The sequence below is a fragment of the Oryctolagus cuniculus genome, chromosome 10 (genome assembly GCF_964237555.1).
Source record: "Oryctolagus cuniculus chromosome 10, mOryCun1.1, whole genome shotgun sequence".
NCBI lineage: Eukaryota > Metazoa > Chordata > Mammalia > Lagomorpha > Leporidae > Oryctolagus > Oryctolagus cuniculus.
The window spans coordinates 104436463-104579669 of NC_091441.1; the positions used below are offsets into that span (position 1 = coordinate 104436463).

The 143207-nt window shown below is 47.8% G+C and overlaps 2 protein-coding genes and 1 long non-coding RNA gene across 12 annotated transcripts in view; 2 read left to right on the plus strand and 1 right to left on the minus strand.

The window, feature by feature from the left end:
• Positions 1 to 38792: 38792 nt before the first annotated feature.
• ABHD5 (abhydrolase domain containing 5, lysophosphatidic acid acyltransferase) lies at positions 38793 to 76925 on the minus strand. 3 transcript variants are annotated; one of them, XM_008260224.4, is made up of 7 exons: positions 76792 to 76925; positions 62351 to 62436; positions 59885 to 60257; positions 47283 to 47437; positions 44588 to 44699; positions 41860 to 42046; positions 38793 to 41313 (listed from the first exon to the last, which is right to left on the minus strand). In XM_008260224.4, the coding sequence occupies exons 1-7, from the start codon at positions 76836 to 76838 to the stop codon at positions 41224 to 41226; spliced, it is 1050 nt and encodes a 349-aa protein (XP_008258446.1). In that variant the 5' UTR covers positions 76839 to 76925; the 3' UTR covers positions 38793 to 41223. The 3 variants fall into 3 exon arrangements, with proteins under 3 accessions (XP_008258446.1, XP_069907058.1, XP_051707821.1); XM_070050957.1 differs by lacking the exon at positions 76792 to 76925 and adding an exon at positions 75562 to 75616; XM_051851861.2 differs by lacking the exons at positions 41860 to 42046; positions 76792 to 76925.
• On the plus strand, positions 76837 to 103373 carry LOC103349143 (uncharacterized). The gene is made up of 5 exons (XR_007921710.2): positions 76837 to 77118; positions 77630 to 77771; positions 99674 to 99765; positions 100261 to 100446; positions 103301 to 103373. It is a non-coding gene; the product is annotated as an uncharacterized lncRNA (long non-coding RNA).
• Positions 103374 to 128298: 24925 nt separating this feature from the next.
• The window catches only part of ANO10 (anoctamin 10), a 198046-nt gene continuing 183137 nt past the window's right edge, over positions 128299 to 143207 (plus strand). For 2 of the 8 annotated variants that reach the window (XM_070050952.1, XM_070050955.1), the window contains exon 1: positions 128509 to 128529. The gene's annotated coding sequence lies outside the window, so the exon portion shown is untranslated. Of the gene's footprint in view, positions 128486 to 128508; positions 128530 to 128861; positions 129107 to 129775; positions 129864 to 143207 lie in introns of those variants that run through there. The other 6 variants (XM_051851848.2, XM_070050954.1, XM_070050949.1 and 3 more) reach the window with 6 other exon arrangements.

Genomic DNA, 143207 nt, shown 5'->3' on the forward strand with positions numbered 1-143207 from the left:
GGCGGATGTCACCCCTGGAACGTGACACAGACCCCGAGGCACGTCTCACAGTTGAGGGTCCCTGCATGCCTTTCTGTGCTGGCAGACGAGACAGCCTGGCTCTCTCTCCTGGCCTGTCAAGCTTAGACAGGAGCCGGGAAACAAAGCGAGTGGCTGGTCAGCACCCATGATGTTGGGCATCTACTCCCCAGCCTGGAGGATCGAGCCTCGCCCTCAGCCACAGCCGCTCCTGCAGCTCTGAAAGCTTCAGCCACTGGAAAGAGGAAGGAGCCAGGGCTGCGAGTGGGGGAGCACGAGAGGCTCACAGTGGGAGGAGGCCCCGCAGGGCTGGGGAGGGCGTGCACCCTGCCTGGATTGTAGAAATGGACAGGAGAGAGAGGTGCCTCCCCCTGCTGGTCACAGGTGGGAATGGCACCGCAATAAAAGGGGTCCAGGACAGGAGAAACCGCAGTGGTTGCAGGCAGGCGTTGGCTTGCTGCTTTTCTGCCTCATCCCAGCTGCGACACTGTTCTGATCACGCACGGCTCCTGAATCACGCAGCAGGGAGCGTTGTTTGCAACCGCGTGTGCAAGGGGTCTTCCTGAGCAAGGCTCCCTGGGATTTCTGCAAATGGCCGGGACTTCTCCCCAAGTCACACAGGGTCCTTCTGTACCGAGAGGAGCCTACCCATGCTTAAAGGGCGAGCCCAGGCTGGAGCAGAGGGGCAGGAGGTGAGGGAGGAACGGAGCACCTGCAGGGCCCTGTGTCTCTGACAAGAGGTTGGCACAGGTTCTCAGTCGGCAGCAGCCAGAGCTGGGTGCCACAGCCTGCCACATGCCAGCCATACCCAGGGTCTCTGAAACCAGCAATGACCCTGTGCCCATTCCACAGAGATCACACTGAGGCCCCCAGGACGTGGCCTGCCTAAGCATGTGCCTGAGCCAGGATTGAGCCCCTCAAAATCTGTGGCTCCTTCATGTCACCTCCAAGCTGGGGCCCATTGGGGGCCAAGACGCTGGTGCCTCCCTCATAGCCACAGCAGCCTCTGCACCATCCTGGCTACGCTGACATGGCAAGTGAGAGGGAGGTCGGAGAGTTCCACGTTGTCGGTATCCCAGTTCATCTGGTCCACTTTATTATTGGACTTAATCACTTCCTGTCTCTGTTCTTGCTTAACTGCTCTCTGGGCGAATGTCCAGTCTCAGCCAAGAGGGCGCTGTTCCCACCGCAGCCAGAAGTCGTAACTTGCTCCCTGCAGCCTCCAGCACCTGGGTCGCCGGGCTGCAGACACATGGACCGTGCCCTGGCCCCGCACGGAAGCCCCCTGGGATCCCGACACGCCGTCCTCCTTGACACACATTTTTACAGCTTTGCAAAGTCCCCTTCCTTCACATGCGTTCCCAAGTTAAAGGGAGAAACCGAAGTCTTGCTCACATCCCCAGCTACCTTAATTAACATGCAGAATGCTTTTCTGGCAGTGCACAGGCTGGGATAAAACGGGAAGCTTCTTAACACAACATATATTTAATCTGTGGCATTGGCTTGCCCATGAAATTCAATCAGATATTTTAAGGGAGTTAACAAGGGCTCTCAGATCAAACTGGGAAGAAATGCAGGTGCGATAAACACACTCAAGCGACTGAACAGCTTCATCAAATGATAGAGTGGAGAGCAGGCTGGGGTTCTCGCTCTGGGTGCCGCAGAAGTGGGCAGGGGGCTCACTGGACAGCGGCACCGTGATCTACGGACCCACAGCCTCCAGAAAATCAATTGCACTGGCTCATTTGTCCTGTTTCGCCTGGAACTCTTCAGTGTGGTTCTGTTGTGCGCCAAGCACCCAGGAGGAGGCAGTGACTGGCCTGTGACATCGTTTGGCTCTCTGTCCCCTGCCTCCCATGGAACCCACATTTTAACAGTCAGAGGTGGGCAATGAACAGATAAAGAAGCAAGAGCAGCAATTCCCAATGGGCGCTGAGTAACAGAGCGACCCACCGCACATTCAGGCGGGGCACCTGCAGGGACGGAGGTGAGACCAGACACAGGAAGCAGGGCCTCCCAGGTAAACAGGCAACAGCCAGTGTCTGTGGGGGAAGAGAGTCCCCCCGGGCACACCAAGGGACTGGGCCACGGGGGGCAGCGAGCATGGGGGGGTGGGAGGGGGCAGCCGTGCACTGTCGAAGTGCAGCCCCCCAGCTCAGCCCGGGGTTCTCCTGCTCCAGGTTTCAGCAGCTGCAAGAATTCACAGCACGGATTGGCTGGGGGCGGGGGCAGGGTGGGCTGTCTCTGTGCTGTCAGGACGAGAAGAGCTTCTTCACACTAAGTTCAGCGGCTCAGCCTTCCTGGGAGAGCGTGATGAATTGGACAACACTGAAATGAAGGATTTGGTTCGCAAAAAGAATACTTGGGACAAGCTCCCTGCTAGATGAAGCCTTGGGAAAGATGATGCGTTGTGCGAAGCCCAACAGGGATTAACATTTAGAATAAGGGGTGGCCAGCCACAGTCCACAGAGCCCGATGCGGTTGGTGCGGTTGGGTGCCTGTTTTTGTAAATAAAGTTTTATTGGCACACAGTCATGTCCGTTTATTTATGTTTGGGGCTGCCTCTGTGCCTGTCAGCAGAGGTGAGCAGTTGGGGCAGAGACTGCACAGCTCGCAAAGTCTTCATATCTAGATATGTTTAACATCTAGCCCGGGGGTGGGGAGCATCCGGCCCCGGGGTCGTGTCAGTCCCCTGAAATCACGTGGACTGGCCCTGCCAATGCAGCCGCGACGCTAACTTTTTCAAGTCGATCATTTTGTATGGCCCATGAGTGATGTTATAAATAACCAAATGGCCCTTGGCAGCAAAAAATGTTCCCCAGCCCTGACCTAGACGCTTACGGGGGGGGGGGGGGGATACAGACCCCTGATCTAGATGAGGGAAACACGCCAGAGAAATTGGCAAACTCACCAAACAGGACATGCAATGAGTAACGGACACTTGACCACCGAGTAAGCCTGCCAGAATTCAGAGGAGTGCAAATTAAAACAAGATTGAAATTCTTAGAAAACTCATCACATCTGTCACTACCGAGAAGGTATTGCTATCAAGTGCTGGCGAAGATACGAATTCAAAAAGGAACTATGAAGCCATCAGCTACAGTGGAAATGGGTCCAACCCTTCTGGAGGTTGGCAGTGTGTGGCTGAGCTCGTGAAATTGCTGACATTGAACCTGAGGAGTCCCCGGAAAACCCCACTGTGCCATGCTTGTCAGCCTAGCCAGCTAGGCACAGAGCTTGGCGTGAACCCTGTTGACCATCCACTCTGCACAGAACTCATCCTCTCTCTCGTCTCTAGGGGGACTCTGATGGTGTTCAGATATTTTTCCCTTTTGCAAAGCAGCCCTTCTTCCTGGGGAAAGCAGCAGGTCCCACCCAAGCCCCAGGGCCAGACCAGTTGATTCAAAAATAATCACAGATGGGGCTGGTGCTGTGGTGTGGCAGATGGGGGTGCCACCTGCAGTGCCAGCATCTCCTATGGGCATTGTTCGGGTTCCACTGCTTCTGATCCAGCTCTCTGCTGTGGCCTGGGGAAGCAGTGGAGGATGGCCCAGGTGCTTAGGCCCCTGCATCCACATGGGAGACCCAGGGGAGGCTTCTGGCTCCAGATCAGCACAGCTCCGTCCACTGTGGCTACCTGGGGAGTGAACCAGCAAATGGAAGACCTCTCTCTTTCTGCCACTGTCTTCCTGTAATTCTGCCTTCCAAATAAATAAGTAAATCTTAAAAAAAAAAAAATGGGGATTCAAGGCTCATCTTGACAGAAGCTTTTTGGGTGAGTTTTCTTCATTCTGCCAGAAGAGCCCCTAGAATCGGGTCCATCTGTCTCCCCTTGAACGTGAACTGTAGCATTCTGAGCCGTACATCTGCTTGCACTGGAGATGGTGCTGATACACGGAAGAGGGAAACGCAGAAAGAACCAGGGAGGAAGCTGGGCTCCGATACCCGACCCTGTTAACTCTGGAGCCCTTGCAACACGCGGGCTCCTGCTGAGCCATCAGAAGGGAGCTAGGGCGGTTTGCCTTAGATCTTCTTACCTGCAAATCAAAGCCTCCTCACTGACAGAACCCCTTTGCGAGCTTGGGTATTAGAGCAGTGAGCTCTTCGGCACCTAACTTCCAAGTAGAAGTTGGAAGGTGCCGAGTCTAGACGAAAGCCCCACGCCCCCACCCCAGCAGCATGCTTGCGCGCACGCACGTGCACCATCCTGGTGGGAGACAGGGGGAGAGAAATGGCTGGGGGCATCTGCAGAGTGAGAACTCAGCCTTGGAGGGCTGCGTGCATCTACTGTCCCCTGCATGGGTGAGGCAGCTTTTTAGGGCGGTGCCCAAGAAGCAGAGGCTAAGACGGGAACTTCTGTGGAGGTGGCTTGTTCAAGATGCACCCTACAAGAATTTCCCTCCTCCATCTCCCAGGGAGGGAAGTGGGAGAGACCTGGGAGCCAAGCAAAGGTGGGTCCCAGCCAGAGCCCGCAGCTGAGCCGGACCCCATGGCAGCCCTGGAGCACAAGCTGTCCCACGGAGTTGATCTTACTGTACAGCCAAAGGGACAGCCTCTCGTAGGCTCTCATCAGCACACATCATTGGCTGTGGCCACCGTGGGGAAGGAGACTCCCAGGTGAGGAGCCCCTAAATGGTCCAGGGTAGTTTGGGAGGAGGGCAGCTGTGAGCTCTGAGCTTCTGTGCCCCATGCAGCTGGGCCACAACAAAGTGACTGGGCGGGGTGCCGAGCCCAGGCAGTGCAGCCGCTGTCACCAAGCATCCCTCATTTCCCCTGGGAAGACGCTGGAGGAAATGACAAGAACCGGTGGCCAGCACAGGAGGACACAGAACTGTCCGGAGAGATGAGTCACCACTGGGGGTAGACTGCTGAGGGACACAGTCCCATCAGGAGAGGACCATCCTGGCACACAGCAGAGTGGACAGATGCCAATCAGGAACAAGATAACCCCATCACCACCATCACCACCACCACCACGACCCAGGACTGGGCCCTGCACTCACTTTGCCCAGGGACAAGGAGGAAGAGAACAGGCTGGGAAATCAGGTTTCTGTACAGAATGGGACGGGCAGGGCTGGGAACTGAGATCAGTTAAAGCAGCCGCCTTGCTGCTGCATCACCACATGCGCTCCCGCTGAAACATAAAAGAATGTCATTAACTAGAGAAGACTATTAGCAAGATCATTAATCATGGTCCTTTTCACACTTCCATGGTCAACTACAATGCTGGTGGTTAAAACCTGCTTAATTACACTGTTTAGCAATTAACAGCACATCCCCGACCACAGGCCTGCCCTGGCTTTCAGTGAGAGGCAAAGTGCTACGATTTCACAAGTGCTCCCTGTGGGGGAACGCCATCCACGGGCAAAGGGCCATGCTGGGTGTCACCAGGAAAATCCTTTGTTGCTACATGATCGGGTCCGTTTTCAATGATGTTGCTGAAGGCTTGACCTTCAGTATGAGCTCCAAGGTGATCAAGAACATCAGGAGGGGGGCATTTGGCCTGGTGGTTAAGGTGCCACTGGGGTCCCCTGCATCCTATGTCAGAGTGCATGGGTTCAAATTCCGACTCTGGCTCCTAACTCCAGCTTGCTGGTAATGCAGATCCTGGGACCTTCCTTCCACCTACATCAGAGACCTGGGACACGTTTCCAGCTCCAGGGTTTGACACTGGCTGTTGCAGGCATCTAGGGACCAAACCAATAGCTGGGAGTTCTGTGTCTGTTTTTCTCTCTGCCTTTCAGGTAAATAAATTTAAAAATTTTTTTCATTTTCTTTTTAATTTTTTATTTACATAAAGGCAACAAATTTCATATGCACATATTATTTTTCTTAAAGATTTATTTATTTGAAAGGCAAGGCTACAAAGATAGAGAGGGAGAGACAGAGAGAGAGGTCTTCTAGCTGCTGGTTTACTCCCTGAACGGCTGCAATGATCAGGAATGGGCCAGGCTAAAACCAGGAGCCAGGAGCACCTTCTGGGTCTCCCACATGGGTGCAGGGCCCCACTTGGGCCATCTTCTGCTGCTTTCCCAGGCACATTAGCAGGGAGCTGGATCAAAAGTGGAGCAGCCAGGACTTGAACCAGCGCCCACATGGGATGTTGGCACTGCAGGAAGCAGCTTAACTGTGCTGCCGTCATGCTACCCAGTGCACACATAGTATTGAGAACATAATGATACTTCCCACCCAACCCTTCTCCCCCCCTTACTTCCTCCACTTTCTAATTTAAGCTATTTTGATGCAAAAAAAACTTTGAAATCCATGCATAAGAGGAGTCTGAAAGGTTTATGGGAAATGTGTATTATGAAGAAACTATGCATCAATTGTCAAAAAAAATTTGTACCAACATAAACATTTTTAAATTCCACTTTTCCATGGGCCTTTTAAACTCTCCCATAGGAGTGAGCTTGAAAGTGGATTGACTGCCTTCCTGGCTGGGATTTTTTTTTTTTTTTTTAAGATTTATTTATTTATTTGAAAGGCAGAGTTACAGAGAGGCAGACAAAGAGGTCTTCCATCTGCTGGTTCATTCCCCAAATGGCCACAATGGCCAGAGCTGGGCCGATCTCAAACTAGGAGCTACTTCCAGGTCTCCCACCTGGGTGCAGGGACCCCAAAGACTTGGGCCACCTTCCACTGCTTTCCCAGGCCACAGCAGAGAGCTGGATCAGAAGTAGAGCATCCAGGACTCGAACCGGTGTCCATATGGGATGCAGTACTCAAGGCGGCGGCTTTACCTGCTATACCACAGCGCTGGCCCCAGCTGGAACCTTTTCAGAGACCCTGAACCAGAACCAGGCAGCCGGCCAAGCCCCCTGGGTTTCCAGGCTCACAGAAGCTGTGTGAGACGCCAGTGTTGTGTTTCAAGTTGCGAAGTGTTGACTGAAGTTGCAACAGAGACACAAGAACGCATGCAGGTTCCTGGGTCAGACTCTGGAGCCCTGTGCTGCACTCTGCCTCTTATCAGCCCCCCGGCAGCTCTGCCGCACGTTTCTCCTTGAATCACCTCAACTGTGCCTCTAACCCTTCATTCCACACCTGAAAGATGGGAGTAGTCAGGCCTGCGTATGAGAGTTCCTGCTATGCGTCTTGCTTGTTCTGCTTTACCTTTGGGCATGGAGAATGTGCTAGAAGCACAGTAACAGGTCCTCGCAGCACCTGCCTGTATCCCCCACCCCCTCACCCTCATTAGTTCAGGACCTGTCTGGGCGTAGGGGTGGGGACAGTTGGGGACAACAAGCACCCAGAGTGCTTTGCTAAGCCTGAAGTGCTGGGTGTTCAACGTCCTCAGATGCCTGCAACTAAGGACTGACAAGGGTCAATGGACGAATACCCCAGCTCCTCTGCCTCCCGGTAGGACCTCTCAGGTCCACCCTGGCTCCCAGAATCCTCCAGCACGATCAAGCTATAGTCACCCAGAGTAGCCACTTGCTTGCTGACATGCTGGATCTTGGCTGATGCCCCTTCCACAGCTCCCTTGGCTTACTTTCCTGAGTTGCCTTTCTTGCTCAGATAAACCACGTACACCAATTTCCTTGTCTCAGGGTCAGCTTCAGGGGGAAACAAATGAAGACAAGCACAGAACATGTGCTTGCTAATACATATGACTGTCTAAAAAAAAAAAAAAAAGAAATGACACATCCAACTGGTGAACGGCACGAGGGAGAATTTCTAGCCCAATATCCAAGCGTGAGATGCCAACTGCAACACTGAGAATCCAGGTGTGACTTCCCAGGATGTCAAGTACACCACATCAATGACAAACCAACAGCAGCAAACACCTTACCGCGGAATAAATACTCAGAAAGTGGCAAAGAAGGGATGCACAGGAAAAAGCCAAATGGCCAGCATGTCTCTGAAGGAACATGCCAGATCAGAGGTGACCAGAGGAATTCACTGCAAACGAGATGTCCTGTTACACCCAGCAGAAGAGGGAAAGTTATCAATGAGGGGAGGTGGGGACCCCACCCTGCTAGGAGCGATGAGCTGGAATCACCTCCCGAGATTTTCTAGAATTTTGCAAAATCCAGAACCCACTGGCTTCGTCTCCCAGCACTCCTAGCCCGGTCCGTCAACCCCATGGCAATGTTCACAGAGCACAGGTGGTTGCTTGTGGTGTTTTTGTGCTGGAGAGTTGGAGGCAGTCTGGGAAACGCACACATAAGCTGTGGCAACGCGCTTTGGAGCAACTCAAAAATACAGCAGAACCTATAACCCAACGTGCAGAGAGGCGCAAGCAGGAACTAAAATGAGGCTAATAGCGAAACACTACCACGTAAATTAAAAACAGACACAAGACAGAAGTCTGTAAAAAGGCGCAGCCCAAAGTTCAGGGAAATGCATATTACCTTTTCATGCCGTCTTCCACAAACTGTGGATGCAAATTATTTCTTCAAAATGTTCTTGGAAAATGCAATCAAAAGATAAGCTTATGGCCGGCGCCGTGGCTCACTAGGCTAATCCTCCGCCTTGCAGCGTCAGCACACCGGGTTCTAGTCCCGGTCGGGGTGCCGGATTCTGTCCCGGTTGCCCCTCTTCCAGGCCAGCTCTCTGCTGTGGCCAGGGAGTGCAGTGGAGGATGGCCCAAGTCCTTGGGCCCTGCACCCCATGGGAGACCAGGATATGTACCTGGCTCTTGCCATCGGATCAGCGCGGTGTGCTGGCTGCAGCACGCCGGCCGCGGTGGCCATTGGAGGGTGAACCAATGGCAAAGGAAGACCTTTCTCTCTCTCTCACTGTCCACTCTGCCTGTCAAAAAATAAAAAAAAAAAAAAGGTAAGCTTATTTTAACTTAGTAAAAACTTTGAAAGCCATCATTTTTTAAATAAGATGCAGTTTGGTGCCATTTTGAAGACCCTCTGTGGGCACAGATTCCAGAAAAGTTCCAATAAACTCACGTTTTGATTCCATTTTCCATGAATGCTTGGAAAGCCCCTGGCATGGAAGAGCACGCAGCAAATATGTTTCAAACTGTGGCAAGGGGTGGAGTAGGATTAGGCTGGGCATTGAACGGTTTAGGACAAGACTCAAATGAGAAAAATAAAATCAGGAAACACCAGAGCGTATCATGAGCGTGCAGCTGCGAAGGGTTTCTCAAGGAACCCGTTCTGACCCTCAGTCTCCCTCGTGGGAAGAAGACAATCCTTCTTTGGATTGAGTGCCGAGCCCTGCAAGTTATACACAGTCAACAACCAACCGCTATTGTGATGGTGCAAAATCCTAGTAGCTCACATGTGCTAAGAACCCAGTCCCCAGCTTGGTGAGTATATACGTTCTCACTTAGTCCCCACAGCAGTCTGGAGAATGCTCCCAGATCACTGGGCCTCAAGCCCTCACCATGGAGTTCAGGCTCCAAGGATCAAGAAACCAGTTATCATAACCCACATGGGTTTGTCTTGTTTCATATGGTAATCATAACGCCTGCATTTGTAATGTGGATGACTGGGGTCTCTACAAGGTTTTAAGGATGGTGTTTTTCACTGTAGGTCAACAGAGGTCAGAATTCGACACACTAAATAGCTGTACTTCTGTACCTCTGTGGCTGATCGAGTATGAGAGTGCTCAGGACAACATGGTTTGACTACTTTGGGCCCCAATTACGTGACAGTCGATTCACAGGAAGAATGATGTGGCTGGAGAGAGGCACACAGTTTGTTGATCCAGCCACTGGGAGTCAGCCAGTTCCTGCATGGTCAGAACGAAAGGTGAGGAAGAGAGTAAAGGCACCACAGTCCTGCACTCGGAAGCTGGAAGTGTGTTTGTGTTCACTTTCCCCCCCTGCAACAAACTGCCTAAGACAAGCTACTTAGGAAGGAAAGGGGTTCAGTTTGGCTCACAGTTTTGGAGGTTCACAGGCCAAGATTGGGTGGCTCCACTGGTTCAGTTGTCTAGTGAGGCTGGATGACGACAATGGCAGAGCAGGCACGGAGAAAGGATCACTGGCGAGCCAGGAAAGAGACAAAGGGAACAAACTGGTCATTTCTGTCTCTGTGGTCTCTCCTCATAAAGCCATAGCAGTTGCAACATGGGGCACCACACTAATGAGCTAATCTAATCTGATCACTGCCCAAAACCCCCCACTTTCACATACAGTGATTGGGTTAAATATCAACCCTTAATCCATCAACCATTAACATAAGACCTTAGGGACCAACCCTTTAATACATAGGCTTTTGGGGGCCAGGGAAGCTATTATCCAAATGCCCTGGCATTCGCCCTAGTCAGTATTACAAGAGTCAGGCTTCTCACCCATGAGGGATGGGAGTTTAAGGGAAGGAAGGGGCCACCAGAGGGAACAGCAGCAGGAGGAGAAAGGCCACCGTGCAGGACCAGGGCCAACAAGGCACTCAGGGAGCCCGCCAGCCTCTCATTTGCTTCCTCCTAGCCTTATCCCCTTCTCTGCTGGCTGGCCTTGTCCAGGTCCCTGAAACAAGATCCTTGGCTTTTCCAGCCACAGATGACCAAGTCTGCATCCCTGGTTCAAAGTCCCGAGAGAAAAGCAGAAGGATCTGTTTTTGCTCAGTGAGCAAGGTGTGACTTGTTTGGAAGTGGCTGAGACAAGCGAGGTCAGGGACGCTGCCCACTCCACGCCAGCTCTTTACCTTCCAGGCACACACAGCCTTCTTCCAACACAACACTTCCAAAGCTTCTGCCATGTATCAGTATCTAAAAGCACAGACATGCAAACGCTTCAGTGATTATATGCTCACCTCTTGCCAGGGGGAGAGCATATGACTGCACCAGGAATAATGTGCAAGCCATTTCTCTATGTGCACCACCTCTTTCTCCTCTGGCTGTCTACCAGTCAAGCCTGGTGTTGCCACCTCAAAGGGTTAGGGCAGTCTTTTGCCTAGTCCTTGCTAACACATCCCAGATGCAATGACGGTCCACAAGCAAGCAAGTTCAAAAACACTTCCCATTTGGAAAGGGGGTGAGGCAGGTAAGCCTCCCAGGGAGCACCTTAATCCAAGTGAATTTCATAGTCTCATGTGATGTCACACAGTGCCATGGGCACCCTTCCCAGGCTGCCCCAGAAAGGGAAGACTTGTGCCAATAACGAGGAATGTGATGGGGCCAGACAGGTCCAGGGGCATCACCACTGTGAACTCACCTCCATGGCACAAGAGCCAGTTGTTTGGTTGCAAACCTGGCTTCCAAGTGGTCAGGTACTTTGTCTTAGTCATCGTATTCTGTAGGATGTTTACTAAAAATAGCCCAACCTGCAATGCACTTTGGTGCACTATGGAAATATCTTTGGCAAAAGATTGAGAAAGTGCAGGAAGCTCAGTAGTTGGTGTCCAGGGGAAGAGAAAAATAAGATGCGTGAGCTGGCTGCTGCTGCTACCTGATGAGTAGATGCCTGCACCAATGAGTCAGCAGGAAAGGGGCTACTGTGGACAGCAGAGCTGCTACTCTACCCGCGGTTATTCTGCACTCTCCAGGGACCAATGAGGCAGCAGCAGTGAGCTCTTGTCCCCCGTCCTTGCACTGGTGGCTGAATACACATCAAGGATCATTTGCGGAAGAGCTCTGAGAGAGGAGGGAGTTCAAAAACCCTGTGACCTGGGATTAGGACTCTGACAGGAGAGTCATTGCAGAGAGGGTCCACGGTGTGAGACCTGCAGGATTCTGTTCTGCAGCCTCTGGACATAAAGGGCTGGACCCACGGTCAAGCACAAGCCATGAGGGCGGAGGGCAGGTGGTAAAAGAAGCAAATCAAAGACAATGGCTCTGGAAATTGCTGTTTTAAAACCCTTTTGTGGAGGAAAAGCAAGAAGAGCTCACCTGGAAGGTTTAACTTTTACGACGTCTTGCAGACAGGTAAGCAAATGATTAGTATAAAGTCTGACATGCACCAAGGATACACATAGGTTCCGTGTAAGAATGAATGGGGGGGTCACAGGTGATTCAGAATATGGGGCAGGGAGGTGGACAGACACGCTGCTTATGCCTCTGCTAGGGCTTGGATGGGGTTCGTGTCCCCAGGGATTCCTGTGCTGGCGGCTTGGTCCTTGCTGTGGTGGTGTTGAGGTGGTGTGATCTTCAGGGTGGAGGGGGGTCACTGGGTGCATAGCCCTTAAAAGGAATTAGGGCGATGCTCATGGGACCACAGGTTAGTTCTTCCGAGAGGATTGTCATAATGGGAGCGAGCCTGACCACTCCCTGGCCACACTGGGCTTCCTAGGTCACCATGTAACCTCTCCCTGTCACACGCACCTGGCAACTCGATGCCATCTGCCATGTGGCCCTCACTGGAACCTGGCTGACAAGGGCACTCCGCCCTTGAACCTCTAGAACCATGAACGAAACAACCTTCTTTTCTTTATTAAGTTACCCAGCCTGAGATATTTTGTTATAGTAACAGAAAAGAGACAAATGTACCCTGTAACTTCAGTATCCCTGGGGGGCAAATCTCAAAATGAGGCAAACGGTTCCTGCCTCCCAAAATACTGGGAGCATGGGAAACACACACCCATCAGGGCTATAGCGTGGTGTGTGGCACACAGTACACGCTCATTGAACAGTGATCCATGTTGCAATTCTCTGAGCTAGACAGCCCCAGAAGGCCATGGCAGAAACATTGTAGTGTCCACATCCTTAAAATGAGCAGAGAGCACGCTGAAGGGGCCATGCTGGGAGGCTCAGGGAGCCAAAGTGGCCACCTGCATGGGCTGTTTTTCCCATTACTTCAAATGGCTTCATTTCTCATCCAGTTCAGGTATAGACTGATGACGCCTGCCAGGATTTCAGTCCCGATGAGGAGGAGGACAAGGACAAGGATCCTTTAGGGGCAAGAATGCCATGATTGATTAGTCATGGCTTCCACGGAGGCAGGCAGAAGGGGGTAGGTCCTCTGTGCCACCCCCAACCCGGGGTTGACCTAACAGGCCACTGTTCAGCACGCTCACAATCCAATGAGAGCCATAAGGGTCTGGGTGCCTCACAGGTGTCTATCATCTTACTTCATCATCTGCCAATCTCCATATTCCACACGGATCACACAGACCTAAGTCAACTGCTTGAGGCTGCTGGTAGGAGCCATGGCCAGGGCCTTTCTAGTGCCTTCACTCCCAACAGCCAGCCCCCATGTCATTTTTGGAATAGTTGCCCTTGGACTAAAGGAGTCCACTTTACCTAGAGGTAAAGTGGGCCTGGGTGCCAGGGAATTTAGTTCTGCTGGGGCAATGCTTAGCCCAAGACTGTTGCATGGAGGGGTTTATAAATGTCCCAGGTCACTTAGCACTGGCAGACACTCTGACCCCCAACTCTCCAGTTCAGTGAGCTATGCAGGAGCCTTTACTCCCGCCCCCAGGCCACTCTGTGCAAAGCTGCATGTCATGCCCAAGGCCTGGCCCCACTCTCCTAGCTCCCTACTGGCTCCTCCAGGGAGCATTTCCTAACAAAACTCTTCCACCACGTCAAAGCTCACCGGGAGGACTGCTTCTGACCAGGTGTTCCTGGGACATCACCCAGCTGTATGCTCCAGAGACTGAGTTCCAACCTGGGTTCAACTGAGCACCGCTCACTGAGGCGGCAATGACAATGACAGAACAGAAAATACACAGACCCAAGCATTGCCCGGCTGTGACAGCTCCACCTGCCACCCGCCTGGGGCTGTGATAAACCTGCCCACGAGTTCTAGTGGGTCCACCAGCCTCATGATGGTGGAGAAAGTCATTCACATTCTGAAAGCTAGGAAGCCGTTCCTTAGCCTGGCAATTTCTTTTCTTTTCAACCTCTCTGAAGAATGCTAATTGATCAGACTAAAGCTCTTTCATGCAACCAAATGAAAGTGTGCCTCTTTGATGTGTGTGAATTAACATCTTCCGCAGCTCCTCCCACTCACTGGGAGAAAGCAAGAAGATACCTTTCATGGAACTTGCAGCTGAAACAAAAGACCTGGAGCTGCATGGGGGAGGGAGGAGGTGGGGAGGAGAGCTTTTCTCCCTGTCGCACTATTTTGGGGAACTTAGCCTAGAATAGTAAAAAGCAAAGAGTCCGTGTTAACATAGAGCTGCGTGAAGAAGGGAAGAGACACACTGTAAGGTACAACGGAAACTCCACCTGCCCCCCATGTCCCCAGAAGTCCACAAACCCCAGAAGAGCCGTCACTCCACACTGACTGCCCCCAGCGCCCTCTCCCAGGCCAGCCTCACCCCTGCCCACGCCCGGGATCTGGGAGTCACCACTACGTCAGAAGGTCTCGGCATCAGGGGAGGGAAGAGGACGTCTGGGAACAGCCAAGGCCAGAGAAGAGCTTAGAACATTCCTCATTTTACCTGGAGAGGTGCTTCACCTCTGCGGAGCCGAAGCCAGCATCCAGGTTCCTCTTGGCTCAGAGCGGCTTGGAAGCAAACGCTTTCAAAGGGGACAATGGCGTCCATCCTTAGCAGTTACCACGGAGGGGTTGCCCCAAGAACAACACAAGCCAGCTTCCACCCACCACATCCCAGATGGTGCCTTGCTTGCACACACTGAGGACTTTGTTCGCTGCTTCCTCGAGAGAGTGGTGCACAAAGATCCACCCAGCCCAGGCCTCTGACAGCAGCGGGAAGGCGCCCAAGCCCTGGACTCTTGCTATGCGAGGAAAGAAACCCTCGCCTCCCAGCACACAGCTGAACAGGCTTCCAATCAGCACGCCCACCCGGCAAAGTGCCGCTCCAGCTGGGGGCTGACCCGCAAAGGGGTCTTTTGAGCCAGCGTCGGGTTTTAAGTCACAATATGTTAAAGAGAGGGAAGCTTCACTCAAAATCCAGCTTTCTGGCTTCTTTTGAGAGGCTAGGGGGTATGGGGAAATGGGCAGCACAGGCCTCCCCAGCCCTGTTCCTCCCTCCCCGCCTCATCACCGATGAGCTCACCTGACCTGAATTCCACGTGGCCCCTGGAGCCCTCGGGTTGAAGACAGCACGGGTTTGTTCGCGGGCCATCCTGCTTTGAATCCTTTTCCGGGTCAATCACTCAGCATTTCTCTGAGCCTCAATTTCCTAAGAGAAATAATAACACCTGCGAGAAGGGACAGCACGGGTTAAAAGGGAAGTGAGAAAGCACTTAGCACACTGTCTGCACTTTCAAATTAATCGCACGGCGGCCTCAGGAGAAGTGTTTGTTGCTTTTCCGTCCTCTGTAGCTCTGAGATCCCTGTTTTCCTATGATTGACGAGCTCAGGGATGTGATGCCATCAACACACTGGGACACACCTGGGTTTTCCCAGCATGCAACCCAACCTGAGCACAAGGTCATGGCCACCCTCCCCTCCTGCTCTGACTCCCAGAGCTGCACGGCTCCCCACCTGCTCCCAACTCCGCGTTCAGCCATGGCACGTGAGAAGCTGAGTGCTGGTTGTAGGGGGAGTGTTGACAACACAGACATCAGTGAGGGCCACACCCCAGAGCTTGGAATCACTTCCTGGCTGCCTGTGCTTAAGGAGCTGATTTCTAGGACCACAGGTGGCCTTGGGCTGGAGAAGGCACGCTCTCCTTTCTGTCTGCCCATCTCTCATCTCCCCTCATCCTGACTTCCCTGAATGAAGGAACAGGTGGGAGGGAGTCTGCGTGTGGCACATCCCACATGGGCATTGGTTCGAGTCCCATCTGTTCCACGTCTAATCCAGCTCCCTACTAATGCACCTGGGGAAGCAGCAGATGATGGCTCAAGTGCTTGGGCTACTGCACCCACCCACGTGGGATAACCAAATGGAGCTCCAGGCTTCTGACTTCAACCTGGCCCAGCCCTGGTCGTTGTGGCCGTTTGGGAAGTGAATCAGTGAACGGAAGACCAATTGCTCCCCACTCCCCACAACTTGCATTTCAAACAAATAAATATTTTTTAAAAGATTTTCTTTATTTATTTGAGAGGTAGAGTTACAGACAGTGAGAGGGAGAGACAGAGAGAAAGGTCTTCCTTCTGCTGGTTCGCTCCCCAAATGGCCACAACGGCTGGAGCTATGCCTATCCAAAGCCGGAAGCCAGGTGCCTCTGCCTGGTCTCCCACCTGGGTGCAGGGGCCCAAGCACCTGGGCCATCTTCCACCACTTTCCCAGGCCACAGCAGAGAGCTGGATTGTAAGAGGAGCAACCAGGACTTGCAGCACCCACATGGGATGCCGGCGCTGCAGGTGGAGGATTAACCTACGGTGCCACAGCCCCGGCCCCAAATAAATAAGTCTTTTTTTTTTTTTTAATTCCCAGCTCCAACTCCTGATTCCAGCATCCTGATGATGTGGACCCTGTGAGGCAGAGGTGATATTTCAACTGGTTGGATCCCTGCCATCTGTGTAGAAGACCCGGCTTGAGTCCCTGGCTCCCAGCTTCAACTCTGCCTTGCCCCAGCTGTTTTAGGAATCTGAGGAATGAACCAGAGGATGAGAGACCTCTGCCTCTCCAATGACAAAGCATATATTACATACAATATTTATATGTATTACATATTATGTATGTAACATCCATATATACATAATGGAAAATCAGAGTGGGACTAGCATTGTGGTGTGGTGCTGGCGTCCCACACGGGCACCAGTGTGAGTCCCAGCTTCTCCACTTGCGATCCAGTTCCCTGCTAATGTGCCTGGGAAGGCAGTGGAGGGTGGTCCAAGTCCTTGAGCCCTTGCCACTCACCTGGATGACCTGGAAGAAGCTCCTGGCTCCCGGCTTCAGATCCACCCAGCTCTGTCTATAGCGGCCATTTGGGGAGTGAACATGCGGATGGAAGATCTCTCTCTCTCTCTAACTCTGCCTTTCAAAAACAAAAATAAATCTGTCAAGAAATAAAAGAGCAATGGGCCAAGTCCCCCCCTAACTCTGTCCTGCCCCCCATTTAAATCCCCAATGTCTTCTTACACTTCCAAGCCGTATTAACTTTCTGTGGCTACTGTAACAGAGGCCCACAAAGTTTCTGGCTTCAAACCCCAACAATTCATTATCCTATACTTCTGGGGTCAGAAGTGCAAACTGAGTGTCACTCACCCAAGTGCTGTCCCCAGGGCTGCACTCCCTGCTGGAGGTTCTGATTCCTGGCCCCGTTTTCCAGCTTGTAGGGGCTGGCCACCTCCCGCAGCTGCTAGTCTCATCTTCAGTGCCAACACCCGGCGGTGGTCAAACCCTCCTTGTGTCTCCTCAATGCCACCTTGACTCTCCCGGCTCCGTCGACCACACCTAAGACCGGTGATCACCCTGGGCCCCCCTGGTTAGTCCTGGGCACCATGTCTTTTTTAACTTCACTGTTAGCGATCGCCATCCCGTGGGCTACCTTGCCATGTCATGGGACCTACGATTAGGACTCAGGCACCCCTGTGGGGGTTGTTACACCATCTATCCCAGAGCCCACGGGTAGAATTTCCTCCTAGGGCCCCCTCCACGTGGTGCAGCCGGAGAGAAACTTCAAAACACAGGCCAGTCTATTCTCCCTGGTTCCACTCTTCCTTAGATATTAGGGGGCGGAATTCCTTAACCAAATCCTCCAGGCCTGGACAGCTTGGCCCCCTCCGCCTCCTCAGGGGCCTGAGGCCATTCTCCCTTCCTTTCTTTCCTATGACCCCAAGGACTTCACACCGTAGCTGGACTTCCCAGCCCAGGCCTCCCCAAGGGCTGTTCCCTGCGTGTGAATTTCCCTTCCCTCTGCGTCTTAGCCCAAGACTCTGACCTCCCTGGTGACGCCATCTGCCTCTCCGATTTGTGGAACAACTTGTCACACTCATGAAAGTAAGAGAGAATGACGGCCGCCTAAAGATGCCCATGTCCAGATCCCAGAACCTCGGCTTATGTTACCTTCCATGGCTCAAAGCACTCTGCAGACGGGATTCAGTTAGGGATCTTGAGATGGGAAAATTATCCCAGTTTATCTCAGGGGGGCCCAAGGATGGGTCTTTGTACAAGGAAGGCAAGTAAGTCAGAAATCAGAAAAAAAAAAAAAAAAAAAAGCAACGCAATGACAGAACCAAGGGGCGGGAGTGATATGCTTTGGACAGACAGGAAGTGGTCACAAGCCAAGGAAAGCAGGTGGCCAGTGAAGCTGGAAAAGGTAAGGACACAGATTCGTCCCCGAAGCCTCCGGGAGGAGCAGCCCTGCTGCCGCCTTGGCTTTGGAATTCTAACCTGCAGAACTCTAAGGCAATAACTTTGCATTGTCAGAAGCCAGGAAATGTGTTGTAATGTGTTGCAATAGTGGTGATAGAAAAGGCCTGCAGGGAGCTGAGCCTGTATCTTTCTCAACATTCTATCACCCAAGCCCACTAGAGTTCTTCCCACTTAGTGGGGGCTCGGTGAGTGTCTATGATGAATGAATGAACAAACGGACCTGGCAGGTGACAAGGGAATTAACTCCCCGCCAGTCCCGGTCTGGCATCGGACTGGACCAGCTATCTCCCTATCCGCGCCCCTCCTGGGCATGTTTCTTCAACAGTGCCAGTTGCCAAAAGGAAGACGTGTGGAAACCACTTCTCAGAGTTGGCTGGTGAAAGACAGAAGGAGGAAGGTTTGAGCGGCAGAGCAGTGCAGGGCAGGTGCAGTACTGGGCAGCTCGACGTGAGACCACCTACCTGGCTAAGCTCAAGCCCGATGGGCCTGTGACTGCCCGCCCAGTGCTTCTGGCTTCTGGTCAAGCTTTTCCAGTTCACACAGCCATGCAGGGCAGAGCAGGGAGAGCTTCCCGGTCTCTGATGGGGTGCCGGGGCCTTCTGAAGTGCGCAGCCCCAGGTCCCATCTTGCCTTAGAGCTGAGGGACTTGGCCATGCTGAGTCTGCGTGGACAGGCCTGTCCAGAGGGCAGCGCTCCTGGGCATATGACCGAAGGAAGCTCCTGTAGCTGTCTTCTCCTGCGTCCGGAGGACAGGGACCAAGAAGCAGGTGTGAGTGTGGCGGTGGCTGGATGATGGAGACGAGGAACTGGTTGGGAAGGGGGCAGAGGTTAAAGAGGGACATCAGATATATCTGAATATGGGCAAATATAACATTTATGGAACCTAGGAATGGGTTGTATGAGTCCCTCGATTGTTCTGTTTATTTGCAAAACATGAGAAAGATGGAGAGAGACTGCTCTTGATGTATATTAATAAAGGAGTCACACTAATATTTTCTCTCTCTCTCCACACACACACACACACACACACACACACACACACAGCCATGCGCTACTTTCTACACAGGCACGCGATGCCTGCCTGTCTCCCTTTGCTCCCGTCACTCAAATAATTTCCTCTGTAGACAGAATTTATATTATCGCAGTGGTCTTAGTGCTTTGTAAAAATTCAATGAGTTTTCTTATCAATTTAATTATTTCAACTTATTGTTCAAGTTAATTAACTTTCATTGAGTTGTCTTAGAGTCAAAAAAAAGAGGCTTTTTAAGTCCAGCAAGAAGAGATTTTCAGAAGTCAACAGTATAAAAACACATGTCTCTTATTGAAATTCTAGTTGTAAAATGATTTATCTGCATTTTCTAATCATCTAACCTAGATACAAACTCTTAATATTTGGTATATTTCTTTCTGATTGCTTGTTTAAAGCACAAGTGAAAACACATGATTTATCTGATTTTTTTTTCACTTTTAACAGTGAATCAGAAGCATTTTGTCCTACCACCGAAACCTCTTTCTCCAGATTATTTTAATGCACAGCCAGCATTCACGTCAGTACGTGGACCGTGGACCGCCCAGACGGCCCCTGTGGCCAGCTCTCACGTGTTCTCTCCCGTCACTTTAACCGCATCACTAAGACAAACACCTTTGTGAATCTGTTTACTTTCTCAGGAAATGTTTTCTTAGAACTGAGGTGACTGGGTGAAAGGGCATACGCGCTCTAAGTTCCTTGTCACCGGTCACCAAATGGCCTCCTGGAAAGGGTGGGACAGCGTCACGTGGCCTGCAGGGAGGGCCTGCTTCCCAGGCAGGTGGGGCAAGAACTCAGGAAGCCTCTCTCACCAGTCTCCTCTGACCACTAGTGAACTTGATTCTTTTTCTGAACTGTTTTGCACACCTGGTGCCTGCTGCTGCCTCTTCATAGCCCTTGGCCACATTGTGTCTGGTGCTGTCCACAGGTACAGCCCTTGGCCTACTAAACAGGCAGCCCTTTGACTGCGGTCTCTTTGAAAAGCATTGGCCCCAGCCCGCCACTTGCCCCATAATTCTGCGTGTACGTTCTGGACACGTGGACAGTAGTTCACGTAGTTCTATCTACAGATCTCTTCCTCTCCACGGAAATGAGCCCCACCGCAGGGTGCAGAGAAAACCCAAAACTTCAATTTAAAAACGTGCAGTACCCAAAAACTCCCAGGGAAGACAGGCAACCTGTTTGAAATATATTTGGTTGTAGGGCAGCAGACTGGGGGGTGGGGGTGGGGGGACTTTGTTGATTTTTTTTTCTCAAACAGTGCCGCAAGGCTCTCTGTCCACATGGATCTGTGGTGCCGTCTGCCATGGGTTATGCACCTGTGTCTGCTGAAGCCACCAGCAAGTGCCTGCGTACTTGAACTCCTCGCTTTCTGTGGATTCAAAGGCGCTGCTGCTCTCTCCTAGTTTTCCTCCTACCTCTCACAATGAAACTTCTCCAGCTCCATCACTCCAGCATCTCCAGCACTGGCTGCTTGATTACTGAGCTCCCGGCCCTAGCCTGGGCCTCACCTGTCCTCCACCCATGCCACTCATCATGCAGTGACCCTCCGGCCTGCTGCAAGTGACCTATCACCCTTTTGCTGCTGCCATCCGAGCCTCACATACAACCCGCGCTCCTCCAAAGCAGGGAGCTGGACCAGAAGCCGAGCAGCTGAGACTCGAACAGGTGCTGCACACTGGATGCTGGTGTAGCAAGCAGGGACTTAACCCAGGGCACCACAATGCCGACTCGGGAGGTTTTTTTTTTTTTTTTTTTTTTTAAGCTTTATTTATTTATTTGAAAGGTGGAGTTACAGAGAGGCAGAGGCAGAGAGAGAGAGAGAGAGGTCTTCCATTTGCTGGTTTACTCCCCAGATGGCTGCAAGGGCCAGAGCTGAGCCAATCTGAAGCCAGGAACCAGAAGCGTCTTCCAGGTCTCCCATGCGGGTGCAGCGGCCCAAAGATTTGGGCCATCCTTTACTGCTTTCCCAGACAGCAGAGCTGGATCAGAAGTGGAACAGCCGGGACTCGAACCGGCCCCCATATGGGATGCCAGCACAGCATCCCATGGGTGCTTAGCTTAACCTGCTAAGCCACAATGCCTGCCCCCAGGAGTTTTGGTGTTTTTTTTGTTTGTTTGTTTGTTTTTCTTTTTTTTTTTTTTTAAGAAAATAGGTTCTGGCTGCCTTTCCATGGTGGTATTCAATTCAAAAATTGGCCTCAGTGTTTCATCCAACTCCTAAGCATATAGCTTAGCTCCTAAATAAAGACACCTGCTTCCTGGATGAGCAGTGTCAGTGCCCTGCAGTATAATGGGTCCCTAGTTCGATGGCCAAGATAGGGAATGTAAAGGCAGCAGGTGGGGATACTGATTTATGTATGTATGAATGAATGTATGTATGTTTTTGAAAAACAGAGAGAGAGAGCCCTTCCATCTGCTGGTTTACTCCCTGAACAGCTAGGGCTGGGCCAGGTTCAAGCTAGAAGCCAGAAGCTCCATCCAGATCTTCCAAGTGGGCGGCTGGGACCCCAGCCCTTGGGCCATCCCCTGCTGTGTCCCATGGAGTGCATTGGCAGGAAGGTGGGTCAGAAGCAGAAGAGCTGGGACTCAAACCAGACGCCCAGATATGGGATGCAGGAGACCTCAGTTGCTGTCCCAGACAACTGCCCACACACTTGCTCTTTCCACTGGAGCCAGGCCTGGCTGTCCCTCTGAAAGGCGACACTCACGACCCAGCCCAGTGGCTTTCCTGAGCCTCCCACCGAGTACCTCCTGTGTGGCTGCACGTTTATTTCCCCAGCCTTGTCTCCACTCCTGAACGTGGCCCTTCCTGTCCCAGCACTCACTGGCCAGCTCCCTCTCCAGAGGAGGACCTCTGATGCAAGTTTTTGCCCACAGCCCGGAGTTTGCCAGGGAAGTGAGGTTTCTATCATCCTTACCCAATCCTGGCCAAGTGTCTTGAAAGAAGCACCAGCTTCGGGCTCTCTCCCGCATTTTGTCCTGCACTCGAAGGTCCAGGCAGCTGGCACCGAGAGCAGCCAAAGGTCCCCGCAGTCTTGTGTCCCCTACCGCTCCAGCCACCCAGGGATGGAGTTCCAGGAAGTGAGCCCTGTGGCCGGCCTGGTTCACCTTTGGACGTGCGGCTCCCCTCCACAAGGGTCATCATCATATGACACTCGGCCCAGCCATGCCCTGCTCCCACCAAGTCCCATAAAGGGGGCCGGGTCAGCAGGTGGGTCAGCCTTCCTCACACCCTGGGCAGGAGGACATCACTGGCCCTGCACCCTCTGACAGCCACCAAGAACCCCACTTCCCTGGGTTGCAGGTGAGCGACCCCCCCCCCGCTTTCTTTTTTGAGTCTGTTATCCACCAAAGGTCAGGACGCCGTCTAGGCCCCAGCACTCTGCCATTCTGGAATGGTCTAGATTGTACAGCTTCTTTCTTTGCCTCTTTCTTTCCTTTCTATCATGAAAAAAAAAATTTTTTTTTTCCATTTTATTTGAAAGGTAGGGAGACAGATCTTCCATTCGCTGGTTCATTCCCCAATGCCTACAATAGGCAGGGCTGGGCCAGGCCAAAGCCAGGAGCCCAGCACTTAATCTGGGTCTCCCACATGGATGGCCGGATCCAAGTGCTTGAGCCATCAGTGCTGCCTCCCAGGACGGGCACTAGTGGGTAGCTGGATCGGAAGCAGAGGCCGGACTTGAACCTGGCTCTCTGATGTGGGAAGCGGGTACTCTAAGTGGTGTCTTAACCACCGCCCCAAGGCTTGGTGTCTTTTTTTCTTACCCTCAGGGCTCACGTAGGGCTGCACAGTCTGTGCACTACCCAATTCCAGGGGCTCCATTCACACAGACTGCTATGAGTGATGCAATGCCCTACTAACCCTAACCCTTTCTCGCTTCCTCTGGTCTCACCCTGCATCCCCCCCGCCCGGGGCTCCCCGAGTCATGCTGGCTGACGACGGCCCACAGGCTCACTGCCTGTGTTTGTCAGCAATGTTTTCTGGGCACACAGCCACGCCTGTCCCATCAGGCCCCATCAGGTCACCTCCGCACTGAAACAGCAGGGTTGAGTGGTTCCATCAGTCACCCACATATTTACCGTGCTGATCCCTGCTCTCAACTTCTCTCAGCCTGCTCGCCTGTCTTCCCCCTCCTTCCCCACCCACAGCTTCCCACCCCACCACCCTGCACACCCCTCAACAAAGACCCACCCAGCACGAGGACACGGCCAGGGGGCCCTCATAGGCTAAGGAAGTGAGCAGGGGGCTCCCGACACATGGGTGGGATCATGGCAGCCTTCCCAGAGGTTGTCATTAGGAATGTCACATGTCACTCTAGAATGGCGGAGCCTCTGAAGGAGTGACCAGTGGGGGGGGGAGGGAATGGTCACATCCTGCCACTCTAGGCCCTGCCTCCCACAGCCCGTCCCTCTACTCAAAGCATGGGCCTCCATCCCCAGGGCCCCTTATGGCAAAGTGACCCAGAGATGCCTCCTGCACAGCAGTGGACATGTGCCCCTTCCTGGCCACAGCGAACCTCAAGTCCAGAGATAGTGGGAGGGGCTGGGGCTTCTACTCTTGGCTCAGTCATCTCAGCTCCCCACTGTGGCCTGCCCCTGCCCCAGCCCCTCCCCCAGCTTTCTCTACCCACTCAGCAGTGGGGAGATGAGAAGACAAAAGCCAACTCCAAGTCAGGTGCCAGACAACCACCGGAGAAGGCTGGGTGCTGTCAAAGAGGTGGGGGGGGTCAGGGTGTAGAACCCTAAATCCCAGCACAAGGACCCACATTAACAAAGGGCTGCCCTGCCCCTGTGGGCCCAAGGAGATTGGCTCCTCTCTTGTTCCCTCATGTGGCCCGAGCCCAGGGAGTTGGACTTTGCAGCCTGGTGGGAGGCAGCCGGGTACAGCAAGGGATTCCCAACCCTCCCCCAGCCCCAGCCTGGTATATGTAGTCCAGATACAACTCTTAGGTGAGTCAGCCTCTCATCATTGCCGTGGGACACCTGAAACAAACTACTTGAGCAGGAAAGAGGGATTTCTTTGAGCTCACAGTTTGGAAGGTTCCCAGTCCAAGACCAGGCAGGCCCCCTGGGTTTGGCCTCTGGTGGTGGTACTGGTGTTCCGGCTGGCAGAAGCCCAGAGGACAGCACCACGCAGCAAGAGACGGCGTGCGTGCATCTAGGTCTACGTAGCCTTTTACAAAGCACCAGGGTTCACTGGCAGAGGGGTCTCCACCCCGGCAACCCACCCCAATCCAATCACTTCCCAAAGGCCTCACCTGGAGCCCCCATAATTGGGTTGTTTTCACTCTCCCAGGACATTAACTTTTGACTTGGGGTTTATGGGCTCAGGAGCCAAATCCTGTTGAAACCACAGCACCTGTTGAGATGAACCCTCAGGGCACTGCCTTCCCTGGTCCTGATCTCCACCTGCTGCCTGGAGGAGCTGGCCCAGAGCCAGGCCTCCCCCCAGGGGACACCAAACTCTTCCCTCAGACTCTCCCCTCTCCGCTTTGTACCCCCTCCCCACACCCCCCTCTCCCCTCCTCCCTTCTAACATCAAGCCTCTCACAAGCACTCCAGGCCTGGGATCAGATTAAACACACCTGAATCTAGTCCAGTAGTTAGGAGCTCACCGCCCACGCTGAGCCAGGCGTGGACAAAGCGTTCTACTTCCAGGCCCCACCGCGAGCTCTAACGCAAACCCGGTTTTCTGTCCTGATTGAGCATTTACTTAAATGCTTCATTCCAAGACTCCCGCTCTGCTGGCACACTCCACAGTGGCCCATTTCCATGAGCCTTACACTGTGCAGAAGATTCAGGGAGCCCTATACCCATGAGCCTTCCCCCTGTAAGGTACCTTTCTCCCCGGGAAATAGAGCCTGATGAGAATTCTTGAGCTCTGGGTTGAAGGGGTGGGGAGAGAGGACAGCAGGGTAGGGTGGGGGAGAGAGTTCAGCCAGGCTGTGGCTTTTGATACCCAACAGTGGGGATCCCCTGTGGGGACCTGCAGGAGGACCCTGGGCTTCCGTGACAAAATCAGAGAGGATCCAGCAAAGAGGAAGAAAGTAAGAGGATTTTATTCAAGGAAAAGGCAGAGACCAGGGTATTCCGCAACCAGCACCCCTGTGTGTGGCTGGGCTTCTACCCAGATGGGGTTCGGGAAATGTGGGCTAATGCCTGGGTGGAATATTCACCTTATTTCTGGGAGAGGGGCGGGGACTTCCCAGAATTAAGGGATCCGCCTCTTTTCTCACTTTGTAAGGTCATAGCGGCTGTGGGTTGTCATGGCAACTGTAAACCATCATGGTGCGGGAGAGGAATGATTTTTTGCTGTGCTAATGTATTTATAGAGAGGGTGTATTGACAGTTTGCGTCTCCTTGAAGTTAGGGTAGGTGCTGTCTCAGATTTAGCTGATGCGAACCGGTTCTTTCTCCTGTATCTGGTTTTTCCGGCTCGCTTCCTGGTGGGTGGAGGTGGGGCTTGCCATATGTTATCTCAGTTTCACCTGGAACCTGACCTTAGCCCATCTCACAGGTGCTTGGAAGCCTGCAGTGCACACAGACTGGGTCCCCCATAGAGGCAGGCGATAGGAGTCAGTCCCTGGGTGCCAGGGCAAGTGACCTTGAAGGTCAGGAAGCTCCTATTTGGCCAAGGGCAATTCTCCAGGGGAGACCACTGTGGTCACTGTCCCAACAGCCTGGAGTGTGGCACCAGCCGGGTGAAGAGCAGCAGGACATCTACCGCGGCACCCGGTCATGGTCACCAGAAGGCAGCTCCCTGGGTGGCGACCCGTGCTGACCGCTCGTGCCACAGAGAAGAAAACTGACAGTGCAGGTGGGGAGGGGACTTGCCCAGGCTGCCCAGCTCATCTGTGGGAGAACTGGGCTCAGAGTCCGGACTTCCTAGCTCTCAGGGCCTTGCAGAATGAGCGTCGGCCTGATTGTCACGCCAAGAAAAAAAGTCATCGTCGTGAATCCATCCCCCATAATTCACCTCAAAGCAGCAATGCAGGGGGTTGACACGGTGCAGTCACTGCCCCTTTTCACTAGGATTTAAAAATTGATGCCCGTGCGCTTGTGGAAAGATGCACACACACACACCCAAATACGTTCTTTTCCTGGAGAAAGGACATGTAAAAGGAAGTACTATATTTGCTTGAGTTTCTTTAGAGAGAAACGTGATTCAAATGCAAATGGCTGCCAGTGGCAGGCTGTGACAGCAGACCGGATGCAAAGGCGAACACAAGGGGGTCCTCTGGAAAAATTCTGTTCTGCCATGTTTAAGCTCTTGTTTTGTCTTTCCAGCTGGACATGGGTTGACCTTTTCACTTGCAAAACTGCCAAATCCATTTTATAATGCAAACAACAGAACAACCTGTTTAGGGTGCCAAACTCTGTCTTTTCAAAACTGCTTTCCTTAGCTGCCATTGATATATATATTCGTTCAACTTACCCACGGTCAAGACTCTGTTTTGTTAACTGTGGGGAGAGTGAATGAGGTTTGATGAGGCCTGATACAGAGCCGGTGGCCTTCAGCCCCCCAGCCAGCCGGGAACTGAGGCTCTCTCTCCTCCACACCCGGCCCTTCCTGCACCACGTGTCCAGAGGAGACCCTGGCCCTGGCCATCTCCCGCACTGCAGCAGTGCAAAGATCTGCAAGCTGCGCCTGAAACCTTGACCCTCAGACACTGTGAGCTGACAGATGTGTGGGTTACTTTAAGTCACCCATTTTTGTGGTTACCTTTAAATATTCCACTTACTTGGAAATCTGTAAAATCCACTCGTCAAAATATAGTTTGTTCTAATTTATTAGTATCTAAACCATCCCTTGTCCTGTTCTAACAAGTCATTAAGGCTGCTTTGTACTTCTCTCTTCCCCTCATCCCCTCTCTTCTATGTTGAAATCTAATTTTAATGTATGGGCTTTTAATGTATAATATTTTTGACAGGCAGAGTTAGACAGTGAGAAAGAGAGACAGAGAAAACGGTCTTCCTTCCGTTGGTTCACCCCTCAAATGGCCGCTACAGCCGGCATGCTGTGCTGATCCAAAGCCAGGAGCCAGGTGCTTCCTCCTGGTCTCCCACGTGGGTGCAGGACCCAAGCACTTGGGCCATCCTCCACTGCCTTCCGGGGCCACGGCAAAGAGCTGGACTGGAAGAGGAACAACCGGGACAGAATCTGGCACCCCGCCCGACCGGGACTAGAACCTGGGGTACTGGTGCCGTAGGCGGAGGGTTAGCCTAGTGAGCCGTGGCGCTGGCCTAATGTATGATTTAAAAAAATTATTTCCCTGCTAGTCTTTCTCAATGGTGTTAAACCAATTGTGACTTTAAGCTCCATAAAGAATATTATAGTCAACGGCCGGCACCTTAGCTCACTCGGTTAATCCTCTGCCTGTGGTGCCGGCATCCCATATGGGCACCAGGTTCTAGTCCTGGTTGCTCCTCTTCCAGTCCAACTCTCTGCTGTGGCCTGGGAGGGCAGTGGGGGATGGCCCAAGTAGGAGACCAGGAGGAAGCACCTGGCTCCTGGCTTCGGATCGGCGCAGCCATTTGGTGGGTGAACCAACGGAAGGAAGACCTTTCTCTCTGTCTCTCTCTCACTGTCTAACTCTGCCTGTCAAAATAAATAAAAAAAAAAAAGAATATTATAGTCAAGACAATAATTTTATGTTTATTAGGATAGTTTTTTATTTTGCTGTTTGAGTTTTGCACATCTCTTTTTTTAAAAAAAATTATTTATTGTCATTATATTTGGAAGGCTGGGAGAGGTGACGCCCACCTCTTTTTGGAACTCATGTTCTTTTTTTTCTAGAACGAGTTCCAGGGTGGTGAGCCCTCTGGGTCCGGGATCAGCTTCCCGGGGGCATGTGACCTGTGCAGCTGCATGGGGTCCTTTTCCAGAGAGGCCCACCTGTATTTTTAGGCACCACAGTTGCCATCTTGAATTCTTTCTGGTTTTTGAATAATATTATTTTGCACCAGTATGCAGCTTTGCCTGGGTGTCTTCGTGTCCAAGAACATTGTTATTTCCAGTAACAATGATAGTTACACTGGATATCAAATGCTAGGTTCAAAATCATTTCCCTCGGAAACCTGTGGATACTATTCTGAAGAAGAGCAATTAAGTGCCAGTCTGGCTGCTGAGACTGTGTGTGTATTTCCCTCTGTGAATTTATGGAAGTTTCTCTTTAGCTTTGGCCAAACATTTCTCTTTCTTGACCTCAAGAAGTTGGAGTTTCAATAGGCAATGCCTATGTGTGAGCTTCTTCCCAACATGGCTGCTCACCACCTGTGGGTGCCTCCAGGAATTCACGCTTAAAAATGGATTCTTTTTTAAAGGAGCTGCTATGGCCCTGGGTTGATCAGTACACAGTGTCTCCTCAGACATGCAATGGAGTGTTCCATTGTACCCCAGAGGGACAGGCTATTATTATGCGTGAATCAAAACTTTGGAAACAATACTCATAGAAATGGAAATGCCAACCACCCTGGCAACCACTATGTGTTGTATACATGTAATGCAATATATTGTACCTCACAAAAATGTACAATTAAAAAGTGGAGTTTTTATTATTATTTGAGAGGGAGAGAGAGGGAGAGGGAGAAGAGAGAGAGAGGATCAGTTTCATCTGCAAGTTCACTCCCCAGTTGCCTACAACAGCCAGGTCTGGGCTGGGTCAACCATGGGCAGGAAGCTGGACTTGGGAGCTGGGGCAGGGTATTGAGCCCAGCCTCTCGGACGTGGACGTGGGAGCTGGGCCTCTGGACTTTGAGGCTAAGTGCCTGCTTCAAAAAAAGAAGAAAATGAATGATTTAAAAAGTCTGTCTTTCTGGAATGTCTACTAGATGTAAGACAGACACAGGGAACCTAATACTCACGTCTTTCGGCAGCTGCTTCCTGTTTTCTATCTCTTGGTCAGCCAGGAGGCTTCCTTGATGTTACACCTGCAGGCAAGGCTGTTCCCGGCAGCCCAGAGCCATCCTCATGGAACCAGGTTGGCATCTATGCCAGCAGGAGCTACCCCTGCAAAGGCTAACTGGGCAAGGTCCCAACAGCACGTGCTCCAACAAGTCGACTCTCCCATCTTGTGTGAAATAAGTGCACCTTCCCCAGTGGGTTGTTCTAAAGATTAAACGAATAATGTGGCAAAGCTGAAAGCATGCAATGAATGTTATGTCTTATGAAAGACAAATGGAATGTAATCACCAGCTTCTTAATATGTCAGTTCAAATGCCACCTCCTGCTCCAGCTTCTCTGATCTCCCAGGCCAGATGCGATCTCTCTCCCTTTGCAACAATATGACATGTTTCCCTTGCAGTATAGTTGATGAAAGCACACAAAGGAACCACAGGCAGACATAGGTTCCCAAATAGTTTATGATCCAGTAAAAAGGAATCAAATGTATTCATGTATTTAAAAATTTTTTTATAAGTGTATGTATTTATTTGAAAGGTAGAGCAACTTGTTTTTTTTTTTTTATTTTTAAAGATTTATTTATTTATTTGACAGAATTACAGAGAGGGAGGGAGAGATCTTCCATCCACTGGTTAACTCCCCAGATGGTTACAACGTCAGGGCTGGGCCAGGCAGCAGCCAGGAGCCAGGAGCTTCATCCGGACCTCTCATGTGGACAGCAGGGTCCAAACACTTGGGCCATCCTCTGCTGCTTTTCCAGGCGCATTGGCAAGGACTTGAATCAGTGTCCGTAAGGGATGCCAGTGCTGCAGGCCGGGCCTTGAACCTGTTGTGCCACAACGCCAGGTTCCTCACTCTTAACCTGCAGTTGATGCCCTGGGATTCTGAGTGACGCAGAACACTGCTTCACTGCCTGGAGCTGTCAGAGAACCCTGCTGATCTTCCCAGTGGAAGAGAAGTCGGCACTTCTCAAGAACTGCACCACCTGGCTTTTGTGGGCATGGACAGTCTGGAGCCCTCGGGCTTTTCGATCACGTGACCCAGCGTGGCTCTAACCATGAAGAGTCTTTGAGTCTGAGGCCTGGGTCTCGGGAACAATGGGCCAATGAAACACTGCAGGGTTCGGGAGCCACGGGTGGGCAGGGTGAAGAAGGCCTGTGAGGTCGGCAAATGCCAGTGACAGCAGGGCTTTAGAGACGAGACAGAAGTGGCTTCCAGACACGGTGCCGACCACAATGTCTACACAGTTGAATGGCGGCTTAGTTCAGGATCCTGTTCTCTAAAAGCCGTGCGGGGATCCCACCACTCTCCTTTCTCATTTAACATTTCTAGCGTCAGGAGAAACAGCTACAGAGGTGGTCACAGTCAGCGGGTGGTTAAGTGAAGGAAGTACAGGAGTTAACAGGCAAGTGTAGCTTCCAGCGAGGTGAGCTCCACTGTAGCCACATCTGGAGGAACACTAGAAAACAGTAATCCTCAAACTCTGATCCAGAGGGAAGGCAGCGGAAGACGCTTACACACCTGCCACGCACCTGTCACGCACGCGGGAGACCCTGCTGGGCTTCCTGACGCTTGGCGTTGGCCTGGTCCAGATTGTGGCCATTTGGGGAGGGAAATCAGTGGACAGAAGAGGGTGCATGCTCTCTCTCTCTCTCTCCCTCTCTCACACACACTCTACTTTTCAAATAAGTAAATTAAATCTTTAAAACCAGTTTGATCCAGGAGTTCCACTTCCAGTACAGCAGAGTAAGCTCTACTTGGGGGTCAAGCCGGCTACTCATGAACTGTTACAGTATCCAGAAAGGACAGCAGCACAGGTTGACCCTGGGAACAGAGAAGAGTTACGACAGCTTTTGTCCTAGAGATGGCACAGCGCAAGGCTGGGAGGTGGAGAACCGAGCCGAAACTCTCGTTAGAAAGCCGGCAGTCCTTCTGACTTCAAGAACAGGACGGGGCTCAGAGTAGCCACAGCCACTGCAGAAGGAAGGGGAGGCCTGGAAGGGAGAGAGCCAGAGAGGAAGTGAAGTCTGGATACAACCTCTGCCCAGACTTCCGCCTGTCTGCACGGGGCAGACTGGAGCTAAGGGTAAAAGAATTAAACTGAGACTTCAGCTGCAGCCAGGAGCCAGTGTTTCTGGCTTGAGTCTAGTCAAAACAAACAAAAACAAAAACAAAAAAAAATCAAACATTCCTTACGTCAGATGTCTTCAGGGCGGTGCCTGGGGAGGGCTTTTGATGTGTTGGTTAAGCCACCGACCGGGACCCCTGCATTCCTTATCAGAGTGCTCAGGTTTGAGTCCTGGCTCTTACTAATTTGAGTTTCTTACTAATGTGCACCCTGGGAGGCAGCAGGTGCTGACTCAAGTATGTGGGTCCCTGCCACCCACATGGGAGATTCAGCTTCAGTTCTGGGCATGGCCCAGCCCAGCTGTTGTGGATACTGGGGGTAATGAATCAGCGGAGGAAGATCTCTCTTTCCCTGTCTCTCTTTCAAATGAAAAAAAAAAAAAAAAATGTAGGTTCCTAGGCCCCATGTATACATTTGCAGAGTCGGAATCTCTGTGGGGGAGCCCTCACTTTGCACCTGTGATGAGCAGCCTTGATGACTCATGCACACAGAGTTTGGGCTTTGCTGCTCTGGGAGCTGGCACAGTCCACATCTGATACGCCAATGTTTGCTCAAACAGCCTGCGCTCAAGGGCGTGGTGTTATCTCCGGCTGCCAAGGAAGATGTGTCAGCTCCAGCATCTCTGGTGCTGGCCACGTGAAGCCGAGAGGTCATTTCACGGCACAGAGGAGACGCTCCATGCCTTTAGGTCACCCCTGGGAACTTGCTATTATGAAAGAGGGCCAACAGACAGAGGCGCTGTCCCTTGTCCTGCAGGCCGGAACGAGAACCGGGCCTTTTGTGTCGTCCTCAGCATCTGCTACATTCTTGTTCATCTCTGACTGTCCCGGGCCCTGGCCTCAGCGTCCCTTCCATCCTGTGTAAACCGTATCTTCAGGCCCTGAAGAGACGAATGTTGAGGATCTGTGAGGGCTTTGGTGACAGCAGAAGGAGGGTAGGCTGCTTGGCACAGGTTGATGGAATCCCAGTCGTTCCTGTCTGGCACCTTGGTCCCCACGTTGAATTGTTCCCATTGCTCTACCTTCCAATTATAGAAACTTGCAGAGCTGCAAGCTAGGGAGCAGCTCACAATGAACACAGCACAGCAGGGATGTTTATAACGTACTCCTTCGCCTACTCCGCTCATTGTGACTGCTGCATCTTTCCCATTCTCCCAAGGAGGAACTAGGCCGGCGACTTACCTTTTCACACCTGTCTCCACGACAAGAGTCCAGGAACACACAATGTGGCAAACCAGGGTAAGAACTGAGCCTTCAGGGCCGGCGCTGTGGCACAGTAGGTTAAGCCTCTACCTGCAGGTTCCACATCCCATGTGGGTGCCAGTTCAAGTCCTGGCTGCTCCACTTCCATTCCGCCTCCCTGCTAATGGCCTGGGAAAAGCAGTGGAAGATGGTCCAAGTGCTTGGGCCCCTGTACCCATCTGGGAGACATGGAAGAAGCTCCATTTGGGGAGTACACCTCTCTCCGTCTTTCCCTCTGTCTATAATTCTGCCTCTCAAATAAATAGATCTTTTTTCAAAAAATGCTGACACTTCACACCTGTCAAGTGACCCACCTCTTGAAATCAATACAATACAATACAATACAATACTTTAGTAAAAAAAAAAAAAAAAAGTAGGCTTGGTTAATTCTGAATTCTCAAATAAATTAATAGGCACTTCCTGGAAACCTTTCAAGTCTCAAACGGAAATGTAAAAAAAAAAAAGGCAAGAATTAAACTGTATAATGGAATAAATTCCTGACCATGTCATTCAGAAAGCTACTTGATAAGAATGTTTTTAAATTTTAAATCTGGGAGCTAATGCAATTAAGTGATGCTATAGCCAGGTTACTGCCTGACAACAACCAAATAAATTCTAAACATTTCTAACTTAATAAGACATTAAAAAATATAGGAGAGTTTTTAGAGAAAACAGCAGATATGGTGGAGGATATAAGATGGAGGAGCTTAACAGATACAGAGATACAGAGAAACATATATATCCTAACTCAGGCACCCCTTATAAGTTTAAGCAAAAAAAAAAATAAAAAAAGATACACAAAGAGGCTGGTTTTGGGTTGGGACTGTGCTTCCAGACTAAGAACAGGGATGGCCCGGTTATAACTTAACAGCTCACTTCTCAGTAATTAAGTTCTGAGTCTTACCTCCTTGTGTATCTTGAACACTTGTCTGTACCCCCTTATCTGGACCTGCACACCCCCAAAGATGACAACATTGCCAGGAAGACCCTCCAGTTGTGTTTTTTCTTGCTCCTACTAACCAAGAATTTTTGTTAAAACATAACGAATGCTCAAGGATCCAAAGTTGCAAAGAGATAATACAACAGAAACAGCTGTCGTTGTCCAAATCCAACCGCTGTCAATAAACTCCCCCAGATGTCTATACATGTCGGAGCATGTGTGTGAGTACATCTTCACATAACTTCACACACACACTAGTCCGTACACAGGGACACACTTACGTGTGCATATGTTTATAAAAATACATGTGAATTAGTCTGCATGTTAGTTTTTAAAGATATTTTAGAAATTTCCTATATTGCCACCTATAGATCTATGTCATTTTTGAGGCTGAAAAATATTCCCATGTATGATGTGATAATGTCATCAGTGGTGTCTGGTTCCAGACTTTTTAATATTTCAACGTTGCCATGGACATTTTTTGTGAATGCCTTTGTCGACTGGTGCTGGTGGATTTGGAGCACATGACCTTGGGGAAAAAAAAAAAAAAACCTGCTGAGTCAAGTGGCATGGAGCACTTAGAATTTTGCTATGGGCACTTTAAAATGTTCATAGAGGCTGGGTGTTGTGGTGTAGCGAGTAAAGCCACTGCCCTGCAGTGCCAGCAACCCATATGGGCACCGGTTCTAGTCCCAGTTGCTCTACTTCCAATCCAGCTCTCTGCTATGGCCTGAGGAAGCAGTAGAAGATGGCCCAAGTGCTTGGGCACCTGTACCCATGTGGGAGACCCAGAAGAAGCTCCTGGCTCCTGGCTTTGGATCAGCACAGCTCCAGTCATTGCAGCCAGCAAGGCAGTGAATTGGCAGATGGAAATTTCTCTCTCTCTCTCTCTCTCTGCCTCTCCTCTCTCTGTGTAACTCTTTCAGATAAATACATAAATCTTAAAATTAAAAAAAAGTTCATAGGAAAATGGAAGTCAAAGAGAAGCTTAGGGGGAGGTGTTTGGCCAGGGGTTAAGACATCCATTGCATCGCATTCAGAGTACCCGGGTTCAAATCCCAGTTCTGCTCTCACATCTGGATTCCTGCTAATAATCACTGCTCAGCCTTTTGGCAAAGATCAGGTACAGATTCCTGCTAATTGCTGGGAGGAAGCAAGTGGGGGCCAGGGCAGTTGGAGCCTCACCTCCTGGGAGACCTGGATGGATTTCCCACCTCCTGACTTCAGCCTGGCCCAGGCTTGGCCATTATGCGCACTTGGGGGAGTGACTCCACAGATGAGAGCTGTCTACCTCTCCAATAACATTTTTGAAAGTAAGTTCATTTTTGTGTGAATCACTTTTGAAACCCACGCTTAGTTTTTTCTTAATGCGCAATTTTTCAAAGACCCCTAGTCTTTGCCACAGCACGGCAGCTACTCCAGCCCCGCCAGCAGTCCCCGGGAACGACCGCTACCCTTGGCCGACCTGCTGTCCTGCACTATCACATTCTCTCTGCTGGGCTATTCCATTCCTCCTCCACCTATAATCCACTCTGCTCAGTCTTCACATCTAGGAAAAGGTGTCTCTCCTGGCATTGTCCGTACACAACAGTAGAGGAACGTGTGGGGAGCAACTGGGAGCAACTCGGACTAGACTAAGTTACTCGAATTAAGACTTATTCTATGCATCTGCTTTCCCACAATATGGCGCTGAGAAGGGAGTAACAGCTTCTACACAGCTGCCTCCAGTTCAACCAATAAACAGCAGGAGCTGCTCCTGATTGGAGGAGAGCAGTGTATTCGGCTTGTGGGTAGCAGAGTTGGGATTGGTGGAAGAGGACTATAAAGGAGGAGAGAGACAACATGCACCAGGAACATCTATCTGAAGGAACACCTGAGGAACACCTGTGCAGCCCCTGAGAGAGCCAGCCGGCGGTGTGCCGCTCCCCCGCGGAAGTGGGGAAAGTGGCTAGGGGGAACCGCCCTTCCACGGAGGTGGAAGGGTAGGCAGCCAACCCGGGAAGAACCAGCAGCAAACCCGGGGAGGGCCGAGCAGACAAAAGGACAGCGCAGGGTCCTGTGTCGTTCCTCCACGAAGAGGGGGAGCGACAGGAACGAGCCTTTCAGCGCCCGTGAGCCCACTCCTGTGTGTCTGTCACTCAGCAGCAACAGAACACTCTGCCTTTGTCCTGCCCATGGTCTCCAATCCTGGGGAGTGTTTGCAGGTAAATTCCAGTCGTAACTTCAACCACAAACACTTCAGTATATATCTGTTAACAGGTCAGAGATTAAAAAAAAAAAAAGTTACTATCCCATTATCTTACCCAACAAACTGATAATTCCTAAAGTCATCTGATGCCCAGTTGAGTTTCATCCAATTGAAGATCCAAAGTCCTTCAACTTTCTCTGACCTTTAAGTCCCACTAGCAGTTTCTCGTTACACCTTGATTGTGCTGAAGAAATCTGACGGTTCATACAGTTTCCTGCATTCTGGGTTTGTAGTGTGCTGTTTAACCTGTCCCTCGAGCTCCTGTGTTGACATTGTTCCAGGCGTGATCAGACTCAGGTGCCACTGTGCTTGGGGCAGTAAACCACCAGCCACTCCAGCACGCGGGACCTGTCTGGCTGCTCCTGTGTCAGGAATGCTGGCATCACTGGCTCTGGATGTTGCCACTGCGAGCCACCCAGCAAAACGTTCCCAGCAGCTTCTCAGTGAGCGCGTTGCACAGCTTCAGTCAGAGGTAGCAAAATGGTGGTGTCCTGACCCTGTCACTCCTCCAGCGGGATGACAACAGGATAAACACTTCATTTCTCGTGTCAGCAATTTTCACAGTATTGAATCGGTGCTCCAGCCACCTCCAAAAGTGGCCAAGTTGGTTCAGCAGCATCATGGCCTCATGGACTTTCTATGTAGCACGTGTCACCCGTATTCTGTGCAGTGCTCAAAGTATCCCACCTTTGGCCAATGGAAGCCCTTTCAAGTCAGCATCTTCATCCTTTGCCCGTGACCTTCCTGACACGAGGGGTTCCACACTCATCTTGTCTTTTCCCTACCCCGTCTAGTGAGTAGGTGAGCCTGGGTGCTACGGTGGACCTTATTGCTAGGTTGTGGTTATTTCCAGGGCATTTTAGTGGACAAAGCTGTGCCATATATATTTTTCAGAAAGAAAATAAATCGCAGAATTTTACTGGTCTTTCCAATTCAAATACAAAATTACAGGGTTCTTACTCGGTTGCATTTGTGTTCTTTTCTCTTCTAAAAATCTTGGCTCTTAGTTCCACCTGCGTAAATATTTGCTTTATCATATACAAATACCCACACAGTCTCAAAATGACAGTAAGATCACTGCTAAAAATAAAACTGCCGAATGTAGTTTTCTTTGCGGTTTCAAGTCATTTGATTTTTCCGTGTGTGGCAACACAATTGCCCAACCTGATACATAGTTTAAGAGTTGCTTTCTCTTTAATTTCCATTACAGATAGTAATGGAAATTGTCCAGCTCCCGACCACTACACCAACAGACCAAGAGAACCAGTTCATTACTTATTCGCTCTAACTAATCCTTCCAGTCCTTAAAAAAAAAAAAAAAAAGAGAGAGAGAGAAGTGGGACTGCCCTGGTGGTATAATGGATTAAGCCACCACTTACAACATGGACATCCCATATGGGAGCACCTATTTGAGTCCAGGCTGCTCCGCCTCCCATCCAGCTCCCTGATAATGTGCCTGGGAAAGCAGCCACATGGCAGACCCAGATAGGAGTTCTGGGCTCCTGGACTCGGCTTAGTCTGGCCTCAGCCATGTGAGGAATAGACCTCTGTTCTCTCTGCCTTTCAAATAAAATAAATCTTACAAAATAGAAGTACATATATACTTTTGATTTGTCTCTTTCTTCCTTGTAGCACAGGCAGTCATCAAAGATCCTGTTCACTTCCTATGTTCTGGAGACAACTTAACAATATTCAGAAATAGCCCTCCTTCCCTTTCAAAGCTGCGCAGTATTTCACTGCGTGGACATACCATCACTTCTTCCTTCAGTTCCCTATCAAGAAGACCCGAGTGGTGTCTGATCTTTGGCTGTTATAAATAACACTGTAATGGAGACCTCTGATATATTACTTCATGTTCTTGTCAGTCTATCTTAGCGTATTCTTAGAGCTGCCAGGTTGAAGAATAAACTCATGTATCATGCTGCTAGTTATTAACAGATTCCATCCAAGGGACGTCGAGTACACGTTCTCCCCCACTGCATCGTGTTAACTTAGAGTTTTCCCTAATCTGACAGGTAAGAAATGGTGTCGCAGTAATTTTAATCGGAATGTCTCTGATTATGCACATCTTCATTTATTTTAGTTACTTGCATTTTATTTTATTTTTGTGAATTGTTTGTTCACAACTTTTTATCCATTCTTCTTCCAGGTTCATGTCAAAGCTAAGAAATTCTTCGTGTATTAGCACTATAATTAGCCTTGGTGATAGATAAAGGCTGCAAATATTTTTGCCAGTTTCTTATTCATTTTTGAACCTTGCTTTTGGGGGAGGAAGACATTTAAAATTATTCCTTTTAGTTAAAGATAGAAACTTTCCTATTGTTTCGGAATTTTGAGTGCTAGGAAAGTTTTTCCCACCTTCAGCTTCTACAGGAATTCACATGTGTGCTTCTAATCACTGAATGGTTTCAACTTCACAACTGGGTCTTCGGTCCATTCAGATCCTATCCTGTACACAATGTGAGAAGTGGATTCAATTTTATTTTTTTCTATATGGTTACCATACTTGTCTCAACACCATCTTCAAGTCTTTGCCTCCATTCCTGTACCATATACTAAATTCATGTTCTCTCACTGTACTGATCACAGCCACGTGCTATGTAATGATGTTCAGTCAATGACAGACCACCTATACAACGGTGGTCTTGTAAGATTATACTGCTGAATGACATGGTAGCAACACTGCGATGATTATGCAACAACCAAAACGTCTATTAAAGCAATTTTCTGAATATTATCACTGACATTGAGTGCTGGGTGGCTGCATTCTGTTAACATATCTAGTAGGGTTATTCTTCCTTCCCCTCGGACGATTTCTAGGGTTCTTCTGCCTATTCTTGTGTTTTTTGTTTGCTTGTTTGTTTGTTTCTAATACTCTGGTACAGGAAAAAACCCTTTTGTTTTCTTGGACTCTGGTACAGTCTTTTAAATATAACACATGTATACGAATGGAGACATGTCAAAAGTACTCTATAAATTACACTTTAACCTGAGGCAATTGTTTTTTGAAAATTTTAGTTTTAGAAATAGGAGAAAGAAGACAGAAAGCCACAGGGGATGTGTGGGCACAGGTCAAGCTGTGGGGCGGCCCCGACACCTGCACAGCAGCCTTCCCACAGACGACGGAGGAGGTTACTGGACACTCAGCGGCTCCACGGCCCTGTGATAACGCCACCAACAGACACCAACCAACACCAAAGACTCAGAAAGTGACTACCACAGCAAAATTTATTTGTTAAAATACATTGTGCATAACTTAGCAAAGACCCAATACTGCAATCGAATTTTCCTTTAAGAAAACATTTAGCACCCTCTGTATTTTCAGGAATTCTGGGATTGTGAATATCTGCTACTTCGATATTCACATTACAGATACCCCAAGGTAAAATGCAACTGTTAAAAGAATTATGACAACATTTTCCAAATGAAGTAAATTCAGTTAGTAGGGAAGTGCGTTTCACTGGTATTTAGGCACATCCTTTTCCTGAATCACTTGGCATGTCTCTGGTCAGAAACCCCATTTACTAAGCGAAACCAGTAACTTGCCTTCCAGGGCCAAGTTCCCCCACGCAGAAGCTTTCTTGTACAGATGAAAACGGCTACCCAGCAAAGGGTCATTAAGAAAGGCTGCAGAGTGGGTCCAATAAAAATATCTCTGCCAAATTATCTGTACCACTGACAGGTACGAATCTGGCTACCCTACTAACTATAAACTATCTGTGTTCTGAAGGTACAACTATTAGACAGCCATCTTGGTTCCCACGTTGCCTGCCTGTACTAACCTAGTTAATGTGACAAAGGAGACAAACTGCTCACTGGGAGGCTGTTGGCCACATTTCGACATCATTTGCCTATCCTTTTGTTGGGGAGATAATGCTGAAAATAGGACATTCAGTCTTCCTGGCAGTTAATCAATAGTGGTAACAACCTTACATTTCTTAACAACCACAAATTTCCTAATTACCCATTTTAAAAATGCAATAACCCAAACCATTAACCTATTATGTGCTCTAGTTCACTGTTTGTTTACATAACCGCCTTTCCCCTAGAGAGGCAGACAGCAAAACCAAGGCCAAGATGCCTGGTTGCCAACCATTCCATTCACTTTTCTTTTGTGAAGAGTTTTTCTCAGCAGCCAGTTGCCACATGGAGCTTTTTCACAGTTTCAAAGAAGTTTTCCTCATTTAAAAACTGTTAGAAAATGCTACACTTGATAGTAGTTGTGGTCAAATAGTTCAATCAACACTAGAGAATTCTGATACTGTAACTTCAAGTATTTAAATGATTCAGCCAACATGATGATACTTTTTTTTTTTTTTAACAGCAGACAGGCAGAGTTAGACAGTGAGAGAGAGAGAGAGACAGAAAGGTCTTCCTTCCATTGGTTCACCCCCCCAAATGGCCACTACGGCCGGCGCTGCACCGATCTGAAGCCAGGAGCCAGGTGCTTCCTCCTGGTCTCCCATGTGGGTGCAGGGCCCAAGCACTTGGGCCATCCTCCACTGCCTTGCTGGGCCACAGCGGAGAGCTGGACTGGAAGAGGAGCAACCAGGACTAGAACCTGGGGAGCTGGCGCCGCAGGCAGAGGATTAGCCTAGTAAGCCGCGGCGCTGGCCTGATACTATTAATAATTAAAAAAAAAAGTGCTTGCTCATTTCTGGTGCTGTGGGACATAACAGCACCACTCATTTTCATATTTTAGTGGTAAAAACATAATCCAGTTTTAGCAGCCATCTAGAAGATTTAGTTGTTAAGGGAGACATGACATGACTTGGCTTCTGGAATGGAACAGTATTAAAACCCCCTTCCCTGAGGAAAGCTGTTCCAGTGGCTGCATCTTGGTTAAAGAAAAGCACAGACTCAATGGAGAGTGAAAAAAGGGGCAGACTTTCCAGTTAAGGCTTTTCAGTCCTTGAATCGCTTCAGCGTTAACGTCATGTTTCCTTGGAAGTATAGAACTGAAGCACACACGCAAGTTTCCAAAGGTTAGTTGTGGACTGCATGGCAGGATGAATTACATTTAAAATGCTGAACGTGGCTTTACAGCCTTAAATATAAAGCAGAGAAAAACTAGAAAAACTAATGTTAGTGATTAATTCCCATCCTTTTAGCCAAAAACCTATGTTGACACTCCATCTCAAAAATGAAGTATTCTAAAAAAAAAAAAAAAAAAAAAAAAGACAAATGTTTACACATTAAATCTGGATTACCTATATAAGTCACTAGACAAAGCAAATACACAGACAAGGACAATAAAGTGCACCTTTATAATATATAACACAATAGACCCAGAAATCACTTCTTTAAATTGGCAATTATAAACTGCAATATAAAAATGTACTTAACTAGCAAAGTTAGATAAAAATGAAAAACTTTCAGTTGAAAAATTACAATTTTTCAGTACATCAGAGGGACAAATAACCCTTTATTAAAGCTATTAACTTTGGAGACTCTGGTGAACGTCACCTCTGCAGAGGAGAGAGGCAAGCCGATCTAGAAGGCACTGGTTGGTTTAAACGTGCGAGGTGCAGTTGGACAACTGCTTCACGTGTATCTTGTGTTTGTCACTGTTCACGGCAGGCTGGCGGTCACTGCGGAGGAGCTGGCATGGGCCTGCAGCTCCAGCAAAGCCTCGCCGCGCTCAGTCCACAGAGTCGCAGATCTCCTTTACTTTCTGGTTGAACTCTTCCGGTTGATCTGCATACACGTAATGCCCAGCTCCAAGAATAGCCTGGACGAGGAAAGGCAGGCAGACGGCATTTAACCAACACTATGATATATAAGCAAAGGCACTTGGAAAATCAGACTGAGAGCCGCTCCATTTAAATGACACATAAAAGAATAAGCAACACTGATCTACAGTAATTATTATTTCCACCAAAAGGATCTAAGACTAGGGAAACCTACTGACTCTTCATAAAATTTTCGTATGTGAAAACAAAAATACCCGCTAAGTTGACTGTCAGTGAAAGGGCCAACAGACAGACTGAACACAATGTGGGTGTGCTGCCTTGGGAGGTGGAGGTGGGAGTTAGCTGAGAGACACACACAGGGTCAGTCCCTCTTTCAGGCTCTGTTAATACCGCTGCTGTGGCTCTAGGGTCAGGAAGGGCCCCTCAGAAAGGTGCCTTGCTCTATGGACATGAAGACTCATGTGAGTCAAACGCTGGCCCCATCAGGTCTGACTGAGGCGGCAGGTCCAGCCCAGGTGTGACAGCAAAGGGAGACGGCAACAGACCACATCTGCACCTGAACACCAAACCCAAGGTCAACTCACTATTGTCTTCACGTATGAGTGTGGTCGCAATGACTGGATGCTGGTGCCAGAGTTGCCATCTATGCAGGACCGGGCGCCGAAGATCACAGACACTGGAATGTCAGGATGCATTTTACCAATTCGCTGGAGCATGGGTCTTTTCGCCCACCCGTAAGGGATTGTCATATTCTTGAAAGCTGTCTCGCCACTTTAAAGGGAAGAAGAAAGTCATACTGTAGGACTTTCTGGAGGTGGGTAGGTATTGCATTAAGCTTCTCCAAATCTAAGAAAAACCTCTGTTTCATAGAAAATAAAACAGGAATACTGAAGAGGGACTATATGTTCTAGCAGATTAAAAATTAGTTATCTCCTTCTAAGCCAAAACATGTAATCCTAATTCTCTAATCAGGAAATGCCTTACTGCGGTGACAGTGAAAATATACTTTTCACTCGGATGTGGATGTTGGATTTCCCAGGGGTTCACAGCACCAGCTTCTTCCTCACAACGGCAAAACCATGGCCAGGTTAAGAAACTCAGACTAGGGGCCAGTGCCGTGGTGTAGTAGGTTAATCCTCTGCCTGCAGTGCCGGCATCCCATATGGGCACTGGTTCTAGTGCCGGCTGCCCTTCTTCCAATCCAGCTCTCTGCTGTGGCCTGGGAAAGCAGTAGAAGATGGCCCAAGTACTTGGGCCCCTGCACCCACACAGGAGACCAGGAAGAAGTTCCTGGCTTCTGGCTTCAGATCAGTGCAGCTCCGGCTGTTGTAGCCATCTGGGGAGTGAACCAACGGAGGGAAGACCTTTCTCTCTGTCTCTCCCTCTCACTATCTAAAACTCTACCTCTCAAATAAATAAAATCTTTAAAAAAAAAAAAAAAGAGAGAGAAAAGAAAAAAAAGAAACTCAGACTGCATATTCCTGCAAACTCCACAAAGAGGTCCACTTTCCTACAGTTTCCGCCACTTTTGCAGAGCTAGGCCCTTTATGAAGAATTTGAGTTTCGCCATGAGAAAGGCAACAAAGTCAGACTATATCAGCACATGTGATCATGAAATGAGAGAAAGTAAAGAGTGAAAGACAATGTCCCTGGAACAAATGCCTAAACCTCCTGGAACAAGTCACCAGATTGTGCAGATCCACCTCATCCAAGTGCTCAGCAAGTCACAAAAACTCAGTCTCCTGAGACCCCCATCCTCTGGCCCCCTCACTCTTGGCAGAGAATCTCCAGCCTGCTCCATTTAAATGCGGAGCCTCCAGCTACACCTAAGAACAGCCTCGATGGCCTCAGTGTTTCTTATTAAAGCAGCTGGACATGTCTTCTGCCCAAAGGGAGACTCTTGCATCTAGCCTCTCAGCCTTCCCTTTGACCCTCAGTCCTAGAAAGGAGAAGAGTCATGTCTACAGCCCACCTCAACAGAAACTACCTGCATATCAGTTAGAGCTGCAGCCCAGAACTGCTGAACCAGGGCATTAGAAACAGGGCTCACGGTTTTCATAAGCTCCCTCAATAAGTCTGGTACACGACAAGGCACTCAAGTGCAGCTCTCATCTTTATACTCCATTCTCAAAACTAGGGCCCCTGTCCTAACTCCCTGCCGTCTTCAGACTGTTCACTCCACTGGCACCTTGCACTCAACATTCACAGCAATATTTTTATTTATTTATTTATTTATTTATTTGACAGGCAGAGTGGACAGTGAGAGAGAGAGACAGAGAGAAAGGTCTTCCTTTGCCGTTGGTTCACCCTCCAATGGCCGCCGCGGCTGGCGCACCGCGCTGATCCGATGGCAGGAGCCAGGTACTTCTCCTGGTCTCCCATGGGGTGCAGGGCCCAATAACTTGGGCCATCTTCCACTGCACTCCCTGGCCACAGCAGAGAGCTGCCCTGGAAGAGGGGCAACCGGGACAGAATCCGGCGCCCCAACCGGGACTAGAACCTGGTGTGCTGGTGCCGCAAGGCGGAGGATTAGCCTAGTGAGCCACGGCGCCGGCCAACATAGCAATATTTTTAAAAACCATGTTTGGGGAGCCAACACTGTAGTGCAGTGGGTAAAGCCACTCCTTACGTTGCTGGAATCCTGGTTCAAATCCTGGCTGCTCCACTTCCAATCCAGCTCCTTGCTAATGTGCCTGGGAAGGTGGTAGACAATGGCCCAAGTCCTTGGGCCCCTGTACCCACAAAGGAGACCTGGAAGAAGCTCCTGACTCCCAGCTTCAAATTGGCCCAGCTCTGGCCATTGTGCCCATTTGGGAAGTGAATCAATAGACAGAAAGACTTCTTTCTGTCTCTTCCTGTCTGTGACCCTGACATTCAAATGAATACATCAATATTTAGAAAAAAAAAAAAATGTTCGGTCCTCTTGCTTCCTTTGGCTACTGTGCTTTCATGACCTCCCCCTCCTCGCCTTACAATCACTGTCAGGATATATGTGGGGTCTTATATTTTGTGGAACATTCATACTCAGTCTGGGAAACACTGGTTTCTATGAAATTCTTCTTTACATCCCACCATGCCCAAGACCAAGAACTCCGCAACTTTCCCCTGAGCACTGTAGGGGAAGAAAATATGTTTTAGCTTTTAATCCCCAGCAGAGCCCAGCACCGACTCCGAATAGATGAGTCCACTAAGGAATATTAGATGCCTGTCCTTTCAAGTCTAGTTAACGACTGCAAAAAAGGCTTCCAGACTGCTCAGAGCTTCTCAGAAGTCTACGACACAGACAGGGCGCACGGAGAGCCAGGGCCTTACCTGGGCGTCTGCACGTTACAGTGATAGATGTACTCTGTCACAGTATCGTCCTCAAACATCGACGAGTACTTCCGTTTGAAATCGGGTCTCAAACGCTGCACTAGACTTAAACCTGTTGAATAAGAAACACAAACATGCACGTTTTAAACTATAATTAACTGAACACTAGACAAAGTTTTGGTGCTGGCTGGCATAACGAGTGCTACGTGCATACATGCATCCATGTATTCAAATAAGTATTTTAACTGGAAACAAAGCACATACCCTCCAAGCTGCTCTCGAGTTCCCCAAAGATTAAAATAATTCAGGAGTGCAGTATATTGACTTACAGATGTGCTTAAGTTAATAAGGCAGTTTTCTAAGACTTGCACTTGTGTGTCTTTATTCTAGCAAGGTCTCACTTGGACATGGGCACTCTCTCCCTATCTTTGAAGGAATTACGCCTCCACCCCAAGGGCAGCAACAATGAGACAGACGGCTCTGCTCCTGGGATGCTCCCTTCCCCGGCACGGTCTCCTAAGTTCTTCTCAGACTTTACATTTCTCACACTGCCAGCTGTGTGCCCGTGACCCAGGAACATCCACGTGTACTTCAGGATGACAGAGACTACGTGAAGCACGTGTGTAGTTCACTGGAGGAGGGCTGGCTCTGTGAGGGAAGGGGAACATCCCTGGGGCAGGGAAAAGCCCTGGGGAAGCCTGGTCAGGTCACCAGGTCAGCCGCCAGCCCTCTTCTGAGTCCATACTCTCACTGCTCTGCTCACCCAAAGGGATGGGGGCAAAGAGGGACCAGGGCTGGGCAGAGGGGAGCAGAATCTACGGGGAGCATGGTGGCAGTTATTTCGACACCTTCATCCATCCTCTCGAGCTTCGGTTTCTACCTTGCTAAAAGAAGTCAAATTTTCTATAGCATCAACACTGAAGAAAGCTGACCCTTCCTCCAACCCCCGGGAACACCGAAGACCATGAGGAAGAAGGTCAAGAGAATCACAAACCCACACTCAAACCCTAAGCCCAAGCAATGGCCGCTAGAACAAGTGCCGGCACCACGCCTACAGACTCACGGCTTACACCACTGAGTCACTTCAGCCAAAAGCACTCCTGACTGACAGGAGCAGAGAAGGCACAGGCAGAGGTGCAGAATACCATAATTTGTTGGTTTGGTTTTTAAATTTACTTCTATAAAGGGAAAATATCTCATTTATTTCACATATACAGTTTTTGTTTTTGTTTTGTTTTGTTTTGTTTTTACAGGCAGAGTGGACAGGGAGAGAGACAGAGACAGAGAGAAAGGTCTTCCTTTGCTGTTGGTTCACCCTCCAATGGCCACCACGGCTGGTGTGCTGTGGCCAGCGCACCACGCTGATCCAAAGGCAGGAGCCAGGTACTTATCCTGGTCTTCCACGGGGTGCAGGGCCCAAGCACTTGGGCCATCCTCCACTGCACTCCCAGGCCATAGCAGAGAGCTGGCCTGGAAGAGGGGCAACCGGGACAGAATCCGGTGCCCCGACCGGGACTAGAACCCGGTGTGCCGGCGCCGCTAGGCGGAGGATTAGCCTGTTGAGCCGCGGCGCTGGCCTCACACATACAGTTTTAAAAGCATCATGATACATCCCACCCAATCCTCCTTCCCTTGCCTCACTCTTCCTCCTCCTCCTCATTTTTAATTTTTGCAATGACACACTTTCAACTTACTTTATAAAAACAAGCTCAACCCTCCACTTAACACAGAATTCAACAAGCAGTAAGCAGAAAAACCTCTGTTCCTCAGGAATACAGACAAGGGCTGTATACAATAATCAAAAAATGGCAAGTTCATTCACATACATTGTATTTTTTGTACCTCTGCACATTAGTCACCAGAAATCAGGAGAAAACATATATTTGTCTTTCGGGGACTAGCTTACATCACTAAGCATAATGGTCTCCAACTGCTTCCATTTTGTTGTGAAAGACAAGATTTCATTCTTTTTTATGGCTGAGTAGTATTCCATAATGCATATATTCCACAGTTTCTTTATCCAGTCATCAGATGATGGACTTCTGGGTTGATGGCACATTTTAGCTGTTAGACCACCATCATTTGTGACAGTGAGGGAAGGAAATTACCATGGCTGTGGGGCTGAGAAATATCCTAAACCAGAGACTAAACACTGGCACCTCATAATAGGACCAGAAAAATGTGAGTCCCCAGAATGTGTGAGGAAAAGAATGACTTCACGTTCCCAACACTCTGACATCACGGAGAAGGGAAGGAACCCCTGAGTGTGGTGGTACCTGTCAGCCACCCCATCAAACCAGGCTTTGTGACCCACAGCCCGTCATCACAGCTCAGTGTGCCGCACCTCCCCCAGTGCCCTGTGCTGGCACACACAGTTCCCAAAGACACCTTGCTTGCTTGCTTGCTTGCCTGGCTTTTTCCAGAAGGTTAAAAAGTGACTAACATCATCCTCTGCATCTCCCTCCTTTTCTGCTTTGCTGGTAACTGGTAGTGTTGACAACACAAAGACTACTTTCCAAGAAGAATCTGGCTTCCTTCCTCTTTATGCATGGCCTAGTACTCCTCAGAGGAGGAGGGCAAAGTGTGGGTTTAAGTGTTTTTGTTTGCTTAGCTTTAAGATTCTGATGAACAATGGTGGTTGGTGAATACTGCTCTTCTACTGCTCATCTATAAACTTGGCTTGCTTGGGACTCACCAAAGGGTCCTGCAATTCTCAGGCCAGCTAGAGGGTTAAAGGGAGTCAGCGCTGCTCCCAGGGCTCTGATCCACACTGGAATGGGTCTGTCTTGATCAGCAAGGTCTGGTCGCTCAGGAAAACCCCATGGCTCCACTAAAATGAGATGATTAACCCTGTTGGGGAGAGAACAGATTCAAATGCACTTGGTAAATTCTTCCTAACACCTTAAAAAACATGGTCTATAAAGTAAAGGCATAATTAATTACCTTCAAACACCATCACATTGAAGAGAATACTGATGGGTAAACAAGTTATATCATGTTGCTATTATGCATAAATTTTTGATATTCATGCACTAGTTGGCATCCCATGTGAGTGCCAGTTTGAGTTCCAGATGCTCCGTTTCCGATCCAGCTCTCTGCTAATTCACCTGGGAAAGCAGCAGAAGATGGCCCAAGTGCTTGGGCCCCTGCGACCCATGTAGGAGACCTGGATAGAGTTCTAGGCTCCTGGCTTCAGCCTGGCCCAGCCCCAGCTGTTGCAGCCATTTGGGGAGTGAAGCAGTGAATGGAAGATCTCTTTCTGTAACTCTGTAGGATTTGAGAGGTATACTGTACAAAGAAAGCTTTATTTTCATTTCAAAATGTGGATAATCAAAGATGTGTGAAAGCTGAGTATTTACGTTTCTTGAAAAACAAGGAAAGAGCACATGTGTTGTTGTTTCAGCTATACCCTGGCAAACGATACAGACCACTGCCTAAGCAGAAAACAATCCCAGGGTTCCGTGCACTTCAGGCTGACACTCCAGAAATCACTAAAGATCAATATCACACTAAAAAAAATTTTAACTTTGGAGCCAGTGTTGTGGCAGGTTAACTGCTGCCAGCAACACTGGTATCCCACATGGATGCCAGTGTGAAACCTGGCTCCTCTACTTCCAATCCAGCTCCCTGCTAATGTGCCTGGGAAAGCAGTGGAAGATGGCCCAGTACTTGAGTCCCTGCACCCATGTGGGAGACCTGGAAGAAGCTCTGGGCTCCTAGCTTCAGCCTAGTACAAACCCAGCCATTGTAGCCATTTGGGGAGTAAACCAGGAGATGGAAGATTTCTCTCACTCTGTCAGTCTGTATCTCTCTCTCTAACTGCCTTTCAAATAAATTTTAAAAATAACGATCCAACATGGGAAGTGAGATACACAGCAGACCCATAGAATGGCAGATGTCCTAAACAGCACTCTGGCCTCAGAATCAGCCCTTAAGGCATGCGGATCCGGCTGAAAAGCCCATGAGAGTATTTCAGGCATGGAAAGCCAAGACACTCTGGGAAAAAAAAAAAAAAAAACAAAAAACAAAAAAAAAAAAAAAACAAAAACACAAACCTAAATGAAAGATCTCTGCGAGTGAGATCCCAGTGGAAAGAACGGGTCATCAAAGAAGGAGGTACCTTTCTCTGAAGGGAGGAGAGAACTTCCACTTTGACCATGGCCTTGTCTAAATATGATCAGAGTCGGTGAACTCAGGGGGCTTCCATAGCCTTGGCAGCTCATGACAAGAGCCTAGGTTGATTACTGATGCCATAAACAAGAGTGTCAATTTGTTAAGTCGACAACAGGAGTCACTGTGCACTTACTCCTCATGTAGGATCTTTGTCCTTAGTGTGCTGTACATTGAGATTTAATGCTATAACTAGTACTCAAACAGTATTTTTCACTTTATGTTTCTCTGTGGGAGCAAACTGTTGAAATCTTTACTTAATGTATGCTAAACTGATCTTCTGTATATAAAGAGAAACGAAAATGAATCCTTATGTGAATGGAAGGGGAGAGGGAGCGGGAAAGGGGAGGGTTGCAGGTGGGAGGGACGTTATGGGGGGGAAGCCATTGTAATCCATAAGCTGTACTTAGGAAATTTATATTCATTAAATAAAAGTTTTAAAATAAATAAATAAATAAATCTTTAAAATTTTTTTATTTGAGAGGAAATAAGAGACAGAGCATGCAGGTATGAGCACGCACTCCCATTCTCTGGTTCTCCCATGTGGGTGGCAGGGACCCAACTTCTCCAGCCATCCCCTGGTTCCCTCTCAGGTGTGCATTAACTCTGGAATCGAGAGCAAGGCTGGGACTCAAACTCAGGGACCCCGACAAGGGATGCAGGTGTCCCCAGGGATGCCATATGGCCATCCTTCACTGCCTCATAAGACAGGGTGTATAGCTGTCACCTAGCAATCAATCATTCTGAACATCTGAGACAAGTCAGGACTTAAAGAGTAGTTCAAAAAGACTTCAAATGAACTTTACACAAACATGAGGACAATGTTAGCTAAAAATAAATCCCTCTGAGATTTTGTGGGTTTTTTGAAGATTTATTATTTGAAAGTCAAAGTTAGATAGGAGGGGAGAGACAAAGATCTTCCATCCACTAGTTCACTCTTCAGATGGCTACATTAGCTTAATCCAGGTCTTCCAAACTGGTAGCAGGGGCCCAAATGCTTAGGCCATCCTCCAGGGCTTTTCCCAGGCCCTGAGCAGAGAGTTGGATGGCAAGTGGAGCAGCCAGAACACGAACTGGCACCCATACTGGATGCTAGCATCGCAGGAGGTGGCTATGCCACAATGCCAGCCTCCTTTGGAATTTTGGAATTTGGTTAAAGGGAAATTGTCTATCCAGCCTACCCATGATGTCATAATACACTGGCAACACATTGTATTCCTAATCTTTTCCCAGTTTTCTTCTTTATCAACCAAAGAAATAGAATATCTTCACTTTAACTTCATATAAAATTGTTTTGTATCTTTGATAGTTTCAGTTTTCCACCTTATGAGACCTCTTCCTGATGTCAAAAAATGAGAACTCTGTAGCTGCTGCACATGGCTGAGTCACGTTTTCATCATAAACTTCTAAGCAAAGCTCAGACATCCCCAGACACAATGCCATGTCCAACTGCAACTAAGACAGCCAGCAAACGCCAGCCAAATCTGAGACAGCCAACAACAATTCCAAAGTCCTCTTCCTAAGTCATAAACAAAACAGAAACTAAAACATGAGCACCTTAATACAAAATTCATTTTATTGTTTTTTTGTTAGCGTGTATAAAGATGAGTAAGTAATAAGTCATTTTACCCTGATTCCATTTTCTTCAAACACAGTTTTAGAGCACAGAGACAGAAAATAGAGCTGCATGGGCCCTTGGAGAACCCTTAGTTCCCCCTTTTGATTCAGGTAAGAAGGAGGTGGAGATGCACCATGTGACCCACTCCATGATCTAACACCAGTTCATGTAGAAGTAGGACTCAAACCCACTTTTCTCCACCTCAACACATTAACACACGACAACAGGCCATTGGGAACAGGCTTTCTCTCCTAAAAATGTCCTCAGTAACATGACAACTGTAATAGCAAAGGCCAAGCTTACAGAGATGAACTCCAGGCCATTCCTGACACTATACTCTATAGACTCCACAGTACTGATGAGAGCTACAGAGCAGAACGACAAATCTGTGTGGAGTCATGTGACATATGCCAATTCCATATGCTAAGTGCTCGTAGGTCTCCACAGCCTAAAAGGTCTATATGCGAATACTGTCTAATAGTGTACAGGAAAGGGCTGGAAATGAGTTGTTTTTTTGTTTTTTTTTGTTTTTTGTTTTTTGTTTTTTTTTTGATGGCAAAGACTATCTCTCCTATTCAGCCACTTCCTAACTTGCTAGCGATGGTCTATGTGGTGGGAGAAATGAGAGGTGAGCCAGAGGGATGAGGGCAGTTAATGAGATCTCCATCCAGTCAAAAGACTCATGGTAGGAAACAGCTAGGGTCATTCACTACTGATTTACCTCCTAAAGAGAAAAATGCACTCTTCAATAAAATACATTCTATCCTAAAAGATTGCTAAAATTTTGGGACAAATTTGTTAAGGCATCTTTCCCAGTCTCCTCAAGGCTCTTTCTGATCTGCTGACCCAAAGAGGAGAGAACAAAGCAAAACCAGGGAGGAACGTCTCATCTGTCTCTGGAAAAGTAACTGTTTCTGCCTCTGATCTAGGTAAAAATGTCAGGTGAACAAGTTACGCAAAATATACTTACTAGGGCAGATGCCTGGTTTGTTTTTGCAAAGGCCCCTGCAATCAGTGGATCCTGTGTCCTCAGAACCTGGCATGGGGCCTGCCCACGGCAGATGCTCAGTATTATGCTCTCCCACGTTTCCGTGTGTCCTCATCTGCAGGGACACACACATCTCATAGCACGGCCACAGAGCAGTAAGCACAGGAGCTGGCCCGGCTTGGAATCTTCTGGTCCCCAGATGACATTAGAGCATTAATGGAATTTCTCATCTGATGGTATTTCAAAGTGTTTGCAGAAAAATGGAATAAAAATCCAAGTTTAATTTGGTACAAAAATATTTGAAATCCATGCATAGTTTTTTAGTTAATATGCATTTTTTAGTTAATATGCATTCTCCATGAACTCCCACAGAAATTTTGTTTTAGATAACCTCACACATGTATCAAATTCAGAGGCTGGGCCAATGCTGTGGCGTAGCAGGTAAAGCTACTTCCTGTAGTGCCGGCATCCCATATAGGCACCGGTTCAAGTCCCGGCTGCTCCACTTCCAATCCAGCTCTCTGCTATGGTCTGGGGAAGCAGTAGAAGATGGCCCAAGTCTTTGGGTCCCTGCACCCACGTGGGAGACCTGGAAGAAACTCCTGGCTCCTGGCTTCAGATCAGAGCAGGTCCGGCTGTTGCAGCCATCTGGAGAGTGAACCAGTGGATGGAAGACCTCTCTCTCCCTCTCTGCATCTCCTTCTCTCTCTGTGTAACTCTGACTTTCAAATAAATAAGTCTTTTTAAAAAAATTACTGGTGGTAGTTTTTAAATAAGAAAGACCATGCAAAGCACCATGGTTGGTTGCTATATAGTAAATTCAAGGTGGTTGTAACAGGGAAAACAGGAAGACTGCTAAAGCAGAATTTACTCCAGAGAGCCCAAAAAGACAGCTAGAACAGGAGAGCAGAGGGTAACTGAACATTTACTCTGCGGGAAAGCCCAATCACAGGTATGGCTCACAGCTTACTATAACCTTGAACCAGACTGAGTTCCCAGGCTATCATCTCACCTCCTCATCTAGAGAAAACATTATCTCTTCACTTGATAGAAGTTACTTGGTTTTCATGCATATGTAAGTATTATAATTATCGAAACCCCACTCTCTAATATTCCATGGAGGACATCCTGATGGGGCTGTTAGTCCACATACAGGGTAAGGAACAAGAGTACGTGAATCATCCGACTACGCACCTTTGTTAAGAATCAGAGACTGATTTAAACAGGAAAAACAGAACCAGTAGAGCAAGAACAAGAGAACAGCCCAGCAGCTTTGAATCACAAAAAGCTATGCTAGTCATAAGAGTTGGCCTTGAATTTGAAGATGGAGAGCAGATTATAGCCTTAAGGGTAAAGCAGGGAACTTGCACCAACTCACTGGGACTAGATTTCATTTGGTCTAAATGCCAAACCAACCAGAAGTAAGAAAACAAACATACTCAGAACCATCATGTTCAATAGAGTCTGCAGGACCTACATATGGATTAAGGGAAGGAGCAAAAAAAAAAAAAAAGATCAGAAAGAACGCAAGAGTCAGAGCCCAAAACAGGTGCTGTCAAGATCACCCCCGGGATTTCTTATCGGCTCCAAGCCACTGCAGGGAGAACAGAAAAGGCCCAGGGAACAACGAATTAAACACCTCCAACTTCAGGTCACAGAGAACAGCTTTTCTTCTCAATAGGGGCCAGTAAGAATCGCTCAGTCCCGGTCTGTATAATCAGGAGACAGGGCTGGGCAAGGTTAAGAAGAAAGTATTCAAGGTAAAATCATCTTAAAACATGTCACTAGAGAAGTAAAAAGCAGCTGCAACCTCTTGTATTATAACTTGGAAGAGATCTCTTGGCTAAACTTAAACTGCTCTATACATTTATCATTAGCTATTATTAATGCAGAAAGAGAGAACAAAAACCTAATAAACACTGCACAATTTCACAAGATGCACTACGGGGGAAAGGAGTGATGGAGATCTATCAACAGTTTCCTAGGGTCCTGGGCGAGGTGGGCCTCTAATTCCTGGTGAAGGAGGTCTCATTCTTGGAAGAGACATGAGCAGGGGGAGTACAACTGGCGGGACCACAGGTAGTCTCCTATCAGGTGGAGGAGCCATAACTCCTGCAGGTGGGGTTGCTCTGCCAGCACGCAGGGGTGGCTCCAGCAATGCTGGCAGTAGCAGCAACAGCGACAGCTGCTATAGTGCCTGTTTCCTGTGGAGTCATTACCTGCTGTGATGGCCCCCAACTCCATGGACAGGGTCTGCTAATCCAGCAGAAGCCTGAGGAATGGGGACCCCAGTGGGTCTCCTCTGCCAGCAGCCCCACCACCCCAGGGCCTCCTAGAGCTCCAGCAAGTGGTACCTAAGCAATGCCAGTATTGTGAGATGGCCCCTCCACAGTCACGGACACCAAGTTCTCCCCAGGCAGCAAGACCACACCCAAAACCTGCTTTTCCTCATGCTCTGGTTGTTTCACATCCTGCAGGAGGCACTTGTTCTACAGTCAATGTGCCGCAGCACCTTGTGACTCGTGCCCAGTCACGATGCCGTTCCACCAGATCCAGTGCGCACAGAACAAGCTCAGGACCCTTCAGAACTAAGGGAAGGCTATCAAGGGGTGGCGGCAAGGTCTCCTACAAACAATGCACGCTGGGCAGGAGCCTCACAAACAGCAGATGGAGCCTGGTATTTGCCTGGACATCAGCTACCTTGAGATTCCCAGTTCTTTAACCATCTCTTGGTGTCTCAACTAAGAATGCCTGTCTCAGTTCCACCTGGAAATCCTGTACAGGTACCTGCTGCTGCCAAGCAGGTATTGGGTAATAAGAAACTCTTGACTGCCCAGTGAGGCTGTCTTCCTACATCCGGCTTAGACTTCTACTTCCAGCATGTGCTTTTCTTTTTTTTTTTTTTTTATTTTTAAAGATTGACTGACTGATTTGAAAGGCAGAGCTACAGAGAGGCAGAGGCAGAAAGAGAGAGCTCTTCTACCTGCTGGTTCACTCCCCCAGATGGCCACAACGGCCAGAGTGCGCCAATCCGAAGCCAGGAGCCAGGAGCTTCCCCAGGGCTCCCACCGGGTACAGGGGCCTAACTGCTTTCCCAGGCCATAGCAGAGAGCTGGATGGGAAGTGGAGCAGCCAGGACTAAAACCGGCACCCATATGGGATGCCAGCACTGCAGGTGGCGGCTTTACCTGCTACGCCACGGAGCTGGCCCCATGTGCTGTTCTTTAGTCCGTGCTGGATGTAAGCGTTCCCTTGCTTGCTCCATTGTGTCACTGACTGCTCCTGGGGCCGAGGGGTCTCACATCTCCAGCAGCCGCTCAGCTCAAGGACTCACTGCTGCAACTTACCACCGCTGGATACTTCCTATGTTAAAGATTTCTATAATCTCCTTTTCCCTAGTTTACCAAAAATATCCATAAAACAGATGTCTTTGTATGGGATGCTGAGCGGTAGGAGCCAGAAAGAAAGGAAAATTTAAAAACTAAGCACCAGATGAAGAAGGACAATGGCACTGCAGCCATGATAGCCGGTTTGCTCTCCCGTAGGAAGTCAGCTTGACAAAATGGCAGCCCAGGCCGCCTCCTGTGGTGAGGGGCCCGCACGTTAGTCTACTATGCAATGAGAGACGTCATCTCTAATTATCAGACACTGTGGTAAGAGAACTGAGATGAACTAAGGCTGCTTTAAGGGAAGGGGCAGGCGGGCCATGCAACAACTAAGTAGTTGTTCCCAACTGCTCTGCCCACCAGCCACACTGGCCTTCCCAGCCAGCACAGAGCCACTGCAATTTCTGTCCAGCTGCCTAGACTACCCGCCTGCTACACGCTCTTCCCTCTGGGACCTCTTCTCAAGCTGCAGTTCTTAAGGGCACCTTACACCAGGCTGGGTTCTCATCAAAGTTCTCCCAGCATGGCCCACCTCCCCACCACAGTCCACTCTTTTCTCTGTAGGAACACTTACACACAGGGACTCTGCTCACCACTGAGTCCTGCATACCATGTTAATACCTGGCCCACACCTGATGGATCAGTGAATGCAGGGTATGATGAAACCCAGGGCCATTCCGTAAGATATGATTGATAATATCTATTTTAGAAAGACAGATGCGTCTTAAACAACCGCAAAAATCTGTAGTGTGGGTGGTGCTCAGCTGCCTCTTTGGACATTTTCTTCTTAATGAAAAAAAATGAAAACAAAATGGCCAAAAACACAAGGTCACAACATTACTTAAACACAACCAACTGACTGGGACATGATATTAGAGTATTTCATTCGTCAGGCATATGTCAAGGGGAGACTCAGTCTTTTACATAAAGGGTCACACTGATTATTACTCTGTCATTACTCAGTAACAGAATCCGAGGAAAACATGGGCTCACTGTCACAAGTTAAGCTATGAAATACCTTTCATGGACAGGGCAATTTGCTGCTCCTAGAGACAACCCACTTTCAAATCCTTCCAGCAAAGAGAGAGTCACACAGAAGGCAGGCACAGAAGGGAAGGCAGCAAGCTGAATTTCATGTGGCCTCCAAGTAGCTTTTTCCCTTCCTCACCGCCCTCCCCACCTTCTTTCCCCTGAAATTGAAAGATTTATTTTAATCTATGATAGCATAGCACAAATACTGCTTGGCTCAAAAGGAAACTTGGGGAGACAGAGTGGTTGCTCCACATTTGCTTAGTTGGTCCTCCAGACTGCTCTGAGAACATGGCCTAGAAAACACGTGTGTGCACCACAGAGAAGTTTCTCTGGCTTGGACAGAACTTTCTAGATTGCACAGAGGGCACCCCCAACATCCGTCCTGTCTGCTGGGCAGGACTGCAGCCATGAACAAATACCACACACTAAACCTTACTAACATAAGGCTTGCTGTGACGGACACTCACCCTTGCAGCGATCTGCTTTCTCTTTAGACCTATGAGTCTACAGAACTGTTCTGCTGACCGTAACATCAGACCATCTATGTAAACTTCTACGAATTTGCTCAATCAGGATCAAGTAGAAGAGATTCCTTTTGGGTAAGAAATTGACAGAAATGAGGAATACTAGTGGTAACCTGAGTACCCGTGGGCAGTTGAGAAGCATGCGCACAGAGCAGATGGTTCACCTTACAGCAAACAAGAGACACTCTTACTCACTTTCCCTTCTCCTGTCCATAAGAGAAGGGCTTCAAGAGCAGCCATGCTGGAAAGCAAGGGAGGAAAACAGCTGGGGGTAAGAGAAGGCCCAGGACATTGTGAACTGCCTTTCCACGCTACGTGCTACACTGGAGTATACCTGGTCAGTAAGCACAGGAAGAAAAAAACCAAACTTTAAAATCTCACTTTTATTTTGTAGCTTTAACATTCTTCTAAATTAACTAAACTTATTGATTCAAATAGCTGGTTAATTTATTTAATTATGCAAAACAAGCATAAATGTTAGAACATTCTCTCCCTCCCCTAACACACAAACAGATCTCTTTATTTCCACCTTGTTTTTATGAGACACACAACTTAAGATGTAAGTTAACTGGCCAAAGACAGAAAACTAAAATCTTTTCTTGTTTACATCTGAAACCCATTTTTCTCCCATAAACAAATTAGAAAGATATAACATAATCATCTCCAATCTCTTGATAATTTTATATAATATATATAGACAATTGATAAAATTGTAAGCCATTTGGCCAGCGCCACAGCTCACTTGGCTAATCCTCCTCCTGCGGCGCCAGCACCCTGGGTTCTAGTCCCGGTTGGGGCACCGGATTCTGTCCCGGTTGCTCCTCTTCCAGTCCAGCTCTCTGCTGTGGCCCGGGAAGGCAGTGGAGGATGGCCCAAGTGCTTGGGCCCTGCACCAGCATGGGAGACCAGGAGGAAGCATCTGGCTCCTGGCTTCAGATTGGCGTAGCGTGCCAGTCGCAGCGCACCAGCCATAGCGGCCATTTAGGGGGTGAACCAATGGAAAAAGGAAGACCTTTATCTCTGTCTCTCTCTAACTCTGCCTGTCAAAAAAAAAAAAAAAAAAAGAAAGAGAAATTGTAAGCCGTAAGGTGAACTTAGCTTACAAATTCCTTTTCCAGTTTATCTATTCAAGAAATGGACACTGTGGCCTACAATGCAGTGCAGCAGGTTAAGCTACAGCTTATGATGAAGGCATCCCTACTGGAGTGCTTATTCAAGTCCTGGGTGCTCCACTTCTGATCCAGCTTCATGCTAATGCACCTATGAAGGCAGCAGAAGATGACCAAAGTAACTGAGTCCCTGCCACCCATGTGGGAGATTCAGATGGAGTTCTTGGCCCAGACCTGGCTGCTGCAGCCATCTGGGAAGTGAACCAGCAGATGGAAGATCTCTCTGGGTCTCTCCTTCTTTCTCTGTTGCTCCACCTTTCAAATAAATAAATAAATCTTTTTTTTTTTAAAGATTTATTTATTTATTTGAAAGAGTTACACAGAGAGAGAGAGGTCTTCCATCTGCTGGTTCACTCCCCAATTGGCCGCAATGGCCGGAGCTGTGCCAATCCAAAGCCAAGAGCCAGGAGCTTTTTCCAGGTCCCCCACATGGGTGCAGGGGCCCAAGGACTTGGGCCATCCTCCACTGCCTTCCCAGGCCACAGCACAGAGCTGGACTGGAAGAGGAGCAACCAGGACTAGAACCCGGAGCCCATACGGGATGCCAGCATCGCAGGCAGAGGATTAACCAAGTGAGCTACAGCGCTGGCCCCTAAATAAATAAATCATAACAACAAAGAAAATAAATAGATACTGGATATCACAGTGTTCTGAACTAATGGACTGCATTCATGATTGGGATATCTGAAAATCTAGAGAAAGTCACAATGTTGAAATTTACTTGTGTTTAATAATTTGGTTTTTTTTTTTTCAATTAAGAATATAGGCATGAGAAGAGTTCAATATTTTGGTGGCAACCAGCTGAATTTATACATGCTAATTATTTCAAGCATTCTTATAACCATCTACTGCTACAACTTAATGGTTCTTGGTCCTGACACAGTGCTCTACAGTTCTATTTCTAGCATTTTCTAAAATGTAGTCAGTCCCACGCAGGGATCACTGGCTCTATCTTAGACACTTCGGAATCCCTAAAGCCCTCCTATCTGAGTTTCACAACTGCAAATGAAAATCTAACCAACTGACCTAATCTGTGGATAGCTATGAAGGGTCAGGATTCCAAGGCTTAAGGTCTAGTCACAGAGTCCCACGTCACCTCTCCAGAGACTAAACAACAGTCAGGCATAATAAGCACCTGACTCACAAAAGACAAACAGAGCCCAGGCCAGTCCCCACCGACAGCCCGACTGTCATTTCCCAGAAAACTCTCCGTGTCCTTTCCACACAGACACAGCTGCCTTGTTTGTCACCAACAGCAGGTCACAAGAAAAAGAGAAAGACCCCAAAATGCCAAGTAAAAGAAAATTTAGGATTTCTTTTGAAAAAATAAGTCTACTGTTGAGCACATATAGGAGGACCATGACCCCTCCAGAAAAATCAGGCATACATGCTTAAGTGCTTAAGTTTCAGATAAAGAATCTTCAGAGGAAAAGGGGCCACCCCAGAAGAAGAAAACATCAGTACACCGAGCTCCTGTTCCACATGTGAAATCCTGCCTGCCTGCCCGTCTCTCTCTCACACTCACACAGAATCATGTAATGGTAGTTATACAAAGAGGCACTCTGGAAATGATCCTTATCCTATACCTCATTCACAGATCCCAATATCAAAATCAGTTACAATTCTGGATAAAAATTATTCCAGTGGAAAAATACATTGGTGACCCAAAAATGCTTATATTCATTTTTTAGTTTCTTTCTAAAACATTAACAAAGAAGTTTTTTTCTTCTTCTTTTTTTTTTTTTTTCAAGCACTTACATGTGACCTCCCCCTAGAGGAAGCAACATGAATATTAGGGTATAGTATTAAAGATGGAAGTTTAAAAAAAGAGATGATGCTGAAAGATTTTGAAGCAAATACGCATTAATTTAATGACTCCAAAAAGCTGTTCTACAATGAGAAAGGTTAGAACACAGTATAATCAAAACCCTGGAAAACACACTATGAAGATATATTTTCTGAAGTTTAGAGATAAGAAAACTAAGTTTAGAGGTTAAGTGATTTGCTCTAACTTGCAAAGCTTGCACTAGCACCGGGGTCTTCTGACTTCTAACCTTACTGCTTCCCATTACTGTAATTTAAAAAGGTTAAGGAAAAGCCTGCTAAATTCATAGGTTTAATGATAATAGTAAAAGTTAACAATAACACAATAATTTTTAAATGTGGCTTAAAATTTTGCATTAAATTTTAACCAATTCTAAGGTTAGCAACCTCAAAGTCCTTTTTCAAGTCTACCAATGTGTGCTATGTATTAACTGGAAAATCTGACATTTATTTGAGCTACTTAATTGGCTTGGTTGTGGCGATTTGGCCTGAACAGCCCTTTCAGAGAATGTCGTCCCAAAGGTGAAGTCGAGTGTACACTTAGACACCTCAGTTACAATGCGTCTCTGTGGTCACCATGGCTTACCTTGAGGGATACTTCAGTGAGTAAGCAGCAGCCAAGAATCCACCCAGGTTGTGCCCAAGCAAGATCATTTTGTCCAATCCTAGGGCACATCTCCACTCTTCAATGGATTCCACAAACTGATTCTCCACTTCTTCTGCATCACTGTCAAACCTGGGTCTACTGCTTCGTCCAAAGCCCAACAGGTCAAAAGCGTAGACAGGCCTATCAGTGCAAAGATCTCCAAAATTCAGTACCCAGAGTCCAAGACCTCCTCCAAAACCATGGAGAAGGACAAGCGGAGTCTTATTTGAAATATTATGCGAGAACTTCAGTGTCCATATTTTATTCCCATTAGATATACGAACAGGTTCTTTTTTGTATATGCAGGGGACACCTATGGAAACATAAGAGAGAAATTCTGCTCAGCTTCATGATACTTCTGAGAAGGGGGTATTCTCAGGGACATCGAACACTAACAAGCTAGAGACCATATGGCGTCCAGTCATAGGATCTTAGCCCTTCTTAGGTCAGCCCTTAACAAACATATTTTCTTGCAGCAGGTGATTCTAAATCACTAGGTTTTACATCTAAGTGGGAAGACTTACCTCAGAGAAGACTCAAGTACTTGTGGCCAAGATTGTGGGAAGTCATCTCACCTCCTGCCTTCTTTTCACATCTGTCAATGCGGGCATTACTTACACTCCCAGAACTGGAAAGGAACTTAGTGGCCTCTGAATCCATGATTTTAAGGGTTCTAAGCTTTGCAGATAGTAACAAAAGAAAACCACCCTGAATGTGAGAACATTAGACGGCTTAAGCACTGAAGACTGAACCTGGACTTGGAGGAACCACTTTTATCTAAAAAGCAATCATGAATTTGAGGAGGACTCATGGAATCTGTATTAAACATACAACTGAAATTCTCAGTCACTTCAAAGTTTTGTAGAAACCCAGTGACAGGGTATGGTAGGAACGACTCAGCATGAGGTACCAGGTAACCTGAGTCCAAGTCCTAGAAAATGCAAATAATTATAACTTTACAGACCAAAACTCTTACTTGCCTTTAATGCTCTGAAACTAAATACTTTAAATACTACCCCAAACTGACTAAAGGTGAAATGAAATCTGACACTGATTTACATCACGCTATCAACTGAACAGCTACACTTTAGATATACTCCGTAATTACCTCTGCATGTTCATTTGCAATGAACAAAATACAGGACACAATCAGGAATTTCTGCCCGTTAGCCAAAAAAGAAAATCTCAAATTTTGTAATCCACATAGGGATAGCAAAGAGAAAACCCAACAGTCATTGAGAATGTGAATAGATCCCACGCCTCCCAGGGGAGGGCAACGTCTACCAGTTTAGAAAAGTGGTGATGAGCTTTAGTGCCAAGCATTCTGAGCAATGCTGTCTGCATGACCCCCTAAAGCCCACCTGGAATGCCTACTACAGCGCTCACCCCACCAATCATCACTGCATTCACGTCTGATAATGGAACAGGGACCGATTCTTATTCCTGTTTGCATACCTAGACCCTAGCAGTAGGGAATCAGCAGGGTTAGGGTTGGGTCTGTTCAATGCACAAACTGAGCATCTGGCTTTTTATTTAACTCCTAACAAATATTCTTTTTTTTAAAGATTTATCTATTTGTTTGGAAGGCAGAGCAAGAGAGAGGGACGAGAGAGAGAGGAAAAGATCTTCCATCTGCTGGTCCACATCCCAAATGGCCACAACAGCCAGACTGGGCCAAGACAAAGCCAGGAGCCTAGACTTCCACCCCGGTTCCTGTGATCCAAGCACTCAGGCCATCTTCCCCTGCCTCCCTAGGCACATCAGCGGCACGCTGAATGAGAAGTAGAGCAGCCAGGACTCAGGGCAGTGCCATATGGATGCCAGCATCGTGGATGGGAGCTCAACCTTCTGCACCACAACACTGGCACCAAGACCTTTTTTGTTTTGGTAAACCACAATGACAACTCTGCCAATTCTGAGGAGACAAATATTACTCAAGTATATGAAGTAAGTAGAAATTCATTTTCATGTTAATAATTCATGTAAGATGGTTAACTACCCCTTCCTAAGAATATATAACACAATAGTCACTCTTGAATCATTCAAATGAACAAACAAGAAACTGAATTTGTAGAGGACGAGAACTAGAAATGGACAAACATCTGCACACACACACACAAAGTAATCACATCTATGACCCATGCCACTTAATCCAGTTCTATCAATTGTTATCAGCACAATTATCATCCATATTAAGAGTATAACAGGGACCCATGGCCACAGAGTTTGAGAACTCTTCCCCCTACATCTCTACCCTACCACCAATTTGGCACTTGCCAAATTGCCAAAGAAAAGGCCAAATTCTTCTGCCAACAACTAACATCACAGAATCTTATCTCTAGTTTCAAGGCAATGTGATATATTAGACCTATTTCAGTAAACAGCTCAGTTATAAGAAAATCTTACATTTTAGCATTTTCTCTTCAGCTTCTTTAAGGTGTGATGTAGATGTAGGGCACCAGGTGGGAAGCCAACCAGTTAGCCATCCTGACCTAGAACACCAAAAACAGAATGCAAATAAGTGAGTTCTCAGCTCCCAACTACTGCACGCAGGGAAGGCAGTCTATGTGGGTGAATCTACAGGAAGCAAAAGTCACACTGGTGCAGAGGATTAAGTACTGGACTAGAGATATTCAACTTTAGTCTGTGTACCTACAAGTAGATTTCTAAGCCCATCTTACCCTCACAGATAGTCAGATTCCAAATAACCAAGCAGAGGATAAAACTGGCAGAACAAGAACAGACAAAAAGGGCATTCCTCCCATTTCAAGATAGCTTCTTGCAGGGCAGAAATGCAAAAAAGTTAAAGATCATGAATATGGGGCCGGTGTTGTGGCGCAGCAAGTAAAGCCTGTGCACAGGATGTCAGCATCCTGTATCTAAGCGCCAGTTCAAGTCCTCGCTGCTCCGCTTCCAATCCAGCTTCCTGCTAATGTGCCTGGAAAAGAAGATGGCCCACACACTTGGGCCCCTGCACCCAGGCAGGAAACTCAGATGGAGTTCCTGGCTTCTGGCTTCAGCTTCACCCAGGCCTGGCTGTTGTAGCTGTTTGGGGAGTGAACCAGTAGACGAAAGGTTTCTCTTTGTGTGTGCGTGTGTGTCTGTCTCTCAATGTCACTCTGCTTTTCAAATCAATGAGGTTCATTTGAATGGTAGGTTCACAATGAGTCAAAAAAGTTACCTGCAGCAGGGGCTGAGAGGAGATAAATTCCATGAGGGGTAGTAACAGCCCACGAGTATCAGCACAAGGAGCTGGCCTGTGTACTATCTGTATAGGCTGAACTGGCTAACTGATAATAGGAAAACAAAAAGCTGTGGGTTCCAGCCAACGGGGATGAAAGAAATGACCCAGGCATCTGTTACAATACAGCCAAACAAGGAGAACAAGGAAGTAGGTCTGTGGCAGCACGTGAGGAAAGGTACGTGGAGTTTGGGACTGATAGGCTTTGTAAGTAGCCGGTCAAGGACAGCGTGAGACCTGGCCTGGCAGCCGCAGACCAGAAGCTTACTATGATAGCCTGAGATGATGACAAATCAGCCAGGGCTCGGCACCTGTGCTATTCTTTATAGTGAGGACTTTCTGACAGAAGAACAATGAATGAGGAGAGCAAAAGTGACCAACAACTACAGATTCCAGATGAGAGCTATGGGACTGAAGCAAAGAACTGGCAATAGGGAGACACACAAAACACACTTAAATGCCAAACATGTGCGTTTGGCAACTGGTAGCATGTAAAGGAAGTATAGTGTAGTAAGGATTCCCCGGCTTCTGTCTGAACACATGAGTAACAATGGGTGTGAGTGGAAAAGGCTAAGTTCTAGAAGGGCTGATCCAATATCCAGCTTTTTCTAAGCTTTGTAGGCTCAGCAGACAACATTTGCTCTCCATAGATATTCTCCAGCTATTCTGTGTAATAGGTGCTCATTAAAAAATGGTTGCCGAATGATTAAGTCACTCGCAGTCCCGGGCACTCCTAGTCCAAGTTACCTCCACTTCACAGATGTGCAATACCGAAAATCAGAAACATTAAACACCAAGACCAATGTTAAGTAGTCAGGAAGCAAGCAAGTGACACAAGCAGAGATTTGAATTCTGGGTAACTTCAAAGTCCCGTTTCTCAGGTAACTATCTTCCTTAAAACTAAGCACTACTGCCGGCGCCGCGGCTCACTAGGCTAATCCTCCGCCTAGCGGTGCCGGCACACCAAGTTCTAGTCCCGGTCAGGGCGCCGGATTCTGTCCCGGTTGCCCCTCTTCCAGGCCAGCTCTCTGCTGTGGCCAGGGAGTGCAGCGGAGGATGGCCCAGGTGCTTGGGCCCTGCACCCCATGGGAGACCAGGAAAAGCACCTGGCTCCTGGCTCCTGCCATCGGATCAGCGCGGTGCGCCGGCCGCAGCGCGCTGGCCGCGGCGGCAATTGGAGAGTGAACCAATGGCAAAGGAAGACCTTTCTCTCTGTCTCTCTCTCACTGTCCACTCTACCTGTCAAAAACAAACAAACAAACAAAAACACTAAGCATTACTGGGGCCAGTGCTGTGGTATAGTGGGCCCATGGGGTGCTAGTTCATGTCTCGGCTGCTCTTCTTCTGACCCAGCTCTTTGTTATAGACTGGAAAGCAGTGGAGGATGGCCCAAGTGCTTGGGCCCCTGCACCAGTGTTGGAGACCTGGAAGAAGCTCCTGGCTCCTGGCTTCAGATCAGCCTAGCTCCAACTGTTGCGGTTGTTTGGGGAGTGAACCAATGGATGGAAGACCTTTCTCTATCTCCCTCTCTCTGCCTATAACTATACCTCGCAAATAAAATATTTAAAACAAAATTAAGTATTCCTTAGAACTGCACCCAATCCATGCACAGACAGCCTCACCCTACCTTTCCTTTCACACGCCATACTTGTCTACTACCTCACAGTTCTCAAAACTCCAACCTATTAATGCGTCTACGGCCTTGCCTCATCTTTTCTGAGCTAGCTTCCCTGACCCTGATGGCTATCGCAGAGGTCTGACTCATCCACAGATACGGTTACTACTGATGTGATAACTTGCTTACATATTTATCTCCCCTACTGTAAGCAAGCTGAAAGCTAAACTCACGCTATAAGTCATCCTTCTCTCCCCAGTGCCAAACACACTGACTGGCTGGTGATCATGTCAGGGCCTGACAACTGTGAACTGAAGACCTTGGTTACAGAAACTCCAGAGCAACAAGAAACCAGACGGGCTTCCCCCTACAGACAGAGGGCACTTACAGTTGCAGGTTCTTTAACAGAACATAGCACAGGGCAAGGGCCTGAGCCAAGCCAAAACAAACATGAAAATATCAATGCAAAGAGGAGAATTAAGAAAGAAGTAATGAATAGTATGAACAAAATCTGTGGAAAAAAATAAAAATTAAAAAGTTTATTTTGGGGCAAAAAAAATTTATAATACATAGTTCTTTCATAACATACATTTTCCATAATTTTTGAACACCACTCATATAGTAAAATGATCAGAAATAATTACCTAATGCCTAACTTTTATTCATATAAAGAAGTCATTCCTTCTTTAATAGTCAATGTTCTCGTCCCTTTGTCTTTAAACATAAGAGTTCAAGATACACAAGTAAATGATCATACCAGCCACTTAAGACCATCCTTAAAGAACTGAGAGTCCTGAGAATTTCATCACATTAATTCAGCCCTTTAAACATTATGAACAGGATTAGGAAACAGAAGTCAGAAGGAGCCGAATCAGGACTGTAAGTTTAGTAGCCTAACATGTGTATGCATTAGATAAAAGATAGGCCCCTGTAATCAGATGCATTTGGTAAGGTTTTCACAGCACACAGCTATATTGTTGAGCTACTGTGTGAAGGAATATCTGAAGACACCTAATAGCCTGCATTATACTGAGGTTCTACTCTCAGGTTCTCTGCTGCTAGTTTCAAACCTTGTACATTCCCAAGATGAAAAGACCCTGGGGACGGTATTGTGGTGCAGTGGGTAAAGCTGCCACCAGCATTCCATACGAGTGCCAATCTGAGTCCCAGCTACTTCACTTCCAATTCAGCTCCTTGTGAATGGGGTTTCAGGCTCTTGGGTTGGACCTCACCTAGTCCCCAATGTAGCCATTTGGGGAGTGAACTAGTGAACCAGCAGAAGTTCTCAATTTCTATCTTTCTCTCTCTCTCTCACCCCCTCCCTCCCTCCTTCCAATTCTGCCTTTCAGATAAATAAAATAAATTTTAAAGAAAGACTTCTAGGCATTCCTCACAAATATGAGGGGACTTCATAACCTTCATGGAAAAATGCAACTAAAAGATAAAAAACAAGACTATTTCTTAACACATACTAGCTCCAGTTCAAGATACACAAGTAAGCGATCATACCAGTCACTTAAGACCATCCTTAAAGAACTGAGAGTCCTGAGAATTTCTTCACATTAATTCAGCCCTTTAAACATTATGAACAGGATTAGGGAAAAGAAAGAAGTCAGAAGGAGCCGCATCAGGGCTGTAAGGTGGACACCTGACGACTGCCCATGGAAACTCAAAATTCCCCATGCTTCCTAAGAGGAATGAGCAGCAGCACTGTCATGCAAAGTATCCTGGGCATTTTTCTGCTAAGCTCTGGCTAATTTTCTCAAAACGCTCTCATAATATGCAGATATTATTATTCTTTGGCTCTCCAGAAAGTCAACAAGCAAAATGTTTTCAGCATCCCAAAGAACTGCAGCCATGACCTTTGCTCTTGACCAGTTCACTTTGCTTTGACTCAGCCACTTTGACCTCTTGATAGCCATTGCTTTGCTTGTTGTTTGTCTTCAAGATTGTACTGGCAAAGCCACGTCTTGCTGCAATTCTACAAAGAAATGCTCAGGATGTTGCTCTCACTGTTTTAAAATTTCCATTGAAAGCTCTGTTCTTGGCAGCTGACCTAGGTGCAATGGTTTTGGCACACATTGAGCATAAAATCTGCTTTAATTTCTCAGTGAGAACTGTATAATCTGAACAAGCTGAGATATCTCTGGTGTTGGCTACTAGAAAGGGAGAAGGACTGAGAGTGGGAGGGAAGGAGGCAGGGAGGAAGGGAGTATCACTATGTTCTTAGAACTGTATCTACAAAGCACACTGAATCTGTTAAAACTTAACTAAAAATTAAAAGCAAAAAAAAAAGTTTCTGCTGTTAATCTTTTGTCCTCTTCAAGCAGAACACAAACAAGACTAATTTCTTTTTCCTCACAAACTGATGCAGATGGTCTGCTACTATGGGCTTCATTTTCAACATCATCTTGTCCTTTCCTAAAGTGAGTTGTCCTAAAGTTTGTGAACTGCTGATTTCTTTGGGGTACTGACCCCATCAATCGTTTGTGAAGCATCAACCCAAGCTTCACCATCAATTTCACATTTGTTCTTGCTTCAATTCATGTTGCTTTCACAGGGGTTCTTTTCAAACTGAACACTTATCCTTCTTAGTACCTGAAACTGGAATCCTGTTTTGACATGTTATAACAAGTTAATAGGAGTTTATTTTCAAATAGTACAAAAAATCGCTGAGGTGCACACAGAGCTTTTTATAATACACATTTTCCATGAACTTTCTGATGACCTCTCAGGTATCTTATTATCAAGTTAAAAACACAACAAAATATTACTCATATTAGTATTATCTGTATATAAACTTATTTACAAATGACTCAAGGCTTCGGCAGTAAAGTTTTCAATTCATTTAATGATTTTTCACTTTTTAAAAAAAATGATTAGCAATCTATTGAAATAAAAGAATCTCAAGGCCAGCGCCGCGGCTCAATAGGCTAATCCTCCACCTAGCGGCGCCGGTACACAGGGTTCTAGTCCCAGTCAGGGCGCCGGATTCTGTCCCGGTTGCTCCTCTTCCAGGCCAGCTCTCTGCTATGGCCTGGGAGTGCAGTGGAGGATGGCCCAAGTTATTGGGCCCTGCACCCACATGGGAGACCAGGAGAAGCACCTGGCTCCTGCCTTCGGATCAGCGCAGTACGCCAGCCGCAGCACGCTGGCCTTGGCAGCCATTGGAGGGTGAACCAACAGCAAAGGAAGACCTTTCTCTCTGTCTTTCTCTCTCACTATCCACTCTGCCTGTAAAAAAAAAAAAAAAAAAAAAAAAAAAAAAAAAAAACAACAACAACAACAAAAAAAAACAAAAAAAAAAAACTCAAGATCTTAAGAGTTTAAAAAAACTATCATTAAGCTAAAGCTTTTCTGTACTTCATCAAATGTCTAAACATAAAAACGTGAATACCAGCAGGAATTTATTACGACTCAGTATCATCAATTTTCTTAGATAAAATCCCTCAAATCATAGCACAATTCCTTGCCAGACAGAAGCAGAGGTCAGTTAAAAAAAAAAAAGAAAGAAAGAAAGAAAGAAACTGAACTATAAACTACTATTGCTCCACTGACTTCAGAGCCAAGCTGGAGCAAGGAAAATGCAAATGCAATCTTTCTTTTTTTTGCTCTTTAAAAATATACTATATTCAAAAATTAATTTATACTTCAAATAACTAGGATATGCAAGGTAGTTTAAAAAGTTACATATCAGCCTATAACACAGGAATTACATTTACCTCTACCAATTTACTACTCAACATAAAAACAACATTCAAAAGCTAGGATTGTCTATCCATGGATTTTGCCTCCTGCTGACAAATTCAACTCAAAGTTAGCAAAGTCTACCACATTACATTAAAAACTGGGGCTACTCAACCACAGTAAGAGATATCAACTCTCTTCAGATTTTCATACCAGCTTTTTCATCAAAACATAAAACCTAATATTTTAAAATGGTTTTTTTCTAAAGTATCTTTATACTGAAATCTGTAGTCATCAAAACATAGCAATTTAATTAAACTATAAAGGACAGTTTTCCCCTAAGCACCAATAATGGTTTTGTCTAGTTTCACTTTAACCAGATGATAAAGTGTTTTACAGTAACTATCTTCTACTTTCCTAGAGATTCCCTACAGAATTGGGTACTACACATATAATAGGGTCAAAGGAATATTTCCAAAGAGTGAAAAGCAAAGGTCTATTTTTTCCATCCTTAAGTTGGCTGCCTTTTGTTCAACAATCCCCATATCTTATCTTGCCACCTGTACTCCTTCAACTCTTTAAAACGCTCCCATCTAACCCTGTCTTTGGGGTGAACCAAACTCACCTTCAAAGAGACATTCTGCCCCTTCCCATAGATTGCCTATGCTATCCAGTCTTTCCTGGTATTCCTAGGCTTAGTATACGGAACACTGGAACTACAGACATTGAGAGCAGAATTAAAGACACAAAAATAATGCTTGTCAGATACTCAGCCATTCTCAAGTCACAAAATTCAAGGTAAAAACTAAACTTACATGACCCAGTCATAATTTGATAAACTACATACAGGACTGCCTCCTCATAGCTTCAGAAAATAAAGGGAAAAGCAAAATTTAACTTCTCTATTTTATTTGAGCAGATTAGCAATAAACACTATCATTCATTGCTGAGGCCCTAACTGCAGAAGAGACTAATGCCATTTACCATGACCCTAACTTTCCAAAAGTCTACATTTTTTTAAAAAAGATTTATTTATTTATTTGAAAGAGAGTTACATAGAGAGAGGAGAGGCAGAGAGAAAGAGAGATCTTCCATCCGATGGTTCTCTCCCCAACTGGCCGCAATGGCCAGAGCTGTGCCGATCCAAAGCCAGGAGCCAGGAGCTTCCTCTGGGTCTCCCACGTGGGTGCAGGGGCCCACGGGCTTGGGCCATCTTCCACTGCCTTCCCAGGCCATAGCAGAGAGCTGGATCGGAAGTGGAGCAGCCGGGTATCGAACCAGTGCCCATATGGGATGCCGGCACTTCAGGTCAGGGCATTAACCTACTGCACCACAGTGCCGGCCCCCAAAAGTCTACAATTCTAACCCCAGGAAACTTTAGCAATGTGTACCAAAACAAAAACAAACAGATCTCTTGCTTTATAACTACTGTACACGAAAACTTAAATCATTTTAGTGAACAGACCTCTGAATAAGAGAAACCTTAAAAGACCACACTAGGGGCCGGCACTGTGGCTTAGAGAGCAAAGCTGTCATGTGCAACAGTAGCATCCCATATGGGTGCTTGTTCTATTCCCAGCTGCTCCACTTCTGATCCAGCTCCCCATTAACCCACCTAGGAAATCAGCGGAAGATGGCCCAAGTACTTGGGCCCCTACCACCTACATGGGAGACTCGGATGAAGCTTCTGGCTTCAGCCTAGCCCTTGGTGCCATCTAGGGAGTCAACCAGAGGATGGAAGATCAATCACTCTCTCTCTCTACTTCTTTCAAATAAATAAATCTTTAAATTAAAAAAAAAAAGAGCACACCAGAGGTGGCAGGTGGCATAAAGGAAACCCAAGTAACATGTGCTTAGCATTGTAATATTAATAGTCTATTTACTTAAGAATCTGATTTTTTTAACGATTAATTTTATTTATTTGAAAGGCAGAGTTGAAGGGGGGGGGGGATCTTCCATCCACTGGTTCACTCCCCAAATGGCCACAAGGGCTAGAGCTGGGCTAGGCCAAAGGCTGGAGCCAGGAGCTTCTTCCTGGTTTTCCACAGGGGTGCAAGGGCCCACGGACTTGGGCCATTCTTGGCTGATTTCCCAGGCACGTAAACAGGAAGCTGGATGGGAAGTAGAGCAGCCAGGACTCAAACTGCTGGCCATTTGGGATGCCAGTGTTGCAGGCAACAGCTTAACCCACTATACCACAATGCAGGCCCATAAGAATCTGATTTTTAGTATCTTGAGTTTGGGTATTTCCCCCCTAGACTGTATACCTAATCTTTTTTCTTTTAAAGGCCATCATCAACATTTACTTATAACCCATGCCAGCAACATTTAAATTTCCTGGGAGTCCTTGTTTTGTTCTATAGTATTACTAAACCAGAATTGCACAATCTATAAATATTGTGAAACCAGGAAACAAGTTTCATAGTATTCTGAAGAAAATGTACAGAAGTCCGGACAATTTCCACACACTTTTGGCTACTTAAAATAACATTTCTAATTAGGTTATAAGTAAAGAGGATTTGATTATATTACAATTTTGTTTAAAATGGACTCATCCACATACTGATACGGTTAAAAGAAAAATCATGTTTTACTGTACTCTATAAACTAATGTAGACAAAGTGTTCTCATTTAGAGAAATTATGAGGTTTTGATTCTTATTATAATATACACATTAATTAGAGGTATGAATGCATGCATGTGCCTCTGAAGTAATTCCTCAACAAGTGAATGACTGAAAATTCCCAGTTGGAAATTGTAAAATCTGGGCAACTAAAGGCTTTTTTGGGAACTGACTTCCTAAATCCTGTTCTTGAGAAAACAAGACTATGTCTTGGGGTTGGCACTGTTGCGCACTGGGTTAACACCCTGGCCTGAAGCGCCAGCATCCCATATGGGCGCCGGTTCGAGACCCGGCTGCTCCACTTCAGATCCTGCTCTCTGCTGTGGCCTGGGAAAGCAGTAGAAGATGGCCCAAGTGCTTGACCGCTGCACACCTGTGGGAGACTTGGAAGAAGCTCCTGGCTCCTGGCTTCGGATTAGCGGAGCTCCGGCCATTGCAGCCAATTGGGGAGTGAACCAGGGGATGGAAGACCTCTCTCTCTCTCTCTCTCTCTCTCTCTCTCTCTGCCTCTCCTCTCTCTGTGTAACTCAGCTTTTCAAACAAATACAGGCAGAGCAGACAGTGATAGAGAGAGACAGAGAGAAAGGTCTTCCTTCCTCCATTGGTTCATTCCCCAAATGGCCGCTGTGGCCGGCGCGCTGCACTGATCCAAAGCCAGGAGCCAGGTGCTTCTCCTAGTCTCCCATGCGGGTGCAGGGCCCAAGCACTTGGGCCATCCTCCACTGCACTCCAGGGCCACAGCAGAGAGCTGGCCTGGAAGAGGGGCAACTGGGACAGAATCTGGCTCCCCGACCGGGACTAGAACCCCGGGTGCTGGCGCCACAGGCTGAGGATTAGCCTATTGAGCTACGGCGCCGGCCAATAAATCTTTAAAAAAAAAGACTATATCTCAAATAATTACAATTTAAATAGCTAACATGCCATTTCTTTTGGATAAATCATACTTTTATGACAAGTTATCACTGACCATGAGATCTATGACAACACAGGCCCACTAATACATTTTAAAATGTTAATTAACAGTCTTTTAACCCCGCCTCCCCCCACTTCTAACCTATAACTTTAAAGACTCAGAAAAGGAAAATCATTGCTTTAAGACAAGCCATGGTGCTGGCAATATTTCCCCCAATTATTTCCTACTGCACTGTAAACAAACACTCTGGAAACATACTTGAAGTACATGTGTACCTTTAGGCTGCCCTTGCTTTGTTACGCAGACCCACATTTCTTTGTGTTTTTCTTTGTGTCAGTTGTAAAACAAATTCCACCACTAGCTGATGAAGACAATAAAACTAAAAACACATGGTCTCAAATGAAATATTTTTAATAAAATCACATTTTTTTATAAAACACAATCAAGGGTGGGGAATTACAGAACAATGATATTAGACTAAAAACTGTACCAATTAGTCAAAGCTATTTTTAAACGAATATAATATTTCAGAAAAGATTTTAAGTAATATAGGTCAAATCTTTAAAGCCTCATTTAGAGACATCTATCACCCTAAAATGTATAATTCAGGTTTTTTTTTTTTAATTAAGTGGACCAGTCCTGGGACTTTGGAATCTTTTGTTAAGTTCTTTGTCACAGGACTGAATTCTGCATCTGCTGGCCTGTGATTGGCATTTTGGACAGCAGGCAAAAACAGTGAGTTCATCCAGGGTCAAGAAAAACAATCCTATTCCCAATCTCTGCAGTACAATGTAGTTCATGATCCTAACTGGTGTCCTTTTCAACACAGCTGCAAAATGTACCCAGTGTCGTCAAAGCTCACAGAAACATGGATTATGAAAAAACTATGCACTGGTTTCAAAATTTTTTTCATCAAAATAACCTTTCAATTTCACAAATTTTCCATAGTACTCTCATATAATCAACTACTGGATTTTTGATCCTTATGTTTTGCATCAGCATAAATTTATACAGACATCTGAATAAGACAAAAGCCTTGTCCACACTGAGCCGACCAAGCCAATATAGAACTATATGGTGAAATACTGATGTATGCACCACAGAGAAAGTTTAGAGAACTACTATGCACCTTTAGAGAAGGGAGATCACCATCTGTCTTAAGTTAGAGAAAACAACATAAGCCAAGTCATACCAGAGGTGAGCAAGGAACTTGTTGAGGAACCAAGCGAGATACAGCTTGGCTCAGGTTAGAGTGCTCAGGGATGAATTAAGACTCCAAAGCCTGGGGTCGGCGCCATGGCTCACTTGGTTAATCCTCCGCCTGCGGCACCGGCATCCCATATGGGCGCCGGGCTCTAGTCCCAGTTGCTCCTCTTCCAGTCCAGCTCTGTGCTGTGGCCTGGGAAGGCAGTGGAGGATGGCCCAAGTGTCTGGGCCCTGCACCCGCATGGGAGACCAGGATAAGTACCTGACTCCTGGCTTCGGATTGACGCAGCGCCGGCCGTAGTGGCCATTTGGGGAGTGAACCAACGGAGGAAGGAAGACCTTTCATTCTGTTTATAACTCTACCTGTCAAAAAGACTCCAAAGCCTAATGGGAGTCACACTGCTACAAAGGGCTTTGAAGTCAGACTACTGACATACCATAAGGCCACTGTGTGTGAGGACACTGCGTGTAGCTGTGCTGTAAACCAGGCTGTGCCTCCTGGAAATGTCAAACAACTGATGAACTGAGCTATGGCTGAAGGCGTGTTATCCATGTTGCCAGAACCCAGGGGTGGAACTATGGAAGGGGAACCAGGGTGGCTCCCAGCTCAAAGTGGGCATGGAAAGGAGTCCTCGGCTTAGAGTCTGCTGAACTTAGTAACACATCTGGTATTTGGGGCAATAAAATTGTGAGGGTTGTGAAAAGGTGACAGCACAGTTGTGACTCTGGATGACAAAAAGGTTAACTGCCCTGATAAAAACAGAAAAATCCAGCGGAAGAGCTGAGCTTTTTGTGCTGTTTACTTTGCTGGAGGGAAGGCCCAAGGCAGCTGCTAGACGGCGTGAAGTTTGAGGAATCAGGTGCAAACACACCTGACAAACAGAAGCATCACCGTGTACAGAAGAGATTCGGAAAGCAAACGAGATCTCAGTCCCGTTCACAGACAAGCAGTTCAAGGAGTGTGAATAACAACACAACAAAACCAAGGACGAAGTGCTATACTCAGAAACAGGAAAAGAAGAGAATCTAATAAAAGTGACTCTTTGTCTAAGGTAAGAAGGAAAACTGAAGGGCTGGAATGTCCAATAAAAGTTTCAAAAAGGAAGCCGCTATCATTACAGTATCTAACACTGAACAGGACCCAGGAAAGTTAAGTACTGAGAAAAACAAAAGGCCAGTGGGGTACAGCACTGAAATTTTGTAAAAATTTTGTTTAACAAGTCAGGTTTTAAGAAGGCAAGGGTTTCAGAAGGGGAGGAGGAAGGAAGATAAAGATCTTGATTTAAAAAAAAAAAAAGAGAGAGAGAGAGAGAATCCTTTATACCTTATTTGTAGCACCTGATGATTTCTTTGGTATAAATACCATGGCCAATTTCAAGCTGCCAAAGGTTGAAAAAAATTACTGAAAATTTTAGCAATGGCTTTCTGGTACAAATCAACTCCAGCTCACGACCTCTTCTTTTGTCTACCCTGCAAATGAGCAATTCTGTGACAATTTCCCTTTAAACTCAACTGGAAAGGAGTTCTCAGCTTAGAGTCTGCTGAACTTAGTAACACATCTGGTATTCTGGGCAATAAAATTGTGAGGGTTGTGAAAAGGTGACAGCACAGTTGTGACTCTGGATGACAAAAATGTCTTCACCATTTTCTAGGATAAGCTTACAACAATTCACAGAAGTCTAAACTATTCTGGTTACATTTAGCAACTCTAGGAACTTGGATGTTGAAAGTCAAACGCTCCCTGGAATGCCCATCTTCACTAGGAGCCACAAGGGAATACACAAGAATTATATGCTGCAAATAACTGTTTTACAGTTGTTCCCTTTGCTAACATCACATCCCCATCTAAACCCAAAATGTCTTAAGGACGGGGAACTTGATTCAAAACAAGAGCCGAACATCTGTGTTCTAATCCAAATGAGAGGCTGCAGAAATATGGGGGAAATGCCTCGGCCTGAATTCAGACAGCCAAAGGACTCCAATCCAGCCAGCGCCACGACTTGGGAAGCAGTTCCAACTGCAAAATGGGAACAGAGTATCCGGGGCACAAGCTGCCCCTTAGGTTCAACATGGAAATGTCTGGGCAGCATCCAGCAGGGGCTAGAGCTTAGTCTTCCCTGTCTGCCTGTGGGACAGTTCAGGAGGCCATAACCAGCATGGACACCGGACCCTGCTCAAGTGCACAGCCACCACCACCGGGGAGGCCCACCTCTGTCTAGGGACAGCTGGTTACATGCTAATGATTTTGCACAATCTGCCTCCAGTGACCTGCAACCGTCACCCAAAGCCATAAACCCCGTTCCCGGTGATATCCTGGACGCCCAACACTCACAACAACATGGAGACCAACGAGTTCCCCTCGAAGCACTCTTCTGGAAAGAGCCAACGCTGTCTTTGACAAACCAGATGGGAACACAAGTTACCACGAAGGCTCCTGCTCGCATCTAGGCCACACTCAGCATCCCACCCGCAGTGAACAAGGCAGTGACCCACAAACCAAAACAACGGACCCATTCACCATAAAACAAAACTCAGAGGAAGACCCTGGCGACTGACCATTCATAAGCCTCCCCACGTCTTTCCAAATATCCCTGTCTTCGCTGTTCCTACCATACATCCTATCAGGTCAGGCTGCCTATGCAAGCTGCTTCTTCAAACATCTGAAGCCGAAGTGCTGTCTACATATGAAACACGCACGGGGGCGGGGGGGGGGGGGTCCACACTTCCCCCCTCCCCTAATATACACGAGCAGCCTTGGCAAACAAGGCAAGGACCTTCACAGCCATTTAACTTTTCCACTAACGCTTCCTGCTAACAAGTGCTTGGAGTTAATCCCAACTCAGGACCTACCCTCAACTTTCACAGTTTCACGTACCCGTCGTCCTCTCCAGACAGAACCACAACAGGGGCACAAAATAAGTTAATTAATTAAATAAATAAAATTTTTAAAAAGGCAAGGCGGAGCTGGGAGGCTGATCTACTTCTGAAAGATCAATGATCCCTTCTGAGCTGGTTATCCGCTCCCAAGTGTCAACTTTCTATCAGTCCGCGCCGCCCGTACGCCGAGCCAGGCGCCCACTCCCCACCGAGCCCCTAGCCCTCCACCCCGGCCCCAGGGCACTTTCGGAGGCTGGACAGAGACAGCGCCCACTAACGCCCCCAGCTCCTCCGAGGCGGGCCAAGCGCCTCGGCCATTTCCGGGCCACCCAGTCAGGTGCGGGGTCACCGGGGCACACCCGGGGTTCCCCGGGGCGGAGGGCCAGCGCGGGTGTGGACGTCGCGGTCACCTCGCCGCCAGCCCCTCGGGGCGGCTTTACCCAACCGCACGAGGGCAGCCCCCCGGTGTGGGCGGCCCAGGCGGCCGCAGACAAGCCCGGCGCTTGAAGGTGCCCGCGCGGGGCTTCTCCTCCCGGCTCGCGGGCTCGCGTCGGGCAGCGGCCAGACGTCGCCAAGCGCTTCTCGGTGCTGCCCACTGGGCCGGGCCCCTGCCCGTGCGGAGGACGCGCGCTGGGGACCCACGCAGCCCCACACTCCTCACCCTCCGTTCCCCAGCCGCATTCACCTCTCGCCGGTGTCCGCCGAGTCCACCTCCTCCTCCTCCGACGCCATGGCCGCCGCTGCGCAAGCGCCGGACAGCGTCTCCAAGCCGGCTGACAAGCCGACTGGGCCGCCCAGGGCCGCCGCCGCCGCCCTTAATGCTGCGCCGACTGCGCATGCGTCGGCTGTCCACCGGCAGCTGCGGGCGGTGCCACAGCGCGCTTGCGCGAGCCGGGCCGCTCCGCCAGCTGCGCATGCGTCCTCGCGCCGGGAGCGCTGCTGTACGGCCGCTGGGCAAGGCAGGCAGGCTAGTGGACCTGGTGATACTGGCTCTGCCGAGTTAGGTAGTAAGGTAACTTCGTATAATGACTGTATTGATGCATCATCCCTCTGGCCTTGCCTGTCAGGTGCTGGACGCTGAGAGCCAAGGAACGACCTAGTCCCTGGGAGAACCTACATAGATTTTCTCCGCTGGGCAATGGAAATGCTACTTTGCGCGGGTGGGTGGCCGAGGCGATAGGGCGACTCGCAGGAGCCTCCAGCCAATCAGTATTCTCTGCTGTAATGCTGGGGAGACACCCCCATTAGTAACCACCTCCCCACACCCTTCTTAGGAGAGCTGAGGTCCGAGTCCGGAGGTGTCAGGTTCCTGATAGGGTATCTCTGATGTCACTGTCAGCATCTGTAGCCTCTTAGCCATCGGAGACAGCCTGCTTGTGTAATGACAGCGCTTGCCACCATCCATCCACTCCTCCAGTTTGCCTGACTTCGTGCCCACTGTTTTCTAGGCGCTGGGGAAGCGGCGATTAGATAGGCCTGCTGCCTGTAGGGAGCCCACGCTAACATGTCCCCTTTTCCTTTAGATGCCGTAGAGCTCTCTCTGTCTCCGTCTGTTGGGTGCTGCCTAGGACGCGGTAACACAGAGGGAACAGAAGTTCGTTCCTCACGGTTTAGGGGCTGGGAAATCCAGCATCTACCAGCATCCCATGACAGAAGAGCAAGAGAGTAAGCGAGCAAGCGAGCCTGCTTGTCCTTTCCTAGGGATCCCTCTAACGAAATGAGGAGCCTGTTCTCAAGATGCCACATTAAACGCTTTGTGTGTGTGTGGGGGGGGGGGGGGGGTCCCTGTGACCCAAACGCCTCTCTTCCCAACATGGCTGCAACAGAGTAGCATTCTCCTTCTCTGATCGTCTTCTCTCAGGGCAGCCTCTCTCTGCAAACCTGTCTCTGTCATCCCTCTCGCACTCAGAGCCTCAGCCTTGTACAATGGCTGTAGCTTTTTAAGGGACACTATTGAGCCTCCTTCCAGCCAACACTGAAAGTTCCTCAAAGATAGGGATACTCTCCTCTGTGATTTACTCATGTTCTCTTGGGCATAGTAAGATTTCTTTTTCTTTTTTTTTTTTTAAGATTTATTTATTTATTTATTTGAAAGTCAGAGTTACAGAGAGAGAGAGGTCTTCCATCCAATGGTTTACTCCCCAATTGGCCACAATAGCTGGAGCTGTGCCAATCTGGAGCCAGGAGCTTCTTCTGGGTCTCCCATGCGGGTGCAGGGGCCCAAGGACTTGGGCCATCTTCTACTGCTTTCCCAGGCCACAGCAGAGAGCTGGATTGGAAGAGGAGCAGCCAGGACTTGAACTGGCGCCCATATGGGATGCCAGCGCTTCAGGCCAGGGTATGAACCTGCTGAGCCACAGCACTGGCCCCATGGCATAGACTATTTCATATTTGTATTGTATTTGTTGCAGTTCATAGAATGTTCCAGGGAAGAGCAGAACACGTAAACAATACTTTGGCAGGAATTCATGGTGTGGCCAGAGATTGTGATGTGTCTGCAGAAACTAGTGCTCCACTCTCTCTTCCTCTCGGAGCATGTCTGGGCTAGGGGAACTCCAGCTGTGCTAGTCAGCCCAGCTGTTGGGGGTTCTATTGCCTGGAACAAATTCTAAGCCTAGCGATGCTCAGTCTAGTAACAGAACCCCAGGATGTGGAAGCAATTCCTGCAGCACTTGTAGAAAGTGGGGGCCATTAGGGGAGTGAACCAACAGAAGGAAGACCTTTCTCACTGTCTATAACTCTACCTGTCTAAAAAAAATGTTGGGGTGTCAAAGATGTGCTCTTGAAAGTGTTGGTGGACCTGGAGCCTGCTTTCATAGATGTCTGTGGCTACTGCATGGTAAAGGAAGCAGAAGAGAGAGAGAGAGAGAGAGAGAGAGAGAGAGAGAGAGAATGGATCCAGTGCTCAAGTTTTTCCAGAAACTGACAGAGCAGTGCAAAAGGCCATGAGACTTCATGGTCTTCTCCATCTCTGGAGCTAGTTCTGGCCCAGACTTCATCTTGCTGTGGACGGAGGAGCTGTGGCAAGAAGTCCAAGCTGGACTCAGCTACCCACCAGGTCCTGGGTGTTGACTTGGGAGATTATAAAGTGTGTTTTCCTTGCGAGACAATGAGCCTATTATCCGTCACTGCCACCTTTATCTCAAGGGCTCCACTTACACCCACTCCAACCACTGTTCGGGCCAGGCCTTCTGTGTCACTGCTTCCCTATACTTCGGTGATGTTCTCAGAGCACATCTTCTAGAGCTTAAGGGCAACTTGGTCCTCATCTCCAAATCCATTTCTTCTTGGTGACCCCTCACCAATGACCTGGCTGAGCGGTGCTCACACTGGGAGATTATCAACGGCTACTTAGAACTCTTCAATCAGAGGGCCAGATGTGACACTGACCAAGGCAAGTATGCATGCTCTACAGGGGCTGTGGCCTAACGAACTGAACACACCCTTTGCACCACCCAGACCAAGTATACACCATACAGGTTGATGACTCCTGCTCCATTTCTTTCACGGTTGGTTTTCATTTCCAGCCCCTCCAGGCGAAATGCCAGGCCACCACAGGGGCCTGGACCTTTATCACAAACACTTGCAAACCGGAGTGAAGAAGGGCAAGTTTTCTGAGGACCTCAGCCTGGCTGCCTTATTAAGGGAGTGCTGTAAGTAAGCAGGGTGAGAAGGGGCGTGTCTCAGGGAGATAATAGGAAGGGCACAGATGGTAAGGGGACATGTGGCTGGGTCAAGGGAAGAGGCTAGACACCCACCAGCTGGATGAACTTGGAAAAACTAATCACGTGGTTAGGTCTGCTCAAGCTATTATGCATGCAAACTCCTTGTGGATCTCCTTACATTGCAGATTCTGACTGTAGGTCTGGGATGGGCCCTAAGATTCTCTCTTTCTAGCCAGCACCCAGTCCTGCCTAAGTTCCTGCTGCCAGTCAGTGCCCCCACCCAATAACAACAAAAGGAAGTAAAATTAACATAAAACAATTTAATGTCTGAGGCTCTGGTCTTTGTTGTGCGCACCTAGAAACATAAAGGATGTTTGCTTTAGTATTCTGATGGCATTAAAAAAGAAATTCATAGAGCCGGCGCCGTGGCTCAATAGGCTAATCCTCCACCTTGCGGCGCCGGCACACCGGGTTCTAGTCCCGGTTGGGGCGCCGGATTCTGTCCCGGTTGCCCCTCTTCCAGGCCAGCTCTCTGCTATGGCCAGGGAGTGCAGTGGAGGATGGCCCAGGTGCTTGGGCCCTGCACCCCATGGGAGACCAGGAAAAGCACCTGGCTCCTGGCTCCTGCCAGGATCAGCGCGGTGCGCCGGCTGCAGCGGCGGCCATTGGAGGGTGAACCAACGGCAAAGGAAGACCTTTCTCTCTGCGTCTCTCTCTCTCACTATCCACTCTGCCTGTAAAAAAAAAAAAAAAAAAAAAAAAAAAAAAAAAAAAGAAATTCATAAAATGCCCATGATTAAATAAATCCTGGAACCTCTGTAGTATAGAATATAATGGCGGTAATTAAGAAAGATGGTAGAGGGCTGGCATTGTGGCATAGCAGGTTAAGCCTCCACCTGCAATTCCAGCATCTTGTATGGATGCCGATTTAAGTCCTCGCTGCCCCTCTTCCAATCCAGCTCCCTGCTAATGTGCCTGGGAAAGCAGTGGAAGATGGCCCAAGTACTTGAACCCTTGCACCCATGTGGAAGACCTGGAAGAAGCTCTTGGCTCCTAGCTCCTGGCTTCAGCCTGGCCCAGCCCTGGCCATTTGCAGCCATTTAGGGAGTGAACCAGCAGATGGAAGATCTCTGTCTTTCCTCCTCTCTGTAACTCTGCCTTTCAAATAAATTTTTTAAACATTTATTTATTTATTTGAAAGGCAGAGTTACACAGACAGAGAGAAAGAGAGAGAGAGAGAGGTCTTCCATCTGATGGTTCACTTCCCAATTGTTTGCAATGGCCGGAGCTGTGCCAATCTGAAGCCAGGAGCCAGGAGCCTCCTTTGGGTCTCCCACGTGGGAGCAGGGGCCAAGGACTTAGGCCATCCTCTATTGCTCTCCCAGGCCATAGCAGAGAGCTGGACCAGAAGTGGAACAGCCAGGTCTCAAACCAGTGCCCACATGGGATGCCAGTGCTTCAGGCCAGGATGTTAACCCACTGCACCACAGTGCCAGCCCCTCAAATAATATGTTTTTTAAAAAAGAAAAATGATAGATCTATATGTACTAATACCCACAAGAAGTAACCCTAAGCAGGTTGATATATAGAAAAAGCAAAAATTGTGATACAAATTTGTTAGAGATTAATAAAATTAATTGACTTCCAGATAAATGATCAAGAAAAAAATGGAAAGGAGGAAAGAAAGAAAAAGCTGACAATATTAGGAATGGAGAAAAAGATATCACTATAGATCTTACCAACATGAAAAAGATGGTGAGACAGTATTACAAATAACTCTTTGCCAATAAATTCAACAACTTAGATGAAATAGCCAAAACGTTTGGAAAATATAACTTACCAAAACTGACAAAATGAAAGAGGAAATCTGAATAGCTCAGTGTTTTTAAATTGAATATATAAAGTAAAATTATATAATATATAATTGAATATATAATGTAAAATAAAACTTCCTACGAAGAGGAATATTTTTTCCAAATAGTTAATTAACTGTCAATTATGGTGGAATAAGACAGCCACAAGTTCTTAGTCACTTCTCACATCAGCTGGCATCTGTTTCTCCTTCCCATGAAGCTGAACTTATGATTTGTGACAGAGTGAGGCAGTGTAACTTACAAGGCTGGGACTTAGGAGACCTCATCTTCAGTGTTCACCAGTTCGTCTGCTTCTTTTTGAAATTCAGTCACCATAAGAAAAGTGTGACTTGTGAGTGAGGCCTTCTTGAATTTCCAGTCAAACCACCATCACCCAAATGCAATTGAGTGCATGGCCACAACCAAATCCACCCCCATGGGTTTAAATATCTGGGTAGCTGAATGTGAATTCCTGACCAAGATTGTTTAAGAAAGTAAAGCAGTGGTGGTTTTAAGCCACTGTATTCTGAGTTAGTTTGTTGCATAGATTGCTACATAATAGACCATCAGACATGGATAGCCCTTTATCCAATGCTTTGCTTTGAATGTGTCCCCAAAAGCTCATGTGTTGGAAACTTAATTGATACAGCAGTGTTGAGAGAAGAAACAGTGTTGTTATTGTGGGGACAGATGCATTATCTCAGGAGCAGGTTTGTCGTAAAAACAAATTCTGCACCTTCTTGCCCTTACTTGCTTGCTTTGTCACACGTGTCCTGCCTTCTGCCATGTCCCGCTGTAGCCAGAAGCCATGCCTTTTTCGTGGACTCACCAGCCACAGAAACATGAGCCAAAACAAAAACAAAACAAAACAAAAACTCTATTCCTTGTAAATTCCCCAGTCTGTGGTATTCTTAATCACAGTGTAAGATAGACGAAGATGCTATTTCCCACATATGTATAATGCTGCTACTTTAGGTACTGAATTATGTAGTTAGTTAATTGAGTTCAAGTTGTCTTCAAAAATAGTTTGAGATAATTACAGATATGCATTGAGTTGTAAAAACAGTATAGAGAGAACCTGTGTTCCCTTTACCAGGGTCTCCTTCAATTAGCATCTTTTTTTTTTTTTTTTTGACAGGCAGAGTGGACAGTGAGAGAGAGACAGACAGACAGACAGAAAAGTCTTCCTTTTCTGTTGGTTCACCACCCAGTGGCCTCTGCGGCCGGCACACCGCGCTAATCCAAAGCCAGGATTAGCCTATTGAGCCTTGGCGCCAGCCCTAATAGCATCTTGCAAAACCACACTACAATGTCACACCAGGACATTGACTTTGAAATGGTAAAAAAATGGAGCATTCCCACCACCACCAGAATCCTGCATGTGGCCCCTTGATAGCCACAGCCACTCCCCTTCTGTGCTTACACCCTGCCCATCCTTCACCTCTGCAGCCACTAAGCTGTTCTATCCTTTTACTTTAAGAAAGCTCTAGAAATGCGATCATGTAGTATGCGACACTTTGGGAGATTCATTGAAGTTGTTGTTGTACCCATAGCCCGTTCCTTTTCATTGCTCATTAGTATTCCCCGGGTAGATGCACCACAGTTGGTTTGTTCCTCTGTGGAAGGACACCTGGGTTGTTTCTGTCTTTCAGACATCACAAGTAAAACTGCTGCAATCACTTGTGGACAGGTTTTTGTGTGAGGCTGAGTTTCAATTTCTTTGGAGTAAATGCCTAGAGTTTTAATTTCTCTATAGTAATTGCTGGGTTACATGATAGTTGAATGGTTTTTGATTAAAAAAAAAAAAAAGACACAACCTGTCAAACTATTTTCCAGAGTGGCTGTACCGTTTAATAGTCTCACCAGCCAAGTGTGATTGATGCAATTGCTTCCCATCCTTGCTAGCCTTTGGAGTTATCTCTGTTTTTATTTCAGCCATCCTTTAGGTGTGTAGCACTGTCCATTGTGGTCTTGATTTGCATTTTCTTGGTGGCTGGGGATGGTGAAATCTTTTCACGTGTTTTTTTTTTTTTTTCCCGCCTGAATATCCTTTTCAGTGATGTGTATGTTCGAGTATCTTGCCTGCTCTCTGCTGAGCTGTGAGGAGTCTATATATTCTGTAAATAGCAGTCTTTTGTCAGATATATGGTTTGCAAATATCTGTCACTGTAGCATGCCTATTCACATGGACTTTTGCAGACAACTCTTTAATTTGATAACATCCAGCTAGTTAATTTTTTACGGATTATGTTTTTGAAGTCCTGAAGATTTCCCCCTGTGCTTTTTTCTTTTCTTTTTTAAATGATTTTTATTTCTTTATTGGACAGGTAGAGTTACAGACAGTGAGAGAGAGAGACAGAGAGAAAGGTCTTCCTTTCATTGGTTCATTCCCCAAAAGGCCGCGACGGCTGGAGCTATGCCCATCCGAAGCCAGGAGCCAGGTGCCTCCTGGTCTCCCACGTGGGTGCAGGGGTCAAGAACTTGGGCCATCCTTCACTGCCTTCTCAGGCCATAGCAGAGAGCTGGATTGGAAGAGGAGCAGCTGGGACTTGAACCAGCGCTCATATGGGATGCTGGTGCTGCAGGCAGAGGATTAACCTAGTGCACCATGGCACCAGCCCCTTCTTTTCTTTTTTTTTTTTAAGAGTTCTATATTTATTTGAAAGGCAGAGTTACAGAGAGGCAGAGGCAGAGAGAGAGAGAGAGAGAGAGAGAGAGAGAGAGAGGTCTTCCATATGCTGGTTCACTCCCCAGATGGCCACAATGGCCAGAGCTGCGCCAATCTGAAGCCAGGAGCCAGGAGTTTCCTCTGGGTCTCCCACATGGGTGCAGGGACCCAAGAACTTGGGCCATCTTCTATTGCTTTCCCAGGGCATAACAGAGAGCTGGACCAGAAGTGGAGAGCCAGGTCTCGATCCGGTGCCCATGTGGGATGCCGGCACTGCAGGTGGTGGCTTTACCCACTGTGCCACAGCGCCAGCCCCCTAGGTGCTTTTTTTCTGAAAGTTTTATAGATTTATGGGTTGCGTTTAAGTTCATGATCTATTTTGAGATAATTTTTATGTAAGGTGAGATGTTTGGCTGAAGGGCTTTTTTAAAATTTCTTTTGCATGTGGGATTATTAAGCTTCAGCAACATCTATTGAAATTAAAATAGGTATTTTATAATGCTTTTTCATGTGTTGCTAAGTAACCTCTTATGCTCTTACATGAAACATGGGTGAGCATTGTGGCACAGCAGATGACACATGCCTCTTGGTATGCCCACATCCCATATTAAAATGCCCGTTCAAGTCCTGGTTACTCCATCTCCAATCTGGTCTCCTACTAAAGCATTTTGGAAGGCAGAAGAGGATGCCCCAAGTGCCTGGGTATCTGCCATCCACTTACGGGACCAAGATAGAGTTCTGGCATCTGGCTTTGGGCCTGACATAGCCCTGGTGGTGGAAGGCATTTGGGGAGTAGACTAATGGACAGAAGATCTCTCTCTCTCTCTCTCTCTCTCTCTCTCTCTCTCTCTCTCTTGCTCTGCCTTTCAAGTAGATGAAAGTAAATAAACATACAAAAAAAAAAAAAAACCCATAAAGATGTAAGATTGGTAAAAGGTGATACGTGTCGGGGAACCGAGACTGGTGCACATCGAGATGTGGTTCTCAAAACCCCCTTGAATGAAGAATGTGTGGCCCTAGCTACAGAGAGTGCTGCAGTGGGGCAGCTTCCACCTTTAGTGTCTTCAGGCATCACATTAGCTGCAGAGACAGCCACCGCCTTTCTGGGGGGACGCTCACATAGCTAATGATAGGCTGAGTCGGGTGCAGAGGATCCAGCACCTTGACCCAAAGTGAGCCGGTTCTGTAGTCATTTCTGCTTCAGAGCCCTCAGGGGCTGAGTTTCCTGAGCCCATATTACAGCTCCACATCTCCATCTACCCTAACCCCACTTCCTCCCCTTCTCCCTACAAGGGCTGCTCTCTAGAACATTCCCGAGTAGTAAACTCAAAGGCAGCTTCCTGGAGAGGCCAACCTATGGCACTTATTTTCATTTCACACTAAGCCTGCCATTCGGCTTCAGCCTTCAGAATGACGAGGAAGTTATGACTTGATGGTTGTCAGGTACCATGAAGGAACCAGTCACCTCGGGAGAACTTTGTTCAGAAAGTCTCCCCTCACACACAGCAGCACCAAAGAGGAGAGCAAGCTGCAAAGTAGGGAATGGGCAGATGTGGGTGGTAGCATTAGCACAAGTGTGCACGCAAGAGAAAGAGAAAGGCCATCGCAGGTGACAGAGTTGCCAGGTGCCGTCTCCTCTGTTGCTGTCCTTGCTGTGGGTGTGGCCAGGCTTGGCACAGATTCTTGTGTCAACATGAGAAGGAATTCCAGGAAGAGGCATAGAGAAAGCTGAGCAGGAAAGCAAGATTTATTTATTTAAAATGAAAGTGTAGACGGAGGGGATAAGTGTGGGCAAGCTCCCGAGAAGACAGCTGGGATTAGCTGGGATTGAGAAGATCCTTTCCTAGGATCTGGGGGGCATAGGGTATGGTGTCTGGGGTGAGGTTTAATTGAATATTCAGAGAGGTAGAGTTTGTGGCAGGGCCCAAGTGTGGCCCCTTTTCTTGCTCTTTGTGTGTGTGTGTGTGTGTGTGTGTGTGATGTGAACATCAGGTACACAATAGGAGTAGCAATGTTGGACATGGTGATTTCATTACAGTGACTTTATTTTTTTTTATTTATTTATTTTTTGACAGGCAGAGTGGACAGTGAGAGAGAGAGACAGAGAGAAAGGTCTTCCTTTTGCCGTTGGTTCACCCTCCAATGGCCACCGCGCCTATCCGAAGGCAGGAGCCAGGTACTTATCCTGGTCTCCCATGGGGTGCAGGGCCCAAGCACTTGGGCCATCCTCCACTGCACTCCCTCGCCACAGCAGAGAGCTGGCCTGGAAGAGGGGCAACCGGGACAGAATCCGGCGCCCTGACCAGGACTAGAACCCGGTGTGCCAGCGCCGCAAGGCGGAGGATTAGCCTACTGAGCCACGGTGCTGGCACATTACAGTGACTTTATAATGGGCTGAAGATTTTCCCGGGGCCACTGACAGCAACTAATGGTATTGAATAATATGTAGTTGTATTTTTTTTTTAATTTAAAAGTCAGAGTTGGAGATGAGAGAGAGAGAGAGAGAGAGAGAGATCTTCTATTTGCTGATTCACTCCCCCAGTGGCCACAACAGCCAAGACTAGGCCAGGCAGAAGCCAGGAACCAGGAACTTCTTGAGGGTCTCCCACATGGACAGCAGGGGCCCAAATACTTGGGCCATCTTCCACTGCTTTTCCCAGGCCATTAGCAGGCAGCTGGGATCAGAAGTGGAGCAGCTAGGATGAAAACTGACACCCATGTAAGATGCCAGTGACAGAGGTGGTAGCTTAACCCGCTACGCCACAACACTGGCCCCCAGCGTAAGTTCTTCAGTGGCAAAATCCCAGCAGCGACAGTCTGCAGGGCATGGGTGGGGTTTGGGTAGCACATGTGGGGCTGCATTGTGGACAGGGCTGCAGCACAGGTGCTGGCCATCTCAGCTCCTCCTTGTTAGCTACTCCTCTTCCTACGTGGGTTCCAGTTCCAAGAAGGCAGATGTGTGGGTGGTTATCCAGAAGTCAGACAGGGTCAACTCTTGCCATTGACTTGCAATCAAAAACTCGGTCATGATTCTTAAACGATTCCCAAGCTTCCACCAGCTCCTCTTCTCATGTCCTTTGGATATTTGTCATGACTGCTTAGTCTTAGCTATCTGAGTTGTGGAATCACTCCCCAGTGAGTAGGAATCCAGACCTCCACCAGAAGTAGCTGTCACACAAAGTAATTTATCTGCAGCAAAGGAGGAGAGCACAGGGAATCGTTTTCCAGAGTCATAGCTGCTGGGGCCAAGGGAAGTCTCTTATCTTGGGAGCAAAGAGTATGCAGAGAGAAGTACTTGTCATCGCACATGACAGGGGGCACACACTGACTAAGGTGCAGTTTTAGAAACATGCCCTGACATACTTTGCATGTCATGGCAATAAGGCAGAAGCTCTTCCTGGGGCAGAGGTCTTGGCATGAACATTTGAAAGGTTGCCCCGTGGGCATTGGCATCTGTCCGATTGTCCTGGTTGTGACCACAGCTATCCAAGCTAGGTTCTCGGGTTACTTACGGCCACCTGTTTCCTCCTTCTGGGTCTGAAAGATAACTTGTGCTGAAATGCTACTCTTTTGCCTGGTTACCCAGGGACACGCTTCCTCATACTCTCGTTATACATTAGGAAACCCTGCCTTAAACCGAGAAAGAGTCCATAAGAGTGATTGCCCAATTTCAAGTTTCGGTGCCATTGGAGGTAGGAACAGGGAAGAGAGAAGAAACGAAGAGGTCAGAGGCAAGCATTGAACTTCTGTCTTGTCCCCAGGCTTCAGGGAATTTAAAATCACGGTGACCAGGGGAGAGAATCTTAACAATGCTCCTTCCCTATGCCTTCCATTACATTTGATACAACAAAAGAGCCTAGATTTTAATTTCCAGTAAAATTAATGTTTTTTTTTAAAAAAAGGTTCCTATCTATCATATTTCAGATCTTTTAACTTTTACTTTTCTTCTTCTGTTTCCGATAAGTCCATGCTTAAATAATAGGCAGCCTCATCAACCAGGAAAGTTGTTCTCCAAAATGTTGATACTGAAAACGTCTGTTGCCTTTCTGGGTTTGTATTTATGAGAACAAAACCCATCTATTGTAGTCTTTTGTATGCTCCAGAACATTTGCAGCAGAGGCAGGTTTCTACAGTCGTGGAAAGAAAATGTTCGTACCCATAATTCCCTCTGACATTAACGTTGCCTGTTTATTCACCCTCTCATCATTTTGAAAATGCAGCCTTAAGTTTAATACAGCTTATTGAATACTCATTCCGATTAGGCTGCACTTCTGGCAGAAAACAAACAGCAATTGGTGTCTAGTTGGTGTCTTGGCTCTATCACATTTCCTGACAAGTGGAGAATGATCTGTTTGTGATGCCATAAATACTTGGTTCTGAGTCATTCAGCGAATTGGCTTATTTAGCTTTAGTTCTGCCCGAATGCACAGAAGGAACAATTTCCACCCATCACTGATTCCGCACTGAGATATGCTGTGATTGTGCCTGCAGCCAGAACTTCGTGGTGGAGTGAGTGAATGAGCTGTGAGGAAGAGGCTGTTCCAAGTCAGTGCAAAACTAGCAGTGATCTTGTGTATCTACGTAGCTGGAACTGGCTTGTGTCTGTCCACAAGAACTGATTGTTAACATCTTCAGGAATTTTGTGAGCTGGATGTTAAACCTTGCCAATGTGAGATTGTTAGCATTTGTACCACAGAACTTGTTGATCATTGTAAATCAGAACTCTTTCTGTTTTATTTTATTTTTCTTTCTTCATTTGAAAGACAGTATTACAGAGAGAGGAGAAGAGAGAGAGAGAGAGAGAGAGAGAGAGAGAGAGAGAGAGAGAGAGAGAGGCGGAGAGCTCCTCCATCCACTAGGTTACTCCCCAAATGGCTGCAATGGCCAGAGCTGCACCCATATGAAGTCAGGAGCCAGGTGCTTCTTCCCAGTACCCCATGTGGGTGCAGGGGCCCAAGCACCTGAGCCGTCTTCCCCTGTTTTCCCAGGCCATTAGCAGGGAGCTGGATTGGAAATGGAGCAGCCAGGTCTTGAAACTGCACCCATATAGGATGCCAGCGTTGCAAGCGGAGGCTTAACCTGCTACGCCACATTGCTGGCCTCTGTTTTGTTTTTCTTAAGAGCTGATTTGTGAACATGACATTGCCTACTCTACATCAATGCAGGAGATGGATAGCAAAGAACTTCAGGTTTCTGGGGGAAAAGCAGACAACACGTGTAAACTAAAAATTCACAAAGAAATTGTCGCTCCCCGTCTTCGTGGAGGAACGACACAGGACCCTGCGCTGTTCTTTTATCTGCTTGGCCCTCCCTGGGTTTGCTGCTGGTTCTTCCCGGGTTGGCTGCCGTCCCTCCACCTCCGTGGAGGGGCGGGACCCCCTGCCACTTTCCCCACTTCCACGGGGGAGCGGCACACCGCCGGCCGGCTCTCTCGGGGGCTGCTCAGGTGTTGCCTCAGATAGATGTTCCTGGTGCATGCTGTCTCTCTCCTCCTTTATAGTCCTCTTCCACCAATCCCAACTCTGCTACCCACACGCCGAGCACGCTGCTCTCCTCCAATCAGGAGCAGGTCCTGCAGTTTATTGGTTGAACTGGAGGCAGCTGTGTAGAAGCTGTTTACTCCTCTCCCAGCGCCATATTGTGGGAGAGCAGATGCATAGAATAAGTCTTAATTCCAGTAACTTAGTGTAGTCCGAGTTGCTCCCCACAGAAATGAATGACAACAGTAGAGCAACTTTCTGTAAAGGTGCACAATGTGAATAAGTAGACTTAAGCTTTTGAAGTATAGAGACCTGATTATTAGACCAGAGAAATGAGGTGATAATGTATGAGAGTGAGTCTCTAAGTTGACTTTTTTGTGGAAATACACAGTACAAATCATAATGATGATCACATGGTGAACACACCCACATAAGCACCACCCAGGTTATTTAGCAAAACTTGAAAGAGAGAAAGAGAAACCTTGTGATAAACAGAGTGGGCAGTCCAGGCAGGCCTGTGACAAGGCTGATGACTTGCAGAACAGACCTGAAGGGACTTCAAACAGTGTGTAGAAAAGTGGAGTTAAACGATAAGTTTATTTTGGTGCAAAAAAAATGAAATCTGCACATAGCTTTTCCATAATATGCAGTTTCCATGAACTTTTTGAAGTCCTGTCATCTTTGAACTTCAATAATTTCAGCTATCCAATACACCGTCTCTGGATTTTGATGTTATTGTATGATACACTGCAAATCAGCTTATGAAGACTTTAGCTGAATGAACAGACATTTATTAGCGCAATTTAGAACTCTTGAAAACACCTCTCCTTTGAGATCTTTAAATATTGCTCAGCCACACTCTGCTTTTCCTAGTGTAGACTCTGAGGGTGGGGGAAGTGGGCTATTGTGAGACATCTTTCTGTGAGGTTGAATACATAGATATGATATGCGTATTGCTCTCTGTTACTTTTGCATGATTAACTCCTCGGACTCCTGACACTAGACATTGAAACCATCTTTTGTGTGCACATGTGTCTTCTGTAATGGGGAGAGAGGCATATGTAAACAACAGTGATAACTATGGTGATAGTACATAGAGTTATACCAGATTGCATCATTTTTATTGTAAAAACTAATTTTCTTCAGGTACACGACCTTTAAACAAAAATGACATGGTAGCATGAGATTATGCCAAAGTGATTTCCCAAAACAGTGAAGCCCTCGGCAGTGAACCCACCCTTTAAGCCCAGATTTTTTCTACGTTGAATCCCCCAGAGCTTCCTGTCAATCACTATACCTGAACCTGGGCACAGAACATTGGAGAAATTTCAACTGCAATTCGTGTGCTTGCCAAGTGTCTGTTTGTTTTTTAAAAACATTTACACGAAACGCACAGATACAGAGAAGGGGGATGAGAGAGAGAGAGAGAGAGAGAGAGAGAGAGAGAGAGAGAGAGAGAAAATGAATCTTCCATCCATTGGTTCACTCCCCAAATAGCTACAACAGCTAGGGCTGGGCCAGGCTGAAGCCTGGAGCCAGGAGCTTCATCTGGGTCTCCCATGTGGATACAGGGACCCAAGGACTTGGGCCATCCTCTGCTGCTTTCCCAGGCACATTAGCAGGGAGCTGGATCAGAAGTGGAGCAGCTGGGACTCGAACTGGCGCCCAGTATGCCACAACACCAGCCCCTCAACAGCTTTCACTGGGATTCATCCTCCTTTGGATCAAGCACGATCATTTCTTGATAAGTAGTGATGTGTCCTCTACTTCCTTTTTAATTCCTAGAAGTACTTAGAACTATGTTAAAGTTCCCACACTATGGAGATGGAGTAAGTCATTTTTAGTGACTGAATTAAAGCGTGGGTTTCAGTAATAGCTGCAAAGAATGGAAAGCACCACCTAGTTAAGTGCATTTACCTGTACTTGATGCTTAAGAGTTAGGATTATTTCCATCATGGGAAATCAGGGAATAGAGAGATCCTATTAGTTACCAACAGACAGGTGGTAGCAAGAGCTAAGGGGACCTTTTCTATTTCTTTGATTGAGTACATCACACCATGGCTGTGACTGGCTCATAAGGTGCTACTGCACTGATAAAGACTATCCCATCACAACCCCTGTTGCTAAAGTACATTCTAAGATTGTGTTTCTAGCAGTGGTAATGGATTTGCATCTGTTGTGAGCCAGTTGAAATGAGCATCGTAGCTGTCTATGAACCTGATGAGATCAATTTTGTCTGCCCTGTACTGTGAAGCTACCAGGCACTGCTCTACTTTTGAGCTGTAATGCAAGTGTTACCAGCCAGAGTCTCGGTCCCCAGTGCCAATCAGCCATCAGAGCAATGCTGTATCTGGTATATTGGAACTGAGACCTCAGCTATAAACAAACATGTGAATCAGTTGTATAGTTGGGCCATTTATGTGTATGATGATGAATCCATTCTTGTTGTCATTTCATTTGTCATGGGACTGGGTCAGAAGGATCATTTTTCTTTTATTTTTTTTAAAGATTTATTTATTTATTTGAAAGTCATAGTTACACAGAGAGAGGAGAGGCAGAGAGAGAGGGAGAGGAAGAGGGAAAGAGAGAGAGAGAGAGAGAGAGAGAGAGAGAGAGGTCTTCCATCCATTGGTTCACTGCCCAACTGGCTGCAACAGCCGGAGCTGCGTCGATCTGAAGGCAGGAACCAGGAGCTTCTTCTGGGTCTCCCACGCAGGTGCAGGGGCCCAAGGACTTGGGCCATCTTCTACTGCTTTCCCAGACCATAGCACTTCTGGATTGGAAGCCCAGCAGCCGGATCTTGAACTGGCACCCATATGGGATGCTGGTGCTGCAGGCCAGGGCTTTAACCTGCTGTGCCGCAGCGCCAGCCCCAATAACACTTTTAAATGTCAATTGTAAAATATATATTGCACTTCCATATGAATTTTGGATGAGCTTATCAGTTTACCAAAAAAGTTTAGTTGAGATTCTGAAAGAGCTTGCACTGAGTCTATAGATCAATTTGGGGGTATTGCCAAGTTGCCAATATTAAGTCTTCTGACCCAAGACATGGGTGTCTGCCCATTCATTTACATCTCCTTTAAAAGAAACCCCCAAGAAATGCTACCGTCCTTGTTACTCTCAGCCCCCTGTGAATCCCCAAGGAGTAGAGCCAGGAGAAGGATGGGTAGTGGTCAGGCATCAGTCATCTCTGAGCTGCACTGTGGAAAGAATGACATGAACTTGTGAGCATGGACTAAGCATTAATCACGGAAAGGCACCAGCGTACAGGGTAGAATCTGACATGAGGTTACCAAGGGCCGGGCAAAGAAGATTTGACATAGGATGGTTGAAGGCAGAATTGCAAAAAAAAAAAAAAGGTGAGCATTTTTCATGTTTACAACTCAGTGAGTTAAGACTCCAGTAAACCTGTTTGCACAGAGCTGGATAAGAGGAAAGCTTTGCTTTCAGGGAATCTGTCATCTCGCTTGCACCCAACTTTACCAAGGCTGCCACCAATCCCTAAAGTATTTCTCTGCTAGCTAAAAACAAAACAAAACCTTCTTCCCTTAAATTAAGCCCCTTTACTTCTACCTTTCAAAAAATTCCTGTAAGAAATTACCAGTCTACCACACACACCACACAAATGGCGTCCCTTTCCGTATGGTGGACACTGCACTTGCACCGCACAATTAAGCACCACAGCTGTTCTTAGGGGAGGGAGTTTGTCAAGTTCTAAGGCATGTTGTTCTGGCGTAAGCTTATGGATCTTTTTGTTTTGTTCTTTTAATCATTCATGTAGAGTTTTCTTCTGAGCAGGATTACAAACTCTGTAATAGTGAGGTGGTACAGGGCACTTAGTAGATAGCTATTTTCTGTAGGTTTAGATTGGACAGAACGGAATAAAAATCTTTGTTGAAAACAACGATGAACTGTGTTTCTGAGTAGCCTTCAGATGTCTTATCCATCACCTGATTTTACTGCCCTCCCCCTCCGCCACATGCACTTACTGAAAACGGCTTTTATACAAAGACAGAATATGATTTGCAAGGAGCTTGTGCTGGGACGAGAAATAAGCGATGTGTGATGAGCACTTTGTTAGTCTTTTTTTAAAAAGGTGCTGCCTCAAGGAGGCCACCATTGTGCTGTTTGCAAAAGGAAATTAACACAGGTGTTTGTTATTATAAATATCTGCGCTTGAGGCTGTTGGCTTCTTTCAGAGATAGTAAATCACTCATTTATTACATTAATGTTAATACAACACATGACTTAACAGACAGGAAATAAAAAAAGGCTGAATTAACACAAACCGTCAGAGCGCAGCAGCTGGCTTCAGATAATTGTTGAGAACTCCGAGGAAAGTTGCAAAGCATCTAACCCTGGAAGATAATGATTCCGGGCTTTAGTTCTGACATACGTACTTTCCTTAAGCCCTGCTCTAATCCCTACCCAGAAGTGCTTTCATGACAGTCTGTCATTGAAGTTGTTTTTTCAACTTCTGCAAAATAATCTTTGATTGCATTTTTCCTGCAGTTCTTTATGATTTCCAAAAAAAGGAAAGAAAACCAAATGACTGCATGTTGTTCCTGAAAGATTGCTGTCCTGTTGTTTCTTCTCCCAGCCACCCCACAAGGACACCTGATGTGAAATCCTCACTGATTTTGCTCATTAGCTCCACGGTCTCCCCAAGTTTTCAGAGCAGTCTCTCTTCGACCACCTGCTATTTTTCTTGCACCCACAGGAACTTGCACGGACTTAAGATATTGCTAACAACTTTCTGCCTCCTGCCCAGGTTCTGTACTGTTCTCCATGAATTCTACCTGCACATCCTGTCACCTTTCAACTCCGCAACTCTTGTAGCTTCTCTAACCTTATGTGGGTGTGGTGCATCAGTTAGAGGATGATAATGACCTGTGTGGGTTAAGAGGAGCTTGGCAGAGTGTTGACTATTCTGGACACTCCATATAAATGGCCATTTGTGTCTGGCTTCTTTCACTTAGCATTTATCTATACTGTATTATATATCTGTACTTGATTCCTTTTTCATGGCCAAATAATATTCCATCATGCAGCCATGCCTTTGATGTTTCCATTGTGAGTTACTCAGTGGTTGTCTCGGTCATTTCTGGTTTTGGCTATCATGCATAATGCTACCATGAACGTTTATGTACAAGTTTTTGGGTGGACATAGGCTTCCAGTTCTGAATACATACCTAGACGTGGAATTGCTCTGTATTGCACATTCTGAAGAGCAAAACAACATTTGCTGAAACAGGCCCAGCATTCTGGGGGGGAAGAGTTTGTGAAGCATTGACACTGATTCTTTTTTATAGATTTGATCAAATTAATCATTTAAGTTATACAGCCCTGGGCCCGTGAGGGAAGTTGTAAAATTCTCATTCCATCTCTTTATGTGTTATGGGTCAAATCAGATTCTTTTTTTTTTTTTTTTGAACAGGCAGAGTGGACAGTGAGAGAGAGAGAGACAGAGAGAAAGGTCTTCCTTTTGCCGTTGGTTCACCCTCCAATGGCCGCTGCGGCCGGCACGCTGCGGCCGGCGCACCGCGCTGATCCAATGGCAGGAGCCAGGTGCTTCTCCTGGTCTCCCATGGGGTGCAGGGCCCAAGCACTTGGGCCATCCTCCACTGCACTCCCTGGCCACAGCAGAGAGCTGGCCTGGAAGAGGGGCAACCGGGATAGAATCAGGCGCCCCAACCGGGACTAGAACCCGGTGTGCTGGCGCCGCAAGGCAGAGGATTAGCCTAGTGATCCATGGTGCCGGCCTCAAATCAGATTCTTAATATCGTCTTGAGTTAGTTTTTCCTTCCAGTAATTTGTCCATCTCACTTGAGTTATCAGACTTCTGGTCATCCAGTTGTTCATAATATTCAGTCAGTCTCTTATTTCATAAAGGTTGGCAGTGAGGATCCCCTCTTTCATTTTTTGGTATTAATAATTTGAGTCTTCTCCCTTTTTCTCTTGGACAGCCTGGCTAGGATGGATCAATATTGATATTTTCAAAGAACTAGCTTTTGCTTTCTCTAATAAGTCTCTATTGTTTTTCCATCCCATATTTCATTTCTTTTTTTTAAAGGTTTCTTTTGTTGTATTTTGAAAGTCAGAGTTACACAGAGAAAAGGAGAGAGAGAGAGAGAGAGAGAGAGAGAGAGAGAGAGAGGTCTTCCATCTGCTGGTTCACTCCCCAATTTACCGCAACGGCTGGAGCTGTGCTAGTCCAAATCCAGGAGCCAGGAGCTTCTTCTGGGTCTCCCACATGGGTGCAGGGGCCCAAGGACTTGGGCCATCTTCTACTGCTTTCCCAGGGCATAGCAGAGAGCTGGATCGGAAGTAGAACAACTGAGTCTCGAACCGGCACCCATATGGGATGCCAGCTCTGCAAGCAGCAGCTTTACCTGCTATACCACAACACTGGCCCCTCCATATTTCATTTCTTTTCATGCAAATAGTTAAAATATCCTTCCTTCTGTGTGTTTTTTATTTGGGTTACTCTTCTTTTTCTGTTTTCTTTTAAAAAATGTTTTTAATGTATTTATTTGAAAGGCTGAGAGAGAGCAAGAGAAACCTCCTATCTGCTGTTTTACTACCCAGATACCTGCAACAGCTGGGGCTGGAACATGTTCTGGGTCTTCAATGTGGGTAGCAGGGAACTAAGTCCTTGAGCCATCACCCGCTGCCTCGCAAGGTACACATTAGCAGGAAGCTGATCTGAGAGTGGACCTGGGCACTCTGGGTATCACTCTGGTGTCCCAAGTGTATTTTAAGCATTGCACCAAGTCCCCTCTCCCCTTGTCTGATTCCTACAGGTGGAAAGTTAGGTTACTGATAAGAGAAGCTCCTTTTTAAATGTCAGCATTTATAGCTAAGAATTTTAATCTGAGCATTAGTTTCATCCCACAGTTTTTTTCTGTCTCATGTTTTGTTTCATTCATGTCGAGTTATTTTCTAATCTCCCTTATGATTTTTTTTTCTTTTGCCCATTGCTAAACTTCTATACATTTGATAATTACCAGGTTGTCTTCTATTACTGATTTCTGCTTTCTTTTCTTTTAAAAGATATGTTTATTTATTTGAAAGGCAGAGTTACACAGAGGCAGAGAGAGAGAGAGAGAGAGAGAGAGAAAGAGAAAGAGAAGGAGAGAGAGTCTTCCGTCTGCTGATTTACTCCCCAAATGGCTGCAATGGCTGTAGCGGGGGCTATCCGAAGCCCAGAGCTTCTTCCGGGTCTCCCATGCAGGACAGGGGCCCAAGGACTTGGCTCATCTTCTACTTCTTTCCCAGGCCATAGCAGAGAGTTAGATCAGAAATGGAGTTGCCGGGACTTGAACTAGTGCCCACATAGGTTGCTGGCACTGCAGGCAGCAGCTTTACCTTCTACGCCACAGCACCGGCCCCCTTATTACTACTTTCGTTGCATGGTTGTCAAGAGAATATTTCTTGCATGCTTTAAATTCCTTGTCAGTTAGTTGCAATGGTCATTAGATGTTCATTAGGTCTCTTTGGTTAAGAATGCTACTCAGGTCTTCTATTTCCTTATGGCTCTTCTGTCTACGTGCCCTAGCCTCTACTGAAAGTAGACTTCTGAAGTCTGCAACCATTATTATGAATATTCTTTTTTAAAAAAATTGTTTATTTATTTGAAAATCAGAGTTACACAGAGAGAGGGAGATGGGGAGAGAGAGAGAGAGATCCTCCAATGGCCGATTCACTTCCAGAGGGCCACAGTGAGCTGAGCTGGACCAGGCTGAAGTTAGGAGCCAAAAGCCTCCTCTGGGTCTCCGATGTGGGTGCAAGGACCCGAGCACTTGGGCCACCTTCCACTGCTTTCCCAGACACATTAGCAGGGAGCTGGATTGGAAGTCAAGCAAACAGGACTCAACCTGGCACCCATGTGGGATGCCGGCATTACAGGTGGCAGCTTTACCTGCTATGCCACAATGCTGGCCCCTTTAATGCTTTGCAAAAATTTCTGTGTATGAACCATACTTTGCTGGAGGCAGCAATTTTTTTTTTGCTGAATATTGGACATTTTAAATAGTATAATGTTGCTACTTTTGAACAGCAGATTCTCCTGTTTCTCCCCAGAGTTTGCTCTAGTTCTTGACATCCACTGCAGATGTTCTTGCTGCTATAACTGTTTCTTAACTTTTTAAACATCTGATTCTGTAAAGTGCCTTCTTTGTCATGTGTGTCCACTAAAGCACCTGCGTGGCTAGCTCGGTGGTATGTTAATAATTACACAGTGATTTCTGTATATTCCTGGACCAAATAAGCCTCCCAGCCTTTTCTGAGGGACATCGTGTGTGTGTTGGGGCAGGCACTTCATACGTTGGCCTTGGCCCTTACTTCCTGCTTGCACAGAACCTTACGCTCAGATACGAAACTCACACTGTGCTGTGTGAGCATGTAGAATTCTGCATTCCCAGAAACACGTAGGAACTGCTGCTGCTTCTTTTTTTTTTTTTTTTTTTTTTGACAGGTAGAGTTACAAACATCGAGATAGAGAGACAGAGAGAAAGGTCCTCCTTCCATTGGTTCACTCCCCAAATGGCTGCTATGGCTGGAACTGCGCCGATCTGAAGCCAGGTGCTTCCTCCTGGTCTCCCATGCGGGTATGCAGGGGCCCAAGCACTTGGGCCATCCTCCACTGCCTTCCCAGGGCACAGCAAAGAGCTGGACTGGAAGAGGAGCAACCAGGACTAGAACCTGGCGCCCATAAGGAATGCCGGCACCGCCGGTGGAGGATTAACCAAGTGAGCCACGGCACCAGCCCCCACACGGAGGAGCTTTATAAACTTCAGATGGGCGTCTAATTCTTCAGCTTTTCCTATGTTGTTGTTGTTGTTTTGGCCAGCCTCTTGTTAGTCCCAAATGAGCCAACAATCCAGACAGTGTTGACTGATTCTGACAAACACCCGTGGGCGAGACTGCATGCAAAATGAAACACAACAATCTCTGAGTCAGGTGAGTTAGAGACAAACCCTGACAGGCTCAACAGGCTAATCCTCTGCCTGCGGCACCGGCACACGGGGTTCTAGTCCTGGTCGGGGAGGGAGCTGCCGACAGGTCACGAACAACGATGTGCTTAGAAGGAGCAGCTCCAGTTCTGTTCTGTCCTCTCGGGTGGCTGCTGGGTTCCTGGTTTCTATGGCTCTTATGTATGCAAGCTTGTTGGTTTTCAGGACTGTCATAGAGCTAGGCAAAGGAGAAGGGGATTAGGGCATGTTAAAATGCCACGAATTTTACTTATTCTTATCCTTATTTGTCTGTTTCCCTAGCGTGAACACTCTTTAGACCATTCTAAACCTTTCGCTTGCCTCTGGGTTTTGAGAGTTCCTGCCTGTGTTTTGTTGTGGGAGAGATCATGACCTTCCAGAGACGATCACTCCACCTTTCCTAGGGCCAGATCGTACAGTGCGTCCTCCATACTGAGGTTTCAGCCTGAATATCTCACTTTGAGGTGGGTCAGACTCTCTTAAACCCAGCGCAGACGAACGTGGGGAGGTGGCAGACTTCATTTTCTGCCTCAGGACAAGGAGGCAGGAGCCATAAAAGGTCCCATCTTGGCTCCTAGCTGATGACATCATATGAATAATGCTGTCCACTTACTCTTCTTCTTCCAGAAGAATGGGGATGGCTTTGTTGACCTCACAGGCTACTTCCTGGGAGGGTGAAGTAAGTTAATTCCCTGTAGGACAGAGGCCTGGTATAATCCACTTGACTCAGAGGAGGCACTAAATAAATACACGTGGAATAAAGCAATGGTGGGCACAGCTGGCTCCTGATTAGCACCATAGCTGAGCTCTTGGACTCTGGGCCTCGGATCAGGGAACAGACCCTTCCCCTGACACCCACGAGCGTTGTGACTTTGGAATAATTCGTTCTCTTTCATTTTGCTCAGATCTCGACAGTGCTGTGGTCTCCTTTCACCTCCTTCCACTTCACTGGTTTCTGTTAGGTGCCCCAGGGAGAGAAAGGCAGTTTTCCACCTAGGTAAGTGTCCAGTGAATTGACAACATTCATTCAGCGGGTACGTTGGGAGCTGCAAGGGTCAGCCTGGTGTTGACCTTCACCTTAGGGAAACATATGACTCCCCCCCCCCCAAATTACATGGAATCTCGTGGGAAAGACAAAATGCAGCTACGATAAGCATACATTGTTTAATGTTGTTCAGGCTAATTTTTTACCTTGGTCAATAAAGCGTACAACTGCACTGAGCAGGAGCCCCGAGGAAGGCAAGATCCTGAGGTCTCGGATGGGTGAGGAGAGGCCTCTTGGTGGAGCTAGGTTTCAGCTTGGCCCTGGAAGATAGATAGAGCTGGCTCCCAGGGCAAAGGGAAGGGAGGATGTGACAACAACAGGGGTACAACCTGTAATTGGAATAAGAGTAGAATAGGCCACCACTATGTTAACCACCACTCACATATTAAACTTGCGTAATCTCTACACAAGCCTGTGAATTCTGAACTATTATTATTCCTGTTTAAGACACAGACTCAGAAAGTATCACACTGCTGATGACAGATGGCACAAGAATCCTAAACCCAGCAATCCAGCTCTATCCAGATCCCAAGGGGATATGGCTAAAAGTAACTGGATTAGACAGGAGAGGGATTTGTACACTAAGTAGTCCAACGTGGTGATTAATCGCATGTGGCAACTTCCTGGGTTAAGGTAAGTTGGTAAAGCATTATTTGAGGGTATGTTTGTGTGTGTGTGTGTGTGTACAGGGAAGCAGGGTGTTTCCAGAAAAGATTAACATTCCAATCAGTAAACTGGGCGCAGAAAATCAGTCCTTTGCCTTTTTGGGTGTCCATTAAGGGCCCAGCTGGAACAAAAAGGCAGAGAAAGGGCAAATTCTCTCCCTTTGCTGGAGCTGGGACACCCGTCTTCTGCCCCTGGACATCAGCGCTCTGGGTTCTTGCTCCTGGAGCTTGCGTCAGCACGCCCCTCCCCTCCCCAGCACGTACCACAGCCTTCCTGGTTCTCCAGCTTGCAGGCGTTAGGCTGTGTCCCTTCTCGGCCCCCATCATCACAAGAGACCGTTCCCATAATAAATGCCCTCTCATTTATCTATATATACGTCCTGTTGTTTCTGGTTTTCTGGAAAGCAGAATACATCCAAATCTCCTAGACTGGGCTCGTTGGTCAAAGAAACAATGCTTTAACGGCAGAATGCCAGGCATCCACAGAGGAAGGTGTGTGAGAATTTTCTCCTTTGACAACAAGCCAGTCGATAGGTTCCAGCTGCTGTAACTCTAGCGGTGGTCCTGCAGTACTCAAAAGGAAGGGCTCTGTGAAACCAACACAGATTTCTTTTCTCAGAACTGAACTGGGAGAAAGAACCCATACTGATGCGTGTCAAGACAGTGGAGACAAATGACCTGGTGTGACTTGGGCTCCACACACAACATTCTTTGGGGACCCATAGAAAATACAAGTTGGATTACCTGACTTCCAAGGCCCTCCCCACCACAGCAGTATCTTTTTTCTTTTTCTTTAAGATGTATTTATTTTTTGAGAGGCAGAGTTACAGACAGAGAGAGGTCTTCCATCCACTGATTCACTCCCCAAATGGCTGCAATGGTCAGAGCCAGGAGCCAGTAGCTTCTTCTGGGTCTCCCATGTGGGTACAGGGGCCCAAGCACTTGGGTCATTTTCTACTACTTTTTCAGGCCATTATCAGAGAGCTGGACCAGAAGAGGGGCAGTTGGGACACAAACCAGTGCCACAAGGGGTGCCAGCACCACAGGCAGAGGCTTAGCCTACTACACCACAGCCTCGGTCCCCACAACATTATCTTAATCCTTCACCTGAAAGAGAAATTAAGAACCCAAGGGACAAATGGCACCTGCTTTAGAACGAGAGCTACAAGGAGCAGGCTGATCCCAGGCAGCAGTATTCTCTGTTTTCTTGCTCCTGTCCTCTCTTAGAAACATGGAAAATAATACTCCTGAAACCTTTTGCTTTCATGTTATGTCCAAGTCCAATCCACTCCAAAGGTCAATATTCACTAAAACAAAGCTAAGTTAGAACTTTGAACATGACTCAGCAGAAGAATAATACCCTTTCTACAAAAGTTGCCTGCTGACAACTGAGCAACTTGAACCAAGCAGAGACGCTTTGCTAGAGTCCTTTAAAAAACACTTGTATTTATTTACAAGGCGGAGTGATAGGAAAGAGCTCTATCCACCGGATCACTTCCCGAATGCCTGCAATGACTGGAGTTGGCAGGTGGAAGCCGAAAAATGGGAACTCTATCCAAGTCTCCCATGTGGGTGGCAGGGAGCCAACCATTTGAGCCATCACCTGCTGTGTCTTTGGGGATGCATTAGCAAGAAGCTGGAAGTGAGAGTGGAGCTGGGACTGCAACCCAAGGCACTCTCACCTGGGACATGGGCCTTCCAACAGCGAGGCCAAATGCTGATCCCTGCTACAGTCATTTCAAAGCTGCGTATGGAAACATGAGAGAAAACAAACGTACCCGGGAAGTAGCCCCAGTGACATAACTGCAAGGGGAATATTTGGCTCTGTTTGCTTCCTACGGAAACATACCCGACCCAGCACAGGTCTGTGTGTCTCACTGCAGAGCAATCAGTCCACGGAGAATGCCTGCTCAGAGCAGCCTGTGGATGCTTTTAGCGGAATTCTCCTCGATGTCCTTGGAGGAGTTTAACCTTAAACCTTTGAAGGTGGGTTTGGTTTCTGAAACCAACCACAGATTAGAACAGAGCCGCGCACGCTGCATCAGGAGGATAATCAAGATGAATAATGAATCAACAAGATGAATGCGTGTGGAATTCTGAGTGTAGTTTCATTGACTTTGTTTGGCTTTGCTCTGTATGTTTTCTAATTCGGGGATGGTGGAGAAAAGCCACAGAGCCCAGCTTTGCGAGTGATAGATTGGCATGTACTGGTGATGCTGTTGCTAGCCGTTGTGCTCCAGCAGGCATAGATGGCAAGTTCAAAGAGCAAGAAGGCCTAACCAGAAAGGGTGCATGGGCCCTCTCTACAGAGGATCCAATGGGGGCAGTGAAGCAGCCTGGGGCCAGCACCAAGGGGGAGTTGTTACCCTCCGGGCATGAAAGGGCAAGGAGGGGAAGGGCCTTTCAGAACGCACAGGCAATCCCAGGCAGGACAGCGGCTGACCCACTAAAGAAGTGACCCTGGAAAGCATTAACACAGCCCCTGCCACAGCAGTGTTCGGTTTCTGTTCCACAGGACTCCTGTCTCCTAGCCTTGACCCCTACCCCGCCAGGTGAACCCAGGCAGAGGCCAAGGGCAAGGCTACTGAGTGATGCTAGGCACAGAGGTCAGCTTCCAGGGCAGAACTTGGGACTGGAGAGGCCCTGGAAGACAGCGCACACAGACACACACACAGACACTCAGACACACACACACAGACACACCCACCCACACATAGCCAAGTGCATGGTTCCTCTCTGGTCCAAGCAGGCAGGGAGGGAGCAGATCTACCCCCCAGGGGAGTGAATAAACGTGTCTATCCGTTGCTTTCATTTCTCTCCAGGTGTGTGTTCCTCAGTCTCTGGGCTGCATTCTTTCAAGTTAATGTCTAAAAATAAATCAAGTTATTCCTGTCTGAGGAAAAGATGGGCTTTAAAAAAAAAAGTGCTGTTGGGACAAACAGAAAGCTGTCTGCAGAAGGATGGAGAGAATGCAATCCTCACACTGAAATCAGCTGCAGTGGACCAGAGAGCCCAGCATGAAGCATGAAAGCAGAGAAGTGTCACGTCGGTGATGGACTGTTTGACCTGCTTCCGAGAAAGCGACGAACTGGGAACGACTGGTGCCACTTTACTCCCTAACAACAAAGGAACAAAACAGACAGGTAGTGACTACGAAAGAACATGGGCAGGTTATCTCACACATGAGGGCAAGTACATACCCAGCTGTTAAAAATGGAGAAAACCCCAATGGAGAGAAACACAGACAGGAGACGCGAACAGAGAGCCACGTGAGGACGGAGAGGAAAAGAAGTGTGGAAGTCCCCTGTTCTACCCATGAAATGATGCTCAGTTTCCCCCACAGGGAGAGAAGTGGAAATCGCAGTTCTCCTCCAAGCCAGGAGTTTGATGAGCTTCTCTGGTAGACAGTGCAAGTGCATACAGGACTGACACCTTGGAAAGGCACTTGGCAAAAATGTAACAGGAGTACCTCTGCATCAACCAGCAGTCTCACTTCTAGGAACTGCCCTGAGAAAGCTCCTCCACAGATGATAACATTTGCACGAGGTTATGCAGCATGACTCTGTAGTAGCAAAAGATGAGAAACCATTTGAATGCCCGCTAGCGGGGGAGACGGTCCACAAATGGTAACACAGACACAAACTGGAGACCAGGCAATCATAAAGAGACAGAGGCAACTCTAAGTGGATTGAAATGATCTCCAGAATATGTTTTTAGATGTAAGGAACTAGTACACAGCAGTACATAGAATGTGTAATATTTGGGTTTAGCACCACCAACAAAAAGAAGGGGTAAGAATATATTTAGGTATTTGCTTATATTTGCAAAGAGTAGAAATAAAAATAGTTACCTATGGAGTTAGAGGGAATGAAATGGAGAGAGTTGGAAGTGACAGTTTTGGGAGTTTGGCTACCTTTCACACACTTTTTAACTTTGGGACCACATAAATGTTTTACATCTCCAAAAACATTAAAATAAAAAAGACCAAAAATAAAATCCTAAAATGGAAAACAAATTGGGACAAATGAGCCTAACTTTATTTCAAATGTGGCAACAACAGCTACACAGAGAACAGAATTATTTTCAGTGTTCTCATTATGCACCCCTAGTGGGATATGATCTAAGGATAAATGAATAGAAAGAAACTTAAACTGCACTCAGTACCGTATTGTCCATATAGTGTTACATGGACAGGAAACTGAGATGTGATTCCAACTTGGGAGCAATCAATGTTATCAGATGGGGTGTAGCCTAGTATTAGGACTCCCGAGTCCCACATCAGACCATCTGGGTTCAATTACAGACTGTGGCTCCAGTCTCCAGCTTCCTGCTAATGCAGACCTTGGGAGGCAGCAGTGATGGCTGTGACTGAGTTCCTGCCACTCACGTGGAAGATCCACACTGAGTTCTCGGTTTTCACCTTCAGCCATGGACCAGCTGTGGCCACTGCAGCCATTTGCCCTTTTTTTATTTTTTGACAGGCAGAGTGGACAGTGAGAGAGAGAGAGAGAGAGAGAGAGAGAGAGAAAGGTCTTCCTTTTTCCGTTGGTTCACCCCCCAATGGCCACTGCGGCCGGCGCACCGCACTGATCCAAAACCTGGAGCCAGGTGCTTCTCCCACTGCAGCCATTTGAATCAGCCGAGGGGCTCGCTCGCTCGCTGTGTGTGTGTGTGTGTGTGTGTGTGTCTATCTGCCTGTCTCTCTGCCTCTCAAATACAAATTTTACAAACCAAGATTTTTTTGGTGTAAGAGATACAAAAATATTACCTTTTTCTCTGTCTCTCTCTCTCACTGTCTAACTCTGCCTGTCAAAAAAAAATTAAAGCAAAGATGTCAAAAAGATTAAATTTGAGTTGAGAAGATTCACATGAAACCATCTATTTTTTAAACCTCTATTTACTTATTTGAAAGGCAGAGTTACAGAAGGAAAGGGGGGAGGAGAGAAAGAGAGCAAGAGAGAGAGGGGGAGAGAGAGACATCTTTCATCCTCTGGTTCACTCCCCAGATCCACTAAGGCTGGGCCTGGCAGAAGCCTGGAGCCAGGAGCTTCATCCAGGTCTTCTACGTGGGTACAGAGGCCCAACACTTGGGCCATCCTCTGTTGCTTTCCCAGGTGCATTAGCAGACAGCTGGATCACAATTAGAGCAGCTGGGTCTCAAATTGGTGCCCATACAGGATGCCAGTGTTACAGGTGGAGGCTTTACCTGCTACGCCACAGTGCTGGCCCCACGAAACCTTCTTTCTTCTTCTTCTTCTTCTTCTTCTTCTTTCTTCTTTCTTCTTTCTTCTTATTTTTTGACAGGCAGAGTGGACAGTGAGAGAGAGAGACAGAGAGGAAGGTCTTCCTTTGCCGTTGGTTCACCCTCCAATGGCCGCCACGGCCAGCACGCTGCAACCGGCACACCGCGCTGATCCGATGGCAGGAGCCAGGTACTTATCCTGGTCTCCCATGGGGTGCAGAGCCCAAGTACTTGGGCCATTCTTCACTGCACTCCCTGGTCACAGCAGAGAGCTGGCCTGGAAGAGGGGCAACTGGGACACAATCCGGCGCCCCGACCGGGACTAGAACCCGGTGTGCCGGTGCCGCAAGGCGGAGGATTAGCCTAGTGAGCCGCGGCGCCGGCTGCATCTTCTTCTTTTTTTAAGATTTTATTTATTTATTTGAGAGATAGAGTTACAGATGGTGAGAGGGAGAGACAGAGAGAGAGGTCTTCCAACTACTGGTTCACTTCCCAAATGGGCCACAACAGCTAGGAGCTTCCTCTGGGTCTCCCATGTGGGTTCAGGGTCCCAAGCATCTGGGCCACCTTCTACTGCTTTCCCAGGCCATAGCAGTAAGCTAGATCAGAAGAGGAGCAGCCAGGACTAGAACCGGCGCCCATACGGGATGCTGGCATTGCAGGCAGAGGATTAACCTACTGAACCACAGCACTGACCCCAAAACTCTTTTAAAAGTATATTTAGGGGTGGTCATTTGGTGAAGTGGTCAAGACACCACAAGGGATGCCCGCATACCATTTTGGAGTGCCTGAGTTGGGTCGAAGTCCTTGCTCTACTCCTGATTCCAGTTTCCTGCTCATATGCACCTGGGAGGCAGCAGGTGATGGCTCAAGTATTTGGGTTCCCACCACTCACGTGAGCTCTGGCCTTTGGCATGGCCAGATCTGGCTGTTGTGGGAATTTGGGGAGTGAGCCAGTAGATGGGAGCTCTCTCTGTCTCCCTCTGCCCTTCAAATTAATAAATAAAAAAGAGGCCAGGCCAGCGCTGAGGCTCAATAGGCTAGTCCTCCGCCTGCGGCACCACCACTCCAGGTTCCAGTCCTGGTCGGGGCGCTGGATTCTGTCCCAGTTGCTCCTCTTCCAGTGCAGCTCTCTGCTGTGGCCCAGGAGTGCAGCGGAGGTCCTTGGGCCCTGCACCCGCATGGGAGACCAGGAGAAGCACCTGGCTCCTGGCTTCAGATCAGCACAGTGTGCCAGCTGCAGTGGCCATTGGTGGTGGGGGGGGCTGTGAACCAACGGAAAAAGGAAGACCTTTCTGTCTGTCTCTCTCACTGTCCACTCTGCCTGTCAAAAATAAATAAATAAATAAAACAAAGAAAGAAAGAAAAAAATCTACTTAAAAAGAAGCCATTTGTCTTTCCTAGATCTGTCCACTTAAAGGGCCTTGTCGCTCCCCCTCTTCATGGGAGAACGACACTAAACCCTGCCTAGGCTTCATATCCGAGTCACGGCACCATTATGTCGCTCCCCCTCTTCGTGGAGGAACGACACTAAACCCTGCGCTGTTCTTTCGTCTGCTCGGCCCTCCCCGGGTTTGCTGCTGGTTCTTCCCGGGCTGGCTACCGTCCCTTCCACCTCCGTGGAAGGGCGGTTCCCCCTGCCACATTCCCCACTTCCGCGGGGGAGCGGCACACCGCCGGCCGGCTCTCTCGGGGGCTGCACAGGTGTTCCTTCAGATAGATGTTCCCCTTAGATGTTCCTGGTGCATGGTGTCTCTCTCCTCCTTTATAGTCCTCTTCCACCAATCCCAACTCTGCTACCCACACGCCGAGTACGCTGCTCTCCTCCAATCAGGAGCAAGATCAGCTCCTGCAGCTCAGTCAATCAAATTTGCGAGAGGCAGCTGCGTGGAAGTTGTTTCTCCCTTCTCAGCACCATATTGTGGGAGAGCAGATGCATAGAATAAGTCTTAATTCCAGTAACTTAGTCTAGTCCGAGTTGCTCCCCACAGGCCTAGAACCAATGAGCTCCCAATATCAATGAGTACGCTGTACCCCAGGTCTTGTTCTAAATATCACAATTCTTAGGAGATGCTTGTTGAAATATTTATGAATAGGCTGGCACGAGGTCACGGTTTACTTTCCAGTGGTTTAGCTGTGTGGATGTGGGTGTCTGTATATAGTTATTTAATGTAAGTATTTCATTATCGTGCCAAGCAATCTTTTTTCTGCACCTGACGTATCTTGAATAATGAGGCTGTGGACATGGCCTTCAACCTGGAAGTGAACCAAACCTGGAGGAACCCTCCCAAAAAGATCTAAATTACTAGACTGCCTGTGCTCATAGCCGTCCTAAAAATAGGCAGTGCTTAAGGGAAAAAAAAAAAAAAAAAGGCAGTGCTTGCTGCATATGTCCCAATCTTCTGCTTAACACTATTGAAATCCTTTCAATTCAAATATTTTCTTTTCTTTTTAAAAAGATATTTATTTATTTGAAGGGCAGAGCAACAGAGAGAGAGAGACACACACACACACACACAGAGAGAGAGAGAGAGAGACAGAGAGAGAGAGAGATGTTACATCTACTGGTTTACTCTCCAAATGCCTACAATAGTTAAAGTTGGGCCAGGTTGAATCCAGGAGCCAGGAACTCCATCTGGGTCTCCCACATGGGTGGTAGGGACCCAAGTACCTGAGCCATCATCAGCTCCCTTCCCAGGCACATTAGCTGGGAGCTGGACTGGAAGCAAAGCACCCAGGACTGGAACATACAATGTCATATGGGATGCTGGCACTGCAAACAATGACTTAACCCACTGAGCCACAACATGACCCCAACCCAGATATTTTCATGGGAACATGTGGCACTTGACCCTTATTTGTCAAATGCACTTACTGCAACCCCATTTCCCAGCTATTTTGGTTTCTCTGACTGTGGCAGGTGGAGTTTCCATGGCTTTGGGGTGGCCAAGGACATTGTTGCACAGGGGCTTTGTTTGGGAGTTGGGTCATGCAGATTCTCACTGGGGCTCTGTTGCTTTCTACCATAGCTTTGGGCAAGTCGAATCGCCTTGCAGCACCTTAGTTTTTCAGTTGCCAAATGTAGTTGTTAGACTTGATTTTCTCCCCCGTAAATGATGATTTGGAATTTTCACCAAGTAGGGTGATAATGTCTGCCAATAACAGGTGCAGCAAGAGAAAGACAAGAATAAAATGTTAGGGGTCGGTGTTGTGGTGTGACAGGTAAAGCCGCCACCTGAGACTTCAGCATCCCAGTTCGAGTTCTGGCTGCTCCACTTCCGATCCAGCTCTCTGCTATGGCCTGGGAAAGCAGGAGAAGATGGCCCAAGTCCTTGGGCCCCTGCACCCATGTGGGAGACCCAGAAGAAGCTCCTGGCTCCTGGCTTCGGATCGGGGCATAGCTCTAGCCGTTGTGGCCAATTGGGGAGTGAACAAGTGGATAGCACATCTCTCTCTCTGTCTCTCTCTGTCTCCCTCTCTGTAGCTCTGCTTTTCAAATAAGTAACATAAAATTATTTTTGACAGGCAGAGTGGACAGTGAGAGAGAGACAGAGAGAAAGGTTTTCCTTTTTCCGTTGGTTCATCCCACAATGGCCGCAGTGGCTGACGCGCTGCGGCTGGCACACCACACCAATCCGATGCCAGGAGCCAGGTGCTTCCTCCTGGTCTCCCATGCGGGTGCAGGGCCCAAGGACTTGGGCCACCCTCCACTGCCCTCCTGGGCCACATCAGAGAGCTGGCCTGGAAGAGGAGCAACCGGGACAGAATCCAGCACCTCAACCAGGACTAGAACCCGGAGTGCTGGTGCCACAGGCAGAAGATTAGCCTAGTGAGCCATGGCACCGGCCATAAAATAAATCTTAAAAAAAAAAAGAACAAGATTTTACTGGAGGATGGGGGTGACACGTGGAATAGCAGAGGAAGCCCTCACCCCAATATACACACACAGTCCAGATAATTGTTTTTGGAATGAATCCTGGGTCAACTTGTTGAAACATGTTAAAATGAGGAGGAATAATCCTCAATTATAAGAACGATAGTTTGGTCTATAATTTTATTTTTAATTATCCTTAATTTCAGGTATAATTTTTTTAATCTAGAAGGAAAATGTGGGTTCTCAGGGGTGCAGCCATGCACATCTCCCTGTGGCTGCGGCTGCGGCTGCGGCTGCGGCTCTGTTAGGGTGGCCTGAGTGTTTGTAATACACCTGCGAGTCTATTTTAAGCTGCTCCTAAATAACTTGCCCTATCAGTAGCACTGCAACCCAGTAAATCCCCTGCTTACTCGCATGACTGGCCAATTAGACAATCACCCGTGTCCATCTATCAAAAGTGTTAGAATACAAAATGCACCGAGCATGAAATCCCATTGAAAACCATTTCATTCTCTTAATTATTCATCGGATGCCTTGGAGTCTGATCGACCTTCAAGGTCATTATTATGAACATTAATTATCACTGTAATGTGTCCATGGAAGATGTATTTCAGAAGATTTCTGTTTAGTGGACTACTGCTAATAAAAGAATTCACCATTTTATCGGAGTGTGTGTAAAGCCACCATTTTTGCTGCATGATGAGAAAGTGGGATATTGCAAGTAAACCTTCCAGAGTCTTTTTGGAGCCTGGCATAAGTTCCAGTCTGCAAACGTTCCCATGTAGAGGCCTGGAGTGAAGCAGAGAGCGGCTGCTAACTGGGGTGGGGGCTGGAGAGGGGGAGTGGGAGCTGAACTGGTGGCAGGAAGAGGTAGAAGGTTCTCTTGGCCTCCTAGCCAGTTTTTTTTTTTTTTTTTTCCATTTCAGCCAACATTGGCCAGGTGCCTTCTCTCTACCATGCTCTGTGCAGGTATGGAGCAGCTTCAAGTAAACTTTCTACAGTAAAACCTGGAGGTGTGTTTTTTCTTTTTAAAACTTTGTATTTATTTACAAAGTAGACAGACATGAAGATCTATCCAATGGATCTCTCCTCAAAAGCCCTTCATCACCAACGGATAGGCCAGACCCAAGCCAGGAGGTGAGGACTCAATCCAGGTCTCCCACATGGGAGATGGGGACCCAGGTACTTGAGCCATTACCTGCTGCTGTCCAGTGTACATTAGCAGAAAACTGGACTGGAAGTGGAGTTGGGACTTGAACCCAGCAGAAGTATGGGGTAGGGGCTTCCCAGGTGGCATCTTAACCGCTGTGGCAAATGCCCACCCCTGGAAGCAGACTTTTCAGCCATTTCTTCCTCTGCCCTTGTAAGTATACAACCAACAGTGAGTGGCGGTGTGAGATGTGAACCGGTTGGACATACATGCTTCTAATGCTTAAATATCAGTTCTCCCAGCCGAGCTTTGCCAAGTGGTTCATCCCGGAACAGCTGGCCAGAAGCACTGTTTTCAGGTCCCCTCTGTATCTTCTCTTCTTCCTCCCTCCTTTTTCTCCAAAGCGCACTTCTTTCACCCTGAGTCTCAGGGCTAGGCTCGCTTAGACCAGGGACACCCCTGTGAGTGTCAGTGTGACAAAGCAATGCTGGAGAACTTCTCCCAAGGTGCCGTCCAAACAGACCCATCTGTGCTAAGGAGCTAACATGTCTGATTCTACATTCTGGAAAATGTCTGTATTTCCATCACCAACTGAAACTTTGCGTGCTCAGCTTCTATGTGCAGCAGCGGGAGCCGTGACTTCAACACGGGCACTGGGAATGCACTTGTAAACACTGAGCGAGGGTGTGCAGCTGTGAGGACAAGCTAGCAGAGTCCTCTGCTCTTCGGGCTGGCAACGCCACAATGATTTAAAATCTCAAATTCTTGGACCCTCCCTGGAGAGGATGGAGCCCTATTCTCCTGCCCTTGAGTGTGGGCTGGGCTGTGCGACTCACCTCGAACACACATGGAACAAAGAAGGGATGGTGTGTCACTTTGGAGACGTGGTGAGCTGCTGTGTCATGACAGATCTGCAAGGCCAGGAGCTGATGCCTCCTCTCTCAGTCCTGTGTGCAAGCCACCTAGGAGGCCTCTTCACATGACTGCAACCCCAGGACACATTCTGAGCCAGAACCACCCAGCTAAGCAACTGCCACCTTCCTGACTCTCAGAAATGGTGTGTTTCGTGATTTGTGATGCTTGTGATTTGAAGCTGCTACATCTAGGAGAAATTTGTTAAACAGCAATACGTCCTATATACACCTCCCTGAAGTTCGCCTTGCTGGAAATCACCTCTCCCACCCCTCCACTTGGTGGCGCTGCTGTGCAGCTGCACACCCACACAAAGTCTCACTAAGAGGAAGAGGGACATCAGGGCCGTGGCCACTGCTGCACAAATTATCCAGCTGCTCTCTGGATTCATGTGAGTTAAGCATTTTTACCTTTTAAATACACAATTCAATTCTGGTAAGCATGTAATTTTTCACAAATACTAAGGAAAAGCATGATTTGTCCCAAGAGCCCATTGATATCACACTTTATCTTATTATGATGCACGTGGATGGTTCACTCCCCTACACACATGTGGGTGAGCTTGAGGAGACCATGGATTGTATCATATTCATACCTATTCTTGAGTCTTTTTGGAGTTACCAGTGGAGAATGAATGGATACAGGAAATCCGAAAGCCCCGGGATGAAACAGAAGTGTTTTGGGTTTTAGATTTCTCAAGTCTGTTTTTGATTGCATCTGGTAGGTGGGGGTAGACAGAGTGGACAAGAATTCCAGGTAGGGGGAAGATGAGTATGCACACATACACACATACACACACATGGGCACACACACACACACACACACCATGTATATATGGCAGGGCTCCTGCAACCAGAGGAGCGTTGAGGCAATGTGATGCAAATGCTGGCAGTTGGGGGCAGGTCAGGTGGACAGTCTATGTGACAGGGCTGGTGCTGTGGTGCAGTGGGTTAAATCCTCCACCTGTGGTGCCAGCATCCCATGTGGGCACCAGTTCGAGATCCAGCTGCTCCTCTTCCCATCCAGCTCTCTGCTCTGGCCTGGGAAAGCAGTGGAAGATGGCCCAAGTCCTTGGGCCCCTGCACCCGTGTAGGAGACCCGGAGGAAGCTCCTGGCTCCTGGCTTCGGATCGGCACAGCTCCAGCCATTGTGGCCATTTGGGGAGTGAACCAGTGGATGGATGGAAGACCTTTCTCACTGTCTCTCTCTCTCTGTAACTCCACCTCTCAAATAAATAAATTAATTTAAAAAATACTTAAAAACCCAAAAAACAAACAACAGCAGCAAAAAAACAAAGTCTATGGGACCCTGAAGGCTGGCAAACTCTGTAAGAAGGAGACCCTATTTCTGTTGGGAAAAGTGATGAGTTGGGTGGGAGCCAGGGCTTCTCCTAATGGATGGGAGAGAATTCTACGTGGGCCGTTTCTGTAAAGGCACAGACATTCTTTGTTCCGACTGTCTTTTGAAGGATGTTTTATGGTAAACAGCCCTGAAAATAGAGCTGTTTCTCGCTGGGAAGCAGGGGGCAGGTTTTTTTGCTGTCCCAGATAGTAAAGGTAGTATCTGCCTTAGGCTGAGCAGGTTGCCATTTAAAAGACCGGGTTTGGAGAGATCATTGCCTACCAGTTAAGATACGAGGTAACACATCTCACGTCAGAGTACTGGGGTCCAATTCCCAGCTCTGGGTCCTGACTCTAGCTTCTTGCCAACCCAGACTCTGGGAGGCAGCAGTGATGCTTCAAGCAATTGGGTTCCTCGCTCCCACGTAGGAGACCTGGATTGAATTCCAGGCTCCAGGCACTGGTCTCCCCTACCCCCAGCCATTGGGAGCATTAGGGGAGTAAATCAGCTGATGGAAATTTCCCTCCTCTCCCCCCACCCCAACTCCCTGCCTCTCGAATAAATGAAACAATAGTGCTAATGAAAGACCAGGGTTATTTAAGCTCAGAGTTTCCTAGCTATGATGCCTATGCACTGAGGGTGCAGAATCTGCCCGGGCAGCTCCATGTTGTTCCCATGGGACATCAGGGGTAAGGAAAACTGACACAAACATGAAACCCAAGGTCACTGCTGCAAAATGAGTCATAACGCCCTTTGCTCTGATTCAGGAGACTCGTGTCTTTTTTTTTTTTTTTTTTTTTTTTTTTTGACAGGCAGAGTTAGACAGTGAGAGAGAGAGAGAGAGAAAGGTCTTCCTTCCGTTGGTTCACTCCCCAAATGGCCGCTACGGCTGGCGCACTGCGCTGATCCAAAGCCAGAAGCCAGGTGCTTCTTCCTGGTCTCCCATGTGGGTGCACCGGGACAGAATCCGGCGCCCCAACTGGGACTAGAACTCGGTGTGCCGGCGCCGCAGGCGGAGGATTAGCCAAGTGAGCCGTGGTGCTGGCTGGAGTCTAGTGTCTTCTGTCAGCATCCAGAAAACAGCAACAGGCTAACTGGTTAGCTGGCAGTGGGGTTAAATTCCCAACCCTGTGTAGTTCTTGACACTAATGACAGAGATTTTGATAGTGAAGATACCCATCTGACTCCAAATCTAATATTTAGAATGAGCAGTTCTCCTCAGGTGAGCAATTTCATAGAGGAAGTCTATTACTTCAATGGCTTTGTTCCAAGGACGTACTATTAGACACACAGAAGGCACCGAAAGGATCCACTGTGCATTGCACTTGTTCCGCACTCACACCAGAAATTGAAATAGCACTGTGAGCTGAATTGTGTCCTGGGTGCTTTGGCAGATGTCAAATAATCATTACTCTGCATCACAGGTTTGCAGTAAAGACATAGCGGAACTAAAACAATACTTTTCCCAGGATCTTAAAAACACCCAGGAGGCGGCTGAGGCCTAGTGGATAAAGCTGCCTCCTGCAAGGCCAGCATTCCATATGGGTGCTGGTTGAACTTCTGATCCAGCTCTCTGCTATGTCCTGGGAAATCAGTAGAAGATGGCCCAAGTGCTTGGGCCCCTGCAACCACGTGGGAAACCTGGAAGAAGCTCCTGGCTCCTGGCTTCAGATTGGCACAGCTCTGGCCATTGTGGGTATTTGTGGAGTGAAATATTTGGGGAGTGAACCAGTGGATGGAAGACCTCGCTCTTCCCTCCCTCTGGCTCTCTGTAACTCTGCCTTTCAAATAAATAAATACATAAGCAAGCAAGCCTTTTTTTTTTTTTTTTTTTTTTTTTTTTTTTGACAGGCAGAGTGGACAGTGAGAGAGACAGAGAGAAAGGTTCACCCTCCAATGGCTGCCGCGGCCGGCGCACCGCGCTGATCTGAAGGCAGGAGCCAGGAGCTTCTCCTGGTCTCCCATGCAGGTGCAGGGCCCAAGGATTTGGGCCATCCTCCACTGCACTCCCGGACCGGAGCAGAGAGCTAGACTGGAAGAGGAGCAACTGGGACAGACCTCGGCATCCCAACCAGGACTAGAACCCAGGGTGCCAGTGCTGCAGGCGGAGGATTAGCCTATTAAGCCCTGGCGCCGGCCTGCAAGCAATCCTTTTTTAAAAACACCTATATTTCATCTACTCTAACAAATAGTTGTCAGCATTTAGCACAACAGGGAGGATGGAAATAGTTTGCGTATTTCTTTGCAGGAGGATGGGCTATGTCTTTTAATAAATAAGACAGAAAATAAATCTCTGTTTCTGCATTCCTAAATTTCAAAATGGAAACCATCAAAAATCTCTTAGCAGAAACTTAGAGGTGATTTTCTTGTTGTTTTATTCCTATTTGATTTATTGAGACATTTTAAACTTGATGTGACATATTTGCCTATAATTGATATGACCTAAAGGTTGCTGATAGATGCTATATGTTAAATACAAATTTATATAATTAGAATATTAATTCTCTTCACCACCACTACTCTTTACATAGGCTTTTTCTTCATGTTCCAGAAGCTAAATTTTCTTTTCTTTTTTTTTTAAAGATTTATTTATTTGAAAGTCAGAGTTACACAAAGAGAGGAGAGGTAGAGAGAGGGAGAGAGAGAGAGAGAGAAAGAGGTCTTCCATCCACTAATTCACTCGCCAATTAGACACAATGGCTGGAACTGTGCAGATCTGAAGCCAGGAGACAGGAACTTCTTCCAGGTCTCCCATGTGGATGCAGGGACCCAAGGACTTTCCTAGGTCTTAGCAGAGAGCAGTGGCTTTACCCGTAACACCACAGCACCCACAGCGCTGGCCCCAGAAGCTAAATTTTCACTTCTAAATTATTTTTGTTACATTGTAGATGACTTTCCAAGGCTGTCCAGGCTGTCCAGACATGAATAGTCAGATTTCAGATCATTGCCTTTCTAAGTCATGTTGGAAAGGGTTTAGGATAGCCTGTTAAAAAAGCCATGTGATGGGGGCCGGCACCATGGCACAGTGGGTTAATCCTCTGCCTGCGGCACCGGCATCCCATATGGGCTAGTCCCGATTGCTCCTCTTCCAGTCCAGCTCTCTGCTGTGGCCCGGGAAGGCAGTGGAGGATGGCCCAAGTGCTTGGGCTCCTGCATCCACGTGGGAGACCGGGAAGAAGCGCCTGGCTCCTGCTGTTTCAGTCATTTGGGGAGTGAACCAGCGGAGGGAAGACCTTTCTCTCTGTTTCTCCCTCTCACCGTCTGTAACTCTGTCAAAAAATAAATAAAATCTTTAAAAAAAATGGATACAGTTATTAAAAAAAAAAAACACCATGAGGTGGGGACTGGCACTGTGGCATAGTAGGCTAAGCCTCTGCCTGCAGCGCTGGCATCCCAGGTGGGCACCAGTTCGTGTCCCGGCTGTTTGTCTTCTGATCCAGCCTTCTGCTGATGGCCTGGGTTCTGGGGCTCCTGCACCCGTGTGGAAGACCCTGGGAGGCTCCTGACTCCTGGCCTCATGTCAGCCTGGCTCCGGCTGTTGCAGTCATTTGGGGAGTGAACCAGCGGATGGAAGACTCTCTCTCTCGCTCCCTCCTCTCTCTTCTCTCTCTCTCCCTCCTCTCTCTTCTCTCTCTCTCCCTCCTCTCTCTTCTCTCTCTCTCTCTCTCTCTCTCTCTCTCTGTTTCTCTGTAACTCCTCTGTGTCTGTGGCTCTGATCTCAGATAAATAAATAAAATCTTCAGAGAAAAAAACAACAACACGTGGTGGTGCTTGGAGATGCTGGAGAATATTGAGGCAGCAAACCCTGGCCAGTGCATCCGTGACAGTCCTGGCAGGCAGCAGATGGCACACTGCAGCTTGATTATTTGATCAGAGTTTTAAAGGCGTGGGCAGACGGCCGGCGCCACGGCTCACTAGGCTAATCCTCCGCCTTGTGGCGCCGGCACACCAGGTTCTAGTCCTGGTCGGGGCACCGGATTCTGTCCCGGTTGCCCCTCTTCCAGGCCAGCTCTCTGCTGTGGCCAGGGAGTGCAGTGGAGGATGGCCAAGTTCTTGGGCCCTGCACCCCATGGGAGACCAGGAGAAGCTCTTGGCTTTGGATCAGCGTAGCGTGCCGGCCACGGCGGCCATTGGAGGGTGAACCAACGGCAAAGGAAGACCTTTCTCTCTGTCTCTCTCTCTCACTGTCCACTCTGCCTGTCAAAAAAAAAAAAAAAAAAAAGGCGTGGGCAGGGGATGGTGCAACACCTTGAAGCTAGCAAGTGTGGAGTCACCACCATTCCAGGCCTGCAGGGCAAACAGAGGGAGAGTTACTCAACCGTGGGAGGAGGGCTACCTGCCTGGAGCTGTGGCCTTCCCTAGATGGCTATGGCCAACTCGCCATGACTCAGCACAGAGATGACCACTCACTCTGACCTCTGAACTGACCTCTCTCTCCTTCCTCCCTCCCTCCAGTCTCTTGCCAATGCACCCATTAACTGAACCCAACTAGGTATCAGAGGACAAGGACACCCATTGTTGGCAGTTCCTAGAGGTTAACCTCCTGGGCTACACACAATGGAGAAGGGTGGACGGTGGATGCGGACAAACAGAAAATAACCAGTATAGTCAGTTGGACTAAAAACCTGTTTCTTAGGGCCAGCATTGTGGTATAGTGGGTAAAGCTGTTGCCTCTGATACTGGCATCCTATATGGGTGCTGGTTTGTATTTGTTGCTCCACTTTTAATACAGCTTCCTGCTAGTGCACCTGGGAAAAGTGGTAGAAGATGGCCCAAGTGCTTGGGACCCTGCCACCCATGTGGGAGTCCTGGATGAAGCTCCTGGCTCCTGGCTTCAGCCTGACCCAGCGGTGGAGTCATCTGGGGGAGTGAACCAGTAGATGGATGATCTTTCTCTCTCTGTTTCTCCCTCTCTGTTTGTACCTCTTAATTTTAAGTAAATCTTCTTAAAAAAAAAAACTGTTTCTTAAGCATGGAACTCTATTATATTCTTTTTTAAATCAAGTTTTATTGGGGCCGGTGCCGTGGTGTGGTAGGTTAATCTTCTGCCTGTGGTGCCGGCATCCCAGATGGGAGCCAGTTCTGTACCAGGCTGCTCCTCTTCCGGTCAAGCTCTCTGCTATGACCTGGGAAAGCAATAGAAGATGGACCAAGTGCTTGGGCCCCTGTACCCACATAGGAGACTGGGAAAAAGTTCCTGGCTCCTGGCTTCAGATCCATGCAGCTCTGGCCGTTGCAGCCATCTGGGGAGTGAACCAATGGAAGGAAAACCTTTCTCTCTGTCTGTTCCTCTCACTGTCTGTAACTCTACCTCTCAAATAAATAAATACAATCTTTTTAAAAAGTTTTATTTATTTGAAAGGCAGAGTTAGAGAGAGAGAGAGGGAGTGTGTGTGTGTGTGTGTGTGTGCGCGCGTTTTTCCATCCACTGGTTCATTCTCAAGAGGCCACAATGGGCAGAGCTGGGTCTAGTTGAAGCCAGGAGCCAGGAGCTTCATCTGGGACTCCTACATGGGTGCAGAGGCCCAAACACTTGGGCCATCTTCCACTACTTTCTCATGCCATTAGCAGGGAGCTGGATCGGAAGTGGAGCAGCCGGGATGTGAACTTGTGACCATATGGGATGTCAGTGACACAGACAGTGGCTTTACTCACTATACCACAACGTCAGCCCCCCATAGTATATTCTGAAGAAGGTCATTACAATTTCCTAACTTTGGTTTTTTTCTTAGCACTTTCTTTTGGCATAGGAAATAATGGGCTCTCTACCTTAATGGAACTAAGTTGGGAGTTTCATGTATAATCATGCCATTTCCAAGCTAAAGGAGACTAGAGGTTTTCTAGTGAGTCTGTCTCGTACAACAAGAATATTTACAAACAAGTCAGAAAAAAGTTGCATCACTGTTTCAGGCTGAAAACCTTGTAATTACTGGAATTCCTGCCTCAGCTTTGGCTAACGAGAAAATACAAATTAACAGAAAATCAGTTGGCGACTCTGGTTTGAGAAGGACAGGTATGATACGCATTTTTCTTTTCTCTTGGACACCAAGAAACAGAAAAGCAAACACCACCTTTGACAAAGCAAGAAAATACCCGAAAGTCAAAACCACACGGACTACACGGGAGTGGTGCCCAGGGCAGCAAGCGTGGGTGGGCATGCTTGCGGGAGTAGAGGAAACACACAGTTGCAGATGTCAGATTGGGCTACTGGATATTCCAAGTAAGGGCTAGGGAGAGAGCACGCACAAAGCCACATCCTAACCAGAAGGGCAGTGTGAGCGCAGAAGCAAAGGGAGCAGACCTGAATGAAGGCACAGATGAGCCATCTCTTTGTAAGAGGCAGGTTGCCAGTGAGTGGGGAGAGAAGTAACAGCCTCCATAGTTTTGGGCATGAGAGAAGCAAAGCTTAAATCAAAACAATTCACCCACTCAACCCTGAGCCGTAAGATAAATTCCTTCTAGCCAGAAACCTGGATCCTATTGTTGAGTCCGAATTTCCCAATCAATGCACAAGGCACAGTCACTGATGCAAAAGCAGAGGTTTATTTGTTACCAGCCGGCTGGGACCTCCTACCCGCACACAGCCATTTAGCAGTGCACAGGCAAAAGGCCCCCTTGTTTGTATAAGAGAGATTTTTATAGCCTTACATTAACAAGGATGCACGTCATCTCATACGTAGGTTACCTTCTTTTTCTCTATTTGGCAAGGTATTAGGACCTAGCACGTTTGTTGACTCATTTAAACGTAAAGGCTATACTTGTGTGGCGTTTGGTGTGGGAGGAACTGGCGGAAGTTTTGGGCCATAAATTCCAGGGGAGCTGGTGGAGAGCAAAAGGTCATAAATTCCAGGAGAACTTACTTTCTTTGATCTCAAGGACCCGGCCTGCCTCCTTCCTGGTCCAGGATGAGGCTTGTCATGGCACTACAGCAGGCAAGCAAGCAAGCCAGAGTACAGAAGCGAAACCAGCATTTAGCAAGCTGGGGACTCCAGCTCCCACACTATCAACATACCTCTTGCTACTAGGTCACCAGAGAGAGAGGATGAGATAAGAAGAGATCAAACAGGAGCAGATAGCACTTAAAAAGCAAGTGGAAGGAAGAAGAAAAGAGGCATCAGAGAAATGGAGGAAAAACTGGCAGTGGTACATGAAAGAACAGACAGTGAACTCAGGATCGTGGAGAGGAGGAATGGAAACAGCGTGTAAAGTTGAGTTTAAAGAGGTCCCAGTAAGACTTGCTGAGAACCTGACAGTTGGAACAAAGCCTTAGAAGAAATGCAGACATCAGCTGTGCTTGGAAAGAGCATCTCAGGCAGAGGGAGCAGCCAGCGCGATGGCCCCGGGGGAACGGTTATTCCTGGGCGCTTGAGGGACAAGAATGTTACTTGGTGCATGTATATTCATAAGGCTTTCAGCATGATTTGTGTACCTGCAAAGGTTTTTGCATTAAAGGGTTGGTCCCAGATGGCTCTTTGGGGAGGTGGTAAACACTCTTGAAGAGGTGCAGTCTAGTGGGAGTTCCAATGGTTCAACTGAGGTCGGCAGCAAAATCAATTGAGGCCCACCAGTCTCTCTCAGCTCCTGGTTCAAGATCTGATGCGTCCCCCTACATGTACTCTGTCATCACTCTGGCCAGAACCTTCACTATGCCACTTGGAATTTGAACTTCCAGAACTATGAATTAAATAAACCTCTTTACTTCGTAAGTAACTTGTGTCAGTTGTTTGGTTATAGTGATGAAAAGCTGAATAATACAGGTATTTTCTCATTATGACTTCTCTCTATTGGCATTCAAAACTCTCCTTTGTCTTGTCCAGTGTTTTTTTTTTCTTGCTGTGAATTAAAATCTATTAAGATCATGATCTTGGCTTTATATGTATTTATATTTGCCAGGTGTTTCTGTGTGTCTTTACCTATTTGGCAAACTTTCAGAGTTATTTTATTTTAGGCATGTCTCTTATATGGAGTATGGAGCTGAGTTTTAATTCATCCAACTTGAGCCTCCTTGTATATTCACAAGTGATCTCAGTTCATGCGCAGTAATTGACTGGGCAGATTCGTCTAGTTTTGTTCTTAAGATTTTTTTGAAAAAAAGATTATTTATTTGAAAGGCAGAAAGAGAGGGAGAGAGATCTTCCATCCTCTGCTGTCTTCCACTCTCCAGTTGGCTGCGATGCCCGGAGCTGTGCCAATCCGAAGCCAGGAGCTGGGAGCTTCTTCCAGGTCTCCCACAAGGGTTCAGAGGCCCAAGGACTTGGGCCATCTTCTACTGATTTCCCAGGCCATAGCAGAGAGCTGGATGGGAAGTGGAGCAGCTGGGACTTGAACCGCTGCCCATATGGGATACCGGCATTGCAGGCGGCAGTTTTATCTGCTAAGCCACAGCGCCAGCCTTGTTCTTAGATTTTACTTTATGTGAACTGGCATCAACATGGGGCCCTGTCCCTTCATCACTCGTACTCTCCACTTGCCTCTGAGATGGTCCACTTTCCAGTCTCTTGGTTTACATCCCACCTCAGTGGTTGATTCTTCCGGAATTCCTCTCCCAACTTCTTGCTGTCAGAATTCAGGACCAAAGCTCAGTCCTGTCTCCTTCTCTCTCTCTCTCTCTCTCTCTCTTTTTTTTTTTTTTTTTTTTTTTTTTTGGACAGGCAGAGTGGACAGTGAGAGAGAGAGACAGAGAGAAAGGTCTTCCTTTTTGCCGTTGGTTCATCCTCCAATGGCCGCCACGGCCAGCGCGCTGCAGCCTGCGCACCACGCTGATCTGAAGCCAGGAGCCAGGTGCTTCTCCTGGTCTCCCATGGGGTGCAGGGTCCAAGCACTTGGGCCATCCTCCACTGCACTCCCGGGCCATAGCAGAGAGCTGGCCTGGGTGGGGGGCAACCGGGACAGAATCCGGCGCCCCGACCGGGACTATAACCCGGTGTGCCAGTGCTGCAAGGCGGAGGATTAGCCTAGTGAGCCGCGGCGCCCGCTCTCCTTCTCTTCTTTAGCTGCACTCACGATTCTGGTCTGGTGAGCTCATCCAGGCTCAGTTTTGAATATCATCTTTGTGCTGATACCATGTGAATTCCTCTCTCCACTTTGACTGCTCTCCTGCACGCCGGAGGCCTCTATAGCAACTAACAGCTCCGATAGGCATCTCAAGCTCTAGAGTATCCAGCCCAGGACTCCTGCCTCTCTCCCAAGCCTGCTACGCCCATGGTGTTCCCTGCCTCGGCAACCAGCTGGCTCACATTTCACACCCAATGCATCATCAGTTCAGGAGAACTCTACCTGCAAACTATTTCTCAAATCCAGCTGCTTCCTACCACTTCCACTGCCCTACATGGCCCAACCCGCCTCCTGTCTCAAGTATTGCAATAGCCAGCTTCCTTCCTTGTGTCTCCACTGTGTATTCCCAACACAGAACCTGCAGGGGTCTTGTTAAGCTGTAAGATGGATAATGTCACTCATCTATTCAGAATTCCCCAATAATTTCCTAATTCTCTCAGAAAAAAGGCTAAATCAGGAAACCTATTAACAAAATTCACTATTGCTGAGGAAAAAAAATCACATGAATGTCTTCATAGACGATAAAAAGTCATATAATAAAATTCTGCAATCATCCTTGATAAGTAAAACACTTTTAATGAAATGAAAATTGCTAGAATCTTACTTGGTGATAAAATATATTTGTCTCAAGCCTAGTAGACTTCTTAGTTGCTGAGTAAATGTCAGAGACAAGACAAGAAAAAGGAAAGAAAATTATAATTATTTTCTCATTATGTGACTGTAAACATGAAAATCCTAGGAGAATCAACTATGTTAAACTGTAAGAGAGATTTTTCTGGTTATAAAATTTATACAGAAACTGATGTTGTTATAGAGACAAACCAGTTAGAAGATGTAATGGAAGCAATGATCTCTTTTACACCAGAATGAGAAAGATAAATTATCCAAATTATAATACAAGGGCCAGATTTATGTGAAGATGTGCAAAGTGCAGAGGTTACGTGCTTAACGCAACACCAGCCTCACTGGTTGGATGCACTCACCTGACAGCAGGTAGGCGGAGGTTAGGAAACCATCCTCTTTAGCTCCTAGCCCTTCCCTTGGGTACAGAGGTGTGGCTTCTTTAGCAGTAGTAGTTACGGCACTTTATTCTTCTTTTGAAAAATTAATTTATTTAAGAGGCACAGCCACACCCACACACCCACACACTCACATAGCCTTCGTATCCTCTGGCTGACTCCCCAAATGCCCATAACTACCGGGACCGGGCCAGGCCAAAGCTGGGAGCTGAAAGCTCAGTTGAGGTCTCCCATGTGGAGGGCAGGAACTCACTCCCTTAAGCCATCAGCACTGCTTCCCAGGGTCTGTGTTAGCAGGAAGCTGGAGTCTGAGGCTGGGGCAGGGTACTGAACTCAGGTGCTCTGATGTGGGATGGGGCAGTTTAACCACTGGGCTACCTGTGCACCTCTGTAGCAACTTCTTGAGCCAGTGCTGGAATCCCTGGGCCACTCATTAAGGTATCTGTTCTCTGCATTCAGACAGATGGCAGCTGTGGCTCCAGACCTCAGAAGCAGCAGGTCCTGTGGGGTGGATAAGTCCAGCAATCTTGTTCACTCCCAAGATTTCCAGCCTCAAACTGACTCTCCAGAGGCATCTTGCAGTGATTTGGTAAGGATCAAATTCCCTTCATTAAGTCTCTTCCTGTCTAAAGTACTGTTTCAGAAAAACCTTATCTATGGAAAGAGCCCCCAAAGATGTGGAGGGCTGAGAGACTGAAAGAAGAAGGCAAAGTCAAGATCACAGAAAGTGTGATTTATGGTGGGCATTTTTTGTTGTTGTTGTTTAAATATTTATTTATTTGAAAGGCAGAGTTACAGTGAGGCAGAGGCAGAGAGAGAGAGATGTCTTCCATCCGCTGGTTCATTCCCCAGATGGCTGCAACAGCCGGAGGTGTGCCAATCCAAATCCAGGATCCAGGATGTTCTTCCAGGTCCCCCACGTGGGTGCAGGGGCCCAAGGACTTAGGCCACCTTATACTGCTTTCCCAGGCTATAGCAGAGAGTTGGACCAGAAGTGGAGCAGCCAGGACTTGAACCAGTGCCCATATGGGATGCTGGCACTGCAGCTGGCGGCTTTACCTGCTGCGCCACCGCGCTGGCCCACTATGGTGGGCATTTACAGACAGAAGTGTGGTTTTGGGCACTTGTGACCTGCTGTGAGGCAAGACAGGAAAGGTTCGTAGGCAGAGGCGGCCTCTGGCTTATCAGAGTGTACCTGGATTTTCTCTAGGGAAACATTAACATTCCAGGCATTAGATAAAGGTCATTGCAGAGAGTGGTCCTGGCCAGGGGACCCCAGTAGGTCATGTTAATGGCCTTGCTTTCCCTTTCCTAGGGCTTGAGATGACCATAATGGTTGCCTGAAGGGCAAGATGTTGGTTATGCCCAACAAGCTGTAGTCGTGTCAAGCTGATTGCCTACACGGCCACAGATTTCTGCACCGAAGCGTCGCTGACATACTCGGTATTGGAAGTGATTGCAGGAATTGAGGAGTGGGAGTGACCTGGCTAGGATTGGGCCTTGATGCCAGTGCAATGTGGGACATTATGAACCTAGACATGCAGTGGCAAGGATTACCTAAGTTATTACCTGGAATGAAAGGTTTACTAAAGGCCAGTCTTCAGCGCTTGCCACAGTAGGTACTTAGGACAGAACGAGAAATACAAGAATTGTATTGTATTGTATTGGAATTTTCTGACTGTACTGAAGAGATTAAAGAAAAAAAATGCTGTATTATAAATCTAGATGAACCAACAGATGAAAACAGCAGAAGAGAAAGGTAAACAACACAGAAGGAAATTTAATGTTTGGTAGTGGTGGCATTTAAAAATCAGTAGGGGAAGATAGATTATTAATTAAATGGGTTTGCACTAATGTGTAGCTACCAAGATATAAAGTTGGATTTGTTCCAGTTCCCTCATGTCCAGATGAATTCCTGATGGATCATGTTTTTAAAGGAAATCAGTGAAGCCATGAAATATAAAGAAACCTTGGAGGGATTTTAAAAGTAATCTAAGGGGGCTTGTGCTGTGGTGTAGCGGGTAAAGCCACCAGCTGCAGGGCCGGCATCCCATGTTTAAGTCCGGCTGCTCCACTTCCAATCCAGCTGTCTGCTAAGGCCTGGGAAAGCAGTAGAAGATGGTCCAAGCCCTTGGGCCCCTGCACCCATGTGGGAGACCCAGAAGAAGCTCCTGGCTCCTGGTTTTGGGTCGGCTCAGCTCTAGCCATTGTGACCACCTGGAGAGTGAACCAGCGGATAGAAGACTTCTCTCTCTCTCTCTCCCTCTTTGTAAAAAAAAAAAAAAAAAAGTAATCTAGGAAAAATGCAGGCCTTTCTGAGTCTGATACAACCCAGGAGCAGTAAGTGGAAAAACAGAAGTCTGCTAAGATCGACAGAATAGAAATGGAAGATGTCTGTATGACTAAGAAACAAAAATGATCCCAAACAAGCACAGGACAAAATGACGTAGGAGATGTCAGGCGGCACGGCAAGCAGAGAAGTTTGTGACATTCACATCTAAGAAAAAGTAGTTTTTTCCCTGTTATTTTAGGAGTTTCTATGTTCAATAGAAAATTGGACAAAATATATGAATAGATAATTCTGAGAAAAGAAGTATGGGAAGTTACTCTCAATTTCACTAGGTATAGGAGAAATGCAACTGCAAATTAATGTGGTGTTTTTTTGCATTTATCAGATTGATTAAGTTCTATTTCTGAGAAGAATACGGTAAGTCCACCATAGCCCAAATCTTTCTTTTTTTTCTTAAGATTTATTTTATTTGAAAGACAGAGTTACACAGAGAGAGGGGTTTGATCCACTGGTTCACTTCCCAGATGGCCTCAATGGCCGGAGCTGTGCTGATCTGAAGCCAGGAGCCAGGAGCTTTTTCCAGGTCTCCCATATGGGTGCAGGGGCCCCTGCAGAAGAAGAACAGCTGGGACTAGAACCAGCGCCCACATAGGGTGCCAGCACTACAGGCCAGGGCTTTAACCCACTACGCCACAGCGCCAGCCCAAATTTTCATGGATTACTACCATACCCTCTGGGAAAAAAAATAAATAAATAAATAAAAAGCATCCGGATTCGGAAAAAAACACTAAGAGCAGATGGGTTGAAGAGGGAATTAAAAATCTGAAGAAAGATCAATACAGGGGTGGTGTGATTCCTGATTCTTTTTCTTTTTATACAATCTCTATCATCATTTTATTTATTTGAGAGAGAGGGAGATAGAGACAGAGGGCACTCATATCTGCTAATTCACTCCCCAAACGGCGACGGCGGCTGGGGTCAGGCTAGAGCTGGAGCTGGGAGCTGGTGACCCTACTCAGGTCTTCCAGGGGGGAGGCTGGCACGCAACGACTTGAGCCATCACTGCTGACTCCCAAGGTCCATATCAGCAGCAAGCTAAAATCAGGGGCCAGAGCCAGGAGCGGAACCCAGGGGCTCCCATGTGGGATGCGGTGTCTTGACCACTTAGGCTATGGCGCTTCCTTTCCCCTCTCTAGCTCCTGACTTTGATCTGAGGACAGACTAAATTGTGAACCCGACGTTATCAGCAAACAGTGGAAGAGAAGCCTGACAGGGGACAGGACAGGACCAGGAAGAAGGTGGTGGACACGCCTCCTTGTTTTTCCTCCTCTCTTTCCTGCCTTGAGGCCAGCCCCAGTGGTGGAATTCTCAAGACCTTGAGGGAAAGCATGTCCCTGGGGACCAGAAGGAAATGCCTAAAAGCGAGGAGCTGGGTCGGGGAAATCTCTGCCCAGGGTCTGAGCTATGGTTTGTTGTGCAGCAAAAGGTAACGTGCAACCTGGGGATTCACGTCATTAACTGACGTCTGCCATCAGCTACGCCCAGCAACTTGTGCTTATCAGAAACCTTTCACTTGTTAATTGTGGATAGAAGATAAGATTGGTCACGTAAAAGGGACTTGCAATATTTCTATTCAAGGGTTATTTTTTTCCTAGTCCTTCCAGCCAAATAAATATCAGATATTGAAATTATATGCAGGCCGGCACCGCGGCTCAATAGGCTAATCCTCCACCTGCAGCGCCGGCACCCCGGGTTCTAGTCCCAGTCGGGGCGCCGGATTCTGTCCTGGTTGCTCCTCTTTCAGTCCAGCTCTCTGCTGTGGCCCGGGAGTGCAGTGAAGGATGGCCCAGGTCCTTGGGCCCTACACCCACATGGGACACCAGGAGGAAGCACCTGGCTCCTGGCTTCGGATCGGCACAGCTCTGGCCGTTGTGGCCATCTGGGGAGTGAATCAGCGGATAGAAGACCTCTCTCTCTGTCTCTCTCACTATCTAACTCTGCCTGTCAAAAAAAATTTTTAAAAAAGAAATTATATGCAGGGATGAGCAGACAGGAAGTGTGCAGGTACAAAAGTCTAGTGCATGTTCTGTATCCTATTGGCATCCCTGAACACTTTGCCTGATCCTCAGAAGAGAGAGAACCTCTGGTCATGCCCTTGCAGGCCCTGGAGAAGCCAGCCTCAGCAGAACCGGGTCAACAAGGCAGTGAGCTCATGACCGCACCAGGGGTCTCGAAGGGACGATCAGCCCCTCCGAGTGCCGGCATTGCGCTGCTCTTTTCTCCTGCCTGCAACCCAGGACCCAGAGAAGGGGTGGAGCGGGAAGGCAGGGCAGCCTCTCCCCACTGCAGGGTTGGGGCGCACGGCTCTGGCCTGAGCTGGGTGGGTGCAGGGAGAAAGCCTGCGTCCACCCCACCCCCTTGTTTACACCTACTGCTTGCCTGCTCTGGACCTAAGGCTGTGAGGAGCGCAGGGCATGTCTGTGGCCCAAACTAACAACAACAAACAAACCTACCCTTGTGAAGCTTACAGTCTAGGGAGACTGGCCACGAATCTGATACAGAGCAGGAGGGGTTGATGGGTGCTGTGGGAGGAAGCAGTGGAGAGCAGGTGTTAGACAGATGTGCAGAATGAGCCTAGGTGAGCAGGAGAAAACCAAAGACCTGAGCACTGGGGTTTATACCTCCTGAAAGTGAATTACAGCTAAAAAGGGACCTGATCTTAGACCTGACAGTGACAAGACAGAAATACGAGTGACCATGCCACTCCCCAGTTACTACCACTATTGGTGAGCGCGAGCCCAGGTAGGTCCCGCCCCCTCCGGGAGTGACAAGCTCAGCTAGGCCCGCCTCTCCCCTTCCGGCTACGCCCCCTCGACCGGGCAGCTCGGAGAAGCCCCGCCCTGTCCAGAGGCCCCGCCTCCCCCGCCGAGGCCCCGCCTCCCCCGCCTGTGCGTTGCAGCGTCCAGGCCCGGCCACGCGCGCCACGCCCAGCGCCCTGCAGCGCCCACCGGGCAGGCCCGTCCCGCCCCCTGGTCCTCCCTGGCCCGAGCGTGCGCTCGCCCGGCTCGGCGGCGCTGCCGGCTCCCCGGGTCCGCCCCCGAAGACGTGGAGCGGCGCGGCGGCCGGTGAGTGGGGGAGGGGGCGGGGGACCCTCGGCCTCTGCCCGCGAGTGAGTGTGTGCGTGTGTGTGCGCGCGTGTGGGTGGGTGGCTAAGGCCCGGCTACCGGCGCCGCTGTCAGCCGCCGCCCTTCCTTCCCGGGACGCGCCGGGGCTGGCGGTCGCGGGGAAGGGGGAGCGGGACGGGCGCGGCGGTAGCGGTGTCGGGGGTCTGGGGGCGGTTGAGGGGAGGTCGCGGGTGGGGGCCGGGAGAGGCCTGGCGGGAGTGCAGGGGTGAGCGGTGAGGGGCGCGGGCGGGCGAGGCCGCGCGCGGGGCGGCGTTGGCGGGCGCGCGGGGGGCTGCTCGCGCTCCCACCCGGGGGCGTCTGATGGCGGCGCACGTGCGGGGCAGCGCCCGGCGCACCTGAGGGGCGCGCGTGGCGCGGGGTCCTGGAAGAGCCTGGCCCGAGGAGTTTAAATCCAACCCTGCGGGTTTTTAATACAAATCTGCTCCCGGGTGTGCGCCGGGACTGGGTGTTTGCCGACGGTGAGCAGGATAAGAAGTTGTAAGTGATGGGAGGTAGCGCGTCTGCGACCTGCTGGTGTTGGGAGTCCAGCACCGCGGAGGAATGAAATTGGAGAGATGTGAGGTAAAAGGAGATGGAAAGGGCCTGGTAACTTGCAGTGTGTGTTGTGCTTCCGTCAAAACTGGGGGACGCCCTGTTTCATTGAAGAACACTTGGAAGGTAGAGAAAGAGTGGGGCGGATCGACCCCTCTGCCTGTGACTTCACCCCCCCCCCCCCGTCTTAACATTTAGTCTTTTGGTGTTTTTTTTTTTTTGTAAACGAACATATTACGTAATTTGGAAAGTATTGTGTTACTTTGTATCTTGTGTTTTTCTCCCGCTTAAAAACTTTCTCAACTTAGCATTTACCGGGATCACTAAAAATTCTTCTTAACCGTTGTTTTTTTTAAGATTTAAAAAATTTATTTGAAGGAGTTATGGAGAGAGAGATCTTCCATTCTGGTTCACGCCCCAGATGGCCACAAGAGACGAGAGCTTCATCCGGGTCTCTCACATGGGTGCAGGGGCCCAAGCACTTGGACCATCCTCTGCTGCTTTTCCCAGGTCATTAGCAGGGAGCTGGATTAGAAGTGGGAGCAGCCTAGACACAAACCAGTGCCCATATGGGCGGCTTTACCCACTATGCCACAATGCTGACCCCAAACATCCTTTTTTTTTTTCCCCAAAGAAAAGATTATTTATTTGAAAGTTCAAGAGAGAAAAAGACCTATCATTTGCTGGTTCATTCCCCAGATAACTGCAACAGCTGGTGCTGGGCCACGCCAAAGCCAAGACCTCCATCCAGGTGTCCCCACTGGGGCCATCATCTACTGCCTCCCAGGTGGGTGAGCAGGGAGCTGGATCTGAAGCTAGGCTGTCGGGGCTGGAACTGGCACTCGGATGTGGGAGATGAGGAGCGCAGGCATCCCAAGCACCTTGACCCACTGTGCCACAACTCCCAGCCCTTAAACAACTTTGTAAGTGGTTGTCTAACTGCTCATCTCACGGGTTAATTCTGTGGTCAGAGAATCCAATATCAGCCGTGTACCTCGTACTGTGCTTGGAGGTGAAGATTCAGTGTTGCTGAAGATAGGTTGCTTTGTCCCGAGCCTAAATGATAGCTGTGCTATGCGTTCTTAGTTCACAGTCTCTGAGTTATCTTTAGTTTTTTGCTTTTACAAACAATAAAACCTTCGTTCTCCGTAGAATCCATCTAGTGTTGTATGTGAATCAAAAGCTGTTATTTTTATCATGTGTGGGTTTCTGTGTGTATGCATTATACGGAGGAAAACAGAGAATCTTTTTGAAGTAAATCTTCAAATTTTAAAAGTTTTGATACAGTTAATTTATAAAAAGTTGCCAAAATAATACAAAGACTTCCATATGCTCTTCACCTACTTTCCCGAATGGCGATTCCTTACATAACCGTGGGACAGCCACGGGAACCGGGGAATGTGTGCCGATACACTTCTGCTGAGACTTCTGCAGCCTGACTCCGGTTTCACCTGCATCGCGGACACCTGGGCTCCGGCGCAGCATCCTGTGTTGGGTTCAGGCGTCCTGTCTCCACAGCTGTGTTGAATCCCCATCCTCTTAAACTGACCTGTTAGAAAGCCTGCATCAGCCCTAAACGCAGATCTAATGCCACCTGCCTTCGATTCCTGTGTAGGTAGGCTTCTCTGGGATGCAGCTGTGGAATCCGTCAGTTACCTTTAATCTCTTGTATGTACTACTTGGAAATCGTCCAGATTTACAGAATAGGAGTGATCCGAGTGACCTACACTTGTCTGTCTCGCGGGGCTACGGATCGGCACTGGAAACCTCTGGAAAGCAGCGTGCCGACTGCTAAGTCCCATCTCGGGATATCTTTGAGGAAAGGGTGATGCCCTTGCTCTGTGTTGAGGTGTGGTCCTGGTTTTAAACATGAAAATCTGTGTCCCAGAAAACACCTCCAACTGGAGCAGCTTCTCAGCCCCTAGAGCGACTGCCTGTTATCTCAGCCAAAACCAGCAGCGCCTTGGCAGGATCTGGGCTAATGCATGGTAGCAACAAACACCCTGTGTGGGGGCTGGCTCTGTGGTGCAGAGGCACAGTGGGTTGATGCCTTGGCCTGAAGCTCCGGCATCCCCTATGGGCGCCGGTTCTAGTCCCTTCTGCTCCACTTCCGATCCAGTTCTCTGCTATGGCCTGGGATAGCAGTAGAAGATGGCTCAGGTCCTTGGGCCCTTGCACCCACGTGGGAGACCCAGAGGAAGCTCCTGGCTCCTGGCTTCGGATTGGTGCAGCTCCGGCTGTTGCGGCCAATTGAGGAGTGAACCATCAGATGGAAAACCTCTCACCTCTCTCTCTCTCGGCCTCTCCTCTCTCTGTGTAACTCTGACTTTCAAAAAAATATTAAAAAAAAAACACACACACACACACACACCCTGTATGGCCTCCCTGGGGTTGCCGTGGGGAGACTCAGCTGTGTGACCCTGGGCATATCTGGTCCTGTGCAGCCGCTCTGGCCTAGTCCCTCGCTTTCGTGGCAAGGTTGTCTTTGGTGTACTGTGTGTCATCCAACAGCGTTGAGGTGACCCAAGTCCCTAGTGGCCTTCTTTCGGGAAATGAGCCTCTGCGTTTTTGTCTTTGTCACCGAGGATCTCGGGTGAGGGTGGTGTGTGCAGTGCTGGGGGGTTTTCCACTCTGTTCTGTTATAGGAGTCTCCAGGATGGAGGCTCCCACACCTGTGGCCGTGGTTAACTGCCTGCCTGCAGGGTCTACACAGAGGCCTGGAAGTGGGGTCAGCTCTCACTCAGACCCTCTGGGGCATCCTGGCCCCCTGTGAACTCTGGCCTTTGTAATTCTAAGTTTTCTCCAAGGAACTCTCTCTTGTCTACCAGCTTCATCCCTGCAACCCTAAATTTGTCTCTTACTGAATTGTTTGCTGTTCTCTTTCATGTTTCTCCTGGCGCTTTTCCTTCTTAGTCTTCGGATTCTTGATAATCCCATTGACTTCTTTTTTAACCCAAACTCTGCAAGAGGATGATCTCCCAAATCAAGAAAGCATCATTCTTGTGCTTAGATAAAACATCACACTGCTCTCACCCTCTAAGTGTATTTCTTTGCATCTTGAGCACCATGGTCTGGAGTTGCCTCTTGTAGACCAGCGATCCAGTGGCCAATGTAAAAGCCACAAGACTCTACTTCCTCTCTTAATGTCTCTTTGGCCCTGTGTGTGATGGAACCCATGAAGAAGAACAAAATTTAGGATAGCTATCTCTTGTTAAAAATTCCATGCTGCCTTGGCATGGTTAATTCTTTCTTTAATTAATTATTTATTTATTTTGACAGGCAGAGTGGACAGTGAGAGAGAGAGAGAGAAAGGTCTTCCTTTGTCGTTGGTTCATCCTCCAATGGCTGCCGCGGCCGGCGCACTGTGGCCGGCGCACCGCGCTGATCCGAAGCCAGGAGCCAGGTGCTTCTCCTGGTCTCCCATGGGGTGCAGGGCCCAAGCACCTGGGCCATCCTCCACTGCACTCCCTGGCCACAGCAGAGAGCTGGCCTGGGTGGGGGGCAACCGGGACAGAATCTGGCGCCCCGACTGGGACTAGAACCCGGTGTGTCAGCGCTGCTAGGTGGAGGATTAGCCTATTGAGCTGTGGCGCTGGCTGGCATGGTTAATTCTTGATCCTGTACCCAGGGTCTAGGAGGGACCCCAGTGTTCTAGACCTTGGAGTTGCTGTCCGGGCCAACAGTCTACCTTCCAGTGTGCCCAGGAAGTCTGCTGAATGATTCTTTGCTTTGACATTGGCTCCAACTAGAATAATAAGGTTCCAGCTACACTTGCAGCTCAGTGCTGGCCGAGGTTGCCATGAGGCTTCTTTTTTCCACAAATTTCCTCCTCCTCTCCATTTTTGCACCGTTGGGGCAGCTAGTAGGAGAAGGGAGACTGGATCACGCCTGGGTGTCACTTGCAAGGTGAAAGCCTGCCTCGTCCACTGCCTGCTGTTAGCAGAGCAGAGGGCAGGAATCCCCCAGGAAGGCAGTGACAGGGATCCCTGGAGGAGACCCCATACTGAGGTGGGATTACCATATGGGGCCAGGGATTTCCTGGGCAGAGGGCACCCCTGGGTGAGGTTAAGGGACAGGAGGAGAAGAGTGTAGGTGGTGGGAGAGGGAGCCTGCTTTTTGGGTGATGTGGCCTGTGAGTATGCTGGTGTAGGGTGCTGTGGCCTCTTAGTGCTCTGGCCTTTAAGGATACTGTGGTCCAGTAGGCGGCACAAGCACAGAGCAGCTGAAAACAGGCAAGAGGGAGCTGAGTTGATCCTTATGGACACTGTGTCACCAGCAGTCTCGACACCTTCAAGATCATCTGAGGTCTCTGAGCCTGTGGGGGGCAAGCTCCGCTCCAGAGGAGCAGCAGGCAGCCTTCCCGGTTCACACTGCTGGGGCAGAATTCAAGCAGTTGACACTTGTGGTATACACAGAGAGCGAGGTCTTCCATCTGCTGGTTCGCTCCCTATATGGCCACAATGGCTGGAGCGGCACTGATCCAAAGCCAAGGGCTTATTCCTGGTCTCCCACACGGGTGCAGGGACCCAAGCACTTGGGCCATCCTCCACTGCCTTCCCAGCTCATCAGCAGAGAGCTGGACTGGAAGAGGAGCAGCTTGGACAAGAACCGGTGCCTTAGCCTACGATGCCATAGTGCCAGCTCCAGACGTGAGATTTTTATTGGGCTGAAACACGCTGCAAGGCTATAGCAAGGCCAGTGTTACTTTCTGAAGATGAGGCAGTTTTCTGGATAAGAGTGAGGAAATGTGCTTACATCCTGAGTCCCATTATTTCTTGTTGTTAAGCAGAAGGCATTTCATTGTTAACTTTTACTTAAAACCATTTTTAAAGCCATGTGGCTTTTATATAAGATTGACATGGCTTTAATCTGATAAATAAAGCAAAGTATCTTATATAGTTTTTTTTTTCTTATTTTAAAGATTTATTTATTTGTAAGTCAGAGTTACACACAGAGAGAAGGAGAGGCAGCGAGGGAGGGATCTTCAGTCCGCTGGTTCACTCCCCAATTAGCTGCAATGTCCAGAGCTGCACCAATCCCAAGCCAGGAGCCTGGAGCCTCTTCTGGGTCTCCCACTTGGGTGCAGGGGCCCAAGGACCTGGCCATGTTACACTGCTTTCCCAGGCCACACCTGAGAGCTGGATCGGAAGTGGAGCAGCCGGGACTTTAACCGGCACCCGTATGTGATGCCGGTACTGTGGGCAGTGGCTTTACCTGCTACACTATAGAGCCAGCCCCTTTTGGTTTTATTTTTTTTTTATATCATTGGACCTCAGTTAACTAAAATGTGTATTTTGTATATACTATTGAAAATATAGGAATTCTATATTATTTTAGAAATACAGACCCCTGTCTCTGTGGTCAACTACCAGCTCGGGGCCTGCACTGTGGCGCAGCAGGTTAATCCTCCACCTGCAGCACTGGCATCCCATATTGGCACTGGTTTGAATCCTGGCTTCTCCTATTCCAATCCAGTTCTCTGCTATGGCCTGGGAAAGCAGTAAAAGATGGCCTAAGTGCTTGGGCCCCTGCACCCACGTGGGAGACCCAGAAGAAGCTCCTGGTTCCTGGCTTCAGATCAGTGCAGCTCTGGCCTTTGGTGCCTTTTGGGGAGTGAACCATCAGATGGAAGACCTTTCTGTCTGTCCTTCTCACTGTCTGTAATTCTCTCTCTCAAATAAATAAAATCTTTAAAAAAAGACCAGCTCAGTAAGATTGAAAATGTAAAGAAGGAAATTAAAATCATTCTAAATCCTGCTTCCTAGAGAAAGCAATTGGGATAAATGAATCAGACTTGTCCCTCATGCCTTTCTTATGTGCGCGCGTGCACACACACAGGTGTGTACACACGTGGTGAAGGACCTGGGCCCTGGTGTCAGCCTGCCTGTCCAAGTCCCAGCTGCCCTGTCTGCTACTGTGAGATACTGGACAAGCTATTTCTATGTGAGAATTAAATGGGTTATTTCACATAAAAATGGGTAGCTCAGGACCTCACATGCAGTAAATTCTCAGCAAATAATAGCTGTGTTTATTGTATAATTTATGTGGGGTCATAGTTCACATTTTTGCCTTAAAATGGAAGTACTTTTCATGTTAATATAGTTGGATTTATATCCTATGGTTTCTAGCAGCTTGTTTTGCCGTATTTAGCTAATCTCTTGATGGAGTTCAGGACTATCTAATGAGATATTTTATAATAATTTTTTTTGCCGTGAATACATAAAAACAATAATTGAAATATATAAAGAACTTCTAATACATATTTGTTTAATTGTCTCATTTTTTAAAAAAGGTTTATCTATCATTTGAAAGGCAGAGTGAGAAGGAGAAAGATTTTCTTTCTGCTTGTTCACTCCCCAAATGGCCGCAATGACTGGGGCTGGGCCAGCTAATGCCAAGATCCTGGAATTGTGTGCAGGTCTCCTACATGAGTGTCAGGGATTGGAGTCCTTGGGCCATCATCTCCTGCTTTCCCAGGCATATTAACAGGGGCTGCACTGGAAGTGGAGCAGCCGGGATTCGAACTGTTGCTTTGATAAGGGAAGCTGGCATAGTGAGCAGTGGTTTAACTTGTTGTGCCATAACACTAATTCCAGTTACCTTCTTGAGGTAAATTTCCCAAGTAAGTAAATCCAGCTATTATGGATATATAGATACAGATATATTTAAAAATTTTTCTTCCTGGAATAGATTCCCAGAAGTTAAATTGTTATGTTAAAGAGTATGACTATATAATATTTCATATTTCCACTTTGCTTTCTGGAAAGGGGGTATTAAATTAAAACTTCTATCAGCAATGTGTAAAAATACCCCAATTCTCTACACTTAAGACCAAATTCTTTCTTCCTGCATTTTTTAACTTTAGCAAATAAATATATATATCTGATAAATTCATTTACATAAAAGACAAAGTGATGGAGAGACAGGATGAGGGAGAGAAAGAGAAAGATCTTTGATCTGCTGATTCATTCTCCGGATTGCCACAGAACCAGGGCTGGGTCAGACTGAAGCAGGAGTGAGGAGCTCCATCCAGGTCTCCCATGAGGGAACCCAAGTACGTGACCATCATCTGCTGCCTCCCACGGTGCACGTTAGCAGGAAGCTGGATCAGAAGTACAGAATAGGGGCTGGTGCCATGGCTGAGTGGATTAAGCCACTGCCTGAGTGCCAGCGTCCGTATGGGCAGTGGTTCGAGTCCTGGCTGCACCACTTCTGATCCAGCTGCCTGCTAGTGTGCCTGGGAAAGCAGCAGAAGATAGCCCAAGTGCTTTGGTCCCTGCAACCTTGTGGGAGACATGGAAGAAGTTCCTAGTTCCTGGCTTCAGCCTGGCCCAGCCCTGGGTGTGGGAGGCATCCGGGAAGTGAACCAGCAGGTGGAAGGCTGCCTCCTCTCCCCCCGGCCCCAGCCCCATAACTCTGCCTTTCAGAAAAAAAAAAAAAAAAACCAGAATGTCTGGGGATCCAACTGGCACTCCAATATGGGATGCAGGCATCCCAAGCAGTGGTTTAAGCTGCTGAGGTCCAGTGCCTCCCTAGCTTTGTCAATTTAAAAAGGAAAAAAAAAAAAAAATCTTGTTAGTTTACATCTCTTTTATTCTTAACTTTGGATATCTTTTCAAATGCATGTTAACATGTTTCTTGGGTGAGTTGTGTTTTCATGGTTTTGTATTTTTTGTTGCTGATTTGTAAGAATGCTGTATATCGGGGTTAGTAGCTTTTGTCCTTCACACATTGCAAATATTATTAAGGTGTGGCTTGCATAATTAATTTCACATGGTATCTCAAATGACATTAAATCAGTGAGTATTTATTGTGAGTTTTTAGTGTTCATAATTTTTTTTAAAGATTTAGATTTATGTATTTATTTGAAAGGCAGAGTTAGAGTGAGTGAGAGAGGGAGGGAGAGGTCTTCCATCCGCTAGTTTGCTCCCCAAATGGCTGCAAAAGCCAAAGCTGAGCTGATCTGAAGCCAGGTGCCAGGAGCTTCCTTCGTGTCTCCCACGTGGGTGCAGGGGCCCCAGGACTTGGGCCATCTTCCACTGCTTTCCCAGGCCATAGCAGAGAGCTGGATCGGAAGTGGAGCAGCCAGGACTTAAACTGGTGCCCATATGGGATGCTGGCAATGCAGGTGGTGGCTTTTACACACTATGCTATGACCCTGGCCCCAGAAAAATTTTTAGAAACTTAATTTTTAAAAAAAAAATTTATTTGCCATGCAGGAATTGAGAGAAAGACAAAGAGCATGCTCCCATCTCTTGGTTCACTCCCCAAATGCCCACAATGGCCAGGCCTGGAGCAGGCCTGAAGTTGGGAGCTGGGAACTCAATCTGGGCCTCCCATGTAGGTGGGCAATTAGCTGAGCCGTCACCACCGTCTCCCAGGGTCTGCAGTCAGCAGCTGGGACCTGGAGCGTACCAGGTACCTCCGTGGGACATGAGTGTCTTAACCAGTGCCTTCACTGTGTAGGCCAAACACCTGCCCCCGTATCTTTAGATTAGGAACTTGTTTTCCATTTCTCAGCAAAATGGTTTTGTGACCCAGTAATGATTAACAAGCGGGGCATCTTGCAGTTGATATCAGGCAATGCAGAAATATCTGGAAAGTTTGACCTTCGATGCGAATCCACAAATAGTCTGCTGAAGACTCTGTCTCCTTCCACTTAACCGTTCTTTCCCGCTTTGCAGTTTCTCCGTTCACAGCTCTTGCCATGTCCCAGGCACGAAGCCTTGGAGTCGCGTATGGCAAGGTGAAGGCTTTCAGCTTCTTAGTGTCCCTTCCCACCCAACTGATGGCTCCTGCTGATGCTGCCCTGCCCCCATCAGCACACCTGGCCCAGCACATCCCATCCCAGGATGACTTGATGTACACCTGTTCCTGGACTGGGGGCTCCCCTGGGGGAAGACGGATGCTTTTCTGCCCATCCCCTCAGACTCTGTCCCTGCCTGGCTCATTATTAATAAGTGCATGATCAAGGTTGGTTGTGTTTGATATTCCTATTTTGGAAGGTGATAAAGCTGCACCTCTACATTGTACTGGTAGATTAGTGTTGTAATTGTTTGAGAGAATTCAAGGAGTACTATCAAGAACGTCTGTATTTGTGGACCTTTAATTTGTCTGTTGAGATTGATGTTACTCTGACACAGAGTCCTCCCCTTGCAAACCTGCAGGGAGCCCTTACTGACCCCGGGTCAGGTGAAGACTCTAGCAGTTGTTGGCTTTCAGTGGCTCCAGCTTATGAAACACAGCCTCCAGCTGTGGTCAAGGCAGTCTTGTCCTCACGCCATCATTGGTTTTCCTTATGTTCTCTGTAGAACGCGTTTTTCCCTTTTCATGATCCAACCCCTTTGTGCGTGAACTGTACTGGCTGGATTGTTAGCTAATTGTGGTTGAGTAGCACATCCTGCATGATCTAATGGCCGTTGCAGAACCCCAGCGTGTTTGCTTTGGCCCATGCTTTTAAGTAGTGGCTCCTGATGCATTTGGAGCATACCATGAATCCAGCATTTATTTAGGAGATCTGTATTGCCCCAAACTAAATCTGCACTCTTGTTAGAGGCAAAAAAAAAAAAAAAAAAAAGGAGGTGACCGGTCCAAGTCAGACCACTTGGGGATTGCTGCAAGACTGACTTCTGCCCCAGGAAGGAAAAGTGTTGCATGCCACTGGGCGCTGGCCACTTCCTTTGTGATTACGCGCATGAATTGATTTGCGGTTGTACTTTGGAGTTTTTTTCAAACTTAGTTGGAAGGACCACGTTAGGACAAGGGAGCCTGAAGTCTGAAAGTTACCCCTGGCTGAGGATCACTGGGTGAGAGTCACAGGGAAAAAAAATAAAAACATGTTAGAGGAAGTAAGCTGTTAGGCCTTAGCCACGGACTGGGTTTGTGGCTCTCCAGGTTGATGCCTGTGTTTCTCAAGCTTGGCAACACAGCTAAGAAATGGTCTCCCTGATCTCCCCCCTTCATCTCTGCCTCTGATTTCTCACTCCTGCTCCTTTCCCTCCCCTCCCCTCCCCTCTTGCCTTGAGGCATTTTTGGAGATGCCCAAGAACTTGGAAAAATATTTTTTTTAAGTGCAAAGGAATTCAAACTCAAAAAAAAAAAAAAAAAAAAAAAGCATCCCTGTATAAGTGAGAAAGGGAAACTGGAAGAGGGCTGATGGGGGCTGGGGAGAAGTCTGTGTATTTGGTGTTGGGTCAGGTTCATCCTGGGGTCTGAGACAGTTTCCAGCAGCGGTGGGATTGCCTGATGCAGCTGCATTTAGAAGACGCAAGAGGAGACACAGATCTCCAGGACAGGAGCAGGGAGGCTAGAAGTTGAAGGCAGGAGATTGTAGAGAAGGTAGAAGTCAGGGACACACTTTGCAGCAAGTGCTAGGAGACACCAGAAGGGAAAGGAGCTTACAGAGCTGCGGGGACATCATGGGTCCAGCATCCTTGCAGCCCAGGAGAGTCTGTGGTTACCTTGAACTTAAATCGGTGTTTTATTTTCTGTGGTTCTTAAAAGTGTTAGCAAGTGAAAGGCAAAGAGAAAAGAGAGAGCAAGGGGCAGGCAGAGATCTTCCTCTGCAGGTTCACTTCACAAATGGCTGGGCCAGGCTGAAGCCAGGTGCCCAGAGCACCATCAGGGTCTCCCAAATGGGTGGCGGGGGCCCAAGTTCTTGGCCCATCTTCTGCTTTCCTAGGTGTGTTATCAAGGAACTGGATCACATAGGCTGGAGTCGTGAATGTGGACTTAACCTGCTGTGTCAGAACACCAGCCCCAGCCAGAGCGTCTGGAGTATGTCATGGGTCACTAGAGAGAGTTCGTCCAGCCTATGGCCGGTTACTGTGCTGTCAACTTTTATCATACTTGTTGCTTTGAGCTGGAAACTTGATCAGACTTGATTAGCGTTTCTCTGATAATAGTAGCCAGGGACATAAAAATGTTACCATTTGTTGAATACCTGCTCTGTAGGAATGCATGCTGTTCATGTGTTTTGTTCTTTTCTTTGACTCCAAACCATTGTGGTTTGTGTTTTTATTATTTCCACCTTACAGAAGAGGGTGAGTAGGGGCTGGTGATGTAGTGTAGTAGGTTAAACTTCCGCCCGTGGTGCTGGCATCCCATATGGGTGCATGTTCAAGTCCTGGCTGCTCCACTTCTGATCCAGCCTCCTGCCTATGGCCTGGGAAAGCAACAGAGAATGGTCCATGTGGGAGGCCCGGGGGAAGTGCCTGGCTTTGGATTAGCCCAGCTGTGGCCAGTGTGGCCATTTGGGGAGCGAACCAGCAGATGGAAGACCTCTCTCTCTCTTTCCCTCTCTGTGTAACTCTGTCTTTCAAATAAATAAATAAATCTTAAAAAAAAAAAAAAAAAAGAGGGCAGGAATGAATAAATTTCCTAGGGACACTTAACTAAGAGATTGTGAATGTGAATTTAGGGCTGCCTATAGGCAGAGGTGAAGCTCTTCCTAACCATTACATTCTGATAGTACTTAGCTTGTACTAAAAGGCACAATCTTAACACTGAAACAAAACAAGACAGTGAAGCTGTATTAATCAGAAGAAGCTAAACTGCATTACTGTTTAGATCCCACACGTTTAATAGGCTTCATTGTAATACATTTCTCATTGGCCTAAGAGCTCAAGGCAGGCATTCTGGACTGGGGGCAGCTCGACTCCCCTCTGTGATCTGGGGAGCCAGGCTTCTTGTCCTGTGTCTCACCATCCCAGAGCCTCCTGGAAGAGGGAAGAGAACGTGATAGGAGGCATGACCATCGCCTTCAAGGCCTTGCTCTGGAGTGGGCATTCACTGCTGCCATTCCCGTTCTGTTGGCTAGGATGTAGTCTGATGTGCCCCCAGCTCCAGCAGGCCGGGCGAGCCAGTCCTGCCCTTGGGCTCAGGCGAAGAAGGGGAGGGTGGCTGGGACAGAACTGAGGAGAAAAAGGATTAGGTAGAGGATTGGAAGTGAAAGCCCTAGTCGAGGCCTCAGGATTCTTGTGATGTTTCCTCCAGTTGATCCCCACACTGCGGCTTCTCTGGGGGAGAGTGGTGAGGACTGCTTACTAATAGCTCGCTAGATGATGATTGGGAATTCCTGATACTTAGTATTCATCAGTGAAAGTAGGATTCCCGTCACTGAAGGCTCTCGTTGAGCCATCGGCTAAGGCGTCGCTAGCAGTCGGGCTGGTGGCGCTAGAGATGCATCTTGAGGCTCCTGCATGTGGAGGACTGGAATTCTCCTGAATGTCAGCAAGGCTCCTTGGTGGAAAGCTCGTTGTCGGTGTTTCTTCAGCTGGTCCCGATTCTGGCTGCCGAGTATTTGTTGTTTGTTTATATTAATAATATTTGGGTGCTGTTTTACTTGTTTTTGATACATGTAATTTTGCCTTAGGCCAGAAGAATCTGTGATACATCATTTTATCTTGAATTTTCTATTTTTTTAAAGGTTATTTATTGGAAAGGCAGGATTAGCCATTTGCTGTTTCACTCCTCCAATGGCTGCCACAGCCAGGGTTGGAACTCCATCCGGGTCTCCCCGTGGGTACAGGGGTCATCTGCTGCTGCCTTCTCAGGTGCAGTAGCAGGGAGCTTGATCGAAAGTGGGGAAACCATGAAACCCCAAATGGGGTGCTGGCATTGCTGCTGGTGGCTTAATTTGCCGTACCACAGCGCTGGCCCTAGTTATCTTGAATTTTCTTAGTTTATCTTCAGTAAGAATTGTATGGCAGGCAGTTCAAAATTAAGGTTGGGGCAGGCATTTGGCACAGCCATTAAGATGACACCTGCAATGCTACTTATCCCATATCAGAGTGCCTCGGTTCAAGTTCTAGTTCCATTCCTGATTGCAGCCTCCCGCTAATGCACACCCTGGGAGATAGCAGGTAATGGCTCAAGTACTTGGGTCCCTGCCACTGATATTGGCAGTCTGGATTGAATTCCCAGTCCCTGGTTTGGCCTGGCCCAGGCCTGGCTGTTGCCAGCCTTCACGGAGTGAATCAACAGATGGGAGATCTCTCTTTTTCTCTGTGTCTCTCTGCCTTCCAAATAATAAATGAATGAATGAATAGAATAAAAGTGTTTAACAACCAACAAAATTAAGTTTGTATTTAGTAGGAAAAACAGCAACAAAATTAAGTTTGTATTTAATAGGAAAAACAGAATTTGGGTATTTCTAAAGATTCCTTTTTCTCTAGTGTTTTTTTTTTTTTTTTTTTTTTTTTTTTTTTGACAGGCAGAGTTAGAGAGACAGAGAGAAAGGTCTTCCTTCTGTTGGTTTACCCCCCAAATGGCCGCTATGGCCATTGCGCTGCATCGATCCAAAGCCAGGAGCCAGGTGCTTCCTCCTGGTCTCCCATGTGGGTGCAGGGCCCAAGCACTTGGGCCATCCTCCATTGCACTCCCGGGCCACATCAGAGAGCTGGACTGGAAGAGGAGCAACCGGGACAGAATCCGGCGCCATGACCAGGACTAAAACCTGGGGTGCTGGCACCACAGGCAGAGGATTAGTCTAGTGAGTTGTGGCGCCAGCTCCTTTTTTCTCTAGTTCTAAGCTCTATGAGATGGCAAATTAACTTTTGTGCTTCCTGTGTGCTTACCAAAGTAATTTCATTTGATTTTCTTAATTTTTAAAGTGCAAGTCTTAGGACCATTAGGAGGCTTGAAAGAACATGTGTGTATAGGTACCTGGTGCGGTATCTTGTATGTAGTGAGCGCTGAATAAGGGAGAATTAAAGAGGAGGGGGAAATTCTTGGTCATTTTCTCTTCAGAGAGTGCTTTTGCCCTAATAGATCCTTTTTTCCCAAGATTCTCCGCATTTTCTTTTTATTTTGTGTATTTTCTTTGCTGTTAGGGCTTCGTCCTAGTGTTTGCTGCACACCGTAGTTCATTTATTTTTCTGTTTAGCTTATGTTACTTTTCATAAAGCCTCCCTTAGGTTCTTCATTTTGACTTAATATTTTTAAACTCTAGAATTCTATTAAAATAGTTTTAAGTTCTTAGCTATACTTCTCAATCTTTTGGTTCCTTTACCATGATAAAGTCTTGTCCAGGCGGGCGCTGCGGCTCACTAGGCTAATCCTCCGCCTGTGGCACCGGCACTCCCGGTTCTAGTCCCAGTCGGGGCGCCGGATTCTGTCCTGGTTGCTCCTC

Bases quoted from the DNA above. Each gene is read 5' to 3' on its own strand.
- ABHD5 (XM_008260224.4), bottom strand. From the start codon at position 76,838: ATGGCGTCGGAGGAGGAGGAGGTGGACTCGGCGGACACCGGCGAGAG. The intron at 42,047-44,587 runs GTAAGGCCCTGG...TTCCCTTTAAAG, and splicing joins TGTAACGTGCAGACGCCCAG to TGGCGAGACAGCTTTCAAGA. The intron at 41,314-41,859 runs GTGAGTTGACCT...TTCCTCGTCCAG, and splicing joins ACTCATACGTGAAGACAATA to GCTATTCTTGGAGCTGGGCA.